This window comes from Homo sapiens, chromosome 7, assembly GCF_000001405.40.
Source record: "Homo sapiens chromosome 7, GRCh38.p14 Primary Assembly".
NCBI classification, from domain to species: domain Eukaryota; kingdom Metazoa; phylum Chordata; class Mammalia; order Primates; family Hominidae; genus Homo; species Homo sapiens.
In genome coordinates this window covers 106,840,379-106,984,557 of record NC_000007.14, presented here as the reverse complement: position 1 = coordinate 106,984,557, position 144,179 = coordinate 106,840,379, and the positions used below count along the sequence as shown (strand labels likewise).

The following is a 144,179-nucleotide window of genomic DNA, read 5'->3' as shown; positions in this document are numbered from 1 at the left end:
GCTGGGATTACAGGTGCCTGCCACCACGCCCGGCTAATTTTTGTAGTTTTAGTAGAGACGGGGTTTCACCATGTTGGCCAGGATGGTCTCTATCTCTTGATCTCGTGATCCGCCTGCCTCCGCCTCCCAAAGTGCTGGGATTAGAGGCGTGAGCCACCGCACCCGGCTGGCATCAGGATTTTTAAAAGCTGCATGGGTGGTTTTAATGTGCAAAGGGAGGAAGTATTACATATCAACAACAATCTAGACACTAGCTTTGGCTTGTCCCACTACTCTTTTGTACTAAATCCTTGCAAAGATTGCAACTAGTCATTGCCTTGAGGGAACTCTGTGATAGATTGGATTTCCTAGAGGGAAGACATGGCAGATCAGACAGGAGCCAGGTCTGAATGGTGCTTCATGCTCTAGCTACTCAGGAGGCTGAGGCATGAGAATCACTTGTACCCAGGAGGCAGAGGTTGCAGTCAGCCAAGATCGTGCTATCGCACCCCAGCCTGGGTATATACATATGCTTACATACATACTTATGCATAAATTTAACCAAAGAGGGTAAGATCATACACAGACAACTATGAAACGTTGATTTATAAAATTATAGAAGACACAAATAAATGAAAATATATCATGTGATCATGGATTAAAAAAATCAATATCGTTAAAATGTCCACACTACTCAAATAGAGTCCCAAATAGAACTCTTACCTGATAGGTCAACAATGTAACCAGTCAATAACCAATGTTTTTCTTGTGAACAAGTAAGAATTCCTGAACAACTTTTGTATTTTTGTGTGTGTGTGATTTGTTACTCAAAGCAATCTACAGATTCAATGATATCCGTTTCGAAATTCCTTTATCATTTTTCACAGAAATAGAAAAAACAACCCTAAAATTTGTATGGACCCACAGAAGATCATGAATAGCTAAAGCAATCTTGAGCAAGAACAAAGCTGGAGGCATCACACTTTCTGATTTCAAAATATACTATAAAGATGTAGTCATTAAACAGTATGGTGTTAAACAGTATGGGCGACAGAGCGAGACTGTCTCAAAACAAACAAACAAACAGAAAGTTCAGAGATGTTTTTCATCAACTCTTTGAGAGGTCCAGGCAGGATGGAGCATGAGACGCCCTTGGCAAAGGCCAGCTCAGTTACACATCCTTGTGTTGCTTTGCTCTCCTTTGTTTTCCTCCCACTATCCTGTACTACTGCTCCTGGAATCACATTTCTGAATAATGACTTGCTCACAAGTTCCAAAGGCTCCTGGTTTTGTTTTTGTTTTTTTGAGACAGAGTCTCACTCTATCACACAGGCTGAAGTGCAGTGGCACAATCTCAGCTCACTGCAACCTCTGCCTCCTGGGTTCAAGCGATTCTCCTGCCTCAGCCTCCTGAGTAGCTGGGATTACAGGCATGCACCACCAAACTAAGTTTTGTATTTTTAATAGAGATAGGGGTGTCACCATGTTGGCCAGGCTGGTCTCGAACTCCTGACCTCAGGTGATCCTCCTGCCTCAGCCTCGGAAAGTGCTGGGATTACAGGTGTGAACCATCGCACCTGGCCCAAAGGCTCTATTTCTGAGAGAACCCAGGCTAAGATGTCTTCAGTGAAAACAATAAAATCACACAAAATTAGGATAATCATGGAAAATCCAGGATGTCTAATTTGGGGATAAGATTGTCTTCTGTTATTTGAGCTATCTGTCCCTCTTTTCTTCTTTCAAATGGAAGGCAAAATGGCTAGTCCAGTATCAGCTTGCTTTTTTTTTTGACCAGTCTGCTTTAATTCTTCAAATTCCCTTTGCACTCTCTCTCCTTCAGTGGTTTCATTTGCAGCTGACAGCTAACCCTCATTACCCCCTTGGCCGAAGTCAGAAGAAAATAATGAGGCTTAAATAATTTTTCTACTCTGTTTAAACAAACTCCCACTGGCCAGCTGCTGCCGCTGTTGTGCTTACAACCCTCCTTTTTTCTTCCAGCTTCTGAATATCTCTGCTGATAGCTAGCTTCCACCATCGTTCACCTTCTGCCCAGCCCACCTGCTACCCAACTTCCCCGTCCACGCCTCACACCTTGCAACTTTCCTCCTGTGCCTCACCACCGTTCACTCCGTCAGCCTCTCTTCTTCACACCTGCCACTCATGAGCAGTTTACGCTTTCCAAGACAGCAGCCATGCTGTGACGCAGGTGGGAAAATAATCAATGAACAAATAGTCCCTAAGGGCCATTTGACTTGTCCAAGACTACAATCATTCACGTATTCATTTGGCAAACATGTATTGAGTGTCTAATATGTGCCGCACATTGTTCCGGTGCGGGGTGTACAGCAGTGATAAAAGAGACAAAAAAAATTCCTGCTCACATACAGCTTACCTTTCAGACAGTGGCAAATTAGTGATAGAGCTGGGACACAACTCTACATCTCTTTATTTCTAAAATAGTCCTTTCTCTATACCTGTTTCCCTAATGGCAGACATGGCACTCATTCTATATCTCATGGTGTACTAGGCCGTTCTTGCATTGCATAAAGAAATACCTCACTTTGGGCGCGGTGGCTCACGCCTGTAATCCCAGCACTTTGGAAGGCCGAGATGGGCGGATCACGAGGTCAGGAGATCGAGACCATCCTGGCTAACACGGTGAAACCCCATCTCTACTAAAAATACAAAAAAATTAGCCGGACATAGTGGTGGGCACCTGCAGTCCCTGCTACTCAGGAGGGTGAGGCAGGAGAATGGCATCAACCCGGGAGGCAGAGCTTGCAGTGAGCCCAGATCGTGCAGCTGCACTCGAGCCTGGGCAACAGAGCAAGACTCTGTCTCAAAAAAAAAAAAAAAAACAAAAAAAAAACCTCACTTTGGGAGGCCGAGGCGGGCAGATCAGGAGGTCAGGAAATCGAGACCATCCTGGCTAACATGGTGAAACCCCATCTCTGCTAAAAATACAAAAAATTAGCCGGACATGGTGGCATGCGCCTATATTTCCAGCTACTCGGGAGGCTCAGGCAGGAGAATCGCTTGAACCTGGGAGGCAGAGATTGCAGTGGGCCAAGATTGCGCCACTGCACTCCAGCCTGGGTGACAGAGCGATACTCTGTCTCAAACAACAACAACAACAACACCCACAAAAGAAATACCTGAGGCTGGGTAATTGAGGAAGACAAGAGGTTTAATTGGTTCATGGTTCTGCAGGCTTTATAGGAAGCTGGCGCCAACCTTTGCTTGTCTTTTGGGGAGGCCTCAGGAAGCTTACAATCATGGCAGAAGGTGCAGGGGGAGCAGGTGTGTCACACAGCAAAAGCAGGAGCAAGAGGGAGTGCTGGGGGGAGGTGCTACCCAGTTTTAAATGACCAGATCTCAGGAGAACTCACTCACTATAGAGAGGACAGTACCAAGGGGGATAGTGCTAAACCATTCGTGAGAAATCTGCCCCCATGATCCAATCACCTCCCACCAGGCCCTACTTCCAACATTGGGGATTACAATTCAACATGAGATTTGGATGGGGACACAGATCCAAACAATATCACAATGGCTAAATTTTCTTATGAGTCATCGGGCTCCAGATTAAAATTTGTCATTGATTCACTACTCCCAGCCACCCCAGATTCTTCTCTGTTGAGCCTCTACAACTGTTAAGGATGTTCAACCTACCTTTCCCTATCTTGGCTGGAACTATGCAAACTGAAGGGCAGGAAATGCCAGGTGGAGCAGGAGAGGCTGAACCATGGCTGAACCATTTCAGCCACGGTTCCACTCTGAAGGGACATCAGCTTTTTCCCACTGATGTCCCTTTTCTTTGTGATTTTGAAAAGACTTTGCCACATTTCTCAGACCTGTGACTTGATATTTATTATAACGAAAAACCTTTTCCTTATGTAACAGCCTGCTTTAAAACCATCGTTATTATTAGTAGAGGTACAATTAGTTAATGAGACCACTGATATCTGTGATATCTGTGTAGGAGCAGTTCAGCTTTACCGAAGAGCCAGTTGATTCAGCTAGAGGCTGAGTGAGATACAATGTCTCCTACTTCCCCTCATTCCCTGCAAAGGCAATGGGAAATGACGGAGTGCTTTTTCAGTTCAGTGTGTACCCTCTTTGGGAATTTGCCATTGTTGTTTTTGAAGATAATGGAATTTATGCCACAGGATCCAGGTAGAATGCTATCCAACTTTTCTGTTTTCTAACAGAAATTAGGGCAAGGGCATCTCCATTTCTTGATGGATCTGAAAGATGAAGAACTGGCCACTCAGCAGCTGACCTGCATTTACAAGATCTGATAAGCCTCCCCTCCCCTCTCTCAATGGTTTGCAGCCTGACTACACAAGATGATTGGAGGGGTTTAAGATCTGCTTCATTTGAAAGAAAAAAAATCCCTATTAACCTTTAGAGATTAATTGCTTTGGATTGAGTATTGCCTCTCTTAACATCTTCTAAAATGTAAATACTTTCTGGAAGGAAGGAACACATTACGTTTTTTACACATTAGTGAGTTTTATCACATCAGCCTCCTCTATTTGAAATAGCTGGGCAGAACGAGCTCTAAATCTCTATCTTTAGGGAGGGAGGTAGAGAGCCTTGGAAGATATGAGGGATACGCTAGTCCCAAGGACTAACACAGGGCTGGCTGACCCTTTGTGATTACCAAGGACACGGTAAGGGTGATGCTGGGAGGGGAGGGGAGGGAGAGGCCCTGAGGGTTGTCGCTTCTGTCCTGGGGCCTTTGATTGCTTTAGCTCCCCTGTGGACATGTGGGAATAAAGCTGCTTCTGAGAGGTCCCTATGACCCCGGCAGCCAGGTTAAGCAATATTTCTCAAACTTTTCCCCACTCTGAGCCAGGCCACAGGCAATCATGACAATGTGTCCTAGACGTAACTGGTTTTACTTTGGCTTTCTCCTAAAGCAGTGGAAAAAAAAAAAAAACCAGTAAAAAGGATATAAACAAGATAAGTTCACGGAAGCATGGCAAGGCTCCCCGTTGCCTCCCTTTTATTTTAGGGAGGCCTTTCTGGAGTTCCATGACCTTGCTAGCCCTGCAAAGATGCCTTTTATGCTCCAAATCAGAAAAAAACATACACTAGCATACAAGGCTATGATTTTACTACCCAGAAAGCTACATCTCTCAGACCTGCCTGGGTTTACAGCCTGGAAATTCTTATTGCATCGGCTCTGGGAAAAAAATCTCACTTATCTAAGCTGATGCTTCTGGGGTGAGTTTTCCATTCACGTCCACTAGGGACAATGGCCCACTATGCATTCAGATCTTTCCAGGGGTCAGACACACTTCCGTCAGTAATGGCTGCCCATTCTGGTGGTGACTTCACACAGCAAAGGGAAAGACAAGAGTAACAGCAATTCTGGAGAAAAGAAGCTTCTAATACACTCCACAAAGGAGGGAGGGCTCCAGGCCGTGTTCCCTTTAAAATATATATTTTTGGTGCTAATGAAAAATAACAAAATAAACTGGCACAACAGGTGACTTTATATAGCTTAAACTAATTTCCAATTGCTATGAGGTGTACTAAAGGTCGTAGTAAGGATATCTATAATGTATTCTCTTTAATTTTATGTATGTTAATTACAAATGCCTGGATTTCCAACATTGAGGAATATAGGTTGCCTTTAAAATTGTGATTTTTCGTAGCTGTTTTGGTTTTCATGTTGATAAACTTTTAAAAATGCCATCAGCAGTCTAAGACATGACTTTCTGTACTCGGAGGCTAAAGACGTGGTGACAGTTTTTCTGCTTTCTAACTCCCCCTATCTTTTTGGAACAGGCTGTGACTGTGGGCGGACTATTCTGATACCATTGCTTTGGCTGTGCGGTATTTTGCAGCTTAAAAGTAAAAGTTCTCTCTGTTATCATTGAACATGCATCCTTGCTAAACACACAATGGATGTTCTGTAGATATAAATGAGTTCCTTCAATTCTGATGTTTCAGTTCAATGGCTCTCAAATTTCAGCATGCATTTACATCACCTGGGAAGAGTTCTAAAATGCACACATCTAGTGTTACCTACAGAGTATATGATTCAGCAGGCTGGGTTGGGTATCAAGGATCTGCATTAATCTGTGGCCTGAGGACTGCATTCTGAAGACAAATCATTACCTTAGGGCAGAGTTTCTCAACCTCAGCACTATTGCCATTATGGTTGGATGATATTTGTTGTGAGGGCTGTTGTCTGCATTGCAGGATGTTTAACAGCACCCGTAGCCTCTCCCCACGAGATGCCACTAACATTTTAATCCTCCTCCCACTTGTGACAACCAAAAATGTCTCCTGGAGTGGTGGATTTGAGAACCAATGCCTTAGAATCTTTGTCCTTCCCAACTCAAATGTCCTGGCCACCTGAGCATTCTTGTGACGAATTTGTGTATGGGGCTCTTGTCCCAAACATATTTTTCTTTTCTTTCTTTCTTTTTTTTTGAGACAAAGTCTTGCTCTGTTGACCAGACTGGAGGGCAGTGGTGCGATCTCGGCTTACCACAACCTCTACCTCCTGGGTTCAAGCGATTCTTCTGCCTCAGTCTCCCAAGTAGCTGGGACTACAGGTGCATACCACTGCACCTGGCTAATTTTTGTATTTGTAGTAGAGATGGGGTTTCACTATGTTGGCCAGGCTGGTCTCGAACTCCTGACCTTGTGATCCACCCACCTCAGCCTCTCAAAGTGCTGGGATTACAGGCGTGAGCCACCACACCCAGACTCCAAACTTAGTTTTCTTAGGAAGCTGTATGATAAAATGAGGGTTTTCTTAGTCACTTAGAGCTTAAACTAAGGGCACATGACCATTACCAACCCCCCAGACAACTTTTATTTGACCAGAACAGATTTGGTTCATTATTAAAATGAGTTACTAACATTTGCAACTTGAGATATATCCATTTTTAAAATTTTCTTGAAAATTCAGGAGATCTGATCACACGGGCCCACACTCCTATGAATAGATTCTGGGCGTGGTGTCTCGTGCATGTAACCCCAGCACTTTGGGAGGCCAAGGTGGGTGGATCACTTGAGTCCAGGAGTTCAAGACCAGCCTGGGCAACATAGTGAAAGCTCATCTCTACAAAAAATAAAATTTAGTCGGGCATGGTGGCTCATGCCTGTAGTTGCAGCTACTTCGGAGGCTGGGGTGGGGGGATGGCTTGATCATCCCATTGTGTTCTGGCCTGGGCAACAGCGTGAGAAGCTGTCTCAAAAAAAAAAAAAAAAAAAATCAGACGGACTGGACTAGGGGAAGAGCTGCACCTAGAGAGCCAGATGTGCTCTCCAGTTGCCCAAGTCCCCACGTGTCCGACCTCACTCATGTACAGTACCTGTCTGGCTCCTAAGGGCACTGGATTTACAATTCTTGGTTTAAAGTTTCATAGCCACTAGCTAAGAATGCAGCATTCCTTATGGAACAATTCTACTAGGGTTGGCAATGTTGGTGCTAACTCTTGAATGTATTCAAAGATTACTTTGATTGCAAGGCAATGGGCCAAGTGTTTTAATCTCCTATGATCACGATATCTTCTCATTTTATGATACATTTATGTGGAGTTTTATGTGTTTTCCCTTTCTGGAGCAAAACTTGGATCATAGGCACTCAGCCTCCTTTGCACATTCCACGAATGCTTTTGTTGTTTAGGAACACAACTCGGTGTGTCTGTTGAGAATTCTCTCTCAAGTGTTAGTTCTTGATCTGGCTAATGGATCATTTCTAGGAAACAGAGAAACAAAGGAAAAATAGGTGTGTGATGCACTCCCAGCCACACTGTCTCTCATCCCACCTGAAATAACAATGTCATATGTAATGATTAGAGACTGAGAGTTGCATGGAGGAAATGTCATGGTGGGGAGGGCTGGCTTCTTGGGCATGCAGCCTATGCCTGTGAAGGTCCTGGGCTTGGTTTAACGCTCTGTTGCTGCCATCTTGAAATTCTTAAGAATTTTTGAACTGTAAGTCCTGCAATTTCATTTTGCACTGAGATCCACAAATTATGTGGTTAGGCCTGTCTAAAAGAGGGATTTAAAACTTTATTATCGTGGGAGGTGAAGAGTGTTCAAAAATGTTAGTTCAGGAATTTCATTACTGTAAAGAGAAACAGCATCCTTTTCCCTTTCTGAGATAGGGATTCCACTTATTCAGAAAATTAACAAACAAATTCTGAAAACCGCTGTGTGTGAATTGCTAGGAGGCAAGAAAATACAGATAATAAGGAGGGCAGTATGGTGTTGTGGAGGCAGGTATGAATGGATTTTAATGAACTTAGACAAATCACACAATTTCTCCTCTTATTTATGCCTCTGTTTCTTGTGCCATCAATTTTCAGCATTACCTATTAAGTCTCAGCTTAATAAAAAGATGTTGGTGCTCCCATTTTTTTTAAGCTTTCCTCCTCCTTCCATGGCCCTTTTTTTTCCTTACCTGTAAGAAAAAAAGGCCTCCTTCTATGGCCTTAGTTTCTTACCTGTAAAGTGAGGATAATAGTTCTGACATTAAGAAGTTTTAGGATTTTTTTTTTTTTTTTGAGACGGAGTCTCGCTCTGTCACCCAAGATAGTTGTGAGAGCCTAGTGCAGTGTCTGACACATAGTTGGCCCTCACTATATGGCAGTTCTATTAATATTAATATGGGCCTTTGCTCTCAAGGAGTCTAGAATCTAGAAGGGGAGATAGATATATTAAATCATGGCAGTAGAACCTGGTGCATTAGTTGGCTCAGGCCACCATAACAAAATATCATAGACTGGGTATTTCTTAAACAGTAGAAATTAATTTTCTCAGAGTTTTGAGAAGTCTGAGATCACAGTGCCAGCATTGTCAGGTTCTGGTGAGGGCTCTCTTTCTGGCTGGCAGACACCCACCATCTCGCTGTGTCCTCACATGGTAGAGAGACAGTTCTGGTGTCTCTTCCTCTTCTTATAAGGGCACCAGTTCTAACAGATCAGGGCTCTACCCTTATGCCCTCATTTAACCTTAATCCACCCCCAACTCCCCGAAGGCTATCTCCAATACAGTCGCATGGAAGTGAGTATTAGAGCTTCAACATATGAATCTGGGCATGGGGTGAGTGGGACAAAATTCAGTCCATAGCATCTGATATAAGTACAACTAGGGCATAAATGAAAGTGCCCTGCTCAGCCAGGCATGGTGACTTACGCCTGTAATCCCAGCACTTTGGGAGGCCGAGGTGGGCGGATCACCTGAGGTGAGGAGTTCATGACCAGCCTGGCCAACATGGTGAAACCCCATCTCTACTAAAAATACAAAAATTAGCCGGGCGCCATGGTGGGCGTCTGTAGTCCCAGCTACTCGGGAGGCTGAGGCAGGAGAACCACTTGAGCTCGTGAGGCGGAGGTTGAGAGATGGTGCCACTGCACTCCAGCCTGGGCAACAGAGCGAGACTCTGTCTCCAAAATAAATAAATAAATAAATAAATAAATTAATTAATTAATTTAAAAAAGCAAGTGCCCTGTGCTGCTGGTGGGAGCAGGGGAGGGGACATCAGAGAAGGTTTTACAGAAGAGATGATTTCTGAAATACATCTTACAATTTTTTAGTCAAAAAAGTATATATTCAAGAAAACAAATCAAAGAACATAGAGGAGTTTTTAATTAAAAATAATAGGCAGGGCGCAATGGCTCATGCCTGTAATCCCAGCACTTTGGGAGTCCGAGGTGGGCGGATCACCTGAGGTCAGGAGTTTGAGACCAGCCTGGCCAACATGGTGAAACCCCATCTTTACTAAAAATACAAAAAAATTATCTGGACGTGGTAGCACGTGCCTGTAATCCCAGCTACTTGAGGCACGAGAATTGCTTGAACTCAGGAGGCGGAGTTTGCAGTGAACCGAGATCGTGCCACTGCACTCCAGCCTGGGCAACAGAGTGAGACTCTGTCTCAAAAAAAAAAAAAAAAAAAAAAAAAAAAATTCTTCCCACCTCTGTCTAGCCTCAGATCTATTTTCCACAGTCAATGGTATGGACCAAATATTTGTATTCTTCCAAAATTCCTATGTTGAAACCCTAATCCCCAGTGGGATGCTGTTTGGAGATGGGGCCTTTGGGAGGTGATTAATTTGTGGGGGTGGAGCTCTCATGATGGGATTCATGCTCTTACAAGAAGAGACATGAGACAGCTTGCTTTCCCTCTCTTTCCCTTCGCCATGATTAGATGGCCCTCTTCAAATCCAGAAGAAGGATGTCATCAGATATGGGATCTACGAGCACCTTGATCTTGTACTTCCCAGCCTCCAAAACTGTTGAGAGATAAATGTTTGTTGTTTAAGGCACCCAGTCTATGGTAGCTGGTTATAGCAGCCTGAACTGCCTAAATCAACATTCAAAAAAGATTTCTGTTGTAACTGTTCTCATATTTGACGTTCTCCTTTACTCCTTTCAATGCTGGATGTCTATCTTGTGCCATATTTTTCTTTCAGCTTTTCCATTGATTACCTTTGTGAGTATGAATTATTTATGCCTCTATTTCTTGTGCCATCAACTCTAAGCACTTTCTATTGAGTCTTAGCTTAATAAAAAGATGTTGGTGCCCCCGTTCTTTTTTCTAGCTTTCCTCCTTCTTCCATGGCACCCCCCCTTTTTTTTGTCAATTACCTTTTTGCATGATCAAGATTACCTATTTGTATTCTGCTCTGCTACCACAGTCCAGTCTTCCTTGCAAGTCAAAAAAGCAGCTTTTGTGTTATTAGTCCTGTGCAAATGCTGGCTCAAGTTACATGCTAGAAACACTTTACTTCTTTACTGGTCCAAATGATACATTCAGGATCAGTAGGACAATTTCTTTTCCTCAAGGTCAAATGAATTTTCTCTTCTTACAATTAAAAAATGTCTTAAAACAATTATGCATTTGAGCTGGCTACATATTTAGATTTCTTTTTCTTGTCGAGTTTTATTTTAAAATTTCTAAATGTACTCCTCTCTGTTTTCTTCTTAAAGCCCTGGCTTCAACAAATCCTTTCCATCATATCATCTGTTAAGATTATTTCATCTTTTCCATCAGTATCACCTTTTTAGGCCAGGCGGGGTGGCTCACGCCTGTAATCTCAACCCTTTGGGAGGCCATGGCAGGCAGATCACTTGAGGCCAGGAATTTGAGACCAGCCCGGCCAACATGGTGAAACCCTGTTTCTACTAAAAGTACAAAAAATTAGCCAGGCGTGGTGGTGTACACCTGTAATCCCAGCTCCTCAGGAGGCTGAGGCATGAGAACTGCTTGAACTCAGGAGGCAGACTGCAGTGAGCCAAGATTGTGCCACTGCATTCCAGCCTGGGCGACACAGCAAGACTTTCTCTAAAACAAAAAACAAAAAACAAAAACAAAAAAACACTAGATAAAATTTGGATTGCAGAGGGAAGAAAAAGGCAGAGAGACAGAGACAGGACTAGCTGGATTTCCTAGGCCGACTAAGAATTCCTAAGCCTAGCTGGGGAAGGTGACCACACCCACCTTTAAACAAGCGGCTTGTAACTCAGCTCACACCTGACCAATCAGGTAGTAAAGAGGGCTCACTAAATTACAAATTAGGCTAAAAGCAGGAGGTAAAGAAATAGTCAAATTATATATTGCCTGCGAACACAGGGGGCAGGACAATGATTGAGATATAAACCCCAGGCATTCGAGCGGGGAGTGGGCAGCCCCCTTTGGGTCCCCTCCCGTTGCATGGGAGCTCTGTTTTCTCTCTATTAAATCTTGCAACTGTACACTCTTCTGGTCCATGTTTGTTCCAGCTCAAGCTGAGCTTTTGCTTGCAATCTACCACTGCTGATCCCTGCGGTTGCAGACCCGCCACTGACTTTCACCCCTCCGGATCCGGCCAGGTGTCTGCTGCGCTCCTGATCCAGCCAGGCGCCCATTGCTGCTCCAGATCGGGCTAAAGGCTTGCCATTGTTCCTACATAAGTGCTGGGGTTCGACCTAATCGAGCCGAACACTAGTCGCTGGGTTCCACCATTCTCTTCCGTGACCCATGACTTCTAATAGAGCTGTAACACTCACTGCATGGCCCAAGGTTCCATTCCTTAGAATCCGTGAGGCCAAGAAACCCAGGTCGGAGAACAAAAGGCTTGCCGCCATCTTGGGAGCCACTCGCCACCAACTTGGGAGCTCCAAGAACAAAGACCCCCGGTAACAAGACCACTTGGAGACAGGAATAAAGAAAACATCATGGCTTGAACTGCCTCCCAGGTTCAGGTGATTTTCCCACCTCAGCCTCCCGAGAAGCTGGGATTACAGGCATATGCCAACACACCTGGCTAATTTTTGTAATTTTGGTAGAGATGAGGTTTCACTATGTTGGCCCAGTTGGTCTCAAACTCCTGACCTCAAGTGATCTGCTCCCTCGGCCTCCCAAAATGCTGAGATTACAGGCGTGAGCCACTGCTACCAGCCTATGTAGTTTTTTTTTTTTTTTTTTTTTTTTTTTGAGACAGAGGCTTGCTCTGTCGCCCAGGCTGGAGTACAGTGGCACCATCTCGGCTCACTGCAAGCTCTGCCTCCCAGGTTCATGCCATTCTCCTGCCTCAGTCTGCCAAGAAGCTGGGACTACAGGCGGCTGCCACCATGCCTGGCTAATTTTTTTGTATTTTTAGTAGAGACGGGGTTTCACTGTGTTAGCCAGGATGGTCTCGATCTTCTGATCTCATGGTCCACCCACCTCAGCCTCCCAAAGCGCTGGGATTACAGGTCTGAGCCACGGCACCTGGCCCAGCCTATGTAGTCTTTAGAGTGGAAAAACTAACTCTGCAATCATGCAGACATATCCTTTGGCTAAATATCTCACCCTTTTAATTTTATAGTCTCTGTTACTGCTTCCAAAGTGGGTGACTTATTCCTATCTGAGTAGAACTGAATAGAAGAATAAAAAGACCCTAGGGGTGCAAGTGGGAAAAAAAATAGTCTTTCCAACTCTATTTAGCTTTAAATCTATAAATCTATTTTACACCTAGGGGTGTAAAGAGGGAGAGAAACACACAGGAAACATATGATTAATGTTTCAAGATATAATCCCACCACAACTGGTGGAATATTATTTTTCCTTAGACTTTTGAAAGTAGAAGTCCAATTTTTTTTAGCACCCACTGTTAACCAATGAGAAATCAGATGCCGGTATGGCTTGTTCTTTTGTGTCTGACTTGGTTTTACTTTCTGAAAGATTTTGAGGTAGTCTCTATATGTTAAGTGCTCTGAAATTTCATAGTAATGTGTCTAGCAGTAGGTATTTTTAAATTTGTGAACTGGGCATTTAGTAGATCCTTTCAATCTGAACATTTATGAACAAGAGGCTTTATATATTTTCATTATTTCTTTGACAATTTTGTCTTCTTCATTATCTCTGTCCTTTCTTGAAATTTTATTTGTCTAATGTTAGACTAATGCCGAATTGGTTTGTCTCTTAGTTTTTAAATATTGTGGCAAAATATACAAAACATTAAATTGTCCCTTCACTTATATCTCACCCCCTGCCTTCATATCTCTGTCTTTTTGTTCTAACATCTGAGAAATTTCCTTGACTTTTCCATTCTTCTAGTGTGTTTTTTATGTCAATAACTAATAATTTCTAATGGTTTCTTCTGTTTTCTGATTGCTCCTTTTTAATAGAAACGTATCCTTGGTTATGAATATCATTTGAGTATTTTAATTACAATTGCTTTGTTTCCTAAATTATTTCAGTGTTTCTGATGATTTATCTTGGTCTCTCTTGTTGGTGGTTCTCTCTTGTTGCTGGTTCTCTTCATTGGAAGAGAACAGTCCTAATTTATCTATTCACCTGTAAGAAGGAGAGCCTGAGTAGCTAATGTGGCTTTCTTTTGTCTTCCTTTTGTTGTAAACTCTTCAGATTGAGATTCTGCAAGGGGTAAGCAGGCAGGGCTGTGGGATGATAGGCTTTGCTCTCAGGTGAGCAAGGTAAGGGTTGGCTATCAGGCTAGGTATCCTTCCAAGCAAATGAATGAAAAGGACTTTATTCAGGGACACCATTGTCCACCCTAGAAACCTTAGTTTTGCCAATTAGTTCATGTGGAGTTGGATGGATGATTCAAACAGATCAAGTTTGAAAATACAATAGATACCTTTGGAATTTTTCCAGTGTTGATGCTTTGTTTTAAGTTAGTGAGCCACAAACTATTTGTATTCTTTTAATGGAATTGAAAACATTCTCTACATTTTGTTTTGTTTTGTTTTTGTGACAGTCTCACTCTGTCACCCAGGCTGGAGTGCAGTGGTGAAATCTCAGCTCACCGCAACCTCTGCTTTCCGGGTTCAAGTGATTCTCCTGCCTCAGCCTCCCAAGTAGCTGGGATTACAGGCTCCCACCACCACACCTGGCTAATTTTTGTATTTTTAGTAGAGACAGGGTTTCATCATGTTGCCCAGACTGGTCTCAAACTCCTGACCTCAAGTGATCTGCCCTCCTCAGCCTCCCAAAGGGCTAGGATTACAGGTGTGAGCCACCATGCCTGGCCCATTCTCTAAATTTTGAATATGAATTTACTTGCAATAGGAACTATTTCACAAGTAGAGTATGTAGATGTAGGGATGAATTCAACACTATAACTGATTTATTTAAAGAAAGAAGGATTTATCTACATATTGGGCTTCTACTGCTATTGAGGTAGACATTTTACAAGCAATTGAACTCAAATTACGGAGTTACTTCCACCTGCCAATTTTTTTTTTTTTTTTTGAGAGGGAGTCTTGCTCTGTCATCCAGACTGGAGTGCAATGGTGCAATCTTGGCTCACTGCAACCTCCGCCTCCCAGATTCAAGCGATTTTCCTGCCTCAGCTTCCCAAGTAGCTGGGATTATAGGCGTGCACCACAATGCCCAGCTAATTTTTGTATCTTTAGTAGAGTCAGGGTTTTGCTGTGTTGGCCAGGCTGGTCTCAAACTTCTGACCTCAGGTGATCCACCTGCCTCAGCCTCCCAAAGTGCTAGGATTACAGATATGAGCCACCACGCCCGGCCCACCTTCCATCTTTATTTGGATGTTGTTTTGTGGTATATGCCAGTAGGCTAGCCTTGTTATATCCTTCAACTTAAATATATATATAAGTTTATTTTTTATTTACATTATCAATATGAATGCATATATTTATATGTAAATTTTCTAAATTTGCAGGAGATGTGTGTGTGTGTGTGTGTGTGTGTGTGTGTGTATCTCCATTAATCAGTCAATGTAGATTTGGTAGCTCCAATGGTTCTATAGTCCTGTTAAAAAAGAATTAAAAATACTCTGGTACATCCAAATGATAAAATATTCCCCAGTCTTTCCACTTTTTCTACTTTCTCCTTCCCTCCTACATAGAAGTTTAATAATCGTTCAGAAAATATGTATTCAATTCAACTTTTTTTTTTTTGAGACGGAGTCTTGCTCTGTCCCCAGGCTGGAGTGCAGTGGCGCAATCTCGGCTCACTGCAACCTCCGCCTCCTGGGTTCAAGAGATTCCCCTCCCTCAGCCTCCCGAGTGGCTGGGACTACAGGTGCGCACCACCACGCCCGGCTAATTTTTTGTATTTTAGTAGAGATGGGGTTTCACCATGTTGGCCAGGATGGTCTCAATCTCCTGATCTCGTGATTCACCCACCTCAGCCTCCCAAAGTGCTGGGATTACAGGCGTGAGCCATGCACCCGACCCTCAATTCAACTTTTTTTATCATCCATTATGCGAATCCTGAAGCCTATTCAGCATCATTTTGTTTCTAGATTGTGAAGACTGCAGGATCTTCATATTTTGACCTAAAATTGGTAGACTGTCTTTTTGTCTATCTGAGTTGCCTCTACTTAATTCGTAGGCTTTAACTCTGGCTAGATCCTGAGGCACATGATATATTTTCCTTCCCTTGTCACTGTGGAACCTGATGAGTAGTCTCTGGGGTTGTTTCCTTCCTGTACAGACTGGACCAAAACAGCTGTCAGTACAGACAGTGAGTAGTGTTGAACAACCCTAGACTTTTTCAGCAAAACCCTAAGACTCCTTTGTCATCCTCATTCAAGTCGGACCTCCAATTTTCTGGAGTTAGCAGAAGCCCAGGCTGGAATTCTCCTGTGCATTTAGATTGCTGCAAGGCCCACAAATACTCCACAGAGAAACCTATGGCCACTCCAGAAGTCTGCTGTCTCCCAGGGTGAATGCTGAATGCTGTGCTCACATTTTCCTTGCAGAAACCCTAAGGAAGGCCCGGCAGCCAAGTACTAGCCGGCTCTGCTTCACAAAGTGAAGTTCATTCGTATGCTAAAAGTAGAGAAGGGATCAAAGGGCAGCGGGGAGTTGGGTCTGGACTTCTCAAATAGGTTCCTACTCCTTCATGCCCCTCATTTCCCACATATCTTTTGGAATCTAGAGAATGAGTGACCCTGTTTGTTTACTATTTATTTCTATTTTTTGGTCTTCATTTCTGGGAGGTAGCTTCATTCCTGGGAGGTAGCTTCATTCCAAGATGAAGCTTTCAGAAGAACTTAACTCCCAAGCTCCTTTCCCTCAGTAACATAAAGAAGGCATTCAGTCTCCAGGGATTATATGAAGTGTTCTTCCTTCTGTTTTGCTATGTTTGAAATGCCTGTTCCCCAGTGCCATAAAGAAATAGCACTTGAACATAAATTTAATTTCCTCAGCAAGGCCATTTTTACTTCCTGCAGAAAGGGTACACTCACCAGCAGTTTTGCCACGAGAGTACACCGAACAAAGGAGACAGGGTCATTTATAACCTGACACATCCACCCTACTGCTGTGTCCAGTTTCCGTTGGTTGGAATGGGACCTCACATTCTGTATTTGTCCCGACTGGCTAGCAACTTAGAACCTTTTAAAAGAGGCAAAGGCAGAGGAGAACAAAGGAAGGAGGAAGTAACTTGTGGAATGCTAAGAAAGGTAAAAACACCTTCAAATGAGGAAGAAGAACAGGCTATGACCCAATGCTTGCTTGGACCAGTATAAGCATGCCAGGGCAAATATTTAGGCTAAATTGTGGGAGCTAAGAATATAAAGTACATTGATTTCTTTACCACGGCTAGCAGATATTTAAGAATGTTAGCACAGGTCTTCGAATACATTTTGCTTCTAAGAGAAGTTACTATTTATTCCCAATGAAATGGGGAGGAAAGTCTTTGAAGAGGAACCTCTACTTTACTTTTTACAGCTAGAATGTATCTGACAATGAATAAATTATGTGCAAAATTAGGTATATTCATGCAATAGATGTTCAGTCCAACAAATAAAAAATTTTAATAAAACAAATTGAAATAAAAACTCTCTAACGGCCTCTTTTCTGTGGTCCTGGAGATCTATGTCCCCATCCGCACTCCCTTGCTCAGGATCTGCTTTGCCCCGTTCCTGTCCACCCCTGATACAGGAGGGAGGCAGGGAAGTGCTGGGTAGAGAAGGGCGGGATCCCTGGAGGGGCTCCACCCTCAGGCCTGTGCATGCAGACCTAAGTGAGAACAGGCACTCCTGTTTTCATGCCCAAATGTTGCATTTTCCAAGACCACTTTGGCCCACCATGCCCCCCCATCCTGTGCCCATATAAACCTGAGACCTTAGCGGGCACAGACACAAGTGGCTGAATGTCGGAACCAGCAGACCAGTGACAACAGAACAATGTGGCAGAGAAAGAGAGAAGAGGAAGGACGCCTGGAGGCCTAGGGGAGTTCAGCCTGGAGCAGTCAGAGAAGAGTGAGCCACTGGGCAGCCCAGCTACAGGGGAAGACCACTCTCCCCACTCCATCCCCTGCTTCTCGCTCCCTGTCCATCTTGCTGAGAGCCACCTCTACCACTCCATAAAACCTTGCACTCATCCTTCCAGCCCACATGTGATCTAATTCTTCTGATACACTGGGCAAGAACTCGGGATACAGAAGGCTGTCACACTGGCCCCCTGCCCTTGTGATAAGGCAGAGGGTTTATTGAACTGATTAGCACAAGCCATATGTAGATGGCTAAGCTGAGAGAGCACACTGTAACACACATCCGCTGGGGCTTCGGAAGTCGCAGACCCCCACCCATAGACGCTGCTGAGGGGCTGGAGCCCAAAAGTGCTCCCTACTGCCTCTGTACCTGCCCCCCTAGGAGTCTGAGCAGCGGGGCTACTGAAGGAGTGAGCCACACCCTTGTTGCACATCCTGAGAGGGGCATAAGGGAACTCTCCTCTTTCACCCCAGCCCTCTCAGTTTAAGATACAAGCATTCACCTAATGAGTAACTGGTGATGAATGAACAGTAACTGGAGAAGGCAAGCAATAAGGAGGAGAGCAGCTCCCAAGGAACTACTGACATCCTTGCAATGGCATTCGGAGGTGGCTCAGCATAGCTCAGTCTGAACCAAATCCATGCTAAGAAAGAGACAGAGTGGGAATTTATTATTATCTTTTCAAATACTTGCTGGAGTCACTTGCAAATCAGAAGAAATACAACATTGTATGCAGCTATGTTGCCCACCTATCTGGAGCTTTAGAAAGGATGCTCTCAAAAAATTAAAATGAAGGAGGTGGCACGGAATTAAACTATGAACTCCACACAATGGTACAGAATAGAATACGGAATGTGGAATATGCAAAGCCATTACAAAGACAATGTTCTTCAGCTTGCAAGACAGTGAACTGACTAATATTAAGCATAGCTAAAGAAATAATGTGAAAATCAGGAGCATGGTGGTCAGCTTGGGGATTAGAGTCATAACAAATAGAAAATATAAGGAACAGTTGGCAGGACCCTCCAAACCATTGTCCAGAGGAGATGAAATAATCCCCCTTCTATTGGTGGGACCAATCCCATCATGTAGGTGAAGCCTCAGGCCATCTCAGCCTGATGCCATTAGCATTGGATTTATCTGGAGAACTCTTTTTGTTCTGATTTCCTGCTCTCCAGGCAATCTTTGATTATTATCTGACTTCCTCTGTCATTTTGCCTACGGAAATGGATCTGTTACAAGGGCTTTTAGTATTCCATTTCTTACAATAGTTTTCTTTTTCTGACTGTAAAAGAACAAAATGGCATTTTGACCACTATATTATTTGGCCTGCCCTGTAGGTCCACCAACCTGAGGAGGAAGGGCTGGTTATACAATCCATGAGTGTTCCTGTTCCTGGGAGAGGTACTTCTCATTATAAATGAATAATCTGGTATTCTGTTTTGGGGGCTTAGTGAATATGAGTCTGTCCCTGAGGAGGGTTCATGTACTTTGAGAGCACTTGGGTTTCTGAGCCTGGAAGGAAGAAAACCTGGCTCAGGAACGTGGAAAGTTCTCTTGGTGAGGACACAGCCTACTGAGCTTTATTTCCTATGTGATAAGCACATATGCTTCAAGTTGCTGTTATTTTTCCATTTTAGGCAAAGATAAAATGTTCAATGCATAATGTAAGATCCAGTGTTTACTGTGCATGATATGCTCCATATTAACATCTAGGTTTCTAGAACATAAGTGTGGCATTGTTTTCATCACAGTCACACTTTTAAAAATTCCTCTAAACTCAGTATAAAATAAACAATGTTTTAAAATTTTAACTTAATTAAAATCCTAGTGCAGATGCATTTATTACTAGGTCTACTAATTAAGTAGGGGAAGGAAGAAGGCAAATGAATTATTTCAACCCCAAACTCAACCCCTCCTATTCCCCTACATGCAAGGGATGATATGAGATTTGTGCCAAGAGATGAGAATTTCCATCCTGTTTGGATTATGCTGGAATGCTTTTGGAAGATACGTAAGAGAAGAAAACAGTATGATTCTCTGTTTACTTCTTTTTTGGATACACATTTATAAGCCCTCAGAAGCATGCCTCAAGAAAGCATGATTTCTAATCTAAAGTAAGCAGAAGCTGGGGTTTTTGAACGGAATGGCAGGATTGCCTAAGAGGGGATCCTCTCCGGTGATAATGGCTGCTGTTTCCATGGCAATTGCAGATTCACCTGCACATCCAGTCTCTGCTCCTTTTGTTCATAGCAAACTATCATTAAGCAGCCACCAGTACTATCAGCAAGGCAGAAGCATTTAAGGAAACTGGTTCCCACCATTCTGTGTTCAGATCTTTTGTTCTGTAATGGATCTGCAACTCCCTAGTGTCTTGTTGACATAATAGCATGAGGCTGCTAGAAAAAAATGTTTGTGATCTCACCTGGGCCAAATTTTTCTGAGAAAGTGGTAGTGTTTAATTCTCATATCCAGTAATTCCCAAACACTCGTATGTCTCAGAATCCTCTAAATTTGCAAAAATTCCCAGGCCCCACCTCCAGAGAATCTGACTTAGTAGGTCTGAGATGGGGGAGAGGTTTGAGGTGGGGCTGAGGACTGATTTTTTTTTTTTTTTTGAGACAGTCTCGCTGTGTCGCCCAGGCTGGAGTGCAGTGGCGTGATCTCGGCTCACTGCAAGCTCTGCCTCCCAGGTTCACGCCATTCTCCTGCCTCAGCCTCCTGAGTAGCTGGGACTATAGGCGCCTGCCACCCCACCCGACTAATTTTTTGTATTTTTAGGACAGAAGGGGTTTCACCGTGTTAGGCAGGATGGTCTCGATCTCCTGACCTCATGATCCGCCCGCCTTGGCCTCCCAAAGTGCTGGGATTACACGCAAGAGCCACGGCGCCCGGCGGAGGACTGAATTTTTAACAGGTACCATAGTTTATTCAGTTACAGATGGTCCCAAGACAATATGTCAGAGACACCTTATTTTGGATACTCTCCAAATAATCCAGAAGAGGAGAGAATTGGACACTGTCCCCTTCATAATTTTAAAGAAGCTTATGATTTTAAAGAGAACAGTTGACTCTCAACGAATTTCTCTGGCAAAGAATCTAGTTTGAATATACTCAGGCCATATGGCTTTAGTTAGGTGGCAAAGTCATTTTAGGATCGGCCTGAGTGTTAGATTTGCTTTTGAGGCTCAGATCATTATAACTCGTTTTCAGGGCTCCCTCAGAGCAGTATCTAACATCTGCTTTCTCATCTATAGAAAAGACAAGGAACTACTCCCATGGCAGGACAAGGCCAGCTTCAGAAAACAGGCAGGTGGGGCTGTTACTTCCAAGGGCAAAACAAAGATCAAGTACTAAACCATGCTCTACCTTTCTCATAAAGGTCAGTGTGGGCTTCAGCTTTAGGAAGGCTGGAGCTTCAAAGCTGTAGGAGGGAGAAGAAGGCATCTCTTTGATTCCTTTTCTTGCTGATGCTTAAAAAAGCTATGAGCCCCACACCTTGAAGAAGACCTCCTGTAGTAATCTCTCTTCCTTCATCTTTCAATTTTTCAGCCTCCTAGGCTTTAGATGTTCTAAGATAAAGTCTCTCCCCACTCTTTTAGTGTCTAGGTTGTGCTGATGCCTCTTTTAAACATACTGTGTTTGTTAGATACAGACTACTGCAGGCACTTGCCTCTGGGGATGGCCTTGGAAAAGACTATGGTACATCTAGGAAACCTTCCCACAGAGTTGGCATTTAAGGTACACAGGAATCACACTTGGTGGCTTAAGTTTAAATTCAGAGCATCCTAAGTACACTTTGCTCCTGCCCCAACCCCACAGTCCCCCATTTCAGAAATAACTTCAGCGTGCGTGTGCCAAAGTGCTGCAGGTGGTACTTGAGCTTTTATTCAAATGCAGTTTCTCTTTGAAGGAGAACAAAGTAGATTGGAATAAAAGTCCTATTTTTGGAAAAGAGAAGTGATGCCCTGATAGATATTTGCAATGTAAAAACTCCTTTCTATAGGAAAGCATCCTCAATTACTTCACTTTCTTTACAGCAGGTGACTCAGGAAGAGCTCCAAATCACAGCAAGTACCTGTTGACCATGACTACTTATATTGCTGGTAACTTGGTAGCTTTTCCCATTTTCACAAAATGAGAACAAAATGACTGGTTTCCATTGCAATATGTAGGCAATTGTTGGCAACCGCTTTTATTTTTATTTTATTTTATTTTTTAACCTCTACTCATTGTTGTGAACTAGAACGTCCCTTGCATCAATAACTACAGGGCCAGCTTTGTATACAAGTCACAGTTTAGGGGTGAGTGCAGAGGTGCTGAGTTATTATCTATGTCAAATGAACTACAACATGGAGTTGCTCTACCTTGAAAATGACAGAGAAAAGAAGCAGTAAAATGTAATGGTGAAACCTGCAAGTTTGGGAACCAGGCTGCCTGAGTACTAATCCATGTGGTACTGCATTCTCAACAGGCTCCTTATCTGTAAAATGGGAATAATGAGAGCTGGGGAGAATTATACAAGGTGCCTTTAGTGGAGGGCCAGCATTTAGCCAGGGCCCAGTACACACTTGCTCTTCTGGATGTGCTATTCGATGGAGTGATAGCTCAGGGGATACTCCTAGATTTATTTGAAGATCAGGGAGACAATGCTATCACTTATTTGGACTAGAAGAGTTAGCTCTCTGGTTGCCATCTTGTATTCATGGGATGGATGCTCAAATCAGCCCCTGTGAATCCCTTAAACAAGCAAGTGGGAGCAAGCATGCCAATAGAGTTGAATTTGGTGCTAGCCATTTCTGTTTCCTGTCGACCAAGATCCCCTTTCCTACACACCCAGGTTCCATGATCAGATCTCTTTATCAGATCTTATGGCTTGCCTCTTCAATATTAAGAACTGCCATTTAGGGCCAGGTACAGTGACTCAGGCCTGTAATCCCAGCACTTTGGGAGGCTGAGGCGGGTGGATCACTTGAGGCCAGGAGTTCCAGACCAGCCTGGCCAACATGGTAAGAACCCATCTCTACTAAACACACACACACACACACACACACACACACACACAATTAGCTGGGCATGGTGGTGCGTGCCTGTAATCCCAGCTACTCAGAAGGCTGAGGCTGGAGAATCACTTGAACCTGGGAGGTGGAGGTTGTAGTGAGCCGAGATGGCACCACTGCACTCCATCATGGGCAACAGAGCGAGACTCCATCTCAAAAAAAAAAAAAAAAAACAACCAGATCTACCATTTAGCCATTTATTGTCAAGCTCTTTTTACCGTCTAAAAAGAAATCAGGGGACTCTTTGTCTCAATGGAATCATTTCTTCCTGTGCAGTTGAATAAAGCAGAAGGGTTTGGAATAAACAAGGAAAAATCCAGCTCTCCTTGATGCCTCCAACCCCTCACCTCTTAATCTCTTCATCCCTTCTTCATATGTCCATTGAGTACCTATCCTGTGTGCTAAGTGCTAATGACACACAGTGAAGCAGATAAACATGGTCCTGCCCTCAAGACACTCATATTCTAGAGAGAGAATGATCATAAACAAGAAAATGGACAAAGAAACAATTTTATGTTGTAATAAGTGTTTTAATAAAAAGAAAGAAGGAAGGGGCTGAAAGAAGAGAACAGTGGATCAGAGAGTTGGGGTGCTACAATAGATAGGGTGGTCAGGGAAGGGGCTGCTATGGGTGGGACCCTAAGCTGAGAAAAGACTGCCTCTTTGCGAGGTGATTGTGGGCAAGGTGATGTTTTTAACAATGAGCCAGGCTTGGGTTGAGATGAGGAGGTAAAATCCTTTGAAAAAGGCTGAGATTATGATGCTGGTGCTGGGCTCAGAGCATACACCCCAGAGGACTCAGGGAAATATGTATATGGGGTGGGTCCTTGAGTTCCTGGCAGATCAGGTGTATACAGAACACAATGCTAATTCATTAATTCATTCTTTCACTCCACAAGTTTATGGAGTATTATAATAGGTCATGTACTATTCTGGGTGCTTGGACTACATTAGCAAACAAAACAAAGATTTCCACTCTGGAGCTTGTGTTCTAGCTGGAGGAAATAGAAAACAACTAACAAAAGTAACATGCAAGAAAATTATGTCCAATATTGGAAGGTGTTAAGTGCTATCAAAAAAAATAAGACAAGGTAAATTAAGGTAAGGAGGAATCGGGAGTGCCAGGGGTAAAGGTATCTGCACACACGTGTGCATATGTTTGTGTGTATGTAATTTAAAATAGAGTGGTCAGCATAGGCCATGTCAGAAGGGAGTGTCTTAGTCCATCTTATGTTGCTATTGCAGAATACCACAGACTGGATGATATATAATGAACAAAAATTTATTTGGCTCACAGTTCAGGAAGCTGGGAAGTTTAAGAGCATGGTCTTGGCATCTGGTAAGGATATTTGTGCCGTGTTGTCCCATGGTGGAAGGCAGAAGGGTAAGTGAGGGTGACAGTGAGAGACAGGGAGTGCTAAACTTGGCTTTATAACAGCACAGTCTTGAGATGATGAACCCACTCTTATGATAATGCCATTAATCCACTCATGAGGATGGAGCCCTCATGGCTTAATAACCTTTTAATAGTTTTACCTCTTAATACCGTCACAATGGCAACTAAATTTCAACGTGAGTTTTGGAGGGGACGTTCAAATAATAGCAGTGAGATTAAAGGTGAGGGGTTTAGCCTTACAGGTAACTGGGGAAAGGGGTCCAAGCAGACTGAACAGCCAGTACAAAGGCTGGAAAGTAGGACATGAGACTCTGGTAATGAGTGTCTGGGGGACCTGGACCTCTGGGGTGACTAACCAGGGATGTGAGGCACCGTGAGCCAGTCCTGAGGGTCTCTGAGATGAAGTGGGGCTGCAGCTCCTAAGGCACACCGCACTGGTGCTCACAGCAGCTGCCACTCTAGAGGCTGGAGCTGGTGTTGCAGGTTTATGAGCTGAGACTCAGGAGGCTGTGGGTGGGACACTGCCAGGTACTGGAGTCATACAAAGATGCTGACCTGCTTCTCTCTCTGCCTCCAAGATTTCTGAAACCCTTCTCTGTAGCACCACTCTGGCTTCCTCAACCTCCTAAAAGGCTTCATGGACCCAAATTTCCAGTATCCTCTTCTAGTCCTATCTTGTTCAATCCCAACCCCAACTCCTCAAGGCAGAGGACCTCAATGAGAGGTTAGGAGGGAAGCAACCAACCTGAGCTAACAACCCAGGGCTTTCCGGGGTGGCAGGAGTTTTGATTGAATTCCTGGGAGTGCCTGTGGCTGGAGTGCTGTGTAAGCTGATGAGTTATGGGGCTGAGAACTTGGCATTTAGATGGTAGAAAACCAGAATATTCAAGGTCAGACAAATTTTGGTTTACATTTCACCTTTGCCACTTTTTAACTGAGAGACCTTGGAAAAGTTATTCTGTTATTCTCAGGCTCTCCTAGAAGCCTCGGGGAACCCTGGGCAGCTTTTGGATTTTGAAACCCCTACCTTTGGACATATATATACAAATATATATATTTGAAGATATAATTCACATACCATAAAATTCAACATTTTAAAGTGTACAATTCAGTGGTTCTTATATTCATAAGGTTGTACAACCATCACTAATATCTAATTCCAGAACATTTTCATTTACCCCCTAAAAAAACTCATATACATTGGCAATCACTCCACATTTGCTCCTGCCCCCAGCCCCAGCAATTATGAATCTACTTTTTGTGAATTTGCCTATTCTGGGCATTTCATATAAATGGAATGATAGAATATGTGTCCTTTTGTGACTGGTTTCTTTCATTTTGCATAATGTTTTCAAGGTTCATTCACATTGTAGCATGTATTAGTACTTCCTTCCTTTGTTATGGCTGAATAACATTCCCCTTGGATTTATCTTATTTTATTTTATTTTTATTTTTTGAGACAGAGTCTCTCTCTGTCACCCAGGATGGAGTGCAGTGGTATGATCATGGCTCATTGCAACCTCGACCTCCCAGGCCCAAGCAATCCTCCTGCCCCAGCCTCCCAAGTAGTTGAGACTCCAGGCACACACCACCATGCCTGGCTAATTTTATTTATTTTTTGTACAGACAAGCTCTCGCTATGTTGCCCAGGCTGGTCTTAAACTCCTGGGCTCAAGTGATCCTCCCACCTTGGCCTCCCAAAGTGCTGGGATTACAGATGTGAGCCACCACACTGGGTGGTCTCTCTGGATTTAGTTAGCAGCAGGGATTAGTGGATTCCTGTAAGACCTCTGTGATGAGGCTTCACCCTACTTTCCACACAGATTTGCCATCCATTAGCAGTCTATACCTCCATCCCCTAAGCTTGATGCCTGTATACAAATGCTTTTACTTTTATTGCCTTCTAGATCCTGGGTATGTATCCCCGTTGGGCCGTTGTCTAGCTGTAAAGGAGACATACTAATTGCTGTCTTACGTGTTGTGGTAAGGGCAAATGAAACAGCTTATAAAAGCATCTACCCTCCCCCTTTGCACTGTATATGCTTCATAGAGGACTCCATTAGTTCATGAAATACCTTGCTCTCCAGCCACTCTGGAAGAATGTTTCTAGTCTCCTTGTTCCTGTGATATGGCTGGGAGCAGGGCTTTCTGGGGTGGCAGGAGTTTTGATTGAGTTCCTGGGGGTGCCTGTGGCTGGGATGCTGTGTAAGGTGCCTACTTGCTTCACCTGCTGAGCAGGTGAACAATATGCAGTGGGTGTCTGGGGGAAGCTTGGATAGTGTTTTTAGATAAAGGCCTGAAAGGAAAGCTGATAAGTGACTATAACTGACATGATGAGACCCCTTGGTCTCCAGCCAAAAGTGTTAAGTCTTAGCTTGTGTCCCAGCACAGCCAGTTCCTCATCTTATTGCCTCACTTCTCTGGCCTAGCCAGTCACCACTTCTCCTTGCCACTACTCACCATCAGTGAGTGACGCTCCAGAAGAGGAGGAGTGTTTTTCACATAGCCTCAGGCAACTTGCAGGCTCTGTAGCTCTAATCTGAGCTGCAGAGGGAGACTTCTTGGCACTGAGAATCCTGGCTGGGCAGTGGGGTAGGGTAGAAAGGTGAGGCCTTGAAAACACCAGAAGGAAAACGCCTTTCTTAGGACATTTAGGAAGAACCCTGGAAAGATCCAGAAATTCAGGCAAAAAGGGAATGGTTTGGGAAAGACTGGAGAAAAGAAGTAACAGCACACTGGTTTGATTTTGGGGGTACCTCTGTACTGTGATCCACCCCTCTTATCATCACAGGTCTGCCTTTCTTGTTTGAGCACCTGGAGCAGTAGTTCTTTTGTTTTTTAGATGGAGTCTCACTCTGTCACCCAGGCTGGAGTGCAGTGGCGTGTTCTTGGCCCACTGCAACCTCTGCCTCCCAGGTTCAAGTGATTCTTCTGCCTCAGCCTCCTGAATAGCTGGGATTACAGGCACATGCCACCACGCCTGGCTAATTTTTGTATTTTTAGTAGAGACGGGGTTTCACCATGTTGGTCAGGCTGGTCTCGAACTCATGACCTCGTGATCCGCCCACCTCGGCCTCCCAAAGTGCTGGGATTACAGGCATGAGCCACCACCCCCAGCCTTGGAGCAGTAGTTCTAAGTCATCCCTGTGTAGCAGAATCACCTGGGGAACCTTTAAATATGCAGATTCCTAGGCCCTTCTCTCAGTGATTCTGATTCCCCTGGGGTGGGGTCCTGGCAGTAAGTATTCCTTCCCTTCCTCATCCTCTCTCTCTCTCTCTTCTTTCTCTCTTTCTCCCTCCCTCCCTTCCTCCCTTTCTCTCTCTCTCTCTCTCTTTGTCTTTCTCTCTTTCTTTCTTTCTTCCCAGGGTCTCGCCTGTTGCCCAGGCTGGAGGGCAGTGCTGTCACACAGCTCACTGCTGCCTCAACCTTGTGAGCCCCAGTGATCCCCCAATCTTAGCCTCCCAAGTAGCCTCCCAGGTGCCACTATGCCAGCTTTTTTTTTTTTTTAAATCTTTGTGGAGACAGGGTCTCCCTATGTTGCCCAGGATGGTCTTGAATTCTTGGGTTCAAGTGATCCACTCATCTAGGCCTCTCAAAGAGCTGGGATTACAGGCATGAGCCACCATACCTGGCCAACATAGGGAGACCCTATCTCTACAAAAATAAAAAAAAAATAGCTGGCATAGAGGTACCTGCCTGTGGTCTCAGCTACTTGGGAGGCTGAGGTTGGGGGATCACTTGGGCCTGGGAGGTTGAGGTTGCAGTGAGTTGTGATTGCAAAAGTGGGCAAGGGACATGAACAGATACTTTCAAAAGAAGACATACATGTGGCCAACAATCATATAAAAGATTATTTTATGATAATCATAAAATAATCTGATCATTGGAGAAATGCAAATCAAAACCACAATGAGATCATTGGAGAAATGATCATTGGAGAATCACTGATCATTGAAGAAATGCAAATCAAAACCACAATGAGATACCATCTCACACCAGTCAGAATGACTATTAATAAAAAGATGAAAAATAACAGATGCTGGTGAGGTTGTAGAGAAAAAGGAGCACTTATACACTGTTAGTGGGAGGGTAAATTAGTTCAACCATTGTGGAAGACAGTGTGGTGATTCCTCAAACACCTAAAAACAGAAATACCATTCAACCCAGCAATCCCATTACTGGGTATATACCCAAAAGAATATAAGGTTTTCTATTATAAAGACACATGAACACATATGTTCATTGCAGCATTATTCACAATAGCAAAGACATGGAATCAACCTAAATTTAGCCCATCAATAATAGACTGGATAAAGAAAATGTGGTGCATATACACCATGGAATACTATGCAGCCATAAAAAAGAATGAGATCATGTACTTTGCAGGGATTTGGATGGAGTTGCAGGCCATTAGCCTTAACGAACTAATATAGGAACAGAAAACCAAATATTGTATATTCTCACTTATAAGTGGAAGCTAAATGATGAAAACACATGGACACAAAGAGGGGAACAACCCACAATGGGACATATTGGAGGGTGGAAGATGGGAAGAGGGAGAGGATCAGGAAAAATAACTAATGAGTACTAGGCTTAATATCTGGGTGATGAAATAATCTATACAATAAACCCCCATGACACAAGTTTACCTATGTAACAAACCTGCATGTGTACCCCTGAGCTTAAAATAAAAGTTAAAGAAAGTTGTCCAGGTGATTCTAATGTGTACAAGGTTAAGGAGCACTGAGTTGGAGTCACCTCTCACTCATCTCCAAGGAAACTTTCTGTAGGCTGTCGTACAAGAGCCAGCAAGATGCAGTCTTCTGCACATCTTGGAGAAAGCCTGTGTCTTAGTCCATTCATGCTGCTGTTGCAAAAAATCTTAGACTGGGCAATCTATAAACAGCAGAAATTTATTGTTTACAGTTCTGGAGGCTAGGAAGTCCAAAATCAAGGTGCCAGCAGATTCGGTGTCTGGTGAGGGCTTGTATTCTGCTTCCAAGATGGCACTTTCTTGCTGTGTCCTCATATGACAGAAGGGGCAAGGGAGCTCTCTTCAACCTTTTTTTTTTTTTTTTGGTGAGGGCATTAATCCCATGACCTAATCACTTGCCAAAGGCCCTAACTCCTAATACCATTACCTTGGGGGTTGGGTCTCCACATCTGAATTTTGGACCATAGTAGCCTGCTTTCAGAGTTGAGGGAATCCCTGATCTAGCAGGAGTTCATCAGAGGCATTCCCCTGCCTTTACACTGATCTGATCACTGCCAGTACCGCCTGTTTGGCTTTGTGGCCATGGGCAGCCACTTCTAGAGCAGGCTGAGTCTGTTCCTCCAGAGCAGTAGTCTGTACTAATACTTGTCTAGGTTGGAAGGCATGAGAGGGAAGCCAGCAGAAACCACAGCAAGGCAATGTGGGCAGGGTAACTAGTCATAGAAAGTGGGCTAAGGCTTCAGGACTATCTCCTATCAGCTCTAGTATTTGATTATTTGTGAGGTCCATATTTCTTCTTCTTTTTTTGGAGACAGAATCTCACTCTGTCACCCAAACTGGAGTTCAGTGGTGAGATCTCGGCTCACTGCAATCTCCACCTCTTAGGTTCAAGCAATTCTCAGCCTCCCAAGTAAATGGGACTACAGGCGCGTGCCACCACGCCTGGCTAATTTTTGTATTTTTAGTAGAGACAGGGTTTCACTTGTTGGCTAAGCTGGTCTCGAACTCCTGACCTCAAGTGATCCACCTGTCTTGGCCTCCTAAAATGCTGGAATTACAGGTATGAGCCACCGCGCCTGGACTGTGAGTTCCATATTTCTAATCTCAACAACTTTCCTAAATGATTGTTATGAGGTTCCAATAAAACAATGTATTCATGAAAGGGCATTGTAAATTGTGAAGTTCAACAGAAATATTCATTATATTATTATGGAGTGGCCTCAAGTCCCTCTTTTCTTTTGAGTGCTTAGACATCTCCCCGGTAGATTGGAACCCATCTCTGTCCCAGGAGTTTGGGGTCTCAAACAACAAAGGGTCAGGAGCAAACCTGTAGATTAGTAAATCTCTTTGTAAACATATTTACAAAATATGATGCTGCCAAACTGGATGGTGAGGACAGAGTGAAACGTTTTTTTCCAACAAAAGGGATAAAAGGATAGAAAACAAAGTGAGCCCTGCATGGCTGAATTCATTGGAATCCTGAGCTCCTGTGAGGGCTTGAAACTCTCTTACTTTTTTTTTAGACAGTCTCGGTTTGTCACCCTGGCTGGAGTGCAGTGGTGTGATCTCTGCTCACTGCAACCTCTGCCTCCCAGGTTCAAGCAATTTTCCTGCCTCTTCCTCCTGAGTAGCTGGGATTACAGGCACCCGCCACTATGCCCGGCTAATTTTTGTCTTGTTTTTTTTTTTTTTTTTTTTTTTTTTGAGACGGAGTTTCGCTCTTGTTGTCCAGGCTGGAGTGCAATGGTGTGATCTCAGCTCACCGCAACCCCCACCTCTCGGATTCAAGTGATACTCCTGCCTCAGCCTCCTGGGTAGCTGGGATTACAGGCATGCGCCACCACGCCTGGCTAATTTTTTGTATTTTTAATAGAGACAGGGTTTCTCCATGTTGGTCAGGCTGGTCTTGAACTCCCCACCTCAGGTGATTCACCCACCTTGGCCTCCCAAAGTACTGGGATTATAGGCGTGAGCCACTGCGTCTGGCCGTCTTTTTTTTTTGAGTAGAGACAGGGTTTCACCATGTTGGCCAGGTTGGTCTCGAACTTCTGATCTCAAGTGATCTGCCTGCCTTGTCCTCCCAAAGTGCTGGGATTACAGGTGTGAGCCACCGCACCCAGCCTGGAAACTCTCTTTCTGAGAGAAAGCTGAGGCCAATGCAAGGACAGGTCAGTGCACTGGAGCCCATGGGAGGCCAGGGACAAGGGAGAGCCTTCCCAGGATGGGGCTAGGTGAAATGGGGATGCCAAGGGGCTGCAACTTGAGTGGGTAGAGAGAGAATGCAGACAGGACACAACAACCTAGCTGCTTTTGCTCCCCTAAGGGAGCTCCCTGAGAGTCCCCAAAAGTTCTCTAAGGACCTGATGTGCTTGTCTATACCATCACAGAAAAATCCCCACTCCCCCTACTCCCATCCTTACCATCCTTGCTGAGGCCAGCACATTTCTCCCATACTGGCAGGAGGAAGGAGGGGCATCTTCTCCTTGTACTCAAAGGTAGAGGCGGGTGGAGTGTGCAGCAGATCCTGCAGCAGGCCCGTTTTTCACGAGAAATGCCATTTATGGGGAAGCAGGGAGATGAGGAATCTGAGCAGGAGGAAGTGGGTGGAGAGTGCAGGAGTCTAGAGGATTTGTATTTTGCTGTTGCTGGGCAGGGCTCTGAGAAAAGGGAAGAAAGGAGAGAAAAGCACAGCCCTGGTCATCATTCTGGTCACTGTCACCACGGCCACAGCTGGGCCATGGCTCAAGCTCAGCAGGAAGAAAGTGGTGTGTTGCTCATGTGACCAGAGCTGAGGTCTCCAGACAAGCTCTTATCAAACCTCACAAAACTGCTCCAGGAGGAGGGGATATGGGCTTTGTGAAAATACCTAGATAAATTCCCAATTATTCGTGTGCCTCTTTCCCACTTTAAGAAATACTTTACCTTTTAACTGTTTGGATTCTCACAAGAAATCTGGAAGGGAAGTTGAGCCAACATGAACAATTCCATTTTATAGGGAAGAAACCTGGGGTTTGCAAAGGTGAAATGAATCATCTAAGAGTCTGGACTTGTAGGTGGTAGTGCTGTGAGTTGGACACATGCTGACTTTAAGTTGTTTGGTATTTGCTCACTTTTCATTTTTGTTTCTCTCTCCAGTGCCTTGAATTTGGTCCTACCAATTCTGCAGGTGGGCAGATCAGGTCGCCGGGCCCTCCGATCTGACATCCCTTCCTCCAGGTCTCTGAGCAAGCTCACAATGTGAGCATGTTTGTGTCTTGGCTCCACTGGCCAGAGACCAGGTTTTTGGCTAATGTGTGAACTTGAGCTCCTGCTTTTGCTCTATGCATTGTGTATATTTAATCATATTTGACGGAATTTACTTTAGCCCAAGTTCAGCCTGTTAGCCTTTTTCCTCTCACTGTCTGTTTCATTTTTACCCACACTCCATGCAAGTGATTTGTCTTCCCTTGGACTTCAAATAGACGGTTCCCTCTCACCACCCACACTGCCACAGAAGATGCTATCCTTTAAGAACCTCTCGCTCTTGCTCTTGGAAGGGGCATTTACTTTTGGGATAGACTCTTGCCTTTGGAAGAGAAGCCAAAGTTTTTTTGGCTTTTTGGCTCTTCTTCTTTAAGCTGCACATTTGTTTTACTCTTCCTTTCCCTGTCTCAGTTATTTTCCACGTTTCTTTCCTGAACTGACTTGAGACTTCCCCTGCAAAGTCAGCCTGACATTTTCCTGCTGCTCTGAGCCCTTCCGCATTTAATTATTCCAACTAAAAATCATACTAACTTTTTGTTCTTGTTAAAAAGAAAATAAACAAAAAATTAGGGACCAATATTTTAATGTGCAGTTCTCTTCTGGGTTAAAGTGACAGGCAGGGGCCCGATCATGGGATGGTTGCACATTTGCAGAGTGTGTTCTCATGCATTTGATTGTCACAACAACAACGACGACAACGATGTGAGGCTGGCAGTGTGGGAATTATCATCCCCATTTTACAGAGGTGGAAACGGGGGATCATAGGGGTTGGCTGGCTCATCAAGGGTCATCTAACTTCAATATTGGCCTTCAATTATGATTCTGAATTTTGCATAAGAAAACTTACTGTTTTGGAGTAGAGTATACAAGTTCAAATACAGAGTCTAAGTTGATATTGGGGGTGCTTAGGAGATACCAGCTTGACTTCTAACACATTATACATCTTAGTGAATTAACTCTGGCCCAAGGGCTGGCCGGTCCTCAAGACCTGAAGTCTCACAAGCTCAGTTCAGCCCTGTCTGTGTTCCAGAGGTGATCAGATATTGGTTGCTGACACATCCTATCCAAGCTCCAAGGTTGCACATTTTTTAAGATAAGTTAAGCATATTACAGTCAAATGTTCCAGTTCTAAGAGCTAGTAACTTTCTATACCTCCAATCTCGTCTATTAAGTGCTGATTTATATTTACTCTCAGAGAGCCATCTTACTTCTGTTTCTTACGGAACATCTCACTGTCACTTCCACGTACCACTTATAGGGCCAAGAGAGGTCTGTTTACTCTCAGTTAAGCTGACTTTTCCTCTTTTTGCTCCAATTATCCTATTTTGGTAATTTCATTGATATTCACAGATTCTTCATTTCTTGCGGCAGGGAAGACAGATGCTATATCTCACCTTCTGCATTGTGTTAATATAGGGTCCTTACTCATTGTTTCCATGAAAAGTCAGACTCAGGAAACTGTTATTTCCATTTTAATTTAATAACACTTTCTTTTGGGAGACTAATCTTGGAGACAGAAGGAATCTAACACAGTGATAACATTCTTACCTCAATAAACGCTTCTCTAAACCCTGCCTGAAATGTTCACTTCACTGTCGTTAGACTGCCTGTAAACCTATTCATTTCAGATTTCACTTTGAAAAAATGTGAAAACAATTGGATCAATTATTTGTCCATTAATTCAGCAAATATTTGTTGAGCACTCTCTCCATGCCAGACACTGTATTATGTATGCTTCGGGTACGCTAAGGCAAGGAGTCTTTGTTCTCTGGAAGCTTGCAGGCTTATGTGGAAACCAGAAAATGTGCAAAAAATTATACGACGGAGGATTATACGAGATAGTATGGGAATCCTTGGGTTTATGTGTGGACATTCTAATCCTCTGGCAGCAGCTGCATCTCCCAACAATTACACTTTCAAATGCTTGACACCCTCTTTCTCCCCATGGCTCCAGCTCTCCCTGGGCTCTGATATTATTTCCTCCCCTTGTCTCTTCATTCCTGACATGGTGATGGTTTCCTACCATTGCTAATCTATGGGCACACCATCTTCCTTTGTTGATTCACTTAACTCTTCCCACACCTCTGAAAGTGGTTCTTTCATTCAAGGGTCTTCATTTGAACCACCTTAGGTGAGTTCTGTTTCTGCCAGGACCGCTGTTATTGATACAGGCACCAGAACAAGAGGGATTTCTGCATATGCAGGGAGCTAAATGTAGTAAGTAGGACCCAAGTATAGGGTGTAAGGTGGAGGGAGGATAGATGAATGGTTAGGGATGGGGCTGAAAGACGCCAACTCATGAATGCTGGAGATTTTTATTCTGAAAGCTCTGATTAGCCATTGAAGGATTTTAAGCAAGAGAGAGACATCGTTAGATTTCTACTTTAGAAGGAAAGCTGGCTAGGCACGGTGGCTCACGCTTGTAATCCCAACACTTTGGGAGGCCCAGGCGGGCAGATCATGAGGTCAGGAGATCGAGACCATCCTGGCTAACATGGTGAAACTCTGTCTCCACTAAAAATACAAAAAATTAGCCAGGTGTGGTGGCGGGTGCCTGTAGTCCCAGCTACTTGGGAGGCTGAGGCAGGAGAATGGCGTGAACCCAGGAGGTGGAGCTTGCAGTGAGCCGAGATCACACCACTGCACTCCAGCCTGGGGGACAGAGCGAGACTCAGTCTCCAAAAAAAAAAAAGAAAGCTTATTGGCTACTGTGTGTAGACTGGATTGTCAAGGTGGTATGTGAGTGGTTAAGACGAGATTAGCTAGGAGGTACATAAGCACATAAGATGATTGGAGCTAAATCAGCTAATGGTAAACCTTAGAAGGTTTCTTACCTCTGTAAGCCATTGGTTCCTCCATCCTCCCTGAGGATGAAGTCGCTCAGGGAGAGGTCTAGTCAGTTTTTCTTCAGTTTCGGGGAGCTACCCAGTATCTTTCTGATACGTATGTGTGTGTTTGTGTATTTTTTTTCTTATAACCAATTTTCCAGAACTAGTTTCTTTTGTTTGCAACAAAAAATCCTGATAAAAGATTCAAGGAAGAAATGAATAGAGTCCATATGGGTTGGGTCCATTCCACAGATACTTAGGAATAAGTACAACTGACTGAACTTGGTGATAGAAAGAATGCATGTGGCCAAGTGGCCAAGGGAGAGAGGAGTCAAGAATGACTCTTGGTTTTTAGATTTGAGACTTGGTAGATGATGCACCATTCACTAAGATGAAGGATATTGGAGGAGGATCACATTTCCCACTCCCACTGTAGGGGAGGGATGAGTAACTCAGTTTTGACAAGCTGAGTTTGAAGTGCTTATGGAAATGTCCAATAGATACTCAGTTATGTGGCTCCAGAATTTAGGAAAAAGATCTGGCTGGAGATGGAAATTTGGAAAGCATCAGCTTATTAGTAGCAGCTGAAGCTGTGGGAGTAGATGAAGTCACTCAGGGAGAGTATGTAATACGAAAACAGGAGAGAGAAGAGCTGGGAGGAGAAAAGGAGTCCACCTAGTGAGAAATTGGAGATGGTAGAGTACAAGGGATTGAAGTGAGCATGGAATCTAGGGTGGAAAAGAGTAAAGGAAACTGCTGCCTCCAGTCCTGGGTGGGATTCAGAACTGGCGGTAGCAGTCTGGTTGAATGGTGGCTGTATTGTGATGATCTAGAAGAATAGAATATGGTGGTGGAGGCAGAAGTGGTATTGGAGTCTAAGATTTCCAAGATGGAGCAATTCTGAGGAGTAATTAAACTCAAGGTGTGGTCATGAGACTCAAGGTACTGTGAGCCTAAGGTGGCTTATGCATGGAGATTTAAAGTCCTCCAGGTGGAAGAAGTGACCCAATTGGCCGAGTTTATGTTGAATGTGTAGTGAGGTCAGAGATGAGAATGACAATGAGCGACTAAAGGAAGTATTAATAGTTTGGAAGCGGAAACAGGAGAATTCTGCAACCTTCCTTGCAATACACACAAACAGAGCTTGAAAATACAGAACAGCTCTTACCCTAGTCCCAGAGGACTGCAGAAAAGTGGTGTCACAGGGACTGCAGAGCTTCTCTCTTATGCAAGGAGAGTAGAGAGCAGGGAATTTATTCGAACAGGTTGAGAATAATAAAGAAGTTTGTTACCACCAAATGAGGAATCCAGATGATAATAAGAATGAAGGAGGAAAATTGGATTTTGGGAGCAGAATAGGGAAGGGGACAGATGATAACTGTGTTCAAGGATGATGGAGGTGTTACTGGAATTCTGATGACAGTTAAGTTTATGCTGGTGCTCAAGCTTGGTCATTACCCATGAGTGGTGGCCTTTGCTTTTCTTTGGCTTTCCACAGGACAAAAGTGAAAACAACTGGGCTGCAAGAAACTTTGGGATATTTGTTTTCTCTCAAGAAAGTAATTTTGACTGTAACATAAGAAGCCACTCTGATAGGAATATCCTCCAAAAGTATTGAATTAAGTGTTAACCTGACATTTTAACACCATAAACATTTTAAACATTAGTTCTTAGTTTTTGCCTTTGCCATACTCTACATCTGAGGTCAGATACAAATGTGCTTCTGTGAAATAGTTTTCTGAAAAGTTTTTATGAATTATAACTTATATATATACATAATGTACTTTTTTCTAAAAAGATACATACAGTGGGTTCAAGACAAGGAGGAAGAATTATATCAGTGTGAAAATAGAAGCTATTTGGTCTAAGTTGGAAAACCAGCAAAGAACATTATTTCTTGCTAAAGGATTAGGAAAGACTTAAAATAGTTATCTAAATTGTCAATTCAGGAACATTTTTGTGCAATATACAAAGGGTTCATTAGCCTACTCACAATGATTTTTGACATTGCCTTTTCTTTTTGTCATCCAGACCTACTCTGATATCTTCAGGTAAAGAGATGTAAAAAAGTTCTTTGGAGAAAATCTCAATTCTCTCACAACAGATAAGAAGATACTCTCCAGAGAAAGACAGCTGAGGGTTCTTGAGCTAATGACTAAAACCCCTAAGGCCACTTCTAGTTGGTTAATTCTGACCCCTGGGGGTTGGTTTCTGCAAACGCATCTACTTCAACACTAAGGCAGGACATGCATGACTATAAACTGGCTGGCCCTGCTTTTAAAAAAGAACCTTCACTGAACTGAAGCAAGAATGTGGAGCCATTCATTACCAAATTGAAGAGAAAAAGTGGTATTAAGAGGCACTTAAATGCAAAAGTGAACTCATTTAAAAAATAAAACAAAACAAAGGACTTCATAATGTACTGGCAATAATAATTACCCAGAAAAGGATGCATTATTTACAAAATCATAAAATGTCATTGTTTGTCAATTTTCTTCATAAAGACAAAAACTGGTAAATCACAGTACTTCTGTTTTTTTCTTTCTATCTTTCTTTTTTTTTTTTTGAGACGGATTCTCGCTCTGTTGTCGAAGCTGGAGTGCAATGGTATGATCTTAGCTCACTGCGACTTCTGCCTCCCAGGTTCAAGTGATTCTCCTGCGTCAGCCTCTGGAGTAGCTGGGATTACAGGCCCTTGCCACCATGCCCAGCTAATTTTTGTATTCTTAGTAAAGATGTGGTTTCACCAGGTTGGCCAGGCTGGTCTAGAACTCCTGACCTCAGGTGATCCACCTGCCTTGGCCTCCCAAAGTGCTGGGATTATAGGTGTGAGCCACTGCACCCGGCCCTACAGTACCTCTTTCATTAAAGCATCAAATATGTGCCAGGTATGTGCAAATGTACTGTTACATGGCCCATGTAACAGGAGAGAGTAGGATGGTGCCATTTAGCTCTGGGGAAGCTTATATTGGTAATAGATGGAATTAGTAAAGGTAGGAATCTTAACTTATAATTTTATTTTAAAAAGGCACAATAAGTATGAGAATGAAAAAAGATTCAGCATATGAGACTAAGGCTGCAAGGAATTCAGTATTTTTCTCATTTGTCCTAATACCTCATGGTAGAGAATAGGCCCTCGGGGAGCTAAATCTTTAGGTTTGTGAAAGACTGAGAGTTGAATTGCTGCTAATGCCAAGTCCCCAAAATAAAATAAGAAACTAGTTAGCTGAAATTCCTGAAGGTCTTTAATATCACCACAAAATACAGATCATGTGAAAGAGAGATTTTGCTCAAGAGCATCTTCTAAAAATCCTCAAAGAATACTTTCCCCATTATTTCTACTATTCAGCCATTGATTGATAGAACTGGCTGTAGCATAGAACTGTTTCTATGCAGTGGCATTTGATGAGTAGGGTCTCATTTGTGCAAATAGGGTAGAGGTAGGGAAACTTTCTAGTCCTAATACAACTGTGGCCAAGTGGAAGGCTTTGAGTATTTCTACTAGAAAATGTTGTTTCCTGGTTTGACCCCAGAAATTAAATGGTGGGCAACCCAGTAGATCTTAATCAAAACTGTGAGGCAAAATTTGTCCTTGGTCCATTCATCAACACTCTTTCAAGCTTTTTTTTTTTTTTGAGCACGTAGGCCAGGCATGATGGCTCACGTCTGTAATCCCAGCACTTTGGGAGGCTGAGGTGGGTGGATCACTTGAGCTTAGGAGTTCAAGATCAGCCTGGACAACAGGATAAAACCCTGACTCTAGAAAAAAATACAAAAATTAGTCAGGTGTGGTAGTGCGTGCCTGTAGTCCCAGACACCCAGGAGGCTGAGGTGAGAAGATTGCTTGAGCCCAGGAGATGGAGGGTGCAGTGAGCCTGGATTGTGCCACTGCACTCCAGCCTGGGTGACAGAGTAGGGCCCTGTCTCAATAAATAAATAAATAAATAAATAAATAAATAAATAAATAAAACACTTATTATGTGTCAGGTATAGGTACTAGGGATACCTGGTCCTAAACCTAGTGAAATGAATATTCTAATGAGAGAATAAAATAATGACTACAAATTTTGATGGACATTATTTGGGAAACAGACAGGGGAAAGAAAAAAATGGGAAATATTTAAACTGGGCTTTAAAGATGAAAAGGAGCTTAAGTTGGGCAAGATCTTAGTGGGTCCAAGAATCTGAGAAAGGCTAGTTGGAGTTTTGTAAGATAGAGGAGAGAAAGTATGATGAGGCTGGAACTGGTATCTTTTTACCTACCATTTCAGTCTCGCTCTCCACCTTCCGTGACCCAAAGCACAGTGTGTTGTCAATCATTCATTTATTCTGTCAATATGTAGGCACTATTCCAGCTGCTCAGAATAGGAGAGAGAACCAAACAGACCAAATTCCTGCTCATATGGCTCTTACATTGTAGTAAACCCCAGGACGTTGATTTGATTACTGTCTTCTGTAATGCTTGATGTGAAAGCTGGATATGTGGATGGAAAGAAATAGAGGTGAAGTGGGAGTTGGGGGAAGGAGGGAAACTTGATACAGGGTGGTCTGGGAAGGCTTTATGATAAGGTGACTATTGTCAGCTTTTCAAAATAGAAAAAAAAAGATATCCCCTATGGCCAACGGGATGTTAGTTGATTGGCTTAAGATGTTGCTTGTCCTTGGAGTATTTTATTCAACACTTGACACAAAGTGCATTGGGGTAGTCCATTTGCTCCCTAGAAGTGGTTGGAATGCAGACTAGGGGTGAATATGTATGGGAATTAGAGAAAGATTCCTGGAGAAGAGAGAAACAAATAAGGTTTTGACAGAAAGACAAAGGAAAAAATAATATTCCAGGCTGAGAGAACGACTTGAACAGAAGCCTCGAGGTATTAAAGTATGCTTTTATTGTGTAAGTTTTTTGTCACTGTGGGAAGAGGGAGTGGTGCATCTTTGTCAGTTTAGCCCGAAAACACACAGCACTTCAGGTATTTCAAGAAGAGGAAATGTAACGCAGAGAATAGGGTATGTAAGTGATGGAAGGGATAAGAAGTCAAACAGAGACGGTGAGGCAGCTCAGAGTTCAGCTGTACCAGGGAGCTGCTGCTTCCTCTAGGACTGGAGGGAAAGAAGGTGGTGCTACCACAGCCCAGGATCTGGGGCCATCTTGTGGAAGTGGGAATCACAGTAGACCTTCCTTAAGGGAATGGGGTCTATGAAGGAAGAGAATGTTCCGTGGGAACTGGGAACAAGCCAGGGGAGGAGGTCAGCGTTAAAGATGCTGACCTGAAGCAGACAGTGGGGCAGGATTCCGGCCTTTCCCCGACTCCTGCCTTCCAGTCTCCTGCCGCGGCACCCACTGGCCAACGCTACTCCAAAGCTAGCAAGAGGGAAAGGGAGCTTGGGAAGTGTAGTTTCTGGGGTACAGAGCAAAGGGAGAAGGGCAGGGAGTGGATGTGAGAGCAAACAAGCAAATTACCACCAAGTGGATGAGGGGAGCAAAAGAAGGAGGGCAGGGCAGTTGAGATTCAGGAAATGAGGCTGCAAGGGAGGGGTAGATCAGAAACAAATCATGGCAGCCTTTGGTAGCTAAGGAGATTGGGCTTTATTTTTTGGCCACAGGGAGCCATAGTAGGATTTTTAAGAAGATATTAATTTTTATGAGTTTTTTAAATTATAAAAATAATATACATTCATCATAAAAACATTCTAACAGTACATAAATTTAAAGACAACAGTAAAATCAAGGTTCTCAACCTCCTTCTAGACTAACTACCTCTCCTCCCATCCCACTCTCCACAGGTTAGCAGTTTGGTACCCCCACCGACATTACTCAAGAGTATACAAACAACACATATGCACATGCTCTGCTGTGTATAATAAGACTCATTTATTATCTATATATGCATACTATGACCCCATTTATGTATTTATATATATATACAAAGTATATATAGATACACAAACAGGGTCATAGTATGCATATTTATATACATAAATACATAAATGGGTTCATATTAAACATTCCCTTCTGTAACTTTCTTTTTTCCACTAACAATACATCTTGGACATTTTCCATGTCAATACATATAAATATATGCATCTATCTTAATCTTATTAATGGCTATATAGTATTCTAGGGTATGGATTTTATTTAACTAGTGCCTTATTAAGGGGCATTTAGACTGTTTCCAGTATTTTGTTCTGATGAGCAATGTTTCAGTTAACAACTTTATACAGGCTGGGTGCGGTGGCTTACGCCTGTAGTCCCAGCACTTTGGGAGGCTGAGGTGGGTGGATCACCTGAGGTCAGCAGTTTGAGGCCAGCCTGGTCAACATGATGAAACCCTGCCTCTACAAAAAATACAAAAATTAGCCGGGCATGGTGACAGATGCCTGTAATCCCAGCTACTCAGAGGCTGAGACAGGAGAATTGCTTGAACCTGGGAGATGGAGGCTGCAATGAGCCAAGATCGTGCCACTGCACTCCAGCCTGGGCAACAGAGCGAGACTCCATCTCCAAAAAGAAAAACAAAACAACAACAAAAAACAACTTTGTACATAGTCATGCATTTTTGACTAAGTATCTACAAATAAAATTGTTAGGTAAAAGGGAATGTACCTTCCTAATTGAAAATACATGATCAGACCGATGATGGTGGCTCACACCTGTAATCCCAGCACTTTGGGAGGCCAAGGCAGGAGGATTGCTTGAGGCCAGGAAATTAGACCAGCCTGAGCCTGAACAACACTGCAAGATCCCATCTCTACAGGAACATTTTTTAAAAATTAATTGGGAATGGTGGTGCATGCCTGTAGTCCTAGCTACTTGGTTGAGGTGGAATATCACTTGAGCCCATGAGTTTGAGGCAGCCATGAGCTATGATTGCATCACTGCATTGTAGCTCTGTATAAGAGACAGAATACTACCCTGTCTCTTAAAAAAAAATGTGGGATAGGGGCTGGGCGCGGTGGCTCACGCCTGTAATCCCAGCACTTTGGGAGTCCGAGGCAGGTGGATCACGAAGTCAGGAGATTGAGACTATCCTGGCTAACATGGTGAAACCCCATCTCTACTAAAAATACAAAAAATTAGCCAGGCAAGGTGGCGGGTGCCTGTAGTCCCAGCTACTGGGCTACTGGGGAGGCTGAGCCAGGAGAATGGTGTGAACCCAGGAGGCGGAGCTTGCAGTGAGCTGAGATTGTGCCACTGCACTCCAGCCTGGGCAACAGAGCAAGACTCTATCTCAAAAAAAAAAAAAATGTGGGCCAGGCGTGGTGGCTCATGCCTGTAATCCCAGCACTTTGGGAGGCCGAGGCAGGTGGATCACGAGGTCAGGAGATGGAGACCATCCTGATTGACGTGGTGAAACCCCATCTCTACTAATAATACAAAAATTAGCTGGGTGTGGTGGTGGGCACCTGTAGTCCCAGCTACTCTGGAGGCTGAGGCATGAGAATCGCTTGAACCCAGGAGGCGGAGGTTGCAGTGAGCTGAGATCATACCACTGCACTCCAGCCTGGCAACAGAGCAAGACTCTATCTTAAAAAAAAAAAAAAGTATACGAACACACACATAAATGTGTACACACATACACATATATATGGATTTGTATATATATGTATATATAACCAAATTGCCACTGCACCAATCTATGTTCCCACCTACAGTAAATCAAACTGTTTATCCCATATCCTCAGCAACATTGATGATTGTGATTTAAGTGTTAGTTAATCTGGTAGTTGAAAAGTGATATTTAATTGTTCTTTAAAATTTACATTTATTTAATAGTAAAGAAATAGAATATTTCTCATATTTGTTAGTCATTTATATGTCTTTTTTCCATTTTTCTCGTTGAAGGGTCAAGTCTTTTCTTACTGATTTTTTTTTTTTTTTTTTTTTTGAGACGGAGTCTTGTTTTGTCGCCCAGGCTGGAGTGCAGTGGTGCAATTTCGGCTCACTCTAACCTCTGCCTCCTGGGTTCACGTGATTCTCCTGCCTCAGCCTCCTGAGCAGCTGGGATTACAGGCGTGCACCACCACCGTGCCCAGCTAATTTTTTGTATTTTTAGTAGAGACAGCATTTTACCATGTTGGCCAGGCTGGTCTCAAACTCCTGACCTCAGGTGATCCACCCATCTCAGCCTCCCAAACTGCTGGGATTACCAGTGTGAGCCACCACGCCCGGCCACTTACTTTTTTTTTTTTTTTTTTTAGACAGAGGCTCACTCTGTTGCCCAGGCTGGAGTGCAGTGGTATGATCTCGGCTCACTGCAACCTCTGCCTCCTAGGTTCAAGCGATTTTCATGCGTCAGCCTCCTGAGTAGCTGGGATTACAGACACCTGCCACCACGCCTGGCTAATTTTTTGTATTTTTAGTAGAGAAGGGGTTTCACCATCTTGGCTAGGCTGGTCTTGAGCTCCTGACCTTGTGATCCACCTGCCTCAGCCTCCCAAAGTGCTGGGATTACAGGCGTGAGCCACTGCGCCTGACCTTCCACTTACTATTTTTAATTGCTGTTTGTATTTTATGTAAATTAGTCCCTAGACTTTAATTTGTGTTGCAAATATTTCCCCCTGTTTGCTAACTAAAAAATATTTAAAAGGGTCATTAGATTTTCTGGACAGTCAAACTGATCAGTGAGCTATATCTAGTTGGCCTATCAAAGACTAAACTTTCAGGGTTAATAAAAAGTGGGGGCCAGATGCAGTAGCTCATGCCTGTAATACCAGCACTTTGGGAGGCTGAGGTGGGCAAATCACTTGAGTTCCGGAGTTTGAGACCAGCCTGGGCAACATGATGAAACCTATCTCTACAAAAAATAAAAAAAATTAGCTGGGTGTAGTGGCTTGTACCTGTAGTTCTAGCTACTTGGGAGGCCAAGGTGAGAGGATCTCCTGAGCCCAGGAGGTTGAGGCTGCAGTAAACCGTGATTGTGCCACTGCACTCCAGTCTGGGCAATACAGTGAGACCCTGTCTCAAAAAAAAAAAAAAAGTAAAATGAGTATGATGTTAGGGTAAGTAGCTGAAGCTTTAGAGGAAAGTGGGAAAATATAATGGATCTGACGTTGTTGAAAATAGATGGCATTCACAGCTAGAGGATTAAGGCATTTATTTAGAATAATATACAATTGTGTTCTACAAGAAAATGTTTTTCTGTAATTGACACAGAGAAACCTCATTGTTTGCCTTAAGAGAACACTTCATTAATCCTGTGGTGCAGAAAGGAAGTTGGAATCTTGCATTTATCTGTGAGTGTCTCAACTCTTTATGTATAACATTGGTGGATTTTAGGGTGTTGATATTACGTGTGTTTTTGGGAGAGGTATTTAAAGAAAAATCCAACTGTTGAGGGAATCTAAAAACACCCAGATTTTTTTTTTTTTTTTTTTTTTTGAGACGGAGTCTCACTCTGTTGTCTAGGCTGGAGTGTAGTGGCGCGATCTAGGCTCACTGCAAGCTCCACCTCCCGGGTTCACGCCATTCTCTTGCCTCAGCCTCCCAAGTAGCTGGGACTACAGGTGCCCACCACCACACCCGGCTAATTTTTTGTAATTTTAGTAGAGACGGGGTTTCACTGTGTTAGCCAGGATGGTCTTGATCTCTTGACCTCGTGATCTACCCGCCTTGGCCTCCCAAAGTGGCTGGGATTACAGGCGTGAGCCACCGTGCCCGGCCAAAACACCCAGATGTTTTAAGATCATAAAGAATTAAATAATTTTCCAAGAGACTCTCTGGTGTATTTTCCAAGCTTCCTCTGCTTTTCTGGCTTTTCATTGTTCTTTCTTTTGGAGGACACAAATCTCCATTGAAAAGACATTTAGGGCTTCAATATTGTTTTAACTGGGTCAGTGAACAGGAAGAAATGATCTGTAACAGTGAGTAGAAGACCTCGTATAGGGATGATTGCTTGATAATTGCATTTTGTTCAAATTCTTAGGAGCTACTGGGAATATTAAAAATGAAAAAAAGCTTTGGGAAATCATCAACTAAATACCAGTGCTAATGGAGGATATTTGTCACAGACTGTGATATAGCAAAGTTATTTGTAGCCCGGCGTGGTAGCTCACACCTGTAATCCCGGCACTCTGGGAGACTGAGGTGGGCAGGTTGCTTGAGCCCAGTAGTTTAAGACCAACCTGGACAACATGGCGAAACCCTATTTCTACAAAAGTACCAAAAATTAGCTGGGCCTGGTGACGTGTGCCTGTAGTCCCAGCTACTTGGGAGGCTGAGGTGGAAGGATTGCTTGAGCCCAGGAAGTCAAGGCTGCAGTGAGCCACGATAGCAGCACCGCACCATGGCACTCCAGCCTGGGTGACAGAGTGAGACTCTAAAACAAACAAACAGATAAACAACCCAATCAACAAACCAATCAGCCAAACAAACAAAAACACCAAAAAACAAAGTCATTTGTGCCCTTTATCCGCTCATTAGACTAAGATCTTTGGGAGCTGTATCTGAATCACTTCTTAATCCCCACAGTACTGCATATAATATTCAGTAATCATTGTGCCCAAATGAAATTTCATTTAAAAACACAAATTTCACCATCTTAAGGAAACTAGAATCCCGTCAGCATGGAAATATGAAAAAAGCGCAAATTAAATATAAGTGGGGAAAAGCCTATCTTAGTGTGCTGAGCTCTTATTGCATTAAAATAATTCAATTATTCCATTTTCCATTATTGAACTTTTCTAGATAGAGTGATATCTCAGCCAGAACATCCTAGAAGAGCTTTCGAGACAATCTAATCAAAAGTTCGGCCTGAGAGCAGGCTACCATCTAAATATGCTGGGTAGAAGAGAGAAAAACTGATAGAACCCCGATCTAAATTTAAATTTTAAAATTTAAAATCACATATTAGTGTTTCTCCTCCAGTCTGCTCTTCTTTCTATCTTCCTAGAGAGCTTCTCTTACCCAGGGAAAGCTATCTTTGTAGCCCTTTTCTTCACACCCTCCAGTGACTGGTTTCAGATTTTTAGAAGGCTGTGGTATTTATTTATTTACTATACTTTAAGTTCTAGGGTACATGTGTACAACATGCAGGTTTGTTACATATGTACACACGTGCCATGTTGGTGTGCTGCACCCATTAACTCGTCATTTACATTAGGTGTATATCCTAATGCTATCCCTCCCCACTCCCCCGACCCCATGACAGACCCCGGTGTGTGATGTTCCCCTTCCTGTGTCCAAGTGTTCTCATTGTTCAATTCTCACCTATGAGTGAGAACATGCGGTGTTTGGTTTTTTGTCCTTGCGATAGTTTACTGAGAATGATGGTTTCCAGCTTCATCCGTGTCCCTACAAAGGACATGATGAACTCATCCTTTTTTATGGCTGCATAGTATTTCATGGTATATATGTGCACATATTCTTAACCCAGTCTATCATCGATGAACATTTGGGTTGGTTCCAAGTCTTTGCTATTGTGAATAGTGCTGCAATAAACATACGTGGTCATGTGTCTTTATAGCAGCATGATTTATAATCCTTTGGGTATACACCCAGTAATGGGATGGCTGGGTCAAATGGTATTTCTAGTTCCAGATCCTTGAGGAATTGCCACACTGTCTTCCACAATGGTTGAACTAGCTTACAGTCCCACCAACAGTGTAAAAGTGTTCCTCTTTCTCCACATCCTCTCCAGCACCTGTTGTTTCCTGACTTTTTAATGATCGCCATTCTAACTGGTGTGAGATGGTATCTCATTGTGGTTTTGATTTGCATTTCTCTGATGGCTAGTGATGATGAGCATTTCTTCATGTGTCTGTTGGCTGCATAAATGTCTTCTTTTGAGAAGCGTCTGTTCATATCCTTCGCCCAGTTTTTGATGGGGTTGTTTGATTTTTTTCTTGTAAATTTGTTTAAGTTCTTTGTAGATTCTGGATATTAGCCCTTTGTCAGATGGAAAGATTGCAAAAATTTTCTCCCAATCTATAGGTTGCCTGTTCACTCTGCTGGTAGTTTCTTTTGCTGTGCAGAAGCTCTTTAGCTTAATTAAATTCCATTTGTCAATTTTGGCTTTTGTTGCCATTGCTTTTGGTGTTTTAGACATGAAGTCCTTACCCATGCCTATGTCCTGAATGGTAATAGCTAGGTTTTCTTCTAGGGTTTTTATGGTTTTAGGTCTAACATGTAAGTCTTTAATCCATCTTGAATTAATTTTTGTATAAGGGGTAAAGAAGGGGTCTAGTTTCAGTTTTCTACATATGGCTAGCCAGTTATCCCAGCATCATTTATTAAATAGGGAATCCTTTCCCCATTGCTTGTTTTTGTCAGGTTTGTCAAAGATCAGATGGTTGTAGATGTGTGGTATTATTTCTGAGGGCTCTGTTCTGTTCCATTGGTCTATATCTCTGTTTTGGTACCAGTACCATGCTGTTTTGGTTACTGTAGGAAAGCTGTGGTATTTAAAGGCTGGCTGCAGTGACTCATGCCTGTAATCCCAGCACTCTGGGAGGCCAAGGTGGGCGGATCACGAGGTCAAGAGATTGAGACCATCCTGGCCAACATGGTGAAACCCCATCTCTACTAAAAATACAAAAATTAGATGGGCGTGGTGGTGGGCTCCTGTAGTCCCAGCTACTCGGGAGGCTGGGGCAGGAGAATCCTTGAACTGGGGAGGCGGAGGTTGCAGTGAGCTGAGATCACGCCACTGCACACCAGCCTGGCGACAGAGTGAGACTCTGTCTCAAAAAAAAAAAAAAGTCTGTGGTATTTAAAAATATGCTGGTACCAAAGTGCTAAAGGCATCAGTCAAAAAGAAGTTAATGCCTTCAATTTAAGGCACATAAAAGCACCCGTGGACAGAAGAAAAAGACCTTTTGGGTTTGGCAATATTGTAAAATAGTAATCAATATCATACTTTTTTTTTTGAGATAGAGTCCTGCTCTGTCATCCAGGCTGGAGTGCAGTGGCATGATCTTGGCTCACTGCAACCTCCACCTCCCAGGTTCAAGCAGTTCTCCTGTCTCAGCCTCCTGAATAGCCAGGGCTACAGGTGTGCATCACCATACCTGGTTAGTGTTTGTATTTTTAGTAGAGACAGAGTTTCACCATGTTGGCCAAGCTGGTCTCGAACTCCTGACGTCAGTTGATCCACCCACCTTGGCCTCTCAAAGTGCTGGGATTACAGGTGTGAACCACCGCATCCCATCCGGCCTATCATACCATTTTTGAAAAAGATGCTGTTGATATTGAGCAATACCTTTCTCTTTCTATATGAACATAGTTACCACACAGTAGCCCGTGAAATTGATAGGATCAGGTGATTTCATTTTAGAAATCACAGTAGGGAGAGATGAAAGCACGGAGAAATTAATTCATTTGTATAGCATCACTTTTGTCCTAAATTAAGATGTGAGACTGAATCAATACTTGCAGTAGGATAAGACCAGGGGAACAAGAGGCATATTAGTACCAGAGTCTTAGTTTTGGAATAGAAAGAAAAATACCCAGAAAAATAGGCAACAGTAATTACTATTTTAATGTTTTCTCCTCAGGGGCAATTAATCTTAGCTTAAAATCTAACAGGAGGTTGGTCTTAGGGAAGACTGGGTTGATTAAGGGAGTTGTTAGAATTGGAATGAAGACCTGATGGATTCACTTTTTCTTAAGGGCCTGCAAACAGAGCAGATTTTCATTCAGTGTTATTACACAGAGGTTGTAGCTAAAAGCAACATAGATAAGTCAGCTTAAATTCTTGGTGAGTCTTCTGATCTTAGGGTTCAATGATACAAGAATTGGTATTTCCTGGTATTGTCTCTGATTTACTTTCAGTAGAAAAGTTTTATTAAGATATAATTCATATACCACTCTTCATTTAAAGTGAAGAGTTTTAGTATATTCACACAGTTGTGTAACCATCACAATCAATTTGAGAACATTTGTATCACCCCTAAAACAAACCCCATAACCATTAACAGTCACTCCCCATTTCCTTTCAATCATCCCCAGTGCCAGGCCTAGGCAAGCTCTAATATATTTTCTATCTCTGTAGATTTACGAATTCTGGACATTTAATGTAAGTTGAGTCATACAATATGTGGTCTTCTGTGACTGGCTTCTTTTACTTAGCATATATTTTCAAGGTTCATCCATGGTGTAGCATGTATTAGTACCTAGTTCTTTTTATTAATTAATATTTCATTGTATGACTACATTATATTTTATTTACCCATTCATCAATTGGACATTTGGGTTGCTTCAAGCTTATGTCTATTATGAATAATGCTGCTATTACTGTACAGTTTTGTGTGGACATAGGTTTTCATTTCTCTTGGTATATATTTAAGAGTGGAATAATTGGGTCACATAATACCTTGATGTTTAATCTTTTGAGGAACTGCCAGACTGTTTCCCAAAGCAGCTGTGCCATTTTACATTCCTACCAGCAGTGTATGAGGATCCCAATTTCTCTATATCTTTGCCAACACTCATTGTTCTCTGTTTGATTATAGCCATCTCAGTAGGTATGAAGTGGTATGTCATTGAGGGGTTGATTTATATTTCCCTTATGGCTAATGTTGTTGAGCAAACTTTCGTGTGCTTATTTAATACTTTCTATGGAGAAATGTCTATTTAAATCCTTTGCCCTCATCAAAATTGAATTATTTTTCTTTCTTTCTTTTTTAATTTTAGAGACAGTGACTTGCTCTGTCGCCCAGGCTGGAGTGCAGTGGCATGATCATGGCTTACTGCAGCCTTGACTTCCTGGGCTGAAGTAATCCTCTGCCTCAGCCTCCTGAGTAGCTGGGACTACAGGTGTGTGCCACCATGCCTGGCTAATTTAAAAAAAAATATTGTTTGTAGCAGTAGGGGGGATCTCACTATGTTGCCCAGGCTGGTCTTGAACTCCTGGCCTCAAGCAATCCTCCTGCCTTGGTCTCCCAAAGTGCTGGGATTACAGGTGTAAGTCGCTGCGCCTGGCTTTATTTCTGTTTTTATTATTGAGTTATAAGAGTTTTTTATTTATCCTAGATGCAAGTGTCTTATCAGATATGTAATTTGGAAATATCTTTTCCATTCTGTGTGGGTTTTATTTTATTTTATTTATTTATTTATTTATTTTGAGACAGAGTCTCACTCTGTCGCCCAGGTTGGAGTGCAGAGGTGCGATCTTGGCTCACGGCAGGCTCCGTCTCCTGGGTTCACGCCATTCTCCTGCCTCAGCCCCCCGAGTAGCTGGGACTACAGACAACCGCCACCACACCCGGCTAATTTTTTGTATTTTTAGTAGAGATGGGGTTTCACCGTGTTAGCCAGGATGGTCTCGATCTCCTGACCTTGTGATCTGCCCGCCTCGGCCTCCCAAAGTGGTGGGATTACAGGTGTGAGCCACCACGCCCGGCCCTGTGTGTTGTTTTTTTAATGTTCTTGATGGTATCCTCAGAAGCACAAAAGTTCTTAATTTTGATGAAATTCAATTTATTTTTTTCTTCTGTTGCTTGTTCTTTTGGTATCATATCCAAAAAACCCATTGCCTAATCCAATGTCGTGAAGATTATATCGAAGATTCCTTCTAAAAGTTTTATGATTTTAGCGCTTAGATTTAGATCTTGGATTCATTTTGAGTTAATTTTTGCATATGGTATGAGGTAGAGTCCGACTTAATTTTTTGCTTGTTGATATCCAGTTGTCCCAGCACAATTAGTTGAAAAGACTGTTCTTTCCTCATGGAATTGTCTTTGCACCCTTGTTGAAAATCACTCAAATATAAATGTGAGCATTGGCCAGGTGCGGTGGCTCATGCCTGTAATCCCAGCACTTTGGGAGGCTGAGGTGGGTGGATCACCTGAGGCCAGGAGTTTACGACCAGCCTGGCAACATGGTGAAGCCCTGTCTCTACTAAAAGTACAAAACTTAGATGTTCGTGGTGGCGCACACCTGTAGTTCCAGCCACTGCACTCCAGCCTGGGAGACAGAACAAGACTCAGTCTCAAAAAAATAAAATAAAAATAAAATAAATGTGATCATTTATTTCTGGACTCTCAATTCTAGTCCATTCATCTATGTGTCTGTCCTTATGCCAGGACCACGTGGTCTTGATTACCATACCTTTTAAAATAAGTTTTGGAATTGGGAAGTTTGAATCCTCCAACTTTGTTTTTTGTTTTTGAATATGTTTTAGTTATTCTGGGTCCCTTGCATTTCCTTATTAGGATCAGCGTGTCAATTTCTGCAATGAAACCAGCTGGGATTTTTTTTTTTTTTTTTTTTTTTTTTTTTGAGACAGAGTCTCGCTCTGTCACCCAGACTGGAGTGCAGTGGCGTGATCTTGGCTCACTGCAAGCTCCGCTTCAGCTGGGATTTTTAAAATGTAAATTATGTAGAATCTTATTGAGTCTCTGATCCATGTAAATGAATGTCTTTTCATTTATTTAGGTCTTTAATTTATTTCAATAATGTTTGGTATTTTGCAGAGTATAAGTTTTACACTTTTTTTGTTAAATTTATTATTAAGTATTTTATTATTTTTGCTATTTTAAGTAAAATTTTTTTAAAATTTCATTTTTTAAAAATTTCATTTTCAGATTATGCATTGCAAAGTCTATAGAAATACAATTGATTTTTGTTATTTGATTTACTTTTGCTTTAAGGTAATAATTAAGCTCGTAACAGAAAATCTAGCTGCAAGAAATACTGTTTGTTCTAAATAGATTATGCTAATGAAATAGAATATTATAGCATGAACAGTAGCTTCGTTGTGTCCTAAGGATGAAAATATCTAATTAAAAAGCAGATACATAATGCAAAGGCATTTAAATATATCATAGCAATCCCATAGATAGCTTTTAATGCTCAAGTACCCCAGAATATGTGAATAGCATCGTCTGTTTCTGTATTTACATAATTTTCACCAGCAGCAGTTAATAATTTAACTACTGGCACTCTAATGCTCTCCTTTCACGTCTCAACTCAGATGTCAATTCCCCAGAAAGTCTTTCCTGACTCATCTATGTATGGTTGCCTTCTTGTATTTACTCGGTAACACATCATCTATTTCTTTAATGACACTTATTACAATCCATAATTATCTGGTTTGTTTATTCTCTCTCTCTCTCTCTTCCACAGAGTGTAAATAAGCCTACCAATTTATCACAGCCTAAGTTTACATATTACTTGACTCGTTCATCATCACATTAAGTAATCTGAAAACATTTGAGAGTTACAGCTAGAAGCCTCTAAAAGAAACCTTGCCTCTATAATACAAGGGAGAGCTAGGTCCTTGGCACATTCAGGTTTAAATAGTGGAATATCGAATATAGCCATGGACTTGTTCATATCACATATCTGATCCAATGCTAAATTTAATTTTATATCTGTGTCTATAATTTTGGATGAGAACCATCACTACCTAAGTCCTCTTTACTTTTTACTCTCCACCTCAAGCACTAGTGTTTGATATTCTTTAGGTGGCAATTTTTAACTTTACAAAACCCAATTAAAAGACATTACTTCGTGAGGACTGATGTACACTCTAAAGAACTGTACAGATATGAGGGCCCGGTCCGGTGGCTCATGCCTGTAATCCCAGCACTTTGGGAGGCCAAAGCGGGTGGATCATGAAGTCAGGAGATCGAGACAATCCTGGCTAACACGGTGAAACCCCGTCTTTACTAAAAATACAAAAAATTAGCCAGGCATGGTGGCCGGCGCCTATAGTCCCAGCTACTCGGGAGGCTGAGGCAGGAGAATGGTGTGAACCCGGGAGGCGGAGCTTGCAGTGAGCCCAGATCACACCACTGCACTCCAGCCTGGGTGACAGAGCAAGACTGTGTCTCAAAAAAAAAAAAAAAAAAAAAAAGGAATTGTAGAGCTATGAATAGGATGGGTCAACTCACCCATTAGCTAAATACTTCAACCCTCACATCAGCCTCAAAGCCTGGATTCAAAGTTAGTTTCCTACAAAAAATGATCAATTAGTACTATTAGTACTAACCATAAACCTTCAGATTTGCTCTTCAATAGTTGGGTTCTTGGTTGTTAGATATGCAAGTGTCTATGCTCTACTTTGTGGTTGTCTCAGGGATGTTAATGAAAGGTTTTTAAAAATCTACATACATTTAGATTCTAGTAATTCTAATTGTCATAATAATATTAATCATTTGATTATTTCGTCCAATTAATTACACACCCAGAAATCTTTCATTCTATTTCATAGTTTCTGTATCTAGATCTGTGTAACTTCAAAATATTCTCAAGTCAATTCAAATACTTAGTAAGCCGGGTACGGTGGCTCACACCTGTAATCCTCAGGCTCAGGAGTTCGAGACCACCCTGGGCAACAGAGTGAGACCCCCATCTCTGCAAAACAATATAAAAAAATTAGCCAGGTCTGGCAGCACACACCTGTGTTCCAGCTACTCAGGAGGCTGAGATGGGAGGATAGTTTGAGCCCTAGAGGCAGAGGTTGCAGTGAGCCAAGATCGTGCCACTGCACTCCAGCCTGGGTGACAGAGCCAAAAGGTGTCTCAAAAATAAATAAATAGATAAAAAAACCTGGCCAGACACAGTGGCTCACGCCTGTAATCCCAGCAGTTTTGGAGGCCGAGGCAGGTGGATCATGAGGTCAGAAGATCGAGACCACCCTGGCTAACAAGGTGAAACCCTGTCTCTACTAAAAATACAAAAACAAAATTAGCCAGGCGCCTGTAGTCCCAGCTACTGAGGCAGGAGAATGGCGTGAACCTGGCAGGCGGAGCTTGCAGTGAGCCGAGATAACACCAGTGTACACCAGCCTGGGCAACAGAACAAGACTCCGTCTCAAAAACAAACAAAAAACAAAACAGAACAAAAAACCTTTAAAAAAGTACTTAGTAAAGACAAAATATTCCAAGTATTCAAAATTGCCTTACATATTTGCCTTACCATAAATATAACATTTTAGGAGCATTCTGGAAATTTCGAGAAAAAGGGAATGCAGCTTTTAGTTATGAACCAACACATTTTTAATTTGTGATTTGCAGACACAGAGCAGTGAATTTAGAGGGCAGAGCCACTAACAGAATGAAAAGCCCTCACTGATCTTTGCAGGAGAGTTGATGGCAGTTCTTGCTCACACAAATCCTATGTTCATTTGGATTGCTGGCTTCACTTTAGGGCTAAGAAGAGCAAAGGCCAGGAAGGATAAGAATCATTCATCAGTGATAAACATTGGAAGAACTTGAGCTCTTGTGTATTAGAAAAAATTAGAAAGCTAAGTTTATATGAGAAAGTTTTTCCTAAATAACAGTTCATCCAGACTAATTAGGGAACGTGATTAAATTTTTCCTTAAAGTGAGCCAGGAAAAGATACAGGTAGAAGACATAAAATTACCCTATCTCTGAAGAAATTGTGTGTTATTCTGAATTCCAAATATTCCATGGTGTCTGGCATAGAAATGTTTGAAAATCATATTGAAAGAGAAGGGACATTATCCTGAAAGTAGATTGGGTACTTTCAGCTTTGACCTCCTGGCATCCTAAGTGTTGAGGATGGTTTCAAGTAGAAAGAGGGATGCTGTTTTGGAGGCTTTGATTAGTAAAGGAGACTGGAGTAAGCACTGCTTGGGCTATTATTTCTTTCCATTGCCTATTCAAGACTTGTCAGTGTTATAGTTGTACTGCCTGTTCTGATCTATTAAATGGAGTCATGCAGTCTCTTCCATATCTTAGAATGATACTGCCTTGTCCTATGTGATTTTCATCTGCTATATTGATGTTGGACATGGGAGAAGACCTTGATACCGAGATATAGGACTCATGCCTTAAAATATCAAGAGTTTCCTTGTTGGACATTTGGCTTGGTTCCAAGTTTTTGCTATTGTGAATAGTGCCCTGGATTAAGAAAATGTGGCACTTATACACCATGGAGTACTATGCAGCCATAAAAAAGGATGAGTTCATGTCCTTTGTAGGGACATGGATGAAGCTGGAAACCATCTTTCTCAGCAAACTATTGCAAGGACAAAAAACCAAACACCGCATGTTCTCACTCATAGGTGGCAATTGAACAATGAGAACACATGGACACAGGAAGGGGAACATCACACCCCGGGGCCTGTTGTGGGGTGGGGGGAGGGGGGAGGGATGGCATTAGGAGATATACCTAATGTTAAATGACAAGTTAATGGGTGCAGCACACCAACATGGCACATGTATACATATGTAACTAACCTGCACGTTGTGCACATGTACCCTAAAACTTAAAGTATAATAATTAAAAAAAACATATCAAGAGTTTCCAAGGAAGAAATAACATGGAGCTTCCAAGATAAGCATCTTTATATTAGAGGCTAAGATCACAGAGGCAGGCTGATTCCTTCCTGATAAAAACCCTGGGTGTTAAGGAGATGGAAGTGAGGAGGAAACAGGAAGATGACTGAAATATTGCAATGGAAGGAGGGGTCCTTAATGCTATGATCTATATGTTTCTGTCTTTCCAAAATTCATATTTTGAAACCCTAATCCCCATGTGATGATTTTGGAGGAGCCCTTGGGACATAATTAGGCCATGAGAGTGCAGCCCGCATGAATGGAATTAATGCCCTCATAAAAGAGGCCCAAGAGAGACTCCTTGTCCCTTCTGCCATGTGAGGACACAGCAAGAAGTTACCATTTATGAAATAGGCCCTCACCTGACACTGAATCTGCTGGTGCCTTGTTCTTGGACTTCCCAGCCTTTCAACAGTAAGAAATAAATTTCTGTTGTTTATAAGCTACACAGTCTATGGTATTTTGTTATATCAGCCCAAATGGACTTAGATATAAGCCTGGTTGTCTATAATATATCCCCTTATGCCAGATAAGAATCATTCTCAACCTAGCTCCCTTGGCACTTTGGGAATTAAGGAATCAATAATCTCTGAAATTCTGCAAACCTGATAGTTCTTTGCCCCTCCCTCCCTTTCTCTCTCTTTCCTCTTCTCTTCTCTTCTTTTCTTCTTTCTTTTCTTTTCTTTTCTTTTCTTTCTTTGTTTCAGACAGGGTCTCGCTCTGTCACCCAAGCTGGAGTGGAGTGGTACAAGCTTGGCTCACTGCAACCTCCCTCCCAGGTTCAAGCAATTCTCCTACCTCAGTCTCCTGAGTAGCTGGGACTACAGGTATGTACCACCAAGCCCGGCTAATTTTTGTACTTTTTGGTAGAGACAGGGTTTCACTATGTTGGCCGGGCTGGTCTCGAACTCCTGACCTCAAGTGATCTGCCTGCCTCGACCTCCCAAAGTGCTGGGATTACAGCTGTGAGCCGCCACACTCAGCCCTCTTTCTTTTCTTCTCTTTTCTTTGTCTCTCTTCCTCCCTCCCTCACTCCCTCCTGTCTCTCTCTCTCTCTTTCTTACCTTACCCAAGACTCTGTAAGGTCACAGCTATTGGAAAAGGCCCTGAGAGACCTGCCCTTTTCCAGGTTACTTTTATTCTAATCTGCAATGAGGTCTGAACACGACTGCATTGAGAATTCAGATTCAAATAATTTTTAATAATCAGTAAGCAATCTCCTCTTGTTCCCTGAGAAATCCTCATCACCCATTCTGATATACACTATAGGACTTCCTCTGCTTCTCTTTGATAAGCCAGAACTTGCAAATCCTTCAAAAGATGTCAAAAGCTACCTGAGCATGTTTTTCTCACTGAACAAGCTGCTAAAGAGAGACTTGACATTAAATAACCTTAAGCGAAATAAGCCCAACCACTGTTCCTGGAGCTGCAACTGAGGAACCCTGGCCTTGACCCTTTAGTGGATAGCCTAGGACAGGGAAGAGTCCTCAAGCTGCAGCACCTGCTTCTTGAGAAGGTGCATGTGCAAGCTCTTTAGAAAAGGTTTCCAGGGAAACCATATAACTTCTATTCTTCTTTTCTGAAATTTATTAAGCACTAAACATGCCTGCTAGTGCCTGGAGTTCTCATTTGAAGTCAGAAGCTGCTGAAGAAAAGCGTTTGCATGAAACACACCCACATACCCAGAAATCATTTTTATGCTTCCTTCACTAAATGTCAGCTGCATACTCCACTGGGGAGAACTAATGACCTGAGTTCACTTAAGGGGTGAAAGAAAGGAGGTTTAACTTCTGTTAGTTGAATTGCTTTTCTTTCGTGTGGTTGTGATGGCTATTAATGAATGATAGTGATGTTCAGTTTGAGCAGTGGTGTCTTCCCAGGGAGACCCTATGTACCTAGGCTATGCAGAAAACGTGAATACCAGAGAATGTGTTTTTTTCAATGTTTATTTTAGATTCAGAGGGTACATGTGCAGGTTTGTTACCTGAATATATTGCATGTTGCAAAGGTTTGGGGTATAAATTATTCCATCACCCAGGTACTGAGCATGCTACCCAACAATTAGTTTTCAACCCTCCCTCAACTCCTTTCTCTAGTAGTCTCTACTGTTGCCATCTTTATGTCCATAAGCACCCGATTTTTAGCTCTCACTTATAAGTAAGAACATGCAGTATTCGGTTTTCTGTACCTGTGTGTAATTCACTTAGGAGAATAGCCTCCACCTGTATCCATGTTGCTGCAAAAGACACAATTTCATTCTTTACCATGGCTGCATAGTATTCCATGGTATATATGTACCATATTTTTTCATCCAATCCACTGTTATTGAGTACCTAGGTTGATTCCATATCTTCGCAATTGTGAACAGTGCTGTGATGACCACGTGAGTGCATGAGTCTTTTTGGTAGAACAATTTGTTTTCTTTTGGATATATACCCAGTCATGGGATTGCTGGGTCAAATGGTAGTTCTAGCTTAAGTTCTTTGAGAAATCTCCAAACAGCTTTCCAAAGTGGCTGAACTAATTTATATTCTTACCAACACTGTATAAGTGTTTCCTTTTCTCTGCCTCACCAGCATCTGTTGTTTTTTGAGTCTTTAGTAACAGCCATTCTGACTGGTGTGAGATGGTATTGTCATTGTGGTTTTGATTTGCATTTCTCTGATGATTAGTGATGATGAACAGTTTTTTTTCTGATGATGATGAAAAGGTTTGTTGGTCGCTTATATGTCTTCTTTGGAGAGTGTCTGTTCGTGTCTTTTGCCCAACTTTGAATGACATTATTTGTTTTATGCTTGTTAAAGTGTTTAAATTCCTTCTAGATTCTGGATATTAGATCTTTGTCTGATGCCTAGTTTGTGAATCTCTTCTCCCATTCTGTAGGTTGCGTATTTACTCTGTTGATAGTTTCTTTTTTTTTTTTTTTGAGATGGAGCCTCACTCTGTCACCCAAGCTGGAGTGCAATGGCATGATCTCAGCTCACTACAACCTCTGCCTCCTGGGCTCCAGTGATTCTCTTGCCTCAGCCTCCCTAGTAGCTGGGATTACGGGCACCCACCACCACACCTGACTAATTTTTGTATTTTTAGTACAGACGGGGTTTCACCATGTTGGCCAGGCTGGTCATTCAAGACTGGTCAGGCTGGTCCTGACCCAGGTGATCTGCCCACCTCGATAGTTTCTTTTGCTGTGCAGAAGCTCTTTAGTTTAATAGGTCCTACTTGTCAATTTTTGTTTCTGTTGCAATTGCCTTGGCCTCCCAAAGTGCTAGGAATAGGCATGAGCCACTGCCCCTAGCCCCAGAGAATATCTTGATGTACATTTTTTTTTTTAGACAAGGCCTCACTCTGTCACACAAACTAGAGTACAGTGGTGATCACAGCTCACTACACCCTCAGCCTCCTGGGCGTAAGTGATCCTCCTACCTTGGCCTCCTGAGTAGCTGGGACCACAGTTGTGCACCACCATAATCAGCTAATTATTAGAAATATTTTGTAGAGACAGGGTCTTACTATGTTGCCCAGTTTGATCTCAAACTCCTGGGCTCAAGCAATCCACTTGCCTCTGCCTACCAAAGTATTGGGATTACTGGCATGAGCCATCTGATGTACATTTTTTAATATGCAAATAAATATTTGAATAAGAAAATTACAGAAAATTAGGCTGAAATATTTCTATATCTACATATCTGCATTAATGACCAAAGAGTTTGAGATATAGCCATCCCTTGGTACCTGCAGGAGTTTGGTTCCAGGACCCCCTGCATAAAACAAAATTTGTACATGTTCAAGTTCTACAATCAGCCTTGCAGAACCTGGATACATGAGGAGTCAGCCTTCTGTATATGGGGTTTTGCATTTGTGAGTACTGTTTTGTTGAAAAAAAGCTGCATATAAGTGGCCCCATGCAATTCAAACCCATGTTATTCAAGGGTCAACTATACTTGGTCTGCCATATTTCCAGTGTCATAGGGGTAGATCCCAGCAGCCCTGTCTCCCCCATGCGATCCCACATCCCTGATCATAACTGATGGGCCGTGATGTGGACTCTTGACCAAAGCTCAGCCAATGCCATTTGAAGTCGAACAAAAGATTCTGGAAGTTTAAACTAGGTAATCAAATCAGAGGAGAGCTGAGAGGCATCCATGCTTAACCACCTACTCACTCAAAGAAGGAAAGCTGATATGCAGGGAGAGAGAAAGAGATTAGAGTCCACACAGAGAAAGATACAGCAGAGGAAGGGAGAGAGAGAAAAGAGAGATTGGAAGAACTTGTGTTGGCTCTCTAGTTCCTGTTTCTTTGCCTGGGAAGCCTGGGTGTACTCTCTGTTGCAAGATTTTGTGAGACAGATTGATATCCTCAAAACAAATTCAACTTCGTTCTTTTTTTTTTTGATGATTTTTCTAGGTATTTTTTGCAACTGTTTTTTTTTTTTTTATTAAAGTTCTAGGGTACATGTGCACAACGTACAGGTTTGTTACATAGGTATACATGTGCCATGTTGGTTTGCTGCACCCATCAACTTGTCATTTACATTAGGTATTTCTCCTAATGCTATCCCTCCCCAAGCCCCCAACCCCGTGACAGTTGCTGGTGTGTGATGTTCCCCACCCTGTGTCCATGTGTTCTCATTGTTCAACTCCCACCTATGAGTGAGAACATGTGATGTTTGGTTTTCTGTCCTTGTGATAGTTTGCTTAGAATGATGGTTTCCAGTTTCATCCATGTCCCTACAAAGGACATGAACTCATCCTTTTTTATGGCTGCATAGTATTCCATGGTGTATATGTGCCACATTTTCTTAATCCAGTCTATCATTGATGGACATTTGGGTTGGTTCTAAGTCTTTGCTATTGTGAACAGTGCCACAATAAACATACGTGTGCATGTGTCTTTATAGTAGCATGATTTATAATCCTTTGGGTATATACCCAGTAATGGGATGGCTGGATCAAATGGTATTTCTAGTTCTAGTTCCTTGAGGAATTGCCACACTGTCTTCCACAATGGTTGAACTAGTTTACACTTCCACCAACAGTGTAAAAGTGTTCCTATTTCTCCACATCCTTTCTACCATCTGTTGTTTCCTGACTTTTTAATGATTGCCATTCTAACTGGCGTGAGATGGTATTTCATTGTGGTTTTGATTTGCATTTCTCTGACGACCAGTGATGATGAGCATTTTTTCATATGTCTGTTGGTTGCATAAATGTCTTCTTTTGAGAAGTGTCTGTTCATATCCTTTGCCCACTTTTTGATGGGGTTGTTTGTTTTTTTCTTGTAAATTTGTTTAAGTTCTTTGTAGATTCTGGATATTAGCACTTTGTCAGATGGGTAGGTTGCAAAGATTCTCTCCCATTCTATAGGTTGCATGTTCACTCAGATGATAGTTTCTTTTGCTATGCAGAAGCTCTTTAGTTTACTTAGATTGCATTTGTCTATTTTGGCTTTTGTTGCCATTGCTTTTGGTGGTTTAGACATGAAGTCTTTGCCCATGCCTATGTCCTGAATGATACTGCCTAGGTTTTCTTCTAGGGTTTTTATGGTGTTAGGTCTTACATTTAAGTCTTTAATCCATCTTGAGTTAATTTTTGTATACAGCGTAAAGAAGGGATCCAGTTTCAGCTTTCTACATATGGCTAGCCAGTTATCCCAGCACCATTTATTAAATAGGGAATCCTTTCCCCATTGCTTGTTTTTGTCAGGTTTGTCAAAGATCAGATGGTTGTAGATATGTGGTGTTATTTCTGAGGCCTCTGTTCTGTTCCATTGGTCTATATATCTGTTTTGGTGCCAGTACCATGCTGTTTTCATTACTGTAGCCTTGTAGTATAGTTTGAAATCAGGTAGCGTGATGTCTCTAGCTTTGTTCTCTTTGCTTAGGATTGTCTTGGCTATGCGGGCTCTTTTTTGGTTCCATATGAACTTTAAAGTAGTTTTTTCCAGTTCTGTGAAGAAAGTCAGTGGTAGCTTGATGGGGATACCATTGAATCTATAAATTATCTTGGGCAGTATGGCCATTTTCACGATATCGATTCTTCCTATCCATGAGCATGGAATGTTCTTCCATTTGTTTGTGTCCTCTTTTATTTCATTGAGCAGTGGTTTGTAGTTCTCCTTGAAGAGGTCCTTCATATCCCTTGTAAGTTGGATTCCTAGGTATTTTATTCTCTTTGAAGCAATTGTGAATGGGAGCTCACTCATGATTTGGCTCTCTGTTTGTCTATTATTGGTGTATAGGAATGCTTGTGATTTTTGCACATTGATTTTGTATCCTGAGACTTTGCTGAAGTTGCTTATCAGCTTAAGGAGTTTTTGGGCTGAGACAATGGGGTTTTCTAAATATACAATTATGCCATCTGCAAACAGGGACAATTTGACTTCCTCTTTTCCTAATTGAATACAGTTTATTTATTTCTCTTGCCTGATTGCCCTAGCCAGAACTTCCAACACTATGTTGAATTGGAGTGGTGAGAGATGGCATCATTGTCTTGTGCCAGTTTTCAAAGGGAATGCTTCCAATTTTTGTCCATTCAGTATGATATTGGCTGTGAGTTTGTCATAAATAGCTCTTCTTGTTTTGAGATACATTCCATCAATACCTAGTTTATTGAGAGTTTTTAGCATGAAGGGCTGTTGAATTTTGTCAAAGGCCTTTTCTGCATTTATTGAGATAATCATGTGGTTTTTGTCGTTGGCTATGTATATGTGATGGATTACACTTATTGATTTGCATATGTTGAGCCAGCCTTGCATCCCAGGGATGAGGCCGACTTGATCATGGTGGATGTGCTTTTTGAGGTGCTGCTGGATTTGGTTTGCCAGTATTTTATTGAGGATTTTCGCATTGAAGTTCACCAGAGATATTGGCCTAAAATTCTCTTTTTTTGTTGTGTCTCTGCCTGGCTTTGGTATCAGGATGATGCTAGCCTCATAAAATGAGTTAGGGAGGATTCCCTCTTTTTCTATTGATTGAAATAGTTTCAGATGGAATGGTACCCGCTCCTCTTTGCGCCTCTGCTAAAATTCGGGCTGTGAATCTGTCTTGTCCTGGACTTTTTTTTTGGTTGGTAGGCTATTAATTATTGCCTCAATTTCAGAACCTGTTATTGGTCTATTCAGAGGTTAAACTTCTTCCTGGTTTAGTCTTGGGCAGGTGTATGTGTCCAGGAATTTATCCATTTCCTCTAGATTTTCTAATTTATTTGAGTAGACATGTTTATAGTATTCTCTGATGGTAGTTTATATTTCTGTGGGATCGGTGGCGATATCCCCTTTATCATTTTTTATTGCATCTGTTTGATTGCGTCCTCTCTTTTTCTTCTTTATTAGTCTTGCTAGTGGTCTATTTTGTTGATCTTCTCAAAAAATCAGCTTCTGGATTCATTGATTTTTTGAAGGGTATTTTTTATCTCTATCTCCTTCAGTTCTGCTCTGATCCTAGTTATTTCTTGCCTTCTGCTAGCTTTTGAACTTGTTTGCTCTTGCTTCTCTAGTTCTTTTAATTGTGATGTTAGGGTGTCAATTTTAGATCTTTCCTGCTTTCTCTTGTGGGCATTTAGTATATAAATTTCCCTCTACATGGTGCTTTAAATGTGTCCCAGAGATTCTGGTATGTTGTTTGTTTGTTCTCATTGGTTTCAAAGAACATCTTTATTTCTGCCTTAATTTCGTTATTTACCCAGTAGTCATTCAGGAGCAGGTTGTTCAGTTTCCATGCAGTTGTGAAGTTTTGAGTGAGTTTCTTAATCTCGAGTTCTCATTTGATTGCACTGTGGTCTGAGAGACAGTTTGTTTTGATTTCTGTTCTTTTACATTTGCTGTGGAGTGTTTTACTACCAATTATGTGATCAGTTTTAGAATAAGTGTGATGTGGTGCTGAGAAGAATGTATGTTCTGTTGATTTGGGGTGGAGAGTTCTGTAGATGTCTATTAGGTCCACTTGGTGCAGAGCTGAGTTCAATTCCTGGATATCCTTGTTAACTTTCTGTCTCGTTGATCTGTCTAACATTGACAGTGGGGTGTTAAAGTCTCCCATTATTATTGTGTAGGAGTCTAAATCTCTTTGTAGGTCTCCAAGGGCTTGCTTTATGAATCTGGGTGCTCCTGTATTGGGTGCATATATATTTAGGATAGTTAGCTCTTCTTGTTGAATTGATCCCTTTACCATTATGTAGTGGCCTTCTTTGTCTCTGTTGATCTTTGTTAGTTTAAAGTCTGTTTTATCAGAAACTAGGATTGCAACCCCTGCTTTTTTTTTTTTTCTTTCCATTTGCTTGGTAGATCTTCCACCATCCCTTTATTTTGAGCCTATGTGCATTTTTGCATGTGAGATGGGTCTCCTGAATACAGCACATCAATGGGTCTTGACTCTTTATCCAATTTGCCAGTCTGTGTCTTTTAATTGGGGCATTTAGCCCACTTGCATTTAAGGGTTATATTGTTATTTGCGAATTTGATCCTGTCATTATGATGTTAGCTGGTGATTTTGCCCATTAATTGATGCAGTTTCTTCATAGCATCAATGGTCTTTACCATTTGGTATGTTTTTGCAGTGGTTGGTACTGGTTGTTCCTTTCCATGTTTAGTGCTTCCTTCAGGAGCTCTTTTAGGGCAGGCCTGGTGGTGACAAAATCTCTCAGCATTTGCTTGTCTGTAAAGGATTTTATTTCTCCTTCACTTATGAAGCTTAGTTTGGCTGGATATGAGATTATGGGTTGAAAGTTCTTTTCTTTAAGAATGTTGAATGTTGGCCTCCACTCTCTTCTGGCTTGTAGGGTTTCTGCCGAGAGATCAGCTGTTAGTCTGATGGGCTTCCCTTTGTGGGTAACCCGACCTTTCTCTCTGGCTGCCCTTAATACTTTTGCCTTCATTTCAACCTTGGTGAATCTGACAATTACGTGTCTTGGGGTTGCTCTTCTCAAGGAGTATCTTTGTGGTGTTCTCTGTATTTCCTGAAGTTGAATGTTGGCCTTCCTTGCTAGGTTAGGGAAGTTCTCCTGGGTAATATACTGAGGAGTGTTTTCTAACTTGGTTCCATTCTGCCCGTCATTTTCCAGTACACCAATCAAATGTATATTTGGTCTTTTCACATAGTTCCATATTTCTTGGAGGCTTTGTTCGTTTCTTTTCACTCTTTTTTCTCTAATCTTGTCTTCTCTCTTTATTTCATTAATTTGATCTTCAGTCACTGATATCTTTTCTTCCACTTGATCCAATCGGCTATTGAAGCTTGTGCGTGCATTACGAAGTTCTCTAGCCATGGTTTTCAGCTCCATCAGGTCATTTAAGATCTTCTCTATACTGTTTATTCCAGTTAGCCATTCATCTTTCCTTTTTTCAGGTTTTTATCTTCTTTGCGATGGGTTAGAACACACTCCTTTAGCTCGGAGAAGTTTGTTATTACCCACCTTCTGAAGCCTACTTCTGTCAACTCATCAAACTCATTCTCTGTCCAGTTTTGTTCCCTTGCTGGCAAGTAGCTGTGATCCTTTGGAGAAGAGGTGCTCTGTTTTTTGGAATTTTCAGCTTTCCTGCTCTGGTTTCTCCCCATCTTTGTGGTTTTATCTACCTTTGGTCTTTGATATTGGTGACCTACAGATAGGGTTTTGGTGTGGTTGTCCTTTTTGTTGATGTTGATGTTATTCCTTTACTGTTTGTTAGTTGTCCTTCTAACAGTCAGACCCCTCAGCTGCAGGTCTGTTGGAGTTTGCTGGAGGTCCACTCCAGGCCCTGTTTGCCTGGATATCACCAGCGGAGGCTGCAGAACAGCAAATATTGCTGCCTGATCCTTCCTCTTGAAGTTTTGTCCCAGAGGGGTACCCATCTGTTTGAGGTGTCTGTTGGCCCCTACTGGGAGGTGTTTCCCAGTCAGGCTACATGGGGGTCAGGGACCCACTTGAGGAGGCAGTCTGTCCATTCTCTGAGCTCGAATGCCACGCTGAGAGAACACTGCTCTCTTCAGAGCTGTCAGACAGGGACGTTTAAGTCTGCAGAAGCTGTCTGCTGCCTTTTGTCCTACTATGCCCTGCCCTCAGAGGTGGACTATATAGAGGCAGTAGGCCTTACTGAGCTGTGGTGGGCTCTGCCCAGTTTGTGCTTCCTGGCTTCTTTGTTTACACTGTGAGCTACTCAAGCCTCAGCAATGGTGGATGCCCCTCCCTCTGCCAATCTGCAGCGTTGCAGGTTGATCTCAGACTGTTGCACTATCAGTGAGCAAGGCTCAGTGGGTGTGGGACCCGCTGAGCCAGGCATGGGATGGTATCTCCTGGTCTGCTGGTTGCTAAGACTGTGGGAAAAGTGCAATATTTGGTCAGGAGTGTACTCTTTCTCCAGGTACAGTCTGTCACGGCTTCCCTTGGGTAGGAAAGGGAAATCCCCTGACCCCTTGCACTTCCCGGGTGAGGTGACGCCCTGCCCTGCTTCAGCTCATTGTCCATGGGCTGCACCCACTGTCCAACCAGTCCTAATGTGATGAACCAGGTACCTCAGTTGGAAATGCAGAAATCATCTGTCTTCTGCGTTGATCTCGCTGGGAGCTGCAGACTGGAGCTCTTCCTATTTGGCCACCTTAGAAGCCAGTGCCCCATCTTTGTTCTTCATGAGAGTGATTTTCCATTATTTCCAACCAAAAGGCCCCTCATAAAAACATTGAGCTTTGCTAGAACCATCCTTTACCCCATTTCTTTCCAAATGGGCAGGGCTTGCTGGTTGTTGGGCCTGCCATTTCTGAACTAAGCTGTGCTGTGCTCCATGTTCTACATTATAGGACTGCAATGGCGGCTTCCTCCTGCCCTGGCCATCTGAGGGGTGGGTGGCATGACTGTGGCCATGCTCTTCACACTGGAGGTGGCTGGTGACCTATCCAGGAATGCTGCTTCCCAACCATGTGGTATTATATTTTTTTGATGACAGTGACCATAGGGCTTTTTGTAGAACTGACACAGAGCAGGTTGGCTAGGGAAACAGAGTCAGGGAGATTCAAAGTTTTCCCTGTGAAGGAAACTCCCAGGTTTGGGGAACTTTTGGGTTTAGGATCATAAAATGGTAGACAAGAAAGGGACCTTTGGCAAAGTCCAGCTCTACTTCTTCTTTGTCCAGATAAGAATCAGGAAGCCAGGAGGCTGGCATGTCTTGCCCCAGGGTGGACCCAGGACTCCCCATGTCCCAGATTCTCTCCCCATCCCATCTGCTTCTAGTACTTTCTTGATGAAAAGAGAATCCTGCATTCTTCCATTTTGGGCTATGGTAGTAATACACAGAATAGAGTTCTTATGTCACATATATGGCTATGGATTTTATAATCCTAGTGTTGAAATTTAAGTCATTTCTTTTTAAAGGAAATTGAAGAGAAATGTAAATCCACAGGTAATATGAAAGAATAATTTTTTTTTTCTTTCAGTAGACCTGTGTATATAATGTTTGTCTGACTTCAACCCAAGTTGTCTTAGGTTGTGCTTGTTCTGATATCCGGTAAACCATGATAACCCATTAAGGTCACCTGAACTTAGTTAACATGGGTAGAAGCATGCTATATAGAAGAAATCAAGTTTTGACTTTGTACCATATGCCCCCCCAGATCATATTTATTACAAAGACGATTCCGAAATCTACTTCTCTTTTGATCACTAGACACTCTATGTGAAGTCCTGAACAACTATTTGGTCCATGCCATGCCCATGATCCTGTCCTGATTCACACCATTTTGTCTCTTGTCTACTCTATTGCAGAGTTTTCCCTGCCTCTGGGATACTCTTCCCTATTTTTTTTGAGACAAAGTCTTGCTCTGTCACCCAGGCTGGAGTGCAGTGGCGTGATCTTGGCTCACTGCAACCTCCGCCTCCCAGGTTCAAGTGATTCTCCTGCCGCAGCCTCCCCAGTACCTGGGATTATAGGCACGTGCCACTATGCCCTGCTAATTTTCTGTATTTTTAGTAGAGACAGGGTTTCACCATGTTGGCCAGGCTGGTCTCGAGCTCCTGACCTCAGGTGATCCACCTACTTCAGCCTCCCAAAGTGCTGGGATTGCAGGCATGAGCCACCACGCCCGGCCTCTCTCTCAGTTTGCTTCAACAGATTGCCGCTGGAATAATTTTTTTCTGTTTTCTAATGAACAGTTTCTTTTGCCAGATTTGCAACCATTTCTTCTTTTGAAAACAGCACTTAGATTTTCCTTTAAGTACCACCCGCCTCCTGCTGTAAATGAGTTAATGAGGCTTGGATGGTGCCAACCCTACTCTCTGTCTCCAAGGATAGGCAATGTATTTCCCTGGCCATGGTGTTCATATTTGTACTGGGTGACCAAAGTTATCACATGAGACTCAGTCCAGGATCTTGATGGAACTATTGGGGAAGAAGCAATCTCTTCTCCCAAGAGAGGCTAAGCTATTAGGATTAAGCCTTAAGCTGATTTGATTTGCCATCTTTGCCACATCTTTGGAAAGAACTCCCTTGAGAAAGAAATCAAGAAGAGGAAAGTAGAGCCAAGAGATGACATCATTTTATTCCTTGGCATCAGTTGAGCCTGAAGCCAGATGCATCTTTGAACTTCCCAGTTAAATGAACCAATACATTCTTTGTTGCTTAAGCCAATTTGAATTAGGTTTCAGTTACTAGCCACCTAAAGTGTTCTTACTAACGAATGGCCATATCACTATTGTTCTTAACAGTTATTAATGCCTTTCTATTACATGCAGAATAAATCCAGCCTCCTCTCCTCAGTTTCAAGGCCCTTGTAACCTTTGCTTCTACTTTTCAGCATTAAGCTGGTTTTCCTGCCATAGTGCTCTACTGGTATTTCTTGACTCACCTTGCATGTTCACCCCTTGCTGTCTTTGTCTTGCTGCTCTCACTCTCACCCCATTTGGAATGCTCTGACCCACACGTTGAGATCCTAGTCATACCTCAAGACCTACCTCAAATGTTACTTTCTCTAGAAGGCCTTTCCTGGTCCCTTAGTTGGAAAAGCTCTTACCACCTTTGTAAGAGCTCTTTATTTATACCTTGAATATAACACATCACAATCTGTCTTGTGTTCCTAGTCAAGAGGTCTTGTTTATATTCCTGCCCCCATGCTCAAGCCTAGAACAGAGTGGGCATCAGTAGATCATGATTTATCACAGATTTTCTTCTATTATAGTCAAGTGTGCATGAGCCTGTTCCCTCCACCAGACAGTGCCTGACTTATTTTTGTTTCCACAGGATGATCTAGTATGGGTGAGGGCCACATGCATAATCGACGCTGAATAAATGTCTGCTGAATGTGGATTTGGTTTTAGAGGCTTTCACAGTGATTTTCGTAGAGGTTTTGGTGGTACTGAGCCAGTTTCAACCACTGGTTTCAATGCTCTCATCTGTGACTTCACTCCAGCTCTCGGCAACATCTTATTAGCCACCCTAGCCAGTTTTAGCTACCTCTGAGTGATCTGTGGCAGTGTTTGCTAAAATCTAAATGAAGGCAGAAGCAAAAGCATGGCTAACAATCATTCAGGCCTTTTGAGGGCTTCTGCAAGAGCTGTCTGAATGCTGATCCTTTTCTTTCTTTCTAGCTGAGGATGAATGGCTGTTATTGCTATTAAGAGAGTAGCAGCTTTAAGCCTGGGACTGACTTCCCTTAAATGTTTCTTGATAGTTTCCATTTAGCTTGATGCTTGCGATTGAACTTGCTTCTTTGAATAAACTAGAAGTTAGGAGAGGGGAAATGAGAAGAAAAAGTGGGATCATCATTTTACAAAACACAGCTGAGTGGGAGCTCCCCTTCCACCATCATCATCATCATCATCATCATCATCATCATTATCATCATCATCATCATTGCCTGAGTACCTGCTGGGGCACTTGATCTTGCTCCAAGATCTAGGGGGAAAAAAAACAATCTTACATTTTATTTATTTTATTTTTATTTTTGAGATAAAGTCTCACTCTTGTCCCCCAGGCTGGAGTGCAATGGCATGATCTTGGCTCACTGCAACCTCCGCCTCCAGGTTCAATCGATTCTCCTGCCTCAGCCTCCCGAATAGCTGGGATTACAGGCATCTGCCACCAGCCCAGCTAATTTTTTGTGTTTTTTTTTAGTAGAGACGGGGTTTCACTATGTTGGCTAGGCTGGTCTCGAAATCCTGACCTCAGGTGATCTGCCCACCTTGGCCTCCCAAAGTGCTGGGATTACAGGCGTGAGCCACCACGCCCGGCCCAATCTTACATTTTAAAAGTGGGTTTGTCTACATATATGTAACACACCTGTGGACATTTAGTTGTTTCTTTTTACTTATTTGTATTAGTCAGACTTTTGGGTCTGAAAGTTTCTTGACAAGGGGAAACTAGCAAACTTTATACACATGGATTATCCTTAGTTTACTGGCTGCAGGTGCTGTTTACAAGTACTGGTGATGTTTGTGACTTGGCTGTTTTTAGATTTAACTGACACCATCAAGTAACTCCCATGTGCTAGGCGCTATGCTAAGTTCTTACCCATACATTAATGTGTTTGTCTTCTTTAATCTTCATGAAAACTCTGAAATGTATTAGTTATCTATTGCCACATAACAAATTATCCCCAAACTTGGTGGCCTAAAACCACAGTATTTATTATCTCATAGTTTCCATAGGTCAGGAATCCAGGGATGGCTTAGCAGGATGATATAGCTCTGGGTCTCTCCCAAGGCTTGACTTGAAAGGATACCCACCCCGACTCACCAGTGCGGGTGCTGGCAGAATTCTATTCCTCACGAGCTGTTGGCTGGAGACCTCCCTGGGTTCCTTGCCACATAGATCTTTCTACAGAGCATCTCACTACATGGCAAGGGCCTCCATCAAGCTGAGCAGGTTCAAAAGAGAGCTAGAGAATGCCTGCAAGGTGAAAGTGACAGGCTTTTTATAACCTAATCTTGGAAGTGAAATTGTACCGCCTTTGTCATGTTTTATTTGTTAGAAGCAAGTTGACAGGTCCAGTTCATACTCAAAGGAAGGGGATCACGCAAAGGCATGAGAACCAGGAGGCTAAGATCATGAGGACCATATTAGGGGTCTACCTCCCACAGAGCTAGGTATTATCAGGCCTCTTTTATGGCTGAGAAAATTGAGGCACCATTTGAAAAAAGAGATTGATGATGCATGTATGTGTGTAGTTCATCATGTATGATGACAATTCATGTCTCTGAGAAGTATTGCGCAACACAGATTGGTACATATTTTCAGCCCTCTTGTTGATTTGACTTTCCTCATTCACTGAATCTGCCTCTATGTCCTACAGAGCCTTGCTATGCAAAGTGTGGCCTGGGGACTGCCAGCATTGGCTTCACCTGGGAGCTTGTTGGAAATGCAGAACCTAAGAGCCCACCCTAGACCTGTGGAATCAGAGTCTGCAACCCCAGGTGATACATGTACATGGTGAAGTTTGAGAAACTGCTCCACAAGTTCTCTTTAAGGTTCTCTGCTGACTTCAAGTGTTCCTGTGCTCTTCTGTCTGCTGGCCCTGTGAGGGGATTTTTTTTTTTTAGCAGTAGTGAAGAATGTGTTCTATTCCTACACTATTTTAAAACCAGAGCAGAGCCAGGCATTGTGGCTCATGCCTGTAATCCCAGCACTTTGAGAGGCCAAGGTGAAAGGATCGCTTGAGCCCAGGAGTTTGAGACCAGCCTGGACAACACAGTGAGACCTCATCTCTACAAAACATAAAAAAATTAGCCGAGTGTGGTGGTGCATGCTTCTGTCCCAACTACTTGGGAGGCTGAGGTGGGAGGACTGCTTGAGCCCAGGCAGTCAAGACTGCAGTGAGCCATGATCATACTACTGCACTCCAGCCTGGGTTGGAGCAAGACCCTATCTCAAACCAAACCAAACCAAACCAAACCAAATCCGAGAAAATAAAGCCTCTGAAATGAAAGCTTCTTATCACCTACTATTAATATCTTGTATAAATAGCAACAAGGTAATGTAATAATAATGAGGTCTCTTAATACTCTAAAATGGAGCAGGAGCCACTGGTACGGATAATCATACACAGCAGACAATTAAAAATGAAACTTGGCATTTGGCTCTAGAATGAACTGCAGCAAATCTGTCCAGAAACTGAGCCTTCCTAAATTATGTTTTATTTAGGCAACATAGATGAATCTCAAAAGCATTATGCTATGTGAAAGAAGCTGGGCACAAAAGACCACATATTGTAGGATTCCATTTATATAAAATCCTAGAAAATGCAAAACTATAGTGATAGAAAGCAATTCAGTGGTTCTTAGGGGTTAGAATTGGCTGCAAAGAGGTATGAGAGAACTTTCTGGCGTGATGGAATTGTTCTTTATCTTGAACATAGTGGTAGGTGCATGGGTTTATGTATTTATTAAAACTCCTCAAATTCTACATTTAAAATTGGTGAAAGTTATTCATGCAATGTTCCATAAAGCTGATTCAAAAAGCAAATGGGAGTTGGTAGCATTGTCAATTGATTCTAGCTTCTCTAATTTTCTTTAAGCCCAGACCCAGGAACTAATTTGCATTGATTAGAATAACTCATCAGAGAAGGTTGCTATTTAGAAGATTCCTTGGTATCTGATGTTGACAGAGAATGGAAATTATTTTTCCTTTGAAGTCCTACTGAGAAGATACTGTACTTAGAAAATTGTTAAGATTTTCATCATTTAAAGTACTCCTAAAAGTCACACTCCAAGGGTGATGCCATTGAACTTTTGGCTTTAATTTCTTGAGATTTTTTATCCTTCTTTAAAAAGAATATAGAAATGATAGTGATCACTTATTGAGCAGTAACTCTTGGCCAGAATTCTACTTAATGCTTCACTTTCATTATTTCAATTAATCAGCACAGTAATTCTGTAAAGCAGGTACTATACTGTCCTCCCTAGTTTACAGAGGAGAGGGCTGAAACTTGGCAGCTTGTTCAAGTGACAATTGGTACTTGAATTTGAAATGATCTAATGCCAAAGCCACCTAAACCACTCTTTACTTCTATCTTACCTATTAACTGCCCTTGCAGTGTCTTGCTCAGGCTCTAAAATAGATTATCCCCGAATTGCTGGCTTAAGGTCACCTTGTGTCCACAGCCACACATGCTCACTCTGAGTTTTCTCCAGGATCTCACGAGTCTCATACTCCTTTAAATCTGCACAGATTAAAGTAATCAAATCCTACCTGCTGAAAGCCTGTAGAATGTGCCCTGCCACTTTAAGCAGGTAGTGCCTGAGCAAGGAGTTGCTTCAAAAATGAGGAACTGTCTTCTCTGAACCATAGATTGGGGAGAGCAGATCCTGGGAGAGGTCAGGGATTTGGCAGTGATGTGTGGCCATGGGATTTGACCGGAGGAAGCCCTCAGTAGTAACAGGGCTGTTTTTTTTTTCTGTTTTTGTTATTGTTGTTGTTGTTGTTTTTGTAGAACAGGGTGCTTAGTGATGCAAAGGAGAGGTGCAGAGTGGAGGGTGCTGGGGACCAGCATAGCTTTGGCCACCATACACATCTGGTGATGGGAGGTGCTGTGTAGCTACAGACCTTGCACACAGTGGTGATAATGATGGGTGGATCTCTGCCAGGTAGTAAGGACCCATTTTAACTTTTACGTGTAATCAAAAGATTCTGAGTTTGATTCTCCGAGTATAAAACTTCTCAGATGGCTGTCCATCTGCTGTGAGAGGTAGAGAATCGCCACTGAGGTGCTGCAAATGGACTCTGTGTTCCTTGGTATATCCCTGTGCCCCATTACGGTCCCCAAGACAGATGCCAAGTGCATTATGGATGCAGACTCAGAGTCCAGCCCCAGAGAGAAAATTCTTACCCAAGCAGCAGGCAATGAGCTTTACTCATACTAATGAGCAAATGCTTAGAAAAGAATCTGACATTCATGAGAAGTGAAAATGAGGCTGTCTGCACCTCCAAGGGGGACCTCAGATGTGAGCTAGAGAGCTCCGCATGGCCAACTGGCTGCATGAGGTCTGCAGATCTGAGAAGAGCTGCACGAGCCAAGGCATCCCTCACTGATTAATAGACAACATCCTTAGAGGCCCTTCTCCAAAAGCATTGCTATTTTAGGGGAGAAATCAAGGCCAGCCTTAGCAGTACAACAGATCAAAACCAGGTGTGGCTGGTAAAGCAGGAAACTTTTACATGGACATTTTTACACCAAGAAGTTCTGACAATAGCTTTGATGCCACTACTTAATAATTATTGACTTCACATAATTTTTTTTCCTTTGAGAAACCAAATTTTCTGAGCTTTAAATGAGTCATGATGTAAGCTAAAGGATATAATTATTATGCAGACTGTGTTGTTTTTCAAAATGAAAAGATATAACTTTTTCCCCTTATAAATTCAAATAATATAAAGTCATTTCCTAAAACTCAATGGAAAAAAATAAATGTGAGGTAAAAAAGAAAAAAAATCACTATTTGCTGGGCACGGTGGCTCACGCCTGTAATCTCAGCACTTTGGGAGGCTGAGGTGGGTGGATCACCCAAGGTCAGGGGTTCAAGACTAGCCTGGCCAATGTGGTGAAACTCCATCTCTACTAAAAATATAGAAACTAACCAGGCGTGGTGGTGGGCACCTGTAATCCCAGCTACTCGGGAGGCTGAGGCAGGATAATTGCTTGAACCCAAATGGAGATTCCAGTGAGCCTACACAGTGCCACTGTACTCCAGCCTTGGCAACAGAGTGAGACTCCATCTCAAAAAAAAAAAATTACTATTAACAGTGTGGTGTAAATACATCCTCCCAGCCTTTTCATGCATATATAAGCCTACATTTTAACTCAAATATAATCGGAGCATAATACAGTCCTGTAACCACCTTTTTCACTCCTCAGTATGTCATAGATATCTACATAGATCTCAATACATTTTGATCTAATTTATCTTTTCAAAGGCTTCATTGTGAGTCCACTGTATGGATGTAATTTCAATGTAATTTCAGTCTCCTACTGAAGGACTTTTAGGCTATTTTGAAATTTGGTTATTATAAAGAATGTTGACAACTTATTTTTGACCATAAGTCTTCCCACACTTGTGCAATAATTTCTAAAGGATAAATTCTTAAATGTGGACTTGCTGGGTCAGAGAATAGATACCTTGATTTTGATGTTTTGTCAAAATGCCATGCATGAATTTCCCAACTTGCACTGCTTTCAACAGTTTGATAGAGTGCCCTTTCTCTAAAATTAGTACTCACTCTGGACTTTACCAGTCTTTACTAAGCTGATAGGGAAAATAAACTTACTTTAATTTGCATTTGTTTAATCAATCATGACTTGGGGTCTGCTGTCATATGTTTATTGGCCACACATATTTCTTTTCTTGTGAATTATTTTTTGATAAGGTATTTATCTTTTACTTATTGAATTATTAGACCTTTTTATATATTAAGAATATTAGCCCTTCACATATTTTGCATGCAATTAAATCTTTTTGTTAACAGCAGAAAAGAGATGTATTTACATAAACTCTGTGATCCCCCTACTAAAAAATAAAAGCCTCCACAAAATTTTTGGGTACTGACACTATTTTAGTTCCCTAGAGATCCATAACAAAGTGCCACAAACTGGTGGCTTAAAACAATAGAAACATATTCTTTTACTTCCAGAGGCTAGAAGTCCAAAATCAAAGCACTGGCAGGGCATGAGCCCTTGGAGGCTTCTAGGGGCGGATCCTTCCTTGCCTTTTCCAGCTGCTAGTTGCCCCAGGTTGTTCCCTGGCTTGTAGATGCATCTCTGCCTCCATCACATGGTACTCACCTTGGATGTTACTTGGGTTGGGGCCACTCTCATAACTTTGCCTTAACTTGATTATATCTGTTATAACCTTATTTGGAAACTATTTCCAAATAAGGTTACATTCACAGGCACCAGGGTTGAGACTTCAACATATCTTTTTGGGGGACAAAGTTCAACCCACAACAAACATGCACCCATTATGAAGTATCAGCTATCGCTAACATATTATAAACATGGTAAAGACTGGGACTAGGTCAATCTTGCTCCGTATTTGAATCCCCAGTACTTAGTGCAGTGTCTGGTAGGTGGTGGGCCCTCAATAGTGATTTTTTTTCTTTTGAGACAGGGTCTTGCTCTGTTGCCCAGGCTGGAGTGTAGTGGCATAATCATGCCTCACTCCAGCGTCGACCCTCTGGGCTCAAGCAATCCTCCCACTTCAGCCTCCTGAGTACCCAGGACTACAGGCATGTGCCACTACACCTGGCTAATTTTTGTATTTTTTGTAGAGATTTTTTGTACAGTATTTCACCATGTTGTTTCCCAGGCTGGTCTACAACTCCTGGGCTCAAGTGATCCGCCCATCTTGGCCTCCCAAAGTGCTGGGATTACAGGCATGAGCCACCATGCCTGGCCAAGGTGTGTGTTTTTTGTTCCCCAGATAGCTGTCCTGAAATGAATCTTTGAGACTATGCAGACAAGCACCAAACTAGAACCAAATTTATTTATCAGAATTATTGAGTTGGATGAAACAGAAAATAAGCCAACAGAACACTTAAAAATACAAGTTTATTTTCTCCATATTGTTAAGTCTAATTATGATTTATTTCAAAATCATGAAAAGCAGAGCCTAGCATACCAAATGCTAGGTCAGATTTGCTCTGGAAACTTACTTTCTAGATTATTTTTTGGACTTACTTAAAAAATAATTAATTTCCATTAATATAGCACTAATAGCCTCCAAATTATACTGCAGAATTCCTATATGTAACCTTTTTTAAAAAAATAATTCATCACCTGAAAAAGATATATTTACTACAGTTAAGTTTTTAAGTCAAGAGTTTTCTCTGGGAATTGATATATTTTATCTATAATGTCTCCACTTCTCCATACTTTCATCAAAGTGTCACTGAAGCAGCTAAATGCAGTCCTGTGGGGCTAGGTCTACAACATCTGCTTAGGTTTATTTTAGTGGACATGGTTCCAGTCTAAGAGCAATGGGCCACTGTTCTAGGTCCTAATGTACAGCCATAGAGCCATAGAGATGAGGTATTTCGATTTGAACAGAAGGAACATTTTGACCCAGGCACTACATTTACCACTCATGCAGACGTGGTAGACCGCGTGTGCTAAACTGAACACCAAAGCCATCATTCAGACCCACACAGTGCTGGTCTCATGGACCCATGCAGTCACACAGAGCCTCATGCTCAGAAGGGCACTGTGCTTGGTGTGACAACTGCTGTTGCCATCTCGAATTTCTTAATAATTTTTGAATGATGGGACTGCATTTTCACTGTTCACTGGGCTCTGCAAATTATGTCGCCAGTCCTAGATATACATAAAAGTTGCTTTGGCCTGATTCATCTGACTTGTGATCTGTGTTTTCACCTGGCATTGAAGATAGAGCTGTGGGTAGTTCCCAGTAGCAGGATGATTCTAGTTCTAGAACATTTTCAAAGGTATAGAAGTTGTTCGTCATGTAATTCACTGCGAACAGTAAAGGAAGGAAGCCCACAAAGATGATTTTTATTTATCTATAAGTCTATAGAACTGAAATTATGCTCTTTGGAATACGGAAGAATCAAGCCCAACTGTGATATATATATATATATATACACACACACATACATATATATATATAAAACTGTGATATATATGTGTGATATATATATATTAGCATATATATGTTATATATATATTAGCATATATATGTTATATATATATATTAGCATAATGAAATGAAAGAACTGGTTCATTTGAAGAGGAAATATGTATGCACATGTGCCAATAAGCTAAATATAAATGTATTCCTCTCTAATCTTTTTTTCATCATCAATAAATTATTTCAGCAATTCAAATAAAAAGAATCTGTACAAGGTCTGAACTTGGCTATTGTTTATCAGAATAGTGAAAACATCCTCTTCTGAATTAGAAAGTACTCTTCCTGCCTTTCTTCAAAAGAATAGTAGGGAATAGTTGGTCCAGAAGTGCCACAAAATGTTTATCCTCCATTTATAGATAGGAATAAACATTTCATTATAGGGCATGGTCTTCTGTACAGGTGGGTAGAGTGTGATTTTAAAAGGACAGGTTGCCAAAGAAGAGGAGTTTTTTTCTAGATACCTGTGAGATGGGGAAAAGCTCAAAGGGCAAGGAAGAAGAATCATCTAGACCTTCAAAGGCCACGCAGGGCTTCCAACTCTGGCTGTGAATTAGAATCACCTGAAGAATCTAGAAAAATATTGATGTCTGGGTCTCATCCCACAGTAATTAAATTATAACCTGGGAATGGAGCGCAGGCAAGGGTGTTTTTATTTTTTATTTTATTTTTTTGAGACAGGGTCTCGCTCTGTTATCCAGGCTGGAGTGTAAGGACATGATCATGACTCTCTGCAGTTTCCACCTCCTGGGCTCAGGCAATCCTCCTGCCTCAGCCTCCTGAGTACCTGGGACTACAGGCACATACCACTATACCCAGCTAATTTTTTTTTTAAGAGATGGAGTCTCACTGTGTTGCCCAGGCTGATAAGAGTGTTTTTAAAAAGTGTCCCTGTTGATTCTTCTTTGCAGCCAGGCTTAGGAACCTTTGGGCTTTTGCACACATTAAAAAAAAAAAAAAAAAGAAAAGGTCTGGACTACCTCAAAGTCAAACAGGTATCTATTTTTAAAATTAAAAAATTAAGTATATATTTATATCTGATTATACTTAAACAGAGACACTGTTAACATAGTTTTTTTCTATGTAATGTATTAGCTACAGGTAATTACAAAATATTTTATAAATAATTTAATGGTCTCTCTAAGGTTAAACAATACCTCCAATAAATAACGAGATATTTCAGAGATGAAAATATTTTTAAAGTAAGATATTTCAATTATTTTCAGGAAATCTGAAGGATGTGTCAAAGTTTAAAAGTCCTTTAAATGGGAAATGGATAAGGCAAGTAGTGTTCTTCCTAACTTGGAATATTTTTAAGATATTAAATATCTTCTTCCATTAAGAAAAAGAAAAAACTGTTCAGGCCAAAGTTTAAAATTAAGGCATTTGGAAACTAATTCATATTTTCTAGAATGCCTCCTTTAATAAGATACTTGAAAAAAAAGTCACTAAACATCTTTACAAATAAGTACCTAAGATTCTAATAATCCTTGAGAAGTAATTATTTTTCAACTAATTTTTGAGTTATAGAGTAAAGGTGTTCTTGAAGATTTCACAAGTCTGTAAAGAGTTGTGGGAGCATCGCAATTGATGAAAAAGGGAGGCAGGGAAAAAGGAAGGGAAGAAATGTCAGGCATAAAAGAGGCCCTGTAGTTACTTCCTGCTGCCATGCTGGAGAAAGCTATACTAATCATACTAGATAACTCACTCTTGTGGACAGAGTTGACACAAAAAGTCTCATCTCTATTTTTTCATATTCATAACCCTGGAACAAGACCAGCAGAGGAAGGTCAAGGCACAACGGTTTAGATTTCTCCTGCTGTGTTTGTGTGTCTCAGTTATACATGACAAAAGAATTGAATTGCAAAAGACACTGAAAAGACTAACTCGCTTTCCTTGCTTTTAGCACACCACTAACACCTGCAGACACTAAGGAGATGTTTGGAAGCATCATTTAAGGAATGAGACAAAGGTTACAACGATTACATCTTTTTCTTTAAAGAGCTTGAGGAACACAAAGATAACCAAAATTGAGACTAAACCCAGATGAAAATAGATGTCATCAATTATTCCAAAGAATTTCCAGAAGCACTCAATAGTAAGATAGTCAAAATATCAGGGACAATAAGGAAGTCATTAGTCTGTTTAAACCGAGAATATTCTCCAATGCCACAGACAAATGAGAAAAAACCAAACCTGCAAATAATCCTAGCACTGGACATTGCTTAACCAAACAATCAGCAATGCCAACATCTTTTCTCCAGGGAAGAGTTCAGGTAGGAAAAGAGCTATACTTCTGAAATGCCAGCTTTCACAATGTCTATTGCATTTGAAATCCAAGTTCGATGATTGCTATGCTAATTTAAACCATAGAACACTAACTTGTTTTTGATTCTAGCCTAAAGTATTAGGCTGAATGTTTCTCTCCTTGTTTGATGCCAAGAACAAGATGTAGAAACCAATTAAACTGCACAGTCCATCCTTTGTCTCTGCAAACTTCGATCTGATCAAGAAAATACTTTTTAGCATCCTCCTCATTTTTCCCCACTGTGAGGGCATCCCGGATATATTCAATGTCTTCTTTGCTTGTTAACTGGGGCATTCCTGTCATCAGCATCATGGAGAACAGGATGATCAGTAGGTTTGTGTGATGACGAAGGGCTAGATAAGCCTTAACACAGATGTCCTGGATAAAGAAGAAGAAAATGCTGTTACTGTTGTTATGGTAACTAACAAGTAGGCTGAAGATTACAGGGATGTACTGAAATGTACATAGAGTTACCTGTCCATGAGAAGAAACCATCAAGGTCCCTGCCTCAGATGAAAAACTTGATGAGAAACTGTTTTTATAATCTCTTAAATACTTCCGTGTAGTTGCATATATCCAGGGAGTGCTCAAGGAAAACTAATTGATACAGACAAGTTTCAGCTTATTTCTTACTCTACCTTTTTAATTCAGTTTCTTTCCCAAGAGATTGAGGGTAGACATTTCTGTAATTTCTGAAGAGCAATGAGTCAGCTTTTGAACATCATACTGGAATCAATAAACTTTATGTAAGTGTAAATAATGTTTGCCAAGAACTAATGAAATCCAAAGCACTGATGGAAATGTGTTTGAGATTTAGTTTTCATCTTTATTTTATACTCTGTTCAAGTCTAAGAAAACAGATGCATTAGCTTTTCACTCTGATAATCAAAATTGTTAAATGAACTTTGAAATTTTAATACAAATTCTGAACACTGAGTGAGAGAGAGGGCTTTAAAAAATGCTATGGCTCATGGTCCCCCAAAAAGCTTTGGAGCAGGTGATACAGGTGAGCTAAGTCTGCTTATTAAGCAACAGGTATGGTTATGCCATTTAAATTGTTCCAAAGCATAGAAAAATGCAAGAGTCTCAATTTTACAACATGAGAATAATCCAACCTTAATACCATAACTTGACAAAGATAGTATATTAAAGAAAACTAAAGTTAGTGATTATATATATATTTCAAATAATAAATATTGAGCATAATGTTAAAAGATTAATACACCATAGCCAAATAAGGTTTATTCTAAAGCTGAGGGATTAATTCACCATAAGGTACTGCATTAACATCTATTTTTGATTTAAAAAATATATTACTTCATATGTCATTAAAATATGACAATGTGAAGAATTATTTGAAATTATAAAAATAATTCTAAATAATGAAATACCAGAAAAAGAAGTGAAGTATGAAATCAGAAAAGTGGGCCTGGTGCGGTGGCTCACACCTGTAATCCTAGCACTTTGGGAGGCCAAGGTGGGTGGATCACTTGAGGTTAGGAGTTCAAGACCAGCCTGGCCAACATGATGAAACCCCGTCTCTACTAAAAATACAAAAAAATTAGCTGGGTGTGGTGGCATGTGTCTGTAATCCCAGTTACTCAGGAGGCTGAGGCAAGAGAATTGCTTGAACCTGGGAGGTAGAGGTTGCAGTGAGCTGAGATCACTCCACTGCACTCCAAAGTAGGCAACAGAGTGAGACTCTGTCTCTAAATAAATAAATAAATAAATAAATAAAAAAAATAAAATCAGAAAAGTGAAGGAAAACTTATTATTTACAAATGACCTAATTGTCTTTAAAAAATCAAATATTACTGTAAGTAGTTTTTAATAAACTAGGTTTTTATAAAAATTAATAAATAGAATGCTGTAAATAGGATCCACAAGTTGGAAAGTAAAATGCAAAAACAGATGCTAAAATCAATGGTAACAACAATAACATGATTCCTAGGATGAACACATAAAACATGTAGAACCTATGCTTTTATAATTTTTATAATTTATAATTTTTATACTCTTAAAAAATTATAAAACTTTAATCTCTGAAGAGCAATGAGTCAGTTTTTGAACATCCCTCAGTGACAAGACTGCTTATAATGATATAAATTATTCTTAGATTAATCTATAAACATAAAATTTCAATACAAATTCTTATTGGGTGTTTAAACTCAGATATGGTTTAAAGTTCATCTGAAATAATTAGGGCCTGAGAGAACATTTTGAAAAAGTATAATAATGAAAAGTAGTACTTGCCAAACCAGATATTAAACCATTTTATAAAACTACATTATTAAAAACAGTGCGAACCAGTAAGTAGTCTTCTCCCAAAAAGACAAGGAATTTTGTGGAACAGAAGGGAAAGTTCAGAGACATACTTAAGTATATAAATATGATATATAATACAGGTGGCTTTTCAAATTGGTGGGGAAAAGATCTATTATTTGATAAATGGGACCAGGACAAGTGGCTCATCATTTGGGGGAGAAAATAAAATTCTACTCCATGTGATATACCAAAAATAAATTCCAGATGAATTAAATTTAAAAAGGGAAAACATTTAAATAATCATGGAGTGGGAAAGGACTTTATGAAGATGACTTCCATGGTGGACTCTATGAGGAAAAGATGGTGAGACTACAGGAACTTAAAACTTTTGAGAGAAAAAAAGCTATACATAATATTAAAAGTGGCTTAATGACAAAAGAAAATGTATTTGCGACATGACAGATCACTCTTTCAACCCCAGCCCCCTAATAGTTCTTAAAAATCAATAAGAAAGAGATAATTGGCCAGAAATACAGGCCAAAAACATAACAAAAATTCACACTGTAAGACATAAAAACAGATAAACCTACAAAAAAAATGCAACTTCATTAATATTAAAAAAAGTAACTTAAAATGAGATGGAAAATTTACCTAAAAACTGGACTTTTTTTTTTTTAGTCTTTTAAGGACAATACCCAATGTTCACATTTTATAAGCTGATGGTAGATAGGAATACATATAATGTTACCAGCAGGTAATTTGATTAACATGCATCAAAAGCTTTAAAGTGCTTATAAATGTTATATAACTTAATTGTGATGGTGGTTACATGACTGATGCATTTGTCAAAATTCACAGAACTGTACACCTAGAAAGGGTGATTTTACACCTCCAGCAAGCTGCAGCTGACCCAAGGAGAGGAGGCCAGTGTGTCTCCCGTGCATCCCACACACCCCCCGCATTGCTTGACACAAGACAGGAAACCCCTGGCTTGGGCCCACAGCACAGACTCTCCATCCTGGGCTGCTTGCACTGAGCCACTGCTGACCTGCATCTCTCTGGGGTGGAGTCCCCAGGTGACAAGCAAATGACCCTTGGCCACAACCAATACCAAAGTCCCTTCCTCTGCTGCCTCCAAGTTGGGAAAGGAACATAAACACTGAGATTACACAAGAGCTGCAGTGGGCATCCGAGGAGTGCCAAGTCATGATCTACAGACAGCACTCAAGGGGGAGAGAAACCCACACTTTCAGAGCATTGAGAGAGAACATGGCTGCAACTGGGAGTTAACATGGGGGAGCCACACAACCAAGCAAGAGTCTACCAACCGACCAATAAGCCTAAGTGCCACCTGCTGGATCATACCCCAAAGCTTCAACACCAAAAATACCTCACTAACATACCTCCCTCTGAAACCAGGGACAAGAAGTCAGCTTCAAATAAAGACCCTGCACAAAGCCTTGGCCTGGTGAAAACATCCAGAAAAGAATTCTGTTGACTGTTCTCAATCTACAACTGGTTAAAGGAGCACCCACATGCAGAGATGAGAAAGGACCAACACAAGAACTCTCGTGACTCAAATGGCCAAATTGTCATATGTCCTCCAAACAACCACACCAGTTCTCCAACAAGAGTTCTTAACCAGGCTGAACTGGCTGGAATGACAGACACAGAATTCAGAATATGGACAGGAACAAAGATCATTGAGATTCAGGAGGATGGCAAAACCCAATCCAAGGAAAATAAGAATCACAATAAAGTGATGCAGGAACTGAAGAATGAAATAGCTGGTATAAAAATGAACCTAATGGGTCTGACAGAGCTGAATAACACAATATAAGAATTTCACAATTTAATCACAAGTATTAATAGCAGAATAAGCCAAGCTGAGAAAAGAATCTCAGAACTTGAAGACTGGTTCTCTGAAATAAGACAGTCAGACAAAAATAAAGAAAAAAGAAAAAAAAGAAATGAAAAAAAAAACCACTGAGAAGTATGGGATTATGTAAAAAGGCCAAATCTACGAATCACTGGCATCCCTGAAAGGGAGGAGGATAAAGCAAACAACTTGGAAACACATTTCAGGACATCATCCATGAAAACTTTCCCAAGCTTGCTAAAGAAGCTGACAGTCAAATTCAGGAAATACAGAGAACTGCAAGATTCTACACAAGAAGATCATCCCCAAGATACATAATCATCAGATTTTCCAAGGTCGAAATGAAGGAAAGAATGTTAAAGGTAGCTAGAGAGAAAGGGCAGGTAACCTACAAGGGAACCCCATCAGGCTAACAGCGGACCTCTCCACTGAAACCCTACAAGCCAGAAGAGATTTGGGGCCTATATTCAACATTCTTAAAGAAAAAAATCTTCAACCAAGAATTTCATATCCAGACAAACTAAGCTTCCTAAGTGAAGGAGACTTAAGATCCTTTTCAGATAAGCAAATGTTGAGGGAATTCATTCCCACCAGACCTGCCTTACAAGAGACCTTGAAAGGAACACTAAATATAGAAAGGAAAGACTGCTATCAGCTAATACAAAACCACACTTAAACACACAGACCAGTGTCACTGTAAAGCAACCACACAAACAAGCTAACATAGTAACCGGCTAATAGCACAATGACAGGATCAAATCCATACATATCAATACTGACCTTGAATGTAAATGGGCAAAATGCCCCACTTAAAAGACAAAGTGGCAAGTTGAATAAAAAAGCAAGACCCAATGGTAATGCTGTCTTTAAGAGACCCATCTCATGCGTAATGACACTCATAGGCTCAAAATAAAGGGATGGAGGAAAATATACCAAGCAAATAGAAAACAGAAAAAAAGCAGGGGTTTGTCCTAATTTAAGACAAAACAGATTTCAAACTAACAAAGATCAAAAAAGACAAAGAATGGCATTACATAATGGTAATGGGTTCAATTCAACAAGAAGACTTAACTATCCTTAATATATATATAAAGTAGCCTAAATATATATATAATCCAAATAAACACAATTAAAAATGAAGAAGGGAATGTTATTACTGACCCCACAGAAATAAAAACAACCATCAGAAACTACTACAAATATGCACACAAACTAGAAAACCTAGAAGAGATGGATACATTCCTGGACACATACACCCTCCCAAGACTGAGCCAGGAAGAAACTGATTCCCTGAACAGACCAATAATGAGCTCCAAAATTGAATCAGTAATAAATAGCCTACCAACCAAAAAAAAGCCCAAGACCTGATCAATTCACAGCTGAATTCTACCAGATGTACAAAGAAGAGCTGGTACCCTTCCTATATAAGCTATTCTAAAAAATTGAGGAGGGACTCCTCCCCAACTCGTTCTATGAGAGCAGCATCATCTTGATACCAAAACCTGGCAGAAACACACAAAAAAGAAAACTTCAGGCCAATATCCTTGGTGAACATCAATACAAAAATCTTCAAATACTTGCAAACCAAATCCAGCAGCACATCAAAAAGCTAATCCACCATGATCAAGTAGGTTTCATCCCCAGGATGTAAGGTTGGTTCAACATACGCAAATCAATAAATGTGATTCTCACATACAAAGAACTAAAGACAAAAACCACATGATTATCTCCATAGACACAGAAAAGCCTTTCGATAAAATTCAACACCCTTTCATGTTAAAAACTCTCAATAAACTAGGTATTGAAGGAACATATCTCAAAATAATGAGAGCCATTTATGACAAACCCACAGCCAACATTATACTGAATGGGCAAAAGCTGGAAGCATTCCCCTTGAAAACTGGCACAAGACAAGGAACCCCTCTCTCACCACTTCTATTCAACATAGTATTGGAAGTCCTGGCCAGAGCAATCAGGCAAGAGGAAGAAATAAAGAACATCTAAATAGGAAGAAAGGAAGTCAAACTATCTTTGTTTGCAGATGACATGATTTTATATCTAGAAAACCCCATAGTCTCTGCCTAAAAGCTCCTCCAGCTGATAAACAACTTCAGCAAAGTTGTAGGATCCAAAATCAGTGTAAAAAATCACGCATTCCTATACACCAACAACAGCCAAACCAAGAGCCAAATCAGAAAGGCAATCCCGTTCACAATTGCCACAAAAAGAATAAAATACCTAGGGATATAGCCAACCAGGGAGGTGAAAGATCTCTACAATGAGAATTATAAAACACTGCTCTAAGAAATCAGAGAAGACACCAACAAATGGAAAAACATACCATGCTCATGGATAGGAAGAGTCAATATCATTAAAATGGCTATACTGCCCAAAGGAATTCAATGCTATTTCTATCAAATTACAAATGACATTCTTCACAGAACTAGAAAAAACTATTTTAAAATTCATATAGAACCAAAAAAGAGCCCAAATAGCCAAGGCAATCCTAAGCAAAAAGAACAAATCTGGAGGCATCATATTACCTGACTTTAAACTATATTACAAGGCTACAAAAACAGCATGGTAATGGTACAAAAACAGGCACAGAGACCAAAGGAGCAAAACAGAGAGCCCAGAAATAAGGCCACACATCTATGACTGTCTAATCTTTGACAAAGCTGTCAAAAACAAGCAACAAGGAAAAGACTCCCTATTTAACAAATGGTGCTGGGATAACTGGCTAGCCATATGCAGAAGATTGAAGCTGGACCCCTTCTTTATACCATATACAAACATCAACTCAAGTTGGATTAAAGACTTACATGTAAAACCCAAAACTATAAAAATCCTGGAAGACAACCTAGGCAATACCATGCTGGTTGTAGGAATGGGCAAAGATTTCATGACAAAGACACCAAAAGCAACTGCAACAAAAGGAAAAATTGACAAGTGGGATCTAATTAAACTTAAGAGCTTCTGCACAGCAAAATAAATTATCAAGAGAGTGAACAGACAACCTACAGAATGGGAGAAAATATTTACAAACTATGCATCTGACAAAGGTCTAATATCCAGCATCTATAAAGAACTTAAACAAATTTACAAGAGAAAAACAATCCCATTAAGAAGTGGGCAAAGGACTCAAACAGATACTTCTCAAAAGAAGACATACATGCAGCCAATAAGCATATGAAAAAAGCTTAACATCATTGATCATTAGAGAAATGCAAATCAAAAGCACAATGAGATACCATCTCCCACCACTCAGAATGGCTATTACTAAAAAGTCAAAAAGTAACAGATGCTGGCGAGGTTGTGGAGAAAAAGGAACACTTATACATTGTTGGTGGTAGTGTAAATTAGTTCAACCATTGTGGAAAGCAATGTGGCGATTCTTCAAAGAGCTAAAAGCATGACTACCATTTTGATCCAGAAATCCCATTACTGGGTATATACCCAGAGGAATAGAAATCATTCTACCATAAAAACGCATGTACAGAAATATTCACTGCAGCACTATTCACAATAGCAAAGACACAGAATCAACCTAAACGCCCATCAATGATAGGCTGATTAAAGAAAATGTGGTACATATACACCATGGAATACTATGCAGCCATAAAAAAGAATGAGATCATGTCTTTTGCGGGAACATGGATGGAGCTGGGGGCTATTATCTTTAGCAAACTAATGCAGAGACAGAAATCCAAATACTGCATGTTCTCTCTTATAAGTGGGAGCTAAATGATAAGAACTTATGAACACAAGGAAGGAAACAACAGACACTGGGATCTACTTGAGGGGAGAGAATGAGAGGAGGGAGAGGAGCAAAAAAGATAACTATTGGGTACTGGGCTTAATGCCTGGGTGACGAAATGATGTGTACAACAAACCCCTGTGACATGTGTTTACCTATGTAACAAACTTTCACATGTACCCCCAGCCAAAAATAAAAGAAAGGGTGATTTTTACTCTATGTAAAACATACCTCAATAAACCTGGCTTTAAAAACATCTATATCCTTTTACCCAGCAACTTCCATGCTAGGAATCTATCTTTAAAAATACTGAATAATTTTGCAGTGATTTATCTATAAGGATGTTCATTAGAACATGGTTTAAAATTGTGGAAACTTGAAAGCAATCTATTAATAATGTCCTACAATAGGGGACTGATAAAAAAAGATTCACAAAAAGTACTTAAAATTGCATGTCCTGGAACTACTAGAAAGATACTGTAGAAGGATATTTAATAAACATGTAAAAGTGTTTAAGAGGTAGGTATAAAACAATGCATCCCATTTTGGTAAATTAACACAAAATATTTATATAGAAAAAAGAATATAAATTTATAGGACAAAATATTAATAGTGAGTTTTCTTTTGCTTTTAGCTGATATTGTCTGTGACATTTGTGTGTGGTAGGGTAACTGCAATGATAATTGAGGTCAGGCTTGTGTCATTCTGTATGTCAAGGCTGGGCAGGGTACACATCATCCTAAGCAATACAAAACCCATGGAATATTCTGGCATTTTCTAAGTGAGACAATATACATAAAGCGCCCAGCATGGAGGCCGGTACATAGTGAAGGCTCAATAAACGTCAGTCCTCTCCCTTGCCTACCATCCCCTCTGCATTTCCTCCCTGTTCACCAAGAAGCGGGAGACTTGTGTGGGCTGTTGCTGCTGCTGCCCAGCCATCACTTGTCCCCTGGAAGTGGCCCCAGTGCATTAGTGCTCTTGCATTCTTAATGACTCCACTTATGTCCGGAAATTATTTTCTTTTGCTCATCCGTAGGACCCACTGAGGTCTCTCTCATTTCTTAGTAATTATACAGGCTAAGTGCAGACTTCACCCCAGGCAACAGCCTCATTAATTTGCCAACTTGCACAATTTTCACAAGGACATAGATGGGGACGCCTTTTGGTTTTGAATTAGAGTACATTCTGATTTTTAATTATTTTCTGTCCTTCCATACACTGGGGGATCCACATAAATCCCCTGCTGTGTGAGCCCACTGTGTGGTCAAACTCTTTTTAATAGAACATTTTCAAGGAGGGAAATTAACCTGAGGCCAAGTTATTATAACACCAATCCACTGGTGCTCAGTAAATACTTGTTAAGCAGTGATGCAGGAATTCACCTATCCCTGCTGTACCCAAGGAGAGGCGTTAAAGGAAATAACTGTCCTGCTTTTCTCGAAGGCTATTTCACTCACATAAAGAATTTCTGTTGATTCTAATTTATTCAGATAGTTCTAATTTTCACACACAAGGATCTCTTCTATGAGAAAGAAATTTCTTCCCCAGTTTAACTGCACGTCCCATGCTTGTCAAACACAGTGTCGAGATTCTGATGGGCTGTACACACTTAGAGACTTGGTGCAGCTTTAATCAGCCTTTGCTGAAAGGCAGTGTGCTGTGGTGGTTAACAACACAGATTCACATCAAGCTGAATGAATTCTAATTTTGGCTTTATTACTGGTAAACTATATATCACTGGAGAAGTCACTTAACCTCTTTTAAATATAGATTAAGAATAATAAGAATGATACCCATTTCATGTTGTTGTGGTGAGATTTAAGTGCTACATAAGTAGTTGGCTATGATTACTAATCAATACCACGAGGAGCTGCATTATTGAATACACATACTGTTCAACGCTAAGGGGCTCACTGTCCCTCTAGACCATCTGCCCACAAGGTCTCTTAGTAAAGGCCTAGGGGGTGAGGTAGGTTGGAGTTGGGGATAAGCCTCACTCCAACCAGTGTCAAAGGGAGGCTGTCATGGTGCTGGCCCACTGAGGTGGGCAGGATGGAAGCATACAGCAACACTGGCTTCCTGCAGGTGGTTCTCTCACCCTGGGGGGCACAGCCGAGCACCTGCCCTGCCCGCTCAGTCCCAGAAGTTTCATTTCTGCCTTTTGGACTCAGCCACAGGGTCTGTGGGAGTGTTCTGACACTACCTTGGCCTAGAGGCCTGTGGTTTCAGGGACTATGAGGATGTGGCCTGGGGAGCTCAGGGGAAAACACAGAACACAGAAGTTACTGGCTGTAATTTTCCCTTCTGCCAGGGCTGCCTCTCCTTGACCTCAAACATCCTCATTCTCTCCTTCTCAACTGACTGTTGAAGGATTTGTATTATTGAGAGAAGAAGAGTAAGGGAAAAATCTGACTTCGAGGACTTGGTTTAATGCACTTGTTAATGACTACAAATGTGGGGAACATTACATTATTATTAATGCCATTAGCTAGAACATTCTCCATTAGTAGCTAATAAATAGATTGAGCCTACGTAGTACATCTGCTCTCAATTTCATTGTTGATTCAAATGCCTTAATTATAGCATCTAGTACTAACAGAAAGAATTGTTTTTACAAAGCTACTGCCCTTAGAAGTCTTGGGAACAAAGGAATTCATTATCATTTCAGGGCCCAAACTTTTACTTGATTTGCTAACTGCCCCAACTATCAGTTCACTAAACTGAAAACAAACTACTTTTATATACAATCTACTAATTTATTAACCACTGATGAGCTGTGGCTGCTACAGACTGTCTGAGGTCACATGAAATACTTAACATCAAAATCCTCCATTTTCATCTAGAAATGAAGTGGAACCTCCACTTACTTTTCCTAAATAGTAATGTTGCCTCTGTCTGCTAGAGGAAGGAGACAATGGATAAAAATCATTCCAGTCAAAGGCAGAGAATTTTATTTTGTTATTTTGTTTTTTTAATAAAAATCAATGCATTGGCTAGCCAGTCTTTAGGAATTATTTTGGCAAAACAGAGAAGGTCACTGATTATTAGACCTAACAGTGCATGAGAGCACACTTTCTGGTAAATCCAAAAGAGGAGTGTGTCTGGTACTTGGCCATGCATTTGATGAGTTTGAATTAGGATTTTTATCTGTAAGTACTTGAAAAGTGATTCTCAGACTAGCTCTGTTTACCAGGAGAAGGGCTGTACTGTCATCTTCTCGAATATTTAGCTAGAAGCACATTAGAAACCTAAATGCTACAATAAGCTATTCTACTTTAGTCAATATTCTGATAGCGTGCACGTAGGGGTGTGTGTGTGTGTCTGTGTGTGTGTGTGTGATTTATCCTTCAGCCTTGTTCCAAAAAGGATTTAAGGTGGACTATTTGGAGATACAAAAGTCAAAATAGCATTAGTTAGAATTGGCTGAAAAAAGGAAAGGAAACAATCCACAATGGGTTGGGGAAGGAGGCTAATTTAAAACTGTACATCACAAGTCCTATATACAGTCATGTACTGCATAACAATGTTTTGGTCAACCATGGACTGCATCTATCATAGTTGTTTCATAAGATTATAATTCCATATTTTTACTGTTCCTTTTCCGTTCAGATGTGTTTAGATACACAAGTGCATAACATTGTGTCACAACTGCCTACAGTATTCAGTAAGTAACATGCTGTACAGGTTTGGAGCCTGGGAGCAATAGGCTATATCATATAGCCTAGGTGTGTGGAAGACTACCACCTAGGTTTGTGTAAGTTCACTCTGATGTTTACACAATGACGAAATTGCCTAATGATGCATTTCTCTGTATGTATCCCCACTGTTAAGCAATGCATGACAGTACTTGCTATAGGAAGTCTTCAAATATATCTCTAGCTAAAAGGACATAATCTGTTAACTGTAGTCAATGTTCAGAAAATTTAAAAGAAAACATCTCTATTTAGGAGAAGCACAGCTTTTCTAGAAACTGAGACCAGTAGAATTTTCACAAGAAGATCTTAATAGAGAGAGTATGTTTTGTAATATGGTAAACAATGTCCCTGACAATATTCTATGTTAGACAAAATGTTCTGAAAGAAACTAAATATTGAGAGAATGATGTCAATTAAAAGGTTATTATCTTTCCAGTTTTGGATTCGTATCTTTTCCAGAATAGTAATTTAAATTTGACAAGCTTAATAAAGTCCTAACAGTTTGACAAGCCGCACAAGTCTGCATATGGGGGAGATATCACACCAACATATTCAAACTCCTACAAATGGCTGAAATCAGACCCTTCTTTGAGGATATCTTCCAGTGCATAACATGGAGAGATAGTGAGTACTGAAAGTCTTCACACTGAGACAGGGGAGCCTGAGCCTGGCCTAGTCAGTGGGTCGGGGTGCAGATCCCAAGACGGAATCCTTTATCAGCTCAGTACATTATGGGTGACAGATGAACTGGTCATCTCCTGCTTGACCTATAATAGACCTTAATTATGGTTATTTGTGATTAATCGAATGAGCTCCAAATGACTTCTTTGCTTTGCTCTACCCTCCACCTCTCTAATCCAGCCTATGTACTGCTTCAAGTTGGACCCAAATTTCCTTTCTTGACTCAAATTCTACTACACACTTCCAGAAATACCACTTTCTATCCATACCAGGTAAATATACTTCTTGTTCCTAAATACTGATTGTATGTACTTTTCTAACTTCATGCACTTGCTCGTGCTGTTCTTTCTGTCTGGATGTTCCCTCCCTTCCCTGTATCTGCCTGGAAAAATGAAACTGAATTCATCCCTTAAGGCCTGAGAAAAACACATGCTTCTCTGAATAGCCCTTTTCTATCCTCTAGGGCAGGATTAATTGCTCCCTCTGCAAACCACTGTGGACACTCTTAGCACAAGGTATTTCTTGGCACAAAGTTGTGTAAGTAGCTTTCTTGCCATGTTCTGGGGCCATGCTCTATTGTCTCACCTATGCCCAATGCAGTGTCTGATACACTACAGATAATCTGCATATATAAGATGGATGAATGCTTAATGTTCAGAAGCCAAGTTCAATATTGGACAAGATTCACTACTTTAAAATCAGGATGAATTAGGGAACAACTGTATTTGAAAGGGGCCAAACTGGGAAAATATCTTGCCTTGCCAAAGGCAGTACCTGATCCTTCTTTATGCCTGGCACGGTGCCTAAACTGTAGTATGTATTTAGTCAGTGTGCGTTGAATTAGTGTCCTATTTTGGATATGGTGAATAAGGCCTGGTAACTATAACAGGCTAGAGCAGGAGGCTGAGAAAATCCAGCCTAGCAGGTTATAAGTATAGACAAGGATGAGGGTTATCACACAAAGGAAGGGGAGGTAGAGAATAGTGACCGGAAATGATGCTGAGATGGCTGCAGCCCTTGGAAGAATGTCAGATTACAAGGTCTCTGTGGTCCCTGTGGCTGGGCTTGGGAGAATACTCAAGTCTCCAGCAAGAAAAATGACAGGAGGGATTAGGGCCCTAGTTCTAGCAGCTGGGTAACAAACAGAGAGACCTCTGGTGGAGAAACTGAAACAGAAGCAGTTAAAACAATGTGGGACCCAAGAGTAGAGCTAGACCACAGAAGAGATGGACTCTGGTTGAATAAAGGTTCTTAAAAACCTCCTGAGTCAGGACCCTGCATAGAGACTGGGCATGTGGCTGAGCCTCCAGGTTGGAGGCTTGGGTATACGCTGGCATGGGGATAAGACTGCGGAACTGGAAACAGGGTGGGCCTGATAAAACTGGCAAGAAAATTTCCACAGTCATCCTAGATTAAAATAACACAACGAATGGGCTCCAGACTTTTCTCCTATAAAATGCTTCTTAAGAGTGACATCTAGGGGCAAGTGCCTTTTAAAGACAGTCCTCAAACGACCTGCTTTGCATAGATTTGTCTGTAGATGTGTTATTTGGCTCCCCTGATGACTTCAGATTTGCTTGGTGCCTACTGTGTGCACAGAGCATCTCCAAAATGCTTGTTTATAAAAGAACGAGTTGTTCCTGCCCTTTATCCACTGTCCTGTATTGAATGTACACTATGTGTATATACTCCATGCCCTGTTCTCTTGGCAAAAGGTACAGCTCTGACTGGAAAGAAATATGTAAGATTTATGTCAATAAGGAAATCTCTACAAAAATGTGAATATGTACCATATTACACTCACATATTTGTATTATTTAATGAAACATTAGATTTCACAGTTGGATTTAGTTCCTCATCCAATGTACGCATGTTAACCTGCCTCCTGAAGGCTTATTACCTTCCATGTGATGATGGTCTGTCAATCTGGGCCTGAGTTATTGTGAAACTCACAGAATACAATGTATGATATGGAAGGAAGACACCCCAGAGGTTATCCAGTTTGATCCAGCTCCTCCCCTACAAGGTGCTGTCCCTCCACTACTCCACTCAGCAAACACCTACTGAGTGCTTACCGTGGCTCAGCCCCTTGTGAGGGACACAGGACACATGTGGCCCTGCTGCACAGAGCTCACAGTTGGGATAGGGAAAGACAAACAGAAAACCAGTACAAATAAATGTATTTTGTGATACATGCAATGAAGGACCTGGCAGGGGACTGTGGCAAAGGGTAACAGGAGGGAACCTGATTTAGAAAACTGCTCTGCAGAATGACATTTATGCTGAGACCACAGGGCAGCACAGAGCATTCTGGGAAGAAAGCAGTGGGTAGCTGGGATGGGGGAAGATGTGGAGGAAGGCCACAGTGATGAGGGAGCAGATGAGGGGAACAGTGTGGCATGAGGCTGGAGGGACAGCCTCACACAGGGCCTAGCAGGCCAAGCCTGGATATTTAGATTTTATTCAGAATGACAAACTACCATCTCATGGATGTTAATCAGCCTTACTCAATTTGAAGAGACGAACATATCTATTTCTTAAGTTCAGTTTTTAAGCAAATGCTGATTAATTTACAATCTTCTAGAAACTAACATGTTGACAGTATTATCTTTGGAAAGCAGGATAATGAATTTTTATGTCTTTTGGTATTTTCAATATTTTGCTGGCTCTTGATTTTAATAAACAACATTTACTAGTTTTAAAATTTTAAAAAACAACACATTCGGGGCTGGGCACGCTGGCTCACGCCTGTAGTCCCAGCACTTTGGGAGGCTGAGGCAGCCGGATCACGAGGTCAGGAGATTGAGACCATCCTGGTTAACACGGTGAAACCCCGTCTCTACTAAAAATATGAAAAATTAGCTGGATGTGGTGGCAGGCGCCTGTAGTCCCAGCTACTTGGAAGGCTGAGGCAGGAGAGTGGTGTGAACCCAGGAGGCAGAGGTTGCAGTGAGCCGAGATCACACCACTGCATTCCAGCCTGGGCAACAGAGAGAGACTCCGTCTCAAACAAAACAAAACAACGAGAACAATAAAAAACACATTCTGACATTTAAAAAACTTAGAAGCCAAATTTCATTTGCCAATGATATAAATACATTTGTTTATTATATATATTCTATAACTGTTCAGTGAAATTTAAAATAACATGGTCTAGAATAAATTACCAATGAGTAAAAACACTTTTCTTTTTTATTCCTCCCATAAGGGAGATTTTTCTGTGGAGAATTTATCAAAATTGTCACCATTGAAATGTGTTTGTTTAGCACCTGTTTGTAGGATGCTGCTCCAATGGCTAATAGATACTCCTGGGTTCAAACGCTGGGCCTTGGTTTTGTGTTTCTCTATCTAATTATAGCTTGTTCCTGAACTCTCCCCTATTCTAGAAGTAAGTGTGACTATGGTCCTAGGCTAAAGTAGCTCCCTTGGGAAGCAGAGAGGTGGGATGCAGTAGAGCTTATTTCAGTTCCTCTTACTTCCATGCTCAAGCCACTAGTTAGGTATGTTTTTCTTTGTGGACCAGGCTCACCCCACCCTTAACAAAAAAGTGGGTCAATTTTTCTCCATTGTTCCTAACAGGTTATTCAAATACGCAGCATGTATTAGTTAACCTTATCAATTCAAAATAAGTGATTCACTGGAAATGAGGACACCTTTAATTCAAAATGCAAATGTATACAACATTTCCCAGCTTCCCTAAAAATGGCAGCCTTTATTATACAAGATTCTGAGACATTATTTGGAGAATTTAGAGATGTGGTCCCTGATCTTGAAGAACTTCAATTCTAAAAGAAAACATAAAACCAAGAAACAGAAAATCTTTTTGGAAGGCTTAGCAGTATGTAAAAGAAAAAAAAATTACCACAAGGTCATAGTCAAATGATGAAAAACTCTGCTGTCCATCTTTGTCATGCTGTAAACTTTGGAAATTCTGCATATATGTATGTTAAAGCTGTGGTGTTCAGGTTTTTTTCCTGTTGTGAAGGATGAGGGAACACAGGGAGAGAGTAAGCAGAGAGGGGTTGGGGAAGGGGAAGCAGAACAGGTGTAAGTGGAGTTGGAACCCCACTTACTCTGTAAGCAGAGCATGCTACTTTGTTTTATATATTACCTGAGATCTCATTTCAAAAATGGTTTCTCAACTTAAAAGTTTTCAAAGTTTGAAGACACACTGTGATGACTACAACAATGGCGGCTACCATTTATTGATTTTCTGCTATGATCTAGGCACTGGGCTAAGCATTCTGAATATTTCATTTAAGTAATCCCTAGAAAAAGCACAGGAAGTAGGTCTTATTATTCCCACTTTACAGATGAAGAAACTGATGTTATGAAAGGATGAATAATAATCATATATGTGGTTATTAAGTCGCAGGTCCAGCATTCAAACTCAAGTTTCTCCGCTACAAAGCCCATCCTTTCAACCACCTTGTTATGCTGTATGTGTGCTTAAGGCTCAACGTGCACAGATTCACAGGCATTTAACATGTATGCTTAACACGTATGTTTAACAGTACTCCAAAACACGGACACACACAAGTACAACAAATGTACAAAAGTGTGTTTTTAGTGGAGCACACTGCCTAAACGTTGCTTTAGTAAAAAAGGTTTTAATGGCTTGAGAAACAAACTTTGGTCACTAAGGATGGAGAAATACTCCAGACTGAGAGGACAGACTGCACAAAGCCTCACCGCAAAGGTTTGTTGCTTTGGGTGGAAGATGCCGATAGTGGGAAGAAACCTCTCCTTGGCCTCCCTATACTGCAAACCTTTTTGTGAAAGCATATTTTGAAACTTAAAAATAGCAACAACAGCAAAAAAAGAGAAGTACTGCTGAGATCTGACGGGGTGATATGGGCACCAGGGGGTCTATGGGAATGTTGTCAGCAACAGGACAGATGTGCAGTCATTCTAGGAAAAATTACTGGCAAAAAGGAAGATAACATATATACAAAAAGAAGGAGAGTCGGCTGGGCACAGTGGCTCACGCCTGTAATCCTAGCACTTTGGGAGGCCGAGGCAGGCGGATCACAAGGTCGAGAGATAGAGACCATCCTGGCCAACATGGTGAAACCCTGTCTCTACTAAAAATACAAAAATTAGCCAGGCATGGTGGCACGGACGTGTAGTCCCAGCTACTCTGGAGGCTGAGGCAGGAGAATTGCTTGAACCTGGGAGGTGGAGGCTGCAGTGAGCTGAGATCATGCCACTGTACTCTAGCCTGGGTGACAGGGAAGACTCCGTCTCAAAAAAAAAAAAAAAAAAAAAAAAAAGGAGAGTCGTCAATGAGGCCAAATTCCTTGCGTATGTCTGATCTTTAAGTTGCAGTTCATTGCTGCTCTGTTTGTCCGAAGCAAACAGACAAACAGATGAACCCCGCTGACAGGAGAGAAGACATGAGTGTTTTCCCCCCTTTAAATGGTGAAATTCTTCCAGGGCTTTCTTTTTTTTTGGAACCATTTCTCTGTTCCAGGAAGTTGTCAAAACATGTGATTTTTAACTTTAAAGAAAAACAGGACTGAAATGTGTCAAGTCCCTGGAAATAGCCTGAAACTCAATTGAGTTTATGCAGAAAAACACACACTAAAAAATCACAAGACCATCTGGCCACAGAGATCTCAGTTTCTCTGACAACACCACTGGAACTGTGGGAGGGTAAGTCTTGTAATCACCAAATTGAAAATCAGTCAGGAGAACAAACAAGAACAGACAGGTTTCAAAACAATGTATCCTACTTCCTGTTCTACTGAACTTCAAGGGTCATGTCGTCTCCCAAGGGTAACCTTGGACTCAAGAAGAGACTCAGGGAAAAGAGAGCAAGTCTGAGATGTGCAATGCAAAGCAAATCATGTTTAAGATGTACTAAGGGAGGTGGCTATTTAAAGGGCACCCAAGGCAAATGTACATAAAAGTAATTATTCCTTGTCTTTGTTTTGTGTTTGTATTGCTATAACATAGGTATATTACAGTAGTAGTTACAACTGTTATGAATTATGTTCATTAAGTTATTAATTTTGCCAGTATTTAATTCTCTTTGGTATTTGAAGTATTTGATAGTCAAAACTGGATACAGACCAGGAAGGAATGGAAAGCCAGTAGAATCTACGCCAAGCTCATCCAACCCGAATGTAGCCCAGGATGGCTTTTAATGTGGCCCAACACAAATTCATAAACTTTCTTAAAACACTGTGAGGCTTTTTTGTGATTTTTTTTTTTAGATCATCAGCTATCTAGTGTATTTTATGTGTTGCCCAAGACAATTCTTCCAATGTGGCCCAGGGAAGCCAAAAGATTGGACTCCCCTGATCTACACACTCTCAGGGAGATGGACAGACTCATGTAGGAGCTTGTTTACAGGTAAGCAGGAAAAGCTAGAGGTCTTAGTAGAACTTGTGGTCAAACCAACAAGATTTCAAATGAAATATTGGGTATTCTGCCTTATAAAAATGAGATAAGCCCAGTTGGCACATCGAGAATTCACCTGTAGCAAAAACCAAGAGAAGCTCACAACCTTTTGTGAGTTCTGAAAAATATGTGTAAAATTTGAGTCTTCTAGCTAAGGTCTTGAATAGACAAATATCTAGTGGCTAACCTGCTCAGCAGACACCCTTCCTGAAAGCCCTCTTTAGTGCCAGCATCATCCTGGTGTTCCACATTTGCCCATCCCACTGCTTATGAAATATTTCTACTTCTGTTTGGTTTTAGGTGGGAGGATTACTGAGAAGTGTCATTTTGCACCTGGGAAAGGAATGAATGGAAGTGAAAGGGAGGAGGTAGGGTTGGCCATGCCAGAAGAGGGTAGGGGTAGAGGCTGGACTGGCCTCCAAGCTGAGTGAGAGGTGAAGGCTGCGGAGTGCTGCAGGAACCATCTGCTTCGGTGCTATTCTCAGCAGGCGATGAAGGAGGTGACTTACCTGAAATTTCTGGAAGTGTGGGCTTGTCTTCTTTCCAGAAGTTCCCATCACAAAGAGGAAGTCAGGGGTTAGCACAAATGGCACTCTCTCTTTATTAATGCCCAGGAAACTTTTGTAATTCCCAAGAATGTGCCCGAAGTCAATATGAAATAGGTTTCCTTAAGAGAAGAAAGTATCTGACATCATTACAGTGGCACAGCACTTTGTTCCTTAAAATATTTCTTTGAGTTGCCTAAAAATGAGCTATCTTGTGTTGAAAGCATTTTTTACAATGTTTGTCAGTTTGTGATATTTTTCGTCTTAGCAGGTGTGTGAAAGTCGTAGCCACAAAACATTCTTTGAACCAAGTATGTTTTTGATATCCTTCTGGTGTTCTTTAGATGACAGCCAGATGCCACTATAAGATTCTCATCTCAAAATTATTCTTAGAAACATAAATCAAACTCTCTGGCCACTATGTCATCATTATCCCTAAGACTCTCTTATGCTCTTTACGCAACTCAGGATAGACTGATGTTTCACTCTGCTTGGGGGCAGGGGTTATTCACCTTTTCCTTTTGAGTAGCCATCTACGGCCATACCATCCTGAATGTATCTAAGCTCATCTGATCTCAGAAACTTGGGCAGCATGATAGAAGCAAATCATTTTGAGTCTCCTTTGGGTCAATTTCTACCACTACTACTATCACCACCACAATAATCATCATCTTATTTGTTTAGCCCTTTATCATTTCTATTGTCCATAAATATATTATCTCTTTTAATTCTCATAGGAAGTAAGCAATCTGTCCCCATCTGATGCCTTTTCCAGACTCTACTCTTAAAATGGCCCAAATTCATAGAGAAAAATCTCATGCTTTGGTGGCCACTACTGACTACTGTCAGAGTGGACAGTGAACCACTAAAGTGGAGTGGGTTAGGGAGATTTAAGGATATCTATGAGTTCTTTCTGTTCTTTCTCTGCAACATCTGTCACTGGTGATCACTCCCACCTTCGCCAGCTTCTGGGATATGACCCTCTCCTAGTTTTCCAGCGGTCCCTCTAACTTTGCCTTCTTAAGACTCATTTCCTGCCTCTTCCTCCTTCACTCACACCTTAGTCCTCAAGTGAGGTGGTCTCTCTAGAGCAGAGGTCCCCAACCCCTGGGCCATGGACAGGTCCATGGCCTGTTAGGAACTGGGCCACACAGCAGGAGGTGAGCGATGGGCAAGTGAGCAACTTCATCTGTATTTACAGCTGCTCCCCATTGCCTGAATTACTGCCTGAGCTCCACCTCCTGTCAGATCAGTTGCAGCATTAGATTCTCATAGGAACACAAACCCTATTGTGAACTGTGCACGAGAAAGATCTAGACTGTGCACCCCTTATGAGAATCTAATGCCTGATGATCTGAGGTGGAGCTGAGGTGGTGATGCTAGCACTGGGCAGTGGCTGTAAATACAGATTAACATTAGCAGAGAGGTTTCACTGCACAGAGACCATAATAAATCAATTCCTTACATATCAAAACCCTCTCAGTGAGTGGCAAGTGAAAATTGAGCTGCATCTGGTGGCAGGCTTTATAGTGGCAAGTGAGTTGAAAAAAAAGTGTGCAATAAACGTAATGCTCTTGAATGATCCTGAAACCATCCTTGCTCCCCCACCCCTGTCCGTGGAAAAGGTGTCTTCCAAGAAGCCGGTCCTTGGTGCCAAAGAGGTTGGGGGCCACTGCTCTAGAGTAACTGAAGCACCAGTGTCCCTACACAATGACTTCTAAATATGTGCTCCAGTCTTAAACTCCATTTAAAGACTACTCCGTTCTGAAAGGAGGGAGGCATGGGGAGTTAGTGTTTAATGGGTACAGAGTTTCAGCTGGGGAAGATGGAAAAATTCTGGGGATGAATGGTGATGATGGTTGTACAACAAGGTGAACATATGTAATGCCACTGAACTGAACACTTACAGTTAATTAGAGTTAAAATAGTAAATGTTATGTTATATATATTTTACCACAATAAAAGTTTATTCTGCACTAAATAAACTCACCTGTCTCGGTGATCATAATATTGTCATTGTGTCTGTCGCCTATTCCAAGAACAAAGGTTGCCACACAGTAGCCTGCACAGGAATAAACAAATCTCTCCACTGCTGCCTGAAACTAATTAAAATGCATTTGAATATTAGTTGTCTTCTAACTACAAAAAGCATCATGAATCTACAAATGACTTCTAAAAAGAGAATATTCTGGAAACCATTTTCAGAGAGCAAGTTAGTTGTGCCTGATTTCATTAGCATTATATCTATGAATTGCCAACTTTCTCATTGCTCTGCTTATATTTTAGGTGAAGATTCAGTGAATCACAATGGCATGAGGAAGAAACAAGAGTCAAAGGGCAACAGTAATTTAATCAAAGGGTTCACTTCCTCTCCATGCATCACTTGCCAACAACTATATAGAACCCATGGTAATTTCTCCTTCATTTGTGAACATGTTTTGCTTGTGACCACTAAGAGTATGCTTGGGTTCACAGATCCCCATGTATAACAGATTAATAAGTGCTACTCATTATATTTCCTCCCCAAAAGGCTGCTAACCATGCAAATGAGAAGTGCTAATCCTGTGCAGCAGAACTTTAAACGACAGCCAAACAGCTAAAACACAGCTTGTGAAGGATTGAGCATATGCACTTCCAAGGAATGGTGGAAGTGACATTTTCAGCATCCATGATTTACCATTTAGATTAGAGTTCAGCAGTAAATTATAAATTACTTTGTTGTGTATGTTGTATTTCCCAGGTACGTAAGAGTTTATACATGGTAACTAAATATCTTGGCTGAACAACAAAAATAGATAGCCATAAAAAGTGCTAACAGATTATTTTACAGAACCAAATTTTAAGCAAAGTATGCCTGATAATCAAAAGAGAAGCAAATGCTCATGGAGTCCTGAACTGAGTGCCTCTGTTTCACACAGATATGCTGTCACCACGGGAGGGTACTTAAAACCTCCATTATTTCACAAGTAAAAAACTTCACTAATATGTCAGGAGGCAAGACACTGGCAGATTCTCTGAAAACTTGAAGCCACTACTGCTATATAAATGACAACTTGTAAGGAGCCATTAGACTGGGAAAAAGCATGAGCTCACCTTTTCTTCAGTAGGGGATTTTTCTTTGAGCCAGTGATTCAGGACTTCATCTTTAAATGCTCCCGTGTTGCCCACTGTGCTTTGCTGAATTTTGGCAATTGTCGTGGCGTCTTTCACAATCTCGATCATTCCTACAGAAGGATGCACAGAGTCTGATGGAGATTGGGGGCCAGTACCTGGCCCAGAGGAGGAAAGGCTATGTCTTTGTTGAGTGAAGGGCAGAGGGTTTTTTTTTTTTTTTTTTTTGACCAGAGAGCTATTTTCCAGGTCTATGCTATTGGTTTTCTTATGAGGAATAGAAAGGAAAGAAGGAGGATATGGAAGTTGTGTGGGATATGTTTTCAATATCCCAGAATGACAAGAGGAAAGGGCTGGTTTTGAATAGTAATAAATAAAAGCATTTATATGCTGAGCATATCCTTCCTCAGATGGCAATCTGTGCCTTTTCCTTTTTTAAATTACAGGGTTAAATGTAAATGGTTTTGTAGAGTTCTCAGATCAGAAACTTGAATAAACATATGTTTGACTGAAACTAATGCTGAATGTCTATAAAAATACCTGATAGTAGAGTGTGTAATAGCTTTGATAATGTGAATTCTGGAATACTAAAATAAGTGACAGATCTTTCCATCTATTTTTAAATGTTTTTTGTGAGAGAAAAGTTTAATGTGTAATGAAATGAGTTAAAGTTTAGAGATGGAGAAGGAAAGAGGAGGGAACAAGTTCTTACTAAAATCATTTCCATGTATAGTCACAGGGATTTGAATCATGCATTCATGTATTTTCAATATATCCACATTAAATTGAGAGTCACATTCACCAGCATAGAAATGTTTTCTTCCTTTTTATACAGATTAAGATTATGATTTTTCAGTTATTAAATGTCTACACTGAAGGAATTATAATCTTTTCAAACGAGCTGAGAGGTCTATTCATCTCCTGAGGTAACTACATACCTATTTTGTCACCAGTTGAAATGCAACCATATGGCAGGAGGCATAGATCCAAAGATTCAGTCTCCCAAATAGACTCCATGATTCGTAGAATCTGGGCATCGAAACACAGAAATGTTTATATTATATATATATTAACTTAATATATTTTTCTTCTCCCTTAAAAATAGCAATCATATCTAGTAACACAAAATATAAGAGTAAATGTAAAACATATAAGTAACAACTGTACGTTTATTGGTCAATCTGGTACTCTAAAGTTTCTCTTCTTTGTGAGCTTGTTAATTTTGTTTTCCGAAATGTACCTTGGGGAAGAGGATAAATACATTTCTTGTTTTGTTTTGTTTTTGTTTTTGTTTTGTAGATGGAATCTTGCTCTGTCGCCCAGCCTGGAGTGCAGTGGTGTGATCTTAGCTCACTGCCACCTCCACCTCCCAGGTTCAAGTGATTCTCCTGCCTCAGCCTCCTGAGTAGCTGGGATTAGAGGCGCGCATCATGATGCCCGGCTAATTTTTTTTGTATTTTTAGTAGAGATGGGGTTTCACCATGTTGGCCAGGCTGGTCTCAAACTCCTGACCTCAAGTGATCCGCCCACCTTGGCCTCTCAAAGTGCTGGGATTACAGGCGTGAGCCACCATGCTTGGCCAATACATTTCTTTTGGAGTGGGTTTTAGCTGTGGTTCATCACCTCTCTGTTCAAATGTTCTGCTTTACTTGTGTCTATTTTACCACAAAACTCTAACATCCTTACACATATTTATCAAAGGCAATAACCAAAGCAGCAGTAACTACAATGATGATAATGATAGCGAATATATACTGATTGCTGCTTTATGTGTGATCCTTGCATTGCCCTATAATGTGGATAGGATTATTATTCCCATTCTACAGGTGAAGGAACAAAGCCTTAAAGAGCTTAAATAACTTGCCCTTAGCTGCCAAACTATGTGCCCCAACAAATAAACAAAGTAGGCTGGGCATGATGGCTCACACCTAGAATCCCAGCAATTTTGGCGATTAACTGGCTCGTGCCTAGAATCCCAGCAATTTTGGCAATTGTCATGGTGTCTTTCACAATCTTGATCATTCCTATAGAAGGATGAAGAGTCTAATGGAGATTGTGGGCTAGTGCCTGGCCCAGAGAAGGAAAGGCTATGTTTTTGTTGAGTGAAGGGCAGAGAGGTTTTTTTTGACCAGAGAGCTATTTTCCAGGTCCACACTGTTGGTTTTCTTATGAGGAAGGGAAAGAAAAGGAGAAGACTGTGAAAGTTGTGTGGGAGGCTGAGGTGGGAGGATTCATTGAGCCAAGGAGTTTGAGGCCAGCGTGGGTAACATGGCAAGACCCCATCTCTACAAAAAATATAATTTGCCAGGTATGGTGGTGCACACCTATAGTCCTAGTTACTTCAGAGGCTAAGGCAGGAGGATTGCTTGAGCCTAGGAGTTTGAGGCTGCAGTGGGCTGTGATCGTGCCACTGTATTCCAACCTGGGCGATAAAGCAAGGCCTCATCTTAAAAAAATTAAAAAAAAACAAAACCACAAAGTACATAAAGGGCAAAGGCAAACTTTCACTCAAAATGAGAGGACCAACAGGGTAATTTTTGTGTTTTTAAAGTGTCCATCTTCAAACAATTCAAAATATTCTACAGATTTATTTGAAATTTAATAAACTTGCAAAAAGTTTGAAGGATTTCTCTTTTTCTTTTCTAAAATACCTCCTGGACAAAACATAGATCATTCTTGAAAGCAAAGCAAAGGCAAAGCAAAGGCAAAGCAAAGGTATTCCTGTTTCTATATTAGAAATAAGTAAAAACAGAAACTTACAATTGGAAACATGACCAGTTTTAAATAGGCTACCTTGAAATCAATGTAATTTGTCTACTTCAAATAAACCATATTAAGTATTAGAAATTATTACCTCTACAACACTGACCAACTAGAATCTGGAGAATATTACTTTACAGACTTGTGAAGCTAAAGTTTATCTAGAAATGTTAGAAAATATGAAAATAATTAGCACTGATATATTGACCATTCACCTTCTGCCCTAACAGTACTTCACTCTTGTCACTTACCTGCAGGATTTCTGTGGTGACCTACTTGTTCATCTTTCTCCTTCCCATAAAATCATTTGCTTGATTTGTTTATGTGCATCAGAGGAGATGTATCTAAAAGAGTGCCTAGAGATGTGCAGACATGTCTATGGGCAGGAATGAAGTGAGTGCTGGGGATAAATATGGCTATTTTCTATGTTATCAAGCTTAGAATGGGGTGTATAAAAAAGACATTAGGTGAGGGAGGTATATCTGGCTACTTGGGAGTGTTAGATATGCAACTTGGACAGAACCATAATGCTCATTAGATTGCATATCTAATAGTCTGCAGCCAAATTCCCCAAGTGAAAACTCTCTATGATGTAATATTTGATCACAATTCATCACTTGAAAGAAGAGAGTGGGAATAGAGCCAGTAGGAGAAAGCATGTTTTTGATGTAATATAGAATTGTTTTCAGATAATTGAAAACAATCTTAAAATTAGCATACCTGTAAAATAAGCATGTCTTGGCGCAGATCATCACCATGTTTAAAGATAATTCCAATTGTTTCATTTGATAGGGCTGTAGGATCGGCACATTTAAACTCAAGCCATAGTGGTTTTTTCTTGGAGGCCATTACTTTACATTTTTCAATCTGTAAGGAAGCAGTCACATATTCCCCACACACAATGAATAACGAATATACATGGTGGAGACACAAATTCTCTTGCAAAACATCACTATAAACAACAAGGACAAAGTCCTAGTTGGAGAATGATTTTCAATATTTGGGTAAAAATACAGAAGTTGTTTTGAGCAAATCTGGAAATGCCATGTGAGAGCGAATTCACAACTCTTAAACCAGTGCCTCTCAAACTGTGCTCCAAAGAACCACAAGAGTCTTTGGAAGTGCCTAAGAGGTATGGCAGATCTCACCCTCCCCACGCACACAGAGCTCTGACACTCCCACATCCTCTTTAATAGACAGCAACCTGGCTATTATATTTGTCCGCCTTCTGAGATTTAATTTGAAAAAAGAATTCTAATGCTACCACAATGTCAAAAAAACTATTATTGCAGAATCAGATGCAATAGGCTACATCTAAGCAGATGAAATTTAACAGAAATAAATGGAAAATCTGGCATTTAGGTACAACACGCCCTCCCCCTAAACCTCATACATCTAAATAAATTCAAGGCAGGGGAAATGTGGCTTGGCAGTTACTCACTTAAACATAAAAAAGGTAGGTGTTTCAGGCAAAGGTGAGTTCACCACAGATCAAAATTGTGATGTAGTCATTTAAAGAAGCAAACACAATTTGAAACTGTATTAATATGTCATAATTCCTACCAATCTTTAAATAATGGACAGTGGATAGTGTGTGCTTTTACTATAGGGCCAGTTTGCTGGTAATTGTATATAAAATTAAACATTCAGGGGAAGAACTTCCTCATCTTCTCATGTGGCTTCGCTGCTACGGGAGTTGCCGTCCTGCCATAAACAACTAGAAAACTATGCAAAATATATAAAACTCTTTTCAGACATTGAACAGGCAGTGTAGGTCCGTGATCCCCAAGAAAAGGAAGACAAATGAAGTGAGCCCTGTAATTGCCCCAGATTACTGCCTGGGGGCTGTTTCTAGGCTACAGCACAGAGGAAGGAAATCCAGACTGAGCCCAGAGTCCAGCAGTCTAAATTACTGTAACTGAAGTCTCAGAGAGGAGAGAAAAGAGGCAACATAAAAAATTGGTTGAAAAATTTCCAAATTTGATAGACTATAAACTCACAAATTCAAGGAGCTCCATAGACTCCAGCAGCCTAAACACAAAGGAAACCCATACCAGGGTACATCATAATCAAATTGCTGAAAACCAGAAATAAAAAAGAATCTTAAAAACAGCCTGGGGAAAAAGACGTATTATGCAGACACAATCAAAGATAAGACTCATCATCAGAAAATATGCAAGCCAGAAAAAAATGTTACTGCAAGAAAAAAACCAGTCAATCTAGAATTCCATATTCAGGGAAAATATTTTTCAAAAATGAAAGCAGAATAAAAAGTGTTTCAGATAAACAAAAGCTGAAAGAATTTATTGTCAGCAAACTTGCAGTAGAAAAGATGTTAGAAGCTCAAGGAAATGTGGACCGATATAAGGCAATAAAGAGTACCAAAAATGGTAAATATGTAGGTGAATAGTTAAAAATTATTTCATCTATTAAGTCTGTTAAGTCTATTTTTTAACTGTTTAGGGCAAAAATAGTAACTTATTGTGCCATTTATAACATATATAGAAGTTGAAATCATAATAAAAATAATGCAAAGGATGCGGGGGTTAATGGAAGTATACTGTTGCCTGTATAAGCACACGTATATGAAGTGCTTTGTTATTTAAACATAATCAAGAATGTGTGGTATTGATGTAAGGACAGACATTTAGATCAGTGGAACAGAACAGAGAATCTAGGTGTAGACCCACACATATACGGTCAGTTGATACTTGACAAAGGTGCCAAGGTAGTTCTCCAGGAAAAACAAAACAAAACAAAACAAAACAAAACAGTCTTTTCAACACATGGTGCTGAAAAATCTGGATATTCATATTTAAAAATGAACTCTGACCTTCACCTCACACTGTACACAAAAATTAACTCAAATTGGATTGCAGACTTCAATGTAAGAATTAAAACCATAACCCTTCTAAGAAAAAATATCTGCCACATTGAGTTAAACCAGAATTTCTTAACCTTGGCACTGTTGCCATTTTGGGGTGGATAGTGTTGGTTCTGGGGGACTATCCTGTACCCTGCAGGGTATTTGGCAGCATCCCTGGCCTCTACCCACTAGATGCCAATAGCATTCTCCCAGTTATAACCATCAACAATGTCTTCAGACATTGCCAAATGTCCCTTGGCAGACAGAGGGATTACCCCAGGCTGAGGCACTGGATTAGATAGATTTCTTTTTCATTTCTTTTGAAACAGGGTCTCGCTCTGTAGCCCAGGTTGGAATGCAGTGGCACAAACACAGCTCACTGCAGTATCAAACTCCTGAGCTCAAGTGATCCTCCCACCACAGCCTTCCAAGTAGTGGGGACTATGGCACGTGCCACCATGCCCGGCTATTTTTTTTTATTTTTTGTAGAGATGGAGTCTCGCCATGTTGCCCAGTCTGGTCTCATACTCCTTGCCTCAAGTGATCCTCCCGCCTTGGCTTCCCACAGTGCTGGAATTACAGGTGTGAGACACTGTGCTAGTCCTAGACAGATTTCTTAGATAAGACACTAAAAGCACAAACCATTTAAGAAAAAGTTGCAAATTTGACTTAATCAAAATTTAAAGCTTCTGCTTTGAAAGACACCTCTAAGAAAATAAAAAGGCAAGCCACAGACTAACAGAAAATATCTGTAAAATGTATATCTGATAAAGAATTTGTATCCAGTTTATATAAGTAACTCTCATAACTAAAACTAAGGTCCAGGTGCGGTGGCTCACACCTGTAATCCCAGCACTTTGGGAGGCCGAGGCAGGTGGATCACGAGGTCAGGAGATTGAGACCATCCTGGCTAACACGGTGAAACCCCATCTCAACTAAAAATACAAAAAAAAAAAAAAAATTAGCTGGGTGTGGTGGCGGGCACCTGTAGTCCCAGCTACTTGGGAGGCTGAGGCAGGAGAATGGCATGAACCTGGGAGGAGGAGCTTGCAGTGAGCCGAGATCGTGCCTCTGCACTCCACCCTGGGCGACAGAGCGAGACTCTGTCTCAAAAAAAAAAAAAGAAGGCAACCCACCTAAAAAACTGGTGAAATATTTGAATAGAAAATTTTCAGAAGAATGTACTCTAATGGAAAATGAGCACATAGAAAGACACTCAACCTTATTATGGAAATGCAAATAAAAACAACAGTGAGATACCACTTCATACTCATTTGAATGGCTAAGTTTAAAAAGACTGATGATAGGCCGGGCGCGGTGGCTCACGCCTGTAATCCCAGCACTTTGGGAGGCCGAGGCGGGTGGATCATGAGGTCAGGAGATCGAGACCATCCTGGCTAACAAGGTGAAACCCCGTCTCTACTAAAAATACAAAAAATTAGCCGGGCGCGGTGGCGGGCGCCTGTAGTCCCAGCTACTTGGGAGGCTGAGGCAGGAGAATGGCGTGAACCCGGGAAGCGGAGCTTGCAGTGAGCCGAGATTGCGCCACTGCAGTCCGCAGTCCGGCCTGGGCAACAGAGCGAGACTCCGTCTCAAAAAAAAAAAAAAAACAAAAAAAAAACTGATGATAACAAGTGCTTGCTAGGATGTGAAACAACTAGAACTCATCGTATACATTGCTGGAATTTAAATGGTATAACCACTTTGGAAAAATGGTATCTTGTAAAATTACACACACACACCATCTGACCCAACTACCCCACTGTTAAACATTTACTCAAAAAATGAATGGAAAACAAACTGTGGTATATCCATACAAGGGACTACTACTAAGTCATAAAAAGAAACAAATTACTGATACATACAATAACATGAATGAATCTTAAAAGCATTATGGAAAGTAAAATAATTCAGATATAAAACTATATACTATATGATTCCTCTTAATAAAAGTCTAGAAAAGGCATTTTATGATAGAAAGTAGATCTGTTGCATTATCACAGAGAATGGGAGGAGAAAAAGGACTAACTGCAATGGGACATGACAGAACTTTTTCTGTAACATGTCTATGGAAATGTTCTAGATCTTGATTGTGGCGGTGGTTATATAATTGTATACATTTCTCAAAACTCACTGAATTCTACTTTTTTTTTTTTTTTTGAGACGGAGTCTTGCTCTGTCACCCAGGCTGGAGTGTAGTGGCGTGATCTTGGCTCACTGCAACCTCCACCTCCTAGGTCCTAGTTCAAGCAATTCTCCTGCCTCAGCCTCCCGAGTTGCTGGGATTACAGGAATGCACCACCATGCCTGGCTAATTTTCTTTTGTATTTTTTAGTAGAGACGGGGTTTCACCTTGTTGGCCAGGCTGGTCTTGAACTCCTGACCTCGTGATCTGCCTGCCTCGGCCTCCCAAAGTGCTGGGATTACAGGCGTGAGCTACCGCGCCTGTTCCCTGAATTCTACATTTTAAATGGACAATTTTTATTGTATACAAAGAATATCTCAAGCTGATTTTAAAAAATATGGAAGGGAAATTATCTGGTATTGAGGCTTTCATAACCAGTGATTAGACAAGGGCTTATGAGAAACCCATCCAGAGACTCTCCAGCTTCCCTGTCTCTGCATAAACATTAGCTTTTAAGTACTGGGCCCCAGCAAGCACGTTAGACATCTTCAAGACATAAAGACCACATGGAGACATCCAAGTGATACCTACTGCCAGCGCTCCTGCTTTCAGTCCAGGATCATATGGAACTCTAAAGCTTTCGGGGAGTTGAGAATTCTGCAGGTTTTCAAGCTTTTGTTTAAGTTGTGAAATAACTGTAATTGTCAAAAGTACACAAGAGTTATGTGAGTTCCAGAAATCATCAATATTATCTATTACATTTCCTGAGAACACATTTATTCATAGCATTCTATATATTTGTTCTGGTGTAGAGCAGGAGAAATGTGGGTGGGCCCTGCCTTTGAGGAGCTAACCATATGAGGTGGCAAGATACATTGGGCTTAAGGTGAGCAACATAACCATGTACACATACTACAACAGGGGACAGAAATATGTGAATATATGTGGGATAACACATAGACACCAACACAATCCAAGTAGAGAAGTATGCTCTGAGGGTGATGCTAAGGAATTAATACTGTAGTTTTCTTTCCAGCACATTAAACTTTAAACTACCATCTGATTTGAGGAACAGACATTTTAAGAAAATAATACATGGAATTTGGTTAGGGTTCTGTAATTTCTTTTCAGAAGAGGAAGTTAGGTTCTGTAGAGAAGTAGAGAAGATGGATGTGACAGCCTTAAAATTCTAAAGGCAAAATATGTGAATTAAAAATTACTGGATGACTGACAGAATGAGGGTCAGTACAAATGTTTTCCTTTCTTAAAATGCAAATAAAATATTATTATTACCATCATCATTTTTAGGAGGAAGCATTGTAAGAATCAAAGGGAGAAAGAAATTTTAAATATTCAGGAGTTTAAAATACTGGTTGAGTACATGAAGTGTCTATGTAATGAGCCATAGTGCTAGGTCTAGGTATATAAAAATGAAAAAGAGATATTCTCTAGATTCAAGGTTGATACAGTTTACCAGACCAGGAAGATATGTTAAAGACTTTAATTTAATGTAGTATCAATCAAAATCTACAGAAATACAGAGAAGGAGTGATTAATTTTCCTAGGGCAGGGGCAGGTTTTCTTAGGGTAGGAATAAGATATTGGAAACAGCTTGAGAGAGAAGGTGGTGTGTGTGTGTGTGTGTTTATTACCTTTATGCACACACACACACACACAGATACAGAGTCGTCTCTTGCTGTCTGTAAGGATTGGTTCCAGGACCTCCTGCAGATATCATAATCCATGAATGCTCAAGCCCCTGATATAAAATGGTATAGTATTTGCATATGACCTATGCACTTCCTCCCATATACTGTAAATCATCTCTAGATACCTATAATATCTGATACAATGTAAATGCTATGCAAATAGTTGTTACACTGTACTGTTTAGGGAATAATGACAGGAAAAAAAGTCTGTACATGTTCAATGCAGATGCAATTTTTTTCCCAAATGTTTTCTATCCATGCTTGGTTGAATTTACAGATGTAGGACCCCAGATAGGGAAGAATGAATGTATCTCTATATATCACTCTGAGATATATAGATGAAGAAATGCCAAAAAATTAAAATAGCCTCTCAAAAATTCATCATTTTATAAGACTGTAAACTTGAAAACTGTATGTGCATATTCAGAGATGTGAAGAAAAAGGTAAAGATTTGGAAATATCTAATCTTTGTGTATGCAACTGTTCTTAAAAACTACATCTTACATCTGCATAATGCTGCTTAATTTTTCAGTTAAGAATATGTAAATATATAGTTAAAAATTATGAACTTGTAAAAGGAGAACTTTAAATTTGTTTACTCCATGCAGACAGAAAACTCAAAAATGTGTTCTTGGTGCCTTCAGGAGGATGCAACTTGGATTCCAGGAAGAAAAAGAATTATAGGAACAATGGCATTTGGAGATGAAGGCATTTGGAAAGAGAACACAGAAAATATAGCCACCGTACCTTGGGAACTGACGTCATACTTTTCAGCAGAGAGCGATTTAATATCAAGGGTGACTTTTTGTAACATCTCGATTACTTGGACTTGTTGGGTAAAGTCGTGCAGCATGGCTGTGCCACAGCCCCTCAGATAGGCTTCCAGAATCACAGCGAACCTCTGCTGATAGTGTCTGGACTGGGCTATCTCACTTCTCAAGAACCAAAACAAAAAGTGACCAATTCTTTTGTTCTGAGGGCAGGTACAAGAAAGTTGAAATTATTATGACTAATGCTTTAGGTCTACCAGTTAATTCTTGGCAACTTAAAATTTCACGCTATTATCAAAATGGAAGTACTTACTCTTAAACCACGCTTCAGCAGAAATCTGGCAAGGGCGCTATCATGGTATGGTTCAAATTTCACAGCCTAAAGGAAGAACACATTGGCATTTGTAGGACTGTACTCTATGTCGTTGAATCAGGGAAAAGGAAATGGAGAAGAACTGGTGCTCTGCTTTACTGGGTCTTCACGGCTAGAAAGATGAAAATCTTAACAGTCACTTAAGTTTAATCCTGTCTGTTAGAGGACACTTAGGACCAGACTGAACCACTTGCTTAAGATCATAGAGCAGCCGATGACATAACTGGGATTAGAGGATGAAACTTTTGACTCACAGTCATGTGCTGCTGATAAATTCAAAGGTGAAGAGGTGAGGGAATTTGCTCTAATTAGGTCTTACTGGTTTTGTTGGAGGGGTAGAGGGGGAAGATGGAGACACTGTAACCAATCTATAAAGTGGAAGGTAAGAGAGAATGTGAGAAAGAAAATGGACAGTGGAGATATAGTATAATACACGTAAGGAGAAAAATATTTGTTAGATGGAAAGATCCTAAAAGCCCTATAGCTTCCCTTTTCGGCATCTCACTGGCAAGTCACTGAACTGTCTCACAGGTCCTTAACTACAAGTAAACAGTGGCTCTAGATCAATCCACACAGAGCAATCACTACCCTCTGCCACACTGTGGTGTGTACAGAGCTTTCTGTCCAAAAGTCCCTGATTTTATGTTTTCTTAAGTATAATTTGATCTTCATTTTTAGTGTTTAGTAATTTTCATATCACTTGGCTGATGTTAGAGAATATTGACTTAGTACAGCTCCATTACTGATGAGGAAGAACTGATAAAATGTAAAAAACACAATTAAATCTTGTGAGTGCATAGGTGTTTCATTGTTCTCTGTGCTTTTCTGTAAGTTTGAAATAGTTCATAATTTTAAAAGCAGCAACACTAACATTGTTCAGATTATTATAAAAGCATATATAAAGTTAGAGGATAGATGTTATATGTAAACATGAAGAAAGACTTAATATTAAATATCTCAGAGTATACACTTTATGAATAGAAATGGTGTATCCTTTTTTCCTAAGGAACGGAAGAAATTCACATTCTAGTTTATATTTTAGGAACTGGAGGCTTCTTGGAAGGATTTATAATTCTTCCTCTGGTTTTCCAGTTTGGACATGATCACTAGTGGCTTCATCATGTTTCAATTATACAAGTGTTTACAAAAATGCTTTTCAAAAGTATGGTCAAATAGGTGCCACTGTAGCTGCATCAAAGGCCTTAATTCTGAGAATGTGGTCTTTTAGCCACCAGTACTCATTTTCGCAATGTTTTAAGTTTCTAAGCCAGATGTGAGTCTTTCTGACCTTCTTCAGGTTTCACTTCTGTAAAGACAGTGCAGATCTCAACTAGGAGACCATTTTGATCAGGAATGAGTCATTTAGCCATAGCTGAAAATGTCTCAAGTAGTTTTACAAATGACTATTCTTCTTCAGATTTAAGACCACAAATTCAATGTTAATATTATGTATTGACCTCTTTCATTTAACACATTTCTAAAAAGAACATTATTCATTTTCCAGCTCTTTAAAGTTTACTTGTGAACATGACAATGAAAAATAATTCCTGTTAGCCTTGGGGTTTGCAACAGAGCTCATCCAAGTTTTTTTCATGTTGTTTCTGTTATGGAGAGCTAGAAAACTGAAGATTCTTTAATTATTCTAAAATTCTTTAGTGTTATACAAATATCTCAACTAGTGAAAAAACTACTGAATATATTTAATGGATGAAAACAAAGCCAAATGTAATGTTTCAAGTATCTAACAGGAAGGTGAAGATTGAGAGTTTAAGTTGAGGCTATCCAAAATGCTTATCAGAAAACTCCAGAACTTCCTATAAATACGGATAGTGATTAGATAGTTTAGTGTGTAAAATTTAGTCTGGCTAATCCTAAAGATCTCAGGTCAAATGTCACTTACTCAGAACTGTCCCGGGGTCTCTTAATCAAAATTAAGTGTCCCTTGGACCCCTGGACTGTTTTCTCATAATACGGTATAGTTTTCCCTAAAGTATTTGTCACAATTTGGTATTAAACATCTATTTGTGTGTGTACTCATTTAATGCCAGTCTTCTCAGTACATGTTGTTGAATTAATGAATGAAGGCTGTGCTCTAAAATAGCATTTCTATTCAAATTCCTTTACTTCTTTTCCCTTGTCAAGCAGTACAATATAAGTTGAGAACTGCTAAAGTGAGCAGGGGAACTGTTCCCCCTTCTTTCTTTAACTTCTTAACTAAACCTTAGAAAAATCACTTGTCCTCTCAGGACCCCAGGGAACATCATGAGAAACGGAGCAGAAATACATACAGTCCTGTACCTATCTGCAGAGAGGAGCTTTCAAGACTCTACCCAGATATGAGATATTATTCTGTGAACTGTAACAGACATACACAGAGAATAAGACCTTTTATCTCTAGCCCCAGAATCCTGACACCAGACTGATGAAGGATATGGTGGTGGATTTGTGAAGGATTTGGGGTAGTGAAAAGAGCAGGATCTGGAGGGAGACCTCCTGGGTTTGAATTCTGGTCTACCTCTTTCAAAGTATGTGACCTTGGGCACATTACTTAGCCTCTTTGTACCTCAGTTTCCTCATGTAAAAAGTGCAAATGTCAATTTGACCTCCATCATAGTTATTGGAAGAGTTAAATGAGATAATACACTGAAAGCATGTCAGTCACTTGGAGCCTTGGCACAAGAAAGCATTCAGTAAGTGCAATCTATCATTAAAATAATAAATGAGAACAAAGTATTCCCACAGGGCCAATTCTCCTAAAAACGTGAAGTACTAATGTCTGCAAAACCCTTGTCAGCAAACCCTCCGAGACAGTAAAAATGTACATGGAACAGTTTACTACTTTTTGAGGCAGCTTCATCATATCTACTTTTGCCGATGATGAAGCTCTGAACAAAGGGCATTTGATGACAACTGAATGGAGTGCCTGTGCATATGCAAATCAATTCCTTTTGAGAAGGCTTCCATTGATAACACCAACATCCCCTACCTGGACCAATTGTAGAAGGTAATGCAGAACATCATCGTCCTCCAAGCTCTCCAGTTTCTGAACTGCAATGGCTCTTACATTTTCATCTGAGAAGTTGCAGTCCAGGAGCTGCATTGTTAACCCAACATCCAAAGCACTTTGATCCCAGACTTCCCTTCTGGCCAACAATTGGTATGTTTTGGCCACAATTTCTTGCTGTCCCCATTTCACTGAACTAAATAGCTTAGGATATGCTTTTGGGTGCTTAAGGCTTTCGTATCTAAAATGCCAGAGCAATTCTTTGTCCTCTGCTGTGAGAGGGTTAAGTGGATCAGTGGCTATGATCGCCTCCAATTGCTTGCGAAGCTGGTTGGGCATTTCTGCTCGAACCCGGTCCCCTTCCGGGTCAGGGGTGGGCTGATGCTTAGGCAGGGCTATCGGGTGGCAGTAATTGTCCAGAAGAATGGAGATGGACATTGAGTTCTCCTTGTCTGGGTTAGTTGCAGACGTGAGTTTGTCAGCATTGAAGCTTCCTTGGTCTTCTCCCTTCCCAGATATCTGCCACATGTGGAGGACGTATTCTCCACGGCGCAGGAGGAAACGGTGGTCTATCAGCAGCAGGTTCACATAATAGAGAAGCTGAACTTTGCCCTTGGACTCAGAACTGGGGGACTCTGCAGAGGCCTTGCTGGACAGTGCTGGAGCTTTACCGCAGTAGATCTGGAGGTTCAGTAGAGCCCCTTTGGGCAAGTCTTTGATTTTGATACTGAACTCAAGCCACACATTCCACAGCACCTCCTCTGTGAAGGGTTTGGGGCTGGTTCTCCTTTGGCAAAGGACTTGTTGCCCATGCTGGATGTTTGCCTCTACAAAAACTGTGAGGTCGGTGTTCCGAGGCAGGACGGGGATATCAATGCCTCTGATCTTGACCCTGAACTTGCGGTCGCAGTCCCACAGGGACACGGTGAACACACTCTCGTGGTCCTTGCCGTGGATGGTAAGCTGCTCATGGTAGCCGGTGACTCCCGTGCAGTCATCCACCAGTGGCCACTCTTCCTTCCTCACCTCGTCTAGGGCCGGGTCTGGAGGCGTGTCCAGTACCACGTGAATCTCTTCTCCGTTCTTGAGGCAGTGCCTCACCCACTGGAAGTTTTTGATGGGCGTTTCGCCCACCAGGTACTCATCCCGGCCACAGACGCGCAGCACAAAATCCTGTTCGCTTTGGCTTTCGGGAATATCCATCAGAGATTTCTTCTTGGCCATCTTGGTGAAGAAGCTCTGCAGGATGGCGCCGGGGGTGTCGTCGGGTGAGACCTTAATGGTCTGGCTGGTGGTGCTGCGGTGAATGACGATGAAGATGCAGTTGTTGGCAATCTTCTTCCACAGGTACTCCGGGAGGGGCTTGGACGTCACCCACGGGTGCATGGCGTAGAGCTTGGGGTCGCGGCTGGCCACCTCCGCCATGCGCGGGGTCACCAAGCCACGGCGCGTGAACTCCAGCTCATCGTCGTGCACGTTGCTGACGTCAGTGACGTCATAGCCAATCAGCGCCGTGAGCTGCCGCTGGAAGGCTTGGGACTCCTCGGAGGGCGGGTGCCGCTGCACCAGGTGGATCTGGCCCGGGCTCCGGTGCGTGGCCTTCCAGTAGCGCAGGCAGTCCAGAGTCTGCACCACCTGGTACTTGTCGTAGATCTCGTACCACTGCCCCTTCTTCTGATAGAGCAGGAGGAAGTGATGCGGTCCCAGCCGGTGGTAGAAGTCCGCCGCCACGCTGGTCTCCAGCGCTCGCAGCCACACCTGGGCCTTCATCTGCTCCACGTTGCCGTGGCCGGCCACGTGCAGCAGCGCCGTTTCGGGGCTCTTGCATTTGCGCTGGCTGGTGGGCAGCACGAACTCGATGGGGATGAGCTCCATGGAGGACAGGCTGGCCGCAGCACTGCGCGGCTTCATCCTCCGGCGCCTTCGGCAGTTGTCCTCTCTCAGCACCACGGGCTGTTTATAGTTCTCCAGCTCCATGCCCTATGCGACCTGGGAGCGGAGGGACACAGGGATTTGTCACAAGAAAGGCACTTTCCCCTTATATTTTCTGGTGAGATGAGGGAAGAGGAGGTATAGGCGGCGTACATGTGCACAGGGACCCAGAGGGACCAAGTATTTTAAACTGGAAGCACTACAGCCCTTCAGAGCGTGGGCTTTGGAGTCGGGCCGGTGAGTCCTGGCCCAGCCACTTACTTTCTGGGTGATTTGGGCTGCTTAATCTCTGAGCCTGTTTCTCATCTCTCAAACTGGTTAGTAATGAATGCCCCAGAGGGAGAGTTAAATAAAGTAATACTTGTTCAATATGGGTGACAGGTATATGGGGGCTTATTGGTCGTTCTACTTTTGTATACTTTGAAAATTTTAAAGAGGTAGGTAAAACACTCATCCAGCACAGCGCATGACACATTATAATGGCTCAGAATGGACATTGTTCTTAAACATACTGAAACATATAGATTACTAAAATAGTACAGTTAAGGTTCAAGTCCCAGTTTACAAGGTGCAACACGAGATGCCAAAAAATCTCACTTTGAAAACAGGCCTTTAACTTACTTCCTCTTTGTTAAGTCTCACACTTCTTGGAACCCAGACACCTCACCCAGCCTTGCTTCACGTTGCCTGTTTTCAAACTGCCTGGACCTAGGATCTACTCCCTAATAAATTTCCTGCCTCTTGGTTTCATTTTTTCTTTCTAATTAGGAAAGCAAGTCATTTCATTTGTAAAGCTAAAACATATCGGAATTAGTAAAGTTACAGTCAAAACCATTTGCAGATATGTAAAATTTTGAATCATGGAATTTGTCAGCATTCTGGCTGTCACTGCTATATTAGGGCAGTATCTTAGAAGAGTCACCCAAGGCTGTACTCTCCCAATAGGAACATTTAGGTAATTTTAACATTGTTTAATTAATTAATTAAAATTCATTTGATCTGTCTCTACTTAATAATGGAGGAGCTACAGGATGGAAGGCAGGATTTCTGGACTCCAGTGACCTTCTGTTAAGACCCCCAATCATTTAACTTCTTTTTTGCTCTAATATTTTCATTTTTGTAACACAAATTCACAAATTTATTCTCATTAACCTACTCACTCTTTCCACAAAATTCAGTAAGTACCTACCCTTCACAAAGCACTTATGTATAAATAGGACATACTGCAATAGGAAATCCTTCAAATAATAATTGAAATTTGAAAGGTATTAACACTGAAAGATTAGGTATTTTGCTTTCAATGTTTAGTATCACTACATTGTAATACATTATATTCTAAACGAATCAATTATTGAAACAAAAAATTAATGTTTCAGAAAATATCGTTTACTCTCTTAAATAACTAATGTTAGACTTAAAACTACATTATTTCCTTAAGAAATAGTGGAGCATTTGATGTATACCAAAAAGGAGAGCTTGATAAGAAGATAAGAAAGACAAATTTCATTTGATCCAAACTTATGTTCAAATCTTGGCTTAACTTTTAAAACCAATATTCCCTCTCTTAAAATATGAAGTTATACTTAGTAAGTGAAACCAACTGTCCCAAAGAACTGTCTCTTGTGGCTTAAAACATTCATTTTGGTCTTTTGCTACATTATAGAATAACTAACAAAGAAGAGAACTGTAAGATACATTGATATTGACACTAACTTGAAATAAAACATGTCCAAATTTAGGCAGCATATAAATACACAGCAATAACTTCTGCCTCAGTGATACCAAACGATCTTATAAGATGCAGAGGAAAACAGGCTGACTAATACTCACTGGTTTCCTTCATGGTTGAGGCTATGAAGCTTTCCCCTTTTATGAGAAGATGTTGGAAACACTGTAAGTACAGTAATCTTGAAGCATGCACTTGTAGGAATATGAAGCCTGGCTGCCGTGCCCTCCCTTTTCCTCCCAAAACAAAAACAAAAATGTGATGCACCTGCAAAACTATTGCCGGAACGTTGTAGATATCCACAATACAGGTTGGACTAGACAATGAAACACAGACATTCGGTGGTAGTATCATCTCAAGAACCGACAACAGTTTCAGATAATCTAGCCGAGAAGGAAGTGCCACTATTCCGAGTCAGACCCCACAAAGAGCAAAAAATAGAAGGAAGCAATACCTGATAAAGCAGCGGAGGCGATGATGCTGAAGGATCATTTGTTTAATTTTTGAAAACAAAACAAATTCAAACCTACCCAGTGTGCGTCTAAATTCTTCCGCTTTTCTGGGGCTCCCTTCATATCCAGATGCAGAGGAAGTGTTGCAGTTACCAGGAAGGAAGTTTTAACCAAGTTGATTATACGTGTGATTGCTCATTTTAAAAGTGTCAGAAATGCATTTCCTGTTTTAGCATAGAGAGGGTAGGAGTATGAGACTGAGCAATGTTTACCATGGTTTTTCTTTTCTTTTTTTTTTCTCTTTGAACTAATTTTTCAAAAATTGTGATACTGAGACAAAATGACATAAATCCAAACCAAAATTACCCATTATGAGACATAAACATATGAAATATCTTTGTAGCTAGTTCTAAGAGCCACAGTATTAGGTATCCTATTAGGAAGACTTTTACCAGTCAAATTAAACTCATTCCCCTCCTGGGAATTCAAAAGAATCCTTGTTCGCACATGCTAACTGAGGGGTGGGGGAAGAGAAACCTAGTCATCTTGAGGACTAAGTTATCAAGCTGAAAATTTTTAAAGGCATGGTCTGCAAGCTCACTTCCTTAGCTTGGTGAGAGCTTTCTCTATTTTTTCAGAGCATTTGGGGCCTAAAATATCACTGGCTCAAACTGAAAGCACTGCAGCATGTGCATGTGTGTATATAAATGTGACATACTGCAGTAAGTAACCCTTCAAATAATGGTTGAAATGCTAAAAGTATTAAAATTGAAAGATGAATAAAAAGGTATTTTGATTTTAATACTAAGTACCACTACATTGTAACACATTATATTCCAAACAAGGATCAACTATTGAAACAAAAATTAATGCTTCAGAAAATATCCTGTGTTGAGGATGGAGCCTTACTGTCAGCAATGACTGATTAATTAACTGTAGACAAAACAGAAGGAGGTTGCCTGTTATCATGGGGAAATTGGGGAGCTGAACACTGTTACAGCATCAGGCAGATTCCATCCTGGGAGGTGGCCCCTGATTCCTATGGGAGTAGAGAATGCATAGAAAAGCCATCCTGAATCATTTTTAGAGTAGCGTTGTATCTTCCAGGTGACCTCAGTTCTTTCTAGAACCTCCAAGCATCCTGAACCAGCGCCCCCTCCCTCCATCTCAGAATTCCCTATGCTAGAGTTCATCCTCCAATCGGGGTGTTGAGGGACTCCAGCTGAGCTTCAAGGGCAGCAGATAGAATGGAGTTGACCTCACAAGTCTCTTGGAGGTATGTAATTAAGAGTTCCTCTGAATTACTCTGATATTGAGATAAATGATTGATTTGACTTATTTCCTTTTACATATGCCTCTTGGGTTTTAACTTTTAAATAGCACTCTAATAGTTGACATCAGCAGGCAAATAATTTAATTCAAAGGCTGCCTCCCAAATATTTAGAGGGGTCTTATCAGCTTCTCAAAGTATATTCCTATATAGGAATACTCCCTTAGGAGGCTGGCAGCTTTAGAAGCACCAAGGCTAGCTTTCTTGGTTGGTCCTGAGGGAAGATCAACACACTGTAGCCACCAAGCCATGATGTGAGAGCTTGCCAAGCTGTGTTTTACCCAGAGTGTGTGGGAGGGTTCCTGGGGGTGGGTGGAGTGGGAGGAGGTTTGAGGGTGGGAGGGCTGACCTCAGAGGGACCATGAGCTTGGCCAGCCCTGTTCCCCAGACCATTCAATAGATCCCTTCCCTGTCCTGGCTCAGTCACTTCCAGGGGGCCAAGTCCCAATCTGGCACTGCACATACACACACACATGCCACATTATTCCAGAAACACGAGACTCAGCCTCTTGGCCCTGCCTGCTTCTGAAGGAACTATTAAGCTAAGTTTGATTAGGCAAAGGATTTTCTGTTTTATGACTAAACTGGCAAATATGTCAGGTTTATTGGTGGCTTGAGATTAAAAGTACCCTGCTCTTCCCCAAATCTTAATATAGCCACTAAAATTTGACTATCTGTAGTAAATGTTCCCAGTAAGAAGTAATGGCAAAGATTTCCTTCCTCTGTGGATACTTCCTCCGTGTAGAGGCATCCTTTACGAGTAAGAATATTTTATATCCCCAGAATATTTAGAAGACCTTCAGTCCTCATTAATATCCCATTTTAATAATATTTTTCCCTTCTGTGAATCTGTGGACACAGAAATCATTTTGGTTGGGAAAAAAAACACAATCAAAGGCTCTGACCTTCTATATCATATCAGTGGTCACAGCAATGACAAGATAGAACAGTTTAGAAAATAAGAACACAGTAGGAAGTATCAGTGATCAATAGACATTAAAAATTATTTGTTTTGAGGAAGGCTCTTTCCAACAGCCTTCAGAGAGATTATTTATGGTCTACTTGGAGAGACAGAACATGCAGAGGAAAGAATAACATGTGCAATGCGTTAGCATATGCAGTCCAAGCGGTTTAATTGTGTGATGTAACTTTCATTATGCAAGCCAACAGTTTACTGGAGGAGTTCACTTTGGGTGAGATTTGAAAATTTTTGTTTTAAATGTGCAGGGGAAGGTCCAGGATTCAAGGCAAGAGGAATCACAGGGGCAAGTCCTCAAGCCAGAAGGCATCTGTGGGACAGTGAACAGATCAGTTCACTGAAATGGAGAGTCTGAGAAAGATAGCAGTGTGAGAGACAGGGAGAGACATGGCCAGACAAGTGTGTGCTTCCCATACGTATTTCATGTGTTGCCACATGTAAATAGTGGTGACATGTGTATGGCACACTGGGGTGAACTGAGGAAGCTCCTCAAAGCGTGAGACAACGGGTGCATCCCCAAGGACCTCACCGCTTTGGGCATACTGGCTGGGAACTCTGTTATTGGTTATTTACTGTTGGAGTAGCTATGTCACTCAGACTCGAGGGAATCTTTCATCTTGAAAAAACATGATCATCTTGTCATATTTTTTTTTAGCTCAGCTTCAGATGATTTATACATTGTGATAAAAATGCAAAAAGGCATTTTAATCTAATCTGACAGTTTAGTTCACCTTCATACCTTGCTTTGTTGTCCGAGCACAAAGGCAAACCTTTATGAAGCTGTGCCTGATATTTTTTGGTCTGTATTTGGTAAGATTTAAGAGAAGCATCCTGGTATTGTAGAAACACACACATTCATGAGACCTAGGTTTATTTCTGCACATTCTTTAGGCCTCATATATGCCCCTTCATTTCTTTTGGCTTCCTAATCTACCAAATGATAACAACCACCCTACATATTTCACAGGAAGTTGTTATAAATCTTCAGTTTTCAATGGAACAAAAACTTATCTCACCGTACTATGTAAGATATTATGTTAGATGACTCTAGAAGGTACAGAATTCCAGGTGTCAAACACCAACACGACACACAGAGGAAGAAGAGTCCATGCCATCTTGTGTGTTTCTTTTTCAGAGAGAGGAAGACTTTCCCAAAGGTCTTCTGGGTCCCCTTATGTCTCTGGCCAGAATTGTGGCAAGGGCGCATTGATACCTCAGCCAATCAATAGGAAAGGGGATAGAATTATGTGAATGGTTTAAGCTAATCAGAATTTGTCCCCTGAGTTCTGGCTGGCTAGAGAGTGGTGGACACCAGAACCAAATGTCAGGGCTCTGACTGTAAGGACAAATGGGATTAGGGAGGATTGTAGGAGACTGTACCACAGTCTTGATGCCATTAGGAATGTAGGCTATTATTATGCCATGTGGGTGGAGGGGAGCCACTTCAGGTTCTGAGAAAAGAAGCTATGGGAAATCAGTCACAGTCAACACAACTCCATGGACCTACAGCCAGATCTAGGTCCCTATGGGACCTTCCACTTTGTTCTCCATTCTTAGTATCAGAAACTGACCATTGAGCACATTTTTCTGTTTCCTTGTTTAGTTAAACTTTGACAATACATAGTAGTAAGCACTTCACAAATTTCTGGAAAAGATTTTTCTATAAATTGGTTTTTAAAAATCCAAAATCTTTGCGTGATACTTTATTTTTATTTTATTTTTTATTTTTGAGACAGAGTCTAGCTCTGTCTCCCAGGCTGGAGTGCGGTGGTGTGATCTCAACTCACTGTAACCTCCACTTGCCAGGTTCAAGTGATTCTCCTGCCTCAGCCTCCCGAGTAGCTGGGATTATAGGCATGCGCCACCATGCCCAACTAATTTTTGTATTTTTAGTATAGACTGGGTTTCACCACATTGGCCAGCCTGGTCTTGAACTTCTGACCTCAAGTTATCCACCTGCCACAGCCTCCAAAAGTGCTGAGATTACAGGTGTGAGCCACCACACCTGGCCTGCATAATACTTTAGACCTTTTATGATTTATCCCTTATGAACTATCCTTAACTCTTTCTTCCAGATTCTCCTCTTCCAATTCCCTTCCATGATTGAATTCCACCAATTTCTGCTTTCATACCTTCTGTGTTCCACCACACCTCTGTGCCTCTGTGTGCCACTCCCTATGTCCTATTCCCTCCCCTCATTCTCTCTCCTCTCCCTCCCCCTTCTCTCATCCCCTCAGCCATTTGACCAGCTCCTGCTTCATTGGTATTCAGAGTGAGTAACCTCCACTGAGAGGGCTTTCTGGTCAGGAAAGCATAGGGTTAGGGAAGCTTTCTCCCAATAGTAACCACCACAATAACAATATCACCACCAATAAGTGGAAGCTCTTCTTTAGGGAAGGGTCTCACTCTGTTGCTCAGGCTGGAGTACAGTAGTGCAATCTCAGCTCACTGCAGGCTTGACCTCCCGGGCTCAAGTGATCCTCCCATCTCAGCCTCTCAAGTAGCTGGAACTACAGGTGTGAGCCTCCATACCCGGCTAATTTTTTGTATATTTACTAGAGATGAGATATTGCCATGTTGCCCTGGCTGGTCTGGAACGCCTGGGTTCAAGTGATCTGCCTGCCTTGGCCTCCCAAAGTGTTGAGATTACAGGCGTGAACCACTGTGCCTGGCTCACAAACTCTTTTATGGCACTTTCTTTGAGTCTTACGTTGATCTAAGAACTTTAGTACATTCATTCATTTAATCCTCACATCCTTCCAAGGGGAGAGGCACTACTATTGTCTCCACTTACAGGTGCTAAAAGCAAGGCACAGAGAAGTTGAGTGGCTTGCCCTTGGTGCCACAGGTGGTAAGTGGCAGTCATCATAGCACTTCTCCTGGGTGAGGACAGCTGGTGACTGGGCTGCCTCCTCTACCCGACTGGGTTCTTTGAGTGACTGCTCTGTATTGACTCGCTGTATTCCCCAGAGCTTAATACAGTGCTTGCCACATACAAAGCCAAGGCCTTGATAAATGTTGGTGGAATGGTTAGTTTGTATAGAGTCTCTCTTTTTGGAAGCCATTGGATTCCTTTGTATTTACAGGAAGCAATGGGAGTACTGAGTGATATTCGCAAAGCCTCCCAGACTAACCAAAACCCAGACAGCCCCTCCCTTCCATGTAACCATGTAACGTAAAACTCTCCAATCTGCCTCCTCTTCAAACCTTGCAATGTGAAACTTGGGAGGAAAATGGTCTGTAGGGTGTGGAACTTAGGAGGGAACCTAGTTTGACATTATAAGAAACCACAATCCTTTAGAAACATCTCCTTTATAGCTCTTATTTGGTCCAATTTAGTAGTTTTCTTTGTTGTTCCATTCCTAATATTGACTGAAGTATAAGACCAAAGACCGTTGGTACCGTGTCCTGTGAGCCAGAAATCCTCCCATGGAATGGATATCCAGACCCATCCCTGAGTCCCTGCCTTCAGAATTACCTGCTTGCTGCTAAGGAATTTTATCTACCTACCTATGCACCTATCTAGTCACCTACCTAACTGTCTCATCCACGTCTCACACACACACCATGATCCTGACAGAGACAAAGCTGATTGCAATAAGGGAGTAGTTTCCGAACCAAATCTGTTTCCTTCCTTCATAGGATTTTCCCTGTTCAAGAGCATAGCAGAGGGTCCTAGGAGAGAGGAAGAATGAGTAGACCAGCTTAGTTGGAGTCTGCTCTCAAATCCCTGGCCCTGAGGCTGGAAGGGAGATTATAATAGGAGCTGCTTCTCAGGCCTTCTTAGGGAACATTGTTCCTTCCAAAGCCCTGGGTTCTCAGCTTTGAGTCTGGCAGGAGTCACATCCAGCTGGAAGGAAGCCAAGAGGGTGCCCCACCTCTCCAGGTTCAGAAAAAGGTCACAGGAGCAAAGCAGGCTTGGGCTGGGAAGTGGGTGTTGGGGCTGGCCGGGAGCCAAGTGCTTTTCTGGTCCCCAGGAGGGTGAGCCGGGTCACTGTGAGGCCACGGCCCTGCACCTCCTTCTTCTTCTTTTCAAGCAAAAATCAACTTTATTCCAGTGGCCTCTGTACTGCTTTCTTCTCTGATGGGTAGACAAGGACCTTGCGGGCCACGGGCACTAGCTCCTGCAGGGACCTGGGGCGGGACAGGAAGGGATCTCTACCTGCCTTGCTCTATACCTAGGAGGAATATTTTTGCCTTCAAAGCTTGGCCTGCATTTTCTGGAATTACCCATCATGTGTGTCTGTTGAATCAAGTGAGAATTTTCTGCAGATTGGGAAATGCCTTGCAGGGTGTGTCTCAGTGAGGGCTCGAGTTCCCCCGGGTGTGCCCCTCTGCTGCCATAGCGGTTCTCATTTTCTTTTCAAATAGATGCCTTGGCAGTCTCCATTCCTCCAGCCTTTTTCATTCTCTCCTCCTCCCCTCTTGCCTCCTTTTCTTTTAAAATAGTATGTACAACCTGAAAGGGAGGAGCTTCTGGGTTGCTGGTAGTTTCTTGATGCGGTGCCGGCCTAGCTTATGATCAGTTTGTGGAAGTTCATGAAGCTTGGCACATACAAAGCTTGTGCACTCAATGATCACTTTTCTGTATGTGAATGTCAAAAATTAATTTTACCTGAAGATTTAAGCTACTTTCCATACTTTCATACTTTTCTTTTTTTTTTTTGGAGACAGGTTCTCACTGTGTCTCCCAGGCTAGAGTGCAGTGATGCAAACAGGGCTTATTGAAGCCTCCATCTCCCTGGCTCAAGCAGTTTCTCCCACCTCAGCCTCCCAAGTAGCTGGGACTAGAGGTGGTGCACCACCATGCCTGGCTAATTTTTAAATTTGTCATAGAAATGGGTCTCGCTGTGTTGCCCAGGCTGGTCTCGAACTGCTGGCCTCAAGCAATCCTCCAGCCTTGGCCTCCCAAAGTGCTGGGATTACAGGCATAAGCCACTGTACCTGGCCATACTTTCTTAAACAATTAAGAGTGTTCCTCGCCCACCCCACCCTCCTTTTCCTGCTACATTCTTGCAGACTCCTTTCCATGTGAACCTTGATGTTTCAAGTGGAGCCTAGTTTGGAATTGTTGGGTTTGCCTCTCATAAGCTCTGCCCTTGGCATAGTGGCTCCATCTTTATATTAGCTGGGGGCCACGGGTAATTCAGACTCATTTGGAGGGAAAGGGGTCTTCCATTCAAGCTGATGTTGTGGCATTCCATTCAATTATTCATTGACTTATGCAATAAATGAATGCCATGAGTGCATTGTGTTCATGCATTCATTAAGCATTTGTTATTGAATATCTTATATAATGGCACATGGAGTTTCTGTGTGCATGGAACTTGAAACCTAGCAGGGCAGAGAAGATATGCACCTGTCATCATCACAAAGCATGGCATGTAAGAAGTGTCCTCCGGGCTGTACAGGGAAAGGGCTGCAGGAGTCACAGCAGGATGCTGCCCTTTCCAACTGAGCCTTCCAGCAGAAAGGCCGCAGTAGAAGTGGCAGGGAGAACAGCGCAATTCAGCTAGGCAGGGGTGAGGGGAAAGAGCATTCCAGAGAGGGAATAGTGTAAGGCAGCCAAAGTTCAGAAGAGTGAAATTCATTCACTTAAGTAGCCTTGAATGGGAGAGGAGGCCCAAGGAGGGTGGGCTCTGGTCAAGCCATGGTGTTCCTGAGAAGGCCATGGCAAGAAACATGGCCTTCATTTGTAGACATTGGTAAATAATTACGAAGAACTAAATTGAACAGGGTGGAAGTGGGAGTAGGTGAGGGGATGCAGTACATCTCTAAAGACCCCCTGCTTTCTTTTTAAAATCATGGCTTTATTCAAGTATACTTAACATTCCACCCCCACCCCTGCCAGTTTTAATCTTTGACATAGTTCTCTGAGACAAATGAAATAGTCTTAACATATTCATTATGTTATGCTAACTGTGCTGATCGCTGTAACAAAATCTCAGTGGCATATTTCTTTTTCACCCTATAGTCCCATGCAGGTTGGATGGAGAGGAGCTGTTCTAATCATTCATTCTGGACCTGCCTCCTTCTAGTTGGTGGTTCTGATTTTCCCTTGGGCCTTGAGTTCTCCATTCGGTCTGAGAATGGCTCACATTTTTGTGCCCATTTTCCGTTGGCCAGAACTCTGTCACCATGACCCATCTAACCATGGGATTGGCTGGGAAATACAGCCTATCTATGTGACTAGAGGGAAAAGAAAATAGGTTTGGCAAACCCATAGCATTATGTTTGCCAAGAAAATACTATACATAATAGAACTTTATGAATATGATAAAATTTAAGTACTATCCTACATCTAATTTCACGTGTTATGAATTCTATCATGAGACACTTAGAATTATAGCCTTCCACCATTAGACAATCATTGATGTCATGATTATATCTTGTCTCTATGTTGAGTGGAAGTGATAAGTAAAGGGTTTTACAAAACTAGAAACTGGCAGTCCTACCCTGTTGCCTTTTCCAAACTGTTCTATAACGATGCAGTTCTTCCTTCACTCGCCAGGAAATTCTGTTCTAATCAGACGGTGCACATAACATGAAGAGAGATTAATAGGTAGCTACGGGATTACATTGTTAGAACTTGTCATTGTCAAGGCTAACCCCAGAAATTTTTTTTCTTTTTCTTTTCTTTTTTTTTTGAGACAGAGTCTTGTTCTGTCGCCCAGGTTGGAGTGCAGTGGTGCCATCTTGGCTCACTGCAACCTCCTCCTCCCAGGTTCAAGCGATTCTCAGATCTTAGACTCCCAAGTAGCTGGGACTACAGGTGCCTGCCACCACGCCTGGCTAATTTTTGTATTTTTAGTAGAGACAAGGTTTCACCATGTTAGCCAAGCTGGTCTCGAACTCCTTACCTCAAGTGAGCTGCCCGCTTCAGCCTCCCAAAGAGCTGGGATTATAGCTACGAGCCACCGCGCCCAGGCGCCAGAAACTTTAAATTCACACTTTTGAAGTGTTTTGTCAATTTATTCTTCTACCCCATCACTATGAAAGTTTACCATAATAAAAGTTTATTTTTGTGAACTTTAAAAATGAAACTATTTTTTGTAATAGGTTTATATGTACTGTCAGCAGGGAGGGAGACTGGTGGAAGGTCTGTGTGATGTAGTCATTTGGAGACTGGGATGACAGGGGCTCTGCTTTCTTCAACACGTGGCTTTCAAGAAAGCCTCAGGCATCAATACCAGGCCAGAAGATGAGAGTGGAGGATGGTGCAGGAGGTTTAGGGCTGGGTCTAACAATGGGAAATGCCGCTTCCATCAACATTTCATTGACTATTGTGAGAATGGGGGTCAGAGAAATACAGCTCCTGTTTCAGTTCAGCAGTGACTCTACCTATGGTGGGGGTGGGGATGGGGTGGAGACAGAGGGCCGGTCTTTGGTGAATAACTAGTCATCTCTGCCACAGCCAGGCTACCAACTTCTCTTTTTTTTTTTTTGAGATGGAGTTTAGCTCTTGTCACCCAGGCTGGAGTGCAATGGCATGATCTCGGCTCACTGCAACCTCCTTCTCCCAGGTTCAAGAGATTCTCCTGCCTCAACCTCCCGAGTAGCTGCGATTATAGGCACCCCTTCCCATGCCCGGCTAATTTTTGTATTTTTAGTAGAGACAGGGTTTCACCGTGTTGGCCAGGCTGATCTTGAACTCCTGACCTCAGGTGATCCACCCTCCTTGGCCTCCCAAAGTGTTGGGATTACAGGCGTGAGCCACTGCGCCTGAACCCAACTTCTGTTCTTAAAAAAACTTACATGTAGTACCCTGACTCTGCCTAAATTAGATGTACTAGACTTACTGCTTTTATGAAAAAGAAAGGAAACTTTGCTTTAATATGATAGTTCTAAAATAATTCAATGTTTGTTGTTGGTGATATGATAATATAAATTTGTTGGATTGATAATATGAGTCCCAGACGGGAACAGTGTGGATTATTACATGGTGCCAAGGTCCAAAGGAAATGAAAACCAAAGGCAAGTGTGGTAGTCAGTAGGGCCGGTCATGCGTACTCCAATTCTCCTCCTGCAAGATGGCAGGAGGTACGACTGTATTCTCCCACCCTTTGAAATTAGGGGTAATGATGTGATTTACTTTGACCAATGAAATGTGAGAAGAAATTTGTCACAATTTGCCATGTTTCCTTCCCTCTGCTGTGGAGACCTTGGAAGCACTTGTGATGGAACCGTGTCTACCTGACTCCTGAGAGACTGGGGTCAGTAGAACCCCCAGCTGACCCATGTTGGACATTTATGTGGGCAAGAAATACAACTTTGGTGCGTCAAGCTGTTGAAATCTTGGGATTGTTTGTAACCATAGTCCAATTTAATATGTTCTGATTGATACAAAAGATTATTCTTGAAAAAATAGACTGACATAATATTTTGGATCAGATTTTTATAAGGTTAAATTTCACTTGATAGGATTTGAAATGTAAGGATTTCTTGGGGGTGGAAATTTAGTTGAAATCAACTTGAAGTGATATAAAAAATTCTATTCATTAAATGTGATACTTAATTTAAAAATGCTTCAAAAGTGTGATATTATAAACTCCTTTATTATACAAATACCAGAGAGACAACTAATAATTTATGTAACGTTTAAGGTACAAAATTATAGAAAAATATTAGCAAATTTCTTTTATCAGCAGCTTTTAAATGAGATATAATTTTCAGGGTTTTAGATGTGTTTTTTAGTAAAAGTAAATTATATTTAAATCTTTTTATCTTTCTTTATGAAACTGCTCCTCCTTTCCCACAGGGATTTTGTGTGGCTTTTCTTAGAACCTCCTCCTTCTTAATGGTATTGAAATAACCAGAATTAATACCAGATGATCCTATTTCTCCTTTTGTCTCCTCAGTTCTGTTTTGAAAATTCTGTGATTACTGTATTTAAATTGCAGTATCAGTGCCAAATTGCTAACAGTGCCAAGATTCACTGTGGATACCTTATATTCTTTGCCCCCTGTATGCCTCAAAATGAATAAAGATGATGACAATACTAAACCGTGTATATACACCTTAATGTGAGATAATGGGTTATGAGTCTATTTCACAGTACAGAATGAAGTTCAAAGCTTGGTAGGAAACAGGGTGGGGTATACTAATGGTTCACAAATGCCAGTTTATGTCCTGGCTACATCAAAACCCTCTGGGAAACTTGTTAAAAACACAGATTCCTAGGTTTCCCTCCAATTTCCCTGAATCAAAACATCCAGAGAAAGGAGTTGGGGATCTGTATTCTTAACAGTCTCTCTCGGTAATTCTGCTGGGCAGAGGGTCTGCCTCAGCAAAGGGCATAGAGGGCCATTCAGAGGACAGCACGTGGAGCAGAGTGCCCTCCTTGTCTTCCATCCGCCATGAGGATATGTGTGTACTTCACTCTGTGCACAGAAGCCACCTTGAGATGGTGGTGGTGACACTGTTTGAGAAGGGAGAAAAAGTTCTGATAGGGAGTTTCAACTTTTTGTTTTGGTTTGAGACAGAGTCTCGCTCTGTCACCCAGGTTGGAGTGCAGTGGTGTGATCTCGACTCACTGCAACCTCTGCCTCCCAGGTTCAAGTGATTCTTGTGCCTTAGCCTCCCAAGTAGCTGGGATTACAGGTGTGTGCCACCATGCCTGGCTCTTTTTGGTGTGTGTGTGTATTTTTAGTAGACACAGGATTTCGCCATATTGGCCAGGCTGGTCTTGAACTTCTGGCCTTAAGTGATCTGCCTGCCTGGGGCTCCCAAAGTGTTGGGATTACAGGCGTGAGCCGCCACACCCGGCCAGGAGTTTGAACTTTGACTTAGCTAAATATTTACCTCCAAAGAGACCATTTCAAAATTGGTAACACTGAGGTACTTTTAAATGGAAAGTTTAATTTTTTCCTGTTGGTGGGAATGAAGGCCCTGAAAGAAGATGAGATCAGGTATAGAAAATAGATGTGGTTTTTTCTTTGCGCAACAGAATCATGGTGTATATAACATCCCTCTATTCTGTAACTTATCATTTCTAAAATTTATTTGACATTAGGATGGTTTTTCAAGTAAAATTTATTGAAAATTCTGTGGAAACTACTGTTCCTTGGAATGTATTTTGGGAAGTGTTGCTCCAAATTATTTTGCTTCGTGTGTGTGTGTGTGTGTCTGTGTGTTCAATGTATATTTATACAATCTTGCAAAGCATTGTCATGCATAATTGGTGGCTTCCCCAAGTGGCAAACTCAAAGCACTATTAGATGGCTGATATGGGGGGTATGATGCCACATTGATTTGAAGATCTCAGCTCCTAAAACTGAGATATAAGAATGAACAAACATGGAATGGAAGGTTCAGTGTCTTAGTTTAAATTTCTTAAAAATGATGGATTCCAAAATTGAGATAATGATTTGAATGCAAGTCATTTATTTGGGAAATAATCCGAGGAAGCCTGGTGAAAGAATGAGATGGTGAGACAGAGAAGGGGGAAGTCAACAACAGATATATTGATGACCACTCTGGGCATGAGGACTCAATTCCTCTGGTATCCTCTAAGAAAACAGGTGAAACATGCCTCAGAACTGGCCTGTTGATGGAGAAGGAAGTTGATTATTTATTCTTCATTGGTTGGGGGTTGCTCCTGTGCACATTAATTCTTTGGCATTTCTGGTCTCTCCTAAGCTTGGGCTGAACATGCCACTGGGTAGCGAGATACAGGTGCTTAAGGTTAGAATCTTTTGGTATTTGTGGGTACTGTTTTCTGAAGACTTCTACATGGGGAGAGGGGGATATGAGAGGTTTATTGACAGCATCTGCCATACCCAGGTTAACGCTCATGTTTTAAGGTCACTGCTTCTGCTCCTATTGGCAAAAGCTACCTCTTATATTCTGGGGTTGTGTCATCAGCTGGAACTGCCTATTTTGGCACCAACTATATGATCAGTAGTAGCATGTAATACATTTTCAAAGGACTTGCCGTAGAAAAAATTCTGGGGACATCTTTTCATCTTACGTTACAAGAAACAAATGGTGTTTGATAAAAGCTGACCCATAAGTAACTTAAATTCTGAATATAGGATGAAATGTAGACAGGCATTTCATGTCCAAGTTAGTGCTTGAAAGTCCGTCAGATTAGAATCCATCACTGGTGATATCGTTTGGCTGTGTCCCCACCCAAATCTCATCTAGAATTGTAGCTCCCATAATTCCCACATGTTGTAGGAGGGACCTCGTAGGAGATAATTGAATCATGGGGGCAGTTTCTCTCATACTGTTCATGTGGTAGTGAATAAGTCTTATGAGATCTGATGGTTTTGTAAGGGGAAACCCCTTTCACTTCATCCTCTCTTGTCTGCCACCGTGTGAGACATGCCTTTTGCCTTCTGCCAAGTAAGACGCGCCTTTCGCCTGCCACCATGATTGCGAGGCCTTCCCAGCCACATGGAACTGTGAGTCCATGAAACCTCTTTTTCTTTATAAATTGCCCAGTCTTGGGTATGTCTTTATCAGCAGCATGAAAGTGGACTAATACAACTAGTGACCTGTGAAAATGGTCTCGGTCAAATCTAGTCCACCATGCTTAGGCAACCTGACAGGTCATCATGGTAACAAACCTGAAATTAAGTAGTTGACTTATTTTAGCAAACATTTATTGGGTCCTTATGTTTATAATAAAGAGCATACTGAAGGTGATTTTAAAAGTGGTATTACTGAACTTTGGAGCTGCTTGGAATTATGCAGCATGCATTATGAGCCTGTTTAATGTAATGGTTAGGAACATGGACTCAGGAACCATACTGCCTGGGTCCAAATCCTGGTTCCATTGCTTGCAAGCCTGCCTTGGACAAGTAACTTCACATTTCTGCCCCTTTGTTTATTCTATACAGTAGTACCTCCTTATCAAATTCTAAGGATTAAGTGAATGGATATATGTAAAGCTTGTAGAACAGAATCTCACACAGGGTAACCAATAAGCACATTTTAGCCATTAAGTAGCTCCATCTTGGTTTACAGATGAGGGGACTCCAGCCAAGAGATGCTTAGTGACCTCCTCAAGGTTACTCTGCCTTAAACTCATAGCAGAGTTTAGATTGGAACTCATGTCTTCTAATTTCTAGAGCAATTTGTTTTCATTACAAGTTGCTGAATGATGGCAGACAATCTCTACAGTTTAGATGTTTGTTATTATTTGAGAGACAAAGTCAATAATATTTTGAAAGCAATTTAAAAAGATTATAAATGTAGGATAAGGCTGGGTGTGGTGACTCATACCTGTAATTGCAGCACTTTGGGAGGCTGAGGCAGGTGGATTGCTTGAGCTAAGGAGTTTGAGACCAGCCTGGGCAACATGGCAAAATCCTGTCTCTACAAAGAACACAAAAATTAGCCTGGCATGGTGGCATGTGACTGTGGTCCCGGCTATTCAGGAGGGTGAGGTGGGAGGATTGCTTGAGCCCAGCTGGTTGAGGCTGCAGTGAGCCAAGGTTATGCCACTGTACTCAAGCCTGGGCAACAGAGTGAGACCCTGCCTCAAAAAAAATAAATAAAAAATAAACATAGTATAAAGTATCACGCAGAATCTATGAATGCTAAATGTAGAAGAAACTAAAAGTAATGTGTGGAAATCATCATGGCGTCAAATTATTATAGAATCTTCCTGAAAGAGAAGAGCCTTGAAGTTTATTTGGCTCTTGGCTCATGCTTTTAGCAAGCAATGGATTTGACTGGGAAGGTAACATGGGAAAGGAATGTGGATAAAACATTAATGCCTGAAGAGATGGGCTGGATTGTGGGGGTGCTGAGGTTATAAACTGGTGGCTTGAGGTAGGGTCTAGGCCCATGTATGTGTTTTGTTTGGCCTACACAGAGTTTCACAAAAATTTGAGTTGGCTATTTTATCAGTGAAGGTTCTTCAGAGGAACAAAACCAGTAGAATATGTATGTGTCTATATATGTATGTATATACGTGTGTGTGTATGTTTATATATGTACAGAAAGCATGCATATATACACATAGAGAATACATACATATACATGTGTGTGTATTTAGAGAGAGAGAGAGAAAGAATTATTTTTAAGGAATTGGTTCATGTGATTGTGAAAGCTGGCAAGTTTGAAATCTGTGGGGCAAATCAACCAGCTAGAAATTCAGATAGGATTTTTGTGTTACAGCCTTAAGTCAGAATTCTTTATTCCCTCTTCTCTGGAAACCTCAGTGTTCTGCTCTCAAGGCCTTTAACTGATTGGATGAGGCCTCTCCACATTATTGAGGATAATCTCCTTTGCTTAAAGTCAGCCAATTTTAGATGCTAACCACATCTACAGAATACCTTCACAGCAACATCTAGATCAGTGTTTGACTAAACAACTTGCCGCCATTGTCTAGGTGACACATACAATTCACCATCACGGTTACCAACATTTAAAAAAATCTCTAGATTTTAAAAGGAAGAGTCAGAATTCTAGCTTCTTTTGAAAAATGGAAGATCTGGCAACCCTGAAACTACAAGTCCTTTAGATGAGGAAGGGGCAATGGTGGGAGTGGGTAGGTTGGTTCCTTTGTGTACTTTAATATGAGTGGCTCTATTTTTCATCTGTTTTATGTTTTGTGCTGCTCAAGTGTTTGAAAACTACCCCTTAAGACTAGCATGGCCATTTTACAATGGAAGAAACCAAAGCCCAGCTTCTCAGCTTGGTTTTGTATGACCAGCTGTCTTAGTCCATTTTCTGCTGCTATAATAGAATGCTACAGACTGGGTAACTTATACAGGATAGTTTATTTGGCTTATGGTTCTGGAGGCTGGAAAGCCCAAGGGTGTGAGCACCTTTGTGCTGTGTCATTCCATGGCAGAAGTGCAAGTGAGTGTGAAAGACAGCAAGAGGATGGGGGATAAACATCCTTTCATAAGGAACTCACTCCTGAGATAACTAATCCCACAATAATTCGTTAATTCATTCATGAAGGCAGAGCCCTCATAACCTAATCACTTGTTAAAGATCCTACCTCTTATTGTCACAATTAAATTTTAACATGAGTTTTTGAGGGAGCATTCAAACCACAGCACTGTCAACAGAAAGCCTTTGAGCACTCTCCAACTGAGTAGTCATGCATTCCCAGAAAATTCTTATCTGGTGAGAAATAACTGAAGTGTTGAGAGACAGGGAGCCAGAGGATCAGTGCAGAAGCCATGCCATTATCCATGTGCAGCATCCATGTCCTAGACCAGATAGTGGCTCTGAAAATAGAGAAAGAAAATGAGTAATAACTGTACACAAGCTGAATATCAGTAAGTAAGGAATGGGCAAGGCAAAGAAATCTCTAAGGTGTCGAGCCTGTGGACTGGGAAAACAATGACACTTTTGGCAGAAATGGGAAAACTGGAAAGGGAGTCCATTTGAAGGGCCAACATCTTTAAAATCACTTATTTCATTGGGGCTTCCTTTTTTTAATAGTGAAATTACCTGAAACTGGATAAAATAATTTTTTTTAATAATTCACTTTTTTAAAAGCTATACTTCACTTTTATCCATCCTCCATTCCTTAAAACAAATCAATGTTTTACTTTGGCTCTGAGAATTTGCTGACAGCAAGTGCCAGGATAAACCTAGTGTCTGATAGGAATGACTGAAAATTTGGTAATCTTATAAATGTATAATTTTTACCTGTACTTTAGATTCTAAAAGATTTATATAAAGAATTTAGAATCTTAAAGCTTATAGATAAAAATGTACATTTTAAAAATGTAGCAAAATAAGCATAGGTAATATTAAATGAATTAAATTCTTATTAAAGAAAATGTGTGAAATAAATAATACACTTTTAACCTCTGTGATGAATTCTCTAGAAATAGCTTTAATTGGCTCCAATACAACTGCCTTTTTAATAGATGTAAATTAGCACCTTGCATAGTGTGCCCGAAGGTTAGCTATTCAATTTTAATATAATTTTCCCTTTAAGTTAATGCTCTCTTAATTGAACTAGTTTAGAAATGTCCTCAATCAGAATTAAACTCTGCACAATCTCATCCTTAGATAATCCTCAGTTATCCTCTCTCAGAATGCTTTGTTTATATATACCCTAAGTAAGAATACCCTCTTTAACTCCAATATGAAAGCATCCTCTGAACTGATCACTGACTTGAATGGGCTGCATCCTCACCAATACATTGTATATAATATCTTGTCTATAGCTATATGTGTTAGTGTTCTATACAACAACAACATTTAAAGAAGGTATAACTATGCGACCAATTAAAAGACTTTAGGAGAGCAGAGAAGTAGACAAGACAAGGATGAGTGTAGTAGAAAGACTGAAAAATGGAGACTGAATTTTAGGAGATAGCCACAATGGGGAGTTGAAGAAGGGAAATCTAGCCATACAGAGATAAAGAAGAACTACAGAGAGTCAGTCAGAGGAACCAAGAGAACCTTGCTGTCTTAGTCCATTAGGACTACAACAAAATACCATAAACTGGGTAGCTTTATTTATTTATTTATTTTGAGATGGAGTCTTGCACTGTTGCCCAGGCTGGAGTGCAGTGGTGCAATCTTGGCTCACTGCAATCTCCACCTTCCTGGATTCAAGAGATTATCCTGCCTCAGCCTCCCAAGTAGCTGGGATTACAGGCACCCGCCACTATGTCCGGCTAATTTTTTTTGTATTTTTAGTAGAGATGGGGTTTCACTATGTTGGCCAGGCTGGTCTCGAACTCCTGACCTCATGATCTGCCCACCTCGGCCTCCCAAAGTGCTGGGATTACAAGCATGAGCCACCGTGCCCAGCCTTATGTAATTTTTTTTAGAGACAAGGTCTTGCTTTGTCACCCAGGCTATAGTGCAGTGGAGTGATCATAGCTCACTGTAACCTTGACCTCCTGGACTCAGGTGATCCTCCCACCTCAGCCTCCCGAATAGCTGGGACTACAGGCATGGGCCACCAGCCCAGCTAATTTTTTGTATTTTTTAGTAGAGATGGGATTTTGCCATGTTTCCCAAGCTGATCTCGAACTCCTGGGCTCTGCGTGATCTCGAACTCCTGAACTCTGGGATCTGCGTGCCTTGGCCTCCCAAATTATTGGGATTAGAGGCCTGAGCCACTGAATCCAGCCAACTGGGTAACTTTAAACAACAGAAATTTATTTCCCATGGTTATAGAGGCTAGGAAGACAAAGATCAAAGCACCAGCAGATTTGGTGTCTGGTGAGGTTGGTGATGGCAGTCTTCTTGCTATTTCCTCACCTCACCTGGCAGAAGGAACAAGAACATTCTCTGGAGTCTCTCTTTTTTTTTTGAGATGGAATCTCACTCTGTTGCCTAGGCTGGAGTGCAGTGGCTCGATCTCAGCTTACTGCAACCCCACCTCCCGGGTTCAAGCAATTCTCCTGCCTTGGCCTCCCGAGTAGCTAGGATTATAGGCATGTGCCACCATGTCCGGCTAATTTTTGTATTTTAAGTAGAGATAGGGTTTCGCCATGTTGGCCAGGCTGGTCTCGAACTCCTGACCTCAAGTGATCCATCAGCCTCGGCTTCCCAAAGTGCTGGGATTGCAGGCGTGAGCCACTGCGCCTGGCCTGGAGTCTCTTTTATAAGGACCCTAATTCCATTCATGAGGACTCTGCCCCCATGACTTAATAACTTCTCAAAGGCCTCATCACCTAATACCATCACCTTCGGGGTTCAGATTTCAACATAAGAATTTGGTGGTGGTGTGGGGGAATGGGAGGCAGTCACACACATTCAGACTGTAGCACTGGTGTCAGAGAATCCGACAGAGAAGAGCTTTCCAAGAGAAGGTCAAAATGGGTGGTGATCAACCAGGTCAGAAACAGCAGATGAAAATGTTGAACAGATCATTGAACTCAGTCGGCAAATGTTTGGTACTGATGTGGAGAGAGCAATTTTGGGTGGAATAACTATCTTCTTGAGATGCAAGTGGATTTGAGAGAACAAAGAAGAGGGAATAAAGACACAGGCTGCAATTCAAAGAAAATTTTACCACCTTTAGCCAAGAGCTCACTGTTGACTCTCTTGAAATGCCTCATTTACTTCAATTAATGACTGAAGCAAACTATTGGTATCTGTAAATTATACTCAAAACAGTGACTTCATATTGTTTCCATTAATTACCCAAGACAGGAGTTCATTAGCTAGTGAGAGCACACTAATGATTTGCCCAAGTAGCTGTAATTGTGGTGTTATTAAAATGCTTGGATTAATATCTCCTTTACCATGGATTTATCTGTTCAGAGATGGGACAGTGGCTGTCAATTACAGAAATAGAATTTTTTTGTCTCTATATCTAGGAATCTTTTTACTCTAAGGCTGGCAGAAAAATTTTAAAAAGGAAACAATTTATAGAAGTTATAGCAATTCTCTAAATTGTACCCCATGCTAAACAGTAAGGGTCACCATGGGAATATTCCAGAAATTATCTTTGGAGTCTTCTCACTAGTCCTTCCATTACAGCCTTCTGCTGCATCTGAATTTGCTGGCCATTTTCTCAATTGAAAATATACTCCCTTGGTTCGTTAGTTACCAGCTCTTCTCTGGTTTCTTCTTCTCTGACTGTCCCCCCCACATCTCTGACTCTCCCCCAACGTCTCCTTGATTCCTTTTCCTCTGCCAGCCCCTTAAAGGGTGCTTTCTCCCCCCGGGTACAGTCACAGCTCTCTTCTTACTTTGTGCCTCTTCCTGGAAAATCCCAGGGCTTTTCCTGTCACTCAGACTCAGGTGGTCTCCACATGCCCAATTCCTTTCTCCTTAGCTTCATTTCCACATTCCCAGCTGCCTACTGAGCAGCAACTCTGGGAGGTTTTACAGGCAACCTGAACCCAGTATGTCCAAAACCAAGCTCACACTCTCCCCTATCCAATGCTTCATTCATTCCCCACCAGACCTGTTCCACTTCTGTTGGTTGATGGCATCAACATCTACATGGCCAACTGAGCTAGAGACCTCAGAACCATCGTCAGTGCTTCTCCCTTCCCACCTCGCACATCCAGGTGGTCTCTGAATTGTGGCCGCTCTGCTCTTTGACATTTTAATCTACCTACTTATTTAACTATATTCATTCAACAAATGAGTATATTGTGTGCCAGGCACCTGAGTGATGGCAATTAACAAAACAGATAAAGTCCATGCTCTTGGAATATATATCTAGTAGGGGAAGTAAACAAACAAACAAAAAATACACACTGTAATTGTAGCTGGTATTAAGCGCTAGGGAAAAGAAGCAGAGTAAGGGGACAAAAAGTCGTGGAAGGGGATTGCCATTTTAGTTAAATTTGAAACCACTTTAGCAAAAATTATGACTGAGGAAATTATGACAGTGAAAGAAATCAGACATAACCAACTCCATCTTGGTTCTAACCTCTATGCTGTCCTTGTTCATTCCTGGGCATAGGCTGAACTAACCTTGGGAAGGAATATAGTTTGTAGTTTAACTTTGAAACAAAAATGATAATAGCCCTTTCCCCGAAAACACCAAACCAAACCAAACCAAAACCCTTCTTGCCCGAGGGCCGGTCTGCCTTTGCAGGTCTAACAAATTAGCTACAAGAGTAGAAATTACGGTTTAGGGGCCATGCAAGCTCTGGCTGCAAGAGTCTCAACCTCCCCAAATTGCTCCTGGGAATAACATCACTGTTGTAAAACCTAAGATCAGGGCTTGAGATATTTTGCAGATCCTCATTCTGATGCACCAGCTGACATTGCCCAGACCGGTAATCTGGCTCAACCAGGTCTGCATCCCATCCAGGAACAGAAGACAGCAATAAAAACTCACTTCGACCCCCTGTGATTTCATCTCCAACCCGACCTAATCAGCACTCCCCACTTCCCGAGCTCCTACCTGCCAGATTATCCTTAAAAACTCGGATCCCTGAGTTTTCGGGGATACTGATTTGAGTAATAAAAAAACTCTAATCTCCTGCACAGCCAGCTGTGCGTGAATTACTCTTTCTCTATTGCAATTTCCTTGTCTTGATAAATCAGTTCTGTCTAGGCAGTGGGCAAGGCTAACCCTTTGGGCAATTACAAATTGATTTAAGAAGACCTCTCTGATGAGGTAACAAATGAAAACACATCTGAAGCGAGCAGGGAATGATGCTGTGACTTTCTAGACATAATCATGCTCCTGTATTCTCCCTGTCTCTAGCCTTCACCACCACTCCCCCGACAGTTTCCTTTTTTTTTTTTTTTTTGAGACAGAGTCTCACTCTGTCACCCAGGCTGGAGTGCAGTGGCACAATCTCAGCTCACTGCAACCTCCGCCTCCCAGGTTCAAGCGGTTCTCATGCCTCAGCCTTTCGAGCAGCTGGGATTACAGGCATGTGCCACCACATCCAGGTAATTTTTGTATTTTTAGTACAGACAGGGTTTCACCATGTTGGCCATGCTGGTTTCAAACTCCTGGCCTCAGTTGATCCACCTGCCTTGGCCTCCCAAAGTGTTGGGATTACAGGCGTGAGCCACCACGCCCGGCCTCCTGAGTTCCCTAACTGGCTTTCAGGCTCCATGCTTCAAACTTCATATTTCTTGGTCGCATATGACCTCTCTTTCCTGCTCTGGAACATCCACTGTGTGGTCCAGTACACTGAATTCATTAACAGTTCTCTGAACATCCTACCATTGTTTATTTCCTTAGACTTTTGTGTGTGTGTGTGTGTGTGTGAGTGTTGTACCTTTTGCCTGGAATGCCCCTTCGTTAACACCTGTGCTGGAAGAACCCTTGGCCTTTCCATATTCTTGTAAACTGCCTTACATTTTTTTCTTCAAATCTAAGGACAGAGAGTAGACACTTCTCCTAGAGTGGCCAGGTTTTGTTCCTGAGTACTAATCAATTTGTATATATATGGCAACAATTTTTTTTTTTCAAACAGAATCTCACTCTGTCACCCAGGCTGGAGTGCAGTGGTATAATCTCGGCTCACTGCAACCTCCGTCTCCTGGGCCGAAGTGATCCTACTGTCTCAGCCTCCCAAGTAGCTGGGACTACAGGCATATGCCGCCATGTCTGGCTAATTTTTTTGTATTTTTAGTAGAGATGGGGTTTCACCGTTTTGGCTAGGCTGGTCTCAAACTTCTGACCTCAAGGGATCCACCCATCTGTGCCTCCCAAAATGCTGGGATTACAGGTGTGAGCCACTGCGCCCAGCCATGGCAAGAATTTGATCTGAAACTTCTATTGTAACATCCACCTGGTAGTAAGTTTGTAGAGGTGACCACCTTTCTTCTAATTTGACAGTTGTTGATTGACCAAATTAGCTTAGGTTGGTATGCAACACTGAAATATTGATACCCCTGTCCTATAAAAGCATAATCAAATATTGTTCAGGTTACTTTGGGTTTCAATTTCAGGAAAAAGGGGATTATTTTTCTCAGACAATGTGTCTACACAGGGGTAGTTGCTGTTGATGATGTGACAGAAAATATATCCCAAAGAGTTTATTAATCAGCAATAATCTGCATCGCTTCTCTGATTTCCCCTATAAGATAATGCAAGCATAACTTAGCCTGGGGTTTAGAATTACAGACTGAGTGAGCCAAGTTGGTTAATGAACAATGACAAAGAGACACCTTGTGAGATTTGTGAATATAAAACTAAATCCATGACTTCTGGCTTCACTTAGTGTGGAATAATCATTTATATACCCTTGAATGCCATTTTGTTTTGCTCTCCATGTTATTAAAAGACTAATTTTGATTTTCAGACTATAATGGATGTGGAATTGGCATTTCACTTTCCAGATGTGCTATTTGTCTGAGGACAATGCAAGTGAAAAGTGAAGCAGAGTGTGTTAATGGCCTACAGCTACTCTACAGGAGATGTTTGCCTTCCCTCTAATGGACTTAATCACCAATCACTCAGCCCATCTTTAGGAGACCTCCCTGGCTGCTGAGAACAAAGGGCTGCACAGCTTGTCACTCTTCTCATAGCTGGCTGCTTCCTCTTCTGGTTTGCAGCAGTGTCCTGCAGTCTGCTGAGAGGCCCCCCAGGCATCTCAAACCAATGGTCCAAAGCTGAATGCAGCATTCTTCTCATTCAAACCCTCTCTTCTTCATGCATGTCCTGTTTCAGTCAATGACATCATCATCTGCCCAGATGCCCATGCCAGAAACCTGGGGATTCCCTTTGGCCCATCCTTCCTCTCACACACTGCATCTAACCAGCCTCAGGTTCTGTTGATGCCAACTCCAAAATAACTCTTGGAATAGATCCACTTCACTGTGCCCCATAGCCAAAGCCCCAGTCCAGGTTGTCACTATCATACTTAGATGACCCAGTAGTACCCGATTTCCTTCCTTTCTTTTCCTTCCAGTAGGATATCATTTGAGATAAAAACACATATTTATTTTATTTCTGTATTTTCCTTTTTACATCCCCTCCATTCAACCATGCACAGTAATATCTACAGTAATTATCTACCATAAAAAATGGGAGAAGTAAGTTTAGAAAAATCTAATACTTTAACTGTGGGGTGGGTTATTTCATGGTTCATGAAATGTGTGGGGTGAGTCTGTATAGTAGCTGGCCAGCTGTTCCATGGGTCTGACTATCCTGGTGGTAGTGGTTCACAACAGCTCAAATGTCAAAAGGGCCCATTCTGAGCTCTGTGTCTGACTGGGACTTCCAGGACTATAATGGTGATGGCAGACATTTTCCAGGTTTGTTGGTAGAACTCTCCCCTCTGCCTCCCTGCTCTCTGATCTGGGGTTGCCTGCCATCTATCCATTCATCTGCTCTTCCTTCCATGTCATTCACCAATTCCTCCCAGAATGTGTCAAAATTATCCTGTCTCTGCTAGAGAATGGGGCTAGTTGGAGACCTAGAGTTCATGGTAGTCATGCTATAACAAAATTTTGATATCACAGGTACGTTTTCATGAATTTTTGTTTTGTGCTCACTGCTTTAGGGTAGGTATATAGAAGGTAAGAAATTCTTGATTTTGTTCCCAAAACTTTATCAATAGATTGTGATGTTGACTATGGAAAAAACAACCTGTCTAGGTCAAGGTAATGGGAGAAAAGACTTTACCCCAGATAAAAATACAATCTCCTGCCCCTCCCTAATTCCAACTCCTGGTGGAAAGAGAGAAATGTGAGGGAGGTATGCGAATAAAGTCGAAAGGCTTAGGTTCGGGCTTCTGGAAGTACCCAGGGAGGCAACAGGACCCCAGAATGAAATGCTGCACATACATCCAGGCGGAGGGGGCAGGAGTACCCACTTATACACACCTAGGCCCCATGCGATCTTGGAAAAGAAGCTGATAAATGCAATTCCACTGGTTATAAATAATAGAAAACCTCAAATGTTTTACCTTTCTCAGAGAAATCTTTATTTTGTTTTATTAAATTTGTATAAAATTATGGTGCAACTTTGTCACATGCATAGATTGAGTAGCAGTCAAGTCAAGCCTTTTAGGATATCTATCACTTGAATAACATACACTGAACCCATTAGAGATCTTTATTTTAATGTGAAGCAAATCAGTCTGTTGTCTTGTAGCTGTAGGCCTGGAGATGAGGTGGGAGAGAAAAGGTGGCTAAAAGGGCTTTCCTGGCTCTTCCAGTCCCTAAGATCAGCCTTCTATGCTGTCAGCACAGGCAGGGGAGGTTTGGGTTAAATGCACAGCGTGGGGCCTTTCCTTCTGATTTGCATTCCCTAGGGAGGTAGAGACTCAATTAAAAATTACTGAAAAATGAGTCACTATTGCTGATGGGATGGAGTATATTTCTCTTGTGTGTCAGAAAAAAAGTTAGCAACTGTAACTATTATGTTTGTAAA

General features: G+C 41.5%; 1 protein-coding gene across 10 annotated transcripts, besides 5 other annotated features; it reads right to left on the bottom strand.

Annotated features, from left to right (window-relative positions):
• Window positions 4,477-4,876: a transcriptional cis regulatory region, noted in NCBI's record as "candidate enhancer chr7.4042 targeted for multiplex CRISPR interference". NCBI's record gives its function as "positively regulates PRKAR2B gene expression with high confidence in K562 cells {active_cell/tissue: K562}" and the evidence as "EXISTENCE:mutant phenotype evidence [ECO:0000015][PMID:30612741]".
• Window positions 5,088-5,401: a transcriptional cis regulatory region, noted in NCBI's record as "candidate enhancer chr7.4041 targeted for multiplex CRISPR interference". NCBI's record gives its function as "positively regulates PRKAR2B gene expression with high confidence in K562 cells {active_cell/tissue: K562}" and the evidence as "EXISTENCE:mutant phenotype evidence [ECO:0000015][PMID:30612741]".
• Window positions 5,573-6,244: a transcriptional cis regulatory region, noted in NCBI's record as "candidate enhancer chr7.4040 targeted for multiplex CRISPR interference". NCBI's record gives its function as "positively regulates PRKAR2B gene expression with high confidence in K562 cells {active_cell/tissue: K562}" and the evidence as "EXISTENCE:mutant phenotype evidence [ECO:0000015][PMID:30612741]".
• PIK3CG (phosphatidylinositol-4,5-bisphosphate 3-kinase catalytic subunit gamma) lies at window positions 75,578-119,276 on the bottom strand. Of its 10 annotated transcripts, none has more exons than NM_001282426.2 (11): window positions 119,132-119,276; window positions 115,002-117,008; window positions 111,956-112,021; window positions 111,620-111,845; window positions 109,755-109,858; window positions 104,893-105,039; window positions 102,351-102,441; window positions 101,395-101,525; window positions 100,292-100,403; window positions 98,266-98,423; window positions 75,578-79,449 (listed from the first exon to the last, which is right to left on the bottom strand). In NM_001282426.2, the coding sequence occupies exons 2-11, from the start codon at window positions 116,994-116,996 to the stop codon at window positions 79,171-79,173; spliced, it is 3,309 nt and encodes a 1,102-aa protein (NP_001269355.1). In that variant the 5' UTR covers window positions 116,997-117,008; window positions 119,132-119,276; the 3' UTR covers window positions 75,578-79,170. The 10 variants fall into 10 exon arrangements, with proteins under 10 accessions (NP_001269355.1, NP_001269356.1, XP_005250500.1 ...); NM_001282427.2 differs by having other exon boundaries at window positions 119,208-119,276; XM_005250443.4 differs by lacking the exon at window positions 119,132-119,276 and adding an exon at window positions 118,945-119,110.
• Window positions 119,105-119,204: an enhancer, noted in NCBI's record as "active region_26490". NCBI's record gives its function as "activates an Ori minimal core promoter by ATAC-STARR-seq in GM12878 lymphoblastoid cells {active_cell/tissue: GM12878}" and the evidence as "EXISTENCE:reporter gene assay evidence [ECO:0000049][PMID:35858748]".
• Window positions 121,700-121,994: a silencer, noted in NCBI's record as "tiled region #12136; K562 Repressive DNase matched - State 5:Enh". NCBI's record gives its function as "represses a minimal TATA promoter and a strong SV40 promoter by Sharpr-MPRA in K562 cells {active_cell/tissue: K562}" and the evidence as "EXISTENCE:reporter gene assay evidence [ECO:0000049][PMID:27701403]".

Bases quoted from the DNA above. Each gene is read 5' to 3' on its own strand.
- PIK3CG (NM_001282426.2), bottom strand. From the start codon at position 116,996: ATGGAGCTGGAGAACTATAAACAGCCCGTGGTGCTGAGAGAGGACAAC. The intron at 112,022-115,001 runs GTAGGGGATGTT...TTCTTCCTTTAG, and splicing joins ACCTTCTACAATTGGTCCAG to GCTGTGAAATTTGAACCATA. The intron at 111,846-111,955 runs GTAAGTACTTCC...ACCTGCCCTCAG, and splicing joins TGCTGAAGCGTGGTTTAAGA to AACAAAAGAATTGGTCACTT.